Source organism: Taudactylus pleione, unplaced genomic scaffold, assembly GCF_031769625.1.
Source record: "Taudactylus pleione unplaced genomic scaffold, aTauple2 ptg000114l, whole genome shotgun sequence".
NCBI classification, from domain to species: Eukaryota; Metazoa; Chordata; class Amphibia; order Anura; family Myobatrachidae; genus Taudactylus; species Taudactylus pleione.
Genome location: NW_028284516.1, coordinates 17572832 through 17717010, shown reverse-complemented (window position 1 = coordinate 17717010; position 144179 = coordinate 17572832).

Here is a 144179-nt window from a genome sequence, read left to right as displayed (position 1 = left end):
CATGTACAGGAGCCGTTCAGTCAATGAGTTCAATATTGTTCCCATTTTTAATTTAAGCCTGCACGACTTGTTCTACGCACATTAAAACAGCCACTGAGAGATTGTACATAATGTACAAAGCCCCTATTGTTCGATATTTTTGCTCTCAAACTGAGAGACAGAACAGTGGATACAAAATTGTGTAACTCTTCATGTACAGCACTTTACTAGGCAAACAAGAATAGACCACAAACACTGTTTAATGTAGCACTCCAAAAATAAATATATATGCTGTAAATAAGCTTTCAGCGTTTATTATGAAATATGTCAATAAGAGGTACATGTTATACAATAATCATCTGTTGCTTTATTTTCCATTAGTACTTAAATGTTACTCGATAACTCCGGTGGAGGCCATTTGCAGTTTTTTGAACCAATGTTACATTTGGTTAACTTAAAACTTTCACTTGAATTATTCGTTCACACAAGGTAAAAATGTCAGACTGGTAAAAAGCAGTTGTTTTCTCAGACGATCCATTGCAACGGCGTAAAATAATGCATACCTGATAATGCACAGTGCTAGTAAAAAATAAATGTAACCAAAAATAATGTAATGCTCATACTCTATAACGGAAGTTGAATTAAAAAATCAAGACCTCACTGTAGTTCTACTATGAGATACTATGAGCTCCTAACTGCCATCTCACAGGCTGTGTTTGAAAAATGACAGTTGGGAGCTGATTGGCTGGTACCTTATCACTTTTCACTCTGTCTCCTAACACTGCTTAGTAAATAGACCCCATAGTTGTTTAGACTGATCTCTGAAAGATGTTCACACAGTACTGTATATCCTGTACTCTATGATATATCTTGTTCTAATGATTGTCAATGACTGCATGCAAATATAGATGTCTTATTGCTGTAAGTGCTGCACGGTGGAATAATATATAAAGTACAACATTTTTTTATATAAATATTTTACAGGAGAGTGAACTGCATTATATTACTTTTTATCATAAAAGCTAGTAGTTATACAGAGCATTAATCAGATTGTATACTGCCGAGTGCGGGCATAGTCCTGTGATATCCATTCTCAGGATAGTACAGCTACCGGTAAGATAAAGCTGAGAGCACAAAACAATTTTAATTTTGTTAAAACATGTTTATCACTATTTACAAATATGAAGCATGCTATGTACATAGGGTTAGATTTTGCTGTACTTTATTCCTATCTTAACAGAGAAGTGTGATATAAGGCTATGATGTGCTAACTGTACACAATTCCCCTCGAGTGCTACCACTAGAGAACTAAGAGTCACTGACAGCAATTCTTCGACAGCAGAGTTTTTGCTTAGTCACATGTCCCGGCATGCCTTTAACTCCTCATCGGTGTTTGGTAGTCGCATTGTGACCTAAACTGACATCATGTACAGCAAGCAATATGAACCAATACAAACTGTACAGTCATGGTAGCTTTCCAGACATTACAGAAATCCAGCAAGGCTCAACAATTGCAAGAGCTGCAATTTACTATGGGAATATCCATTTAATATGCCGCTTGAACTGCCAGGTTTATAGCCTTGCAAATCTGAATACAAATGTTGATGCAAATGAGGATTCATTATTCGTACAACGTCTTTGTGCTTCAGCTTAATGCAGCTTGGTTTCTGTGATAGGCTTCAGGAACGGAGCTTTCAAGGCACCAAGAAATCAGGATAGAGAAAATAGAAAGAGCATAGGAAGAGATAAGAAAAGAGACCAAGAAGAACATTAAGGTTTAACGTTAGAACATTTGCACAATATAGCAATGCATCAATATTACCATAGCTGCTGCAATAATAAATCACATTTGCTTACCCAGATTATCAGCAGTGAAAAAGAAGGAGTTAAGCAGTCAGACATTATAATTACAGCCAGAGCAGCCTTTTCCCAATGATTATACCATATTGTGCCCATCATCCAGAAAGTGTCCTATTTCTCTCCACGTTTCAAAATTCTTTCATAATTACAGACCTCATCAGTTAGAAGACACTATTCATTCAGATCTCAACCGAGATTACATATACATGCAAAACAAAGAAACAACCTTCTAATTTTCATTCTTCTGTATCATTCCCTCTATTGAAATACGTATTCACAGGCAACACAAACTGTTATTAATAAGCTGTACGTTACACCAAAACACACAGTAAAATATATATATATGTTTATTACATCATATAAAACAATCATAGGTATTAAAAATAAATGCTGCAGATGTTAAATGCATAAAATGTATAGATATTCTGCAAAAAGCAATCATTAAAACATGCACTTAATTATACAGTCTCAATTTGCAACGCATCTATCCTCAAATTTTCTTAACGTATAAATACCTGTGCAAGACAAAATAATGTACTGTTGTCTCGATAACTAAAGGATTTTTTATGGTAAACATATGCGATAATTCCAAAGTCGATGCTGTAGGCTTGTTTTGTCATCCATAAATAAAGCACATTTGCATCCGTTCAGTCAAATTAACTCCATTAAAATCTGAGGTTATAATTAGCTCCGTTCCCAGTCTCGTATGTTAAGATGCTCGGGTGCTTGCCGTTTTTGATTAAATCCACCATTGTCTTCCAATTGCTGGTACTAATTCTTCCAGGGAAATATTCATTTGAGGTGTTATTTTATTCTGCACTGCTGTTAGTTGTTTAATTTACGCCAAGTCCCTGCAGTGCTTTCCTTTAAGCCATCCTCTTTGTCTTGCCTTTGAAATTTACCAAATCGTACAAGAAATCAATACTTAATTGATTATTCACTTTTCTGCAGCTTCAAACAGCAAGCACACATAAGATTCTAAAGTCGTCACCCTGTTTCCATTGCAGAAGGTTTCTTGGTGGCAAGGATACACCAGTCTCCAACAGCAGACCCTTCATGAGCTGTGCAGTGGCGTATGGTGCCAGCCTCCGGTAAAGAAAACGAAGATACTCTAATGAAACAGGAAATGTTCCCTTGTGAGACAGATCCATCTTAATGCTTTAAAAAAAAAAAAAAAAAAAGCTGAGGCTGAAGTAATAGGATACATACTTTCTCGTGCAGTTTGTCTTTTGTTTTCTTGCTTGCACTGTCCTGACCTGTGGCATGAAGATGGAGTTTCCAGAATGCCACCGAAATCACTGAACCCCACATCGTAAACGGGGCGACTGGTACTGTACCTTTGCTGTGCAGCAAGGATGGCAAGCACGTTTCATTGCGAAATGTAGGACAATTTCAAGCGAGAGAGAGAGAGAAAGCAAGAGACAGATGGCGGCTCTGGCCACAAGCCAAAGTCAGTGAAATGAAATGCATTTGCTGAATAACTGTACATCATTGATTTTACCACTTGTTGCCGTATGGCTTTAAGAAAAAAAAAAGGGGGGGCCTTGACGTTGGTAGCAATCCCCATATGCGCCGTGCCACAGCCAACTTCAAACTCATAAGTCACACTTTTGATACCACCATAGCATACGCCTTGTGACTGTACCTATGCAGATATGAGGATGAAAACAATCACGGCAATCCAGCCATTTTGTGTAATGAAGAATTGAGGACTGGCATTCAGACACGTTGCTATGTGCCGCATATTAATGCATGCTGAGTAGACATCCTCCCCCTTTTTCCGTGAGTGGCACTAAGATGAAGACCTCTCTGGAACAGCCACAGTGTGAGCAGAGATATGCACGGCAGCATATCATTGCTACCATATTTAATGTGGCATGTACAATGCCATAGAACAACTGGTAGCTGTCTGTATAGACAAAAGCAGATCTCTGGGTCACATTGTTTGGGTGCTTTAAAAACATACACACAGAAAAGGGAATACAGCTGAAACAGACTGTTCAATAAATGCTTCATACCAAGGATGAAGGGCGGTATTATGGCATGCCCAGGGGGGCTTCAGAATCAAATACAATGTTTGAGAAGCACAATTTGAGGTACATTATATAAAAAAAAAGCAATTTGAATTTCCAATGAGGTGACACATATCTGCATGCTAATTAGACCTGTGTCAAACTAAGACTGCAGGCTTCCCTTAGAACAGTCATCCAGCTCTGCAGAGATATTTTCTCTCCTTCCTGCATAAATTATCAGCTTTGTTCTGCTGATCATTTGCAGCAAACAAACATGAAATGTAAGATCAAAAGGCGATTCTGAAATTAAAATTATTGATTGCTAGAGCCTAGATTTCAGAATCTAATTAGAAGAGGCACAAACAAAAGCTGATATTATGAGAGATTGTGCCTGAGCAAGCAGCCAGATAGAACAAGGTCTGTCATTTATCTTTGTTTATGCAGCCAAGGATATTAAAAATGTAATTAAAATGGTAAAATGAGATGATCAGAAAAAGCCACCTAGTGGCAAGTATATTATTTTAAATGAGTGAGCTGTGTAAATAAAACAGTGTATTTTCCAATTACAGTTTTAACATCCCATCAAGAACATGAGGGACAATTAGAGCTTTGCTAATACGTTATCTTTTACATCAAGAACTGCGCATAATCTGCAAAGCAAACAGTATAACTTACTGTAATGCTATTTTTACAGGCAGCGCTTAGCGAATGAGATCTCTTCGCCAAATACAAGATGCGGATTATCACATACAGAATTATCACATACAGGAGTTCCAAATATGAATCAACATTTTATTTTATCTGAAGTTATAATAAATATGGAGCAGTGGTGGATAGAATCCGCCACCTCAGTGAGCCAGTTGCAGTCCGTGACTGCACTTGCTACACTACTACTGGCAGTGGCTTCCCATTGGAAGCGCAACCTGCCAGTCACACACAGGACAGGCAGTCTCAGGGGGAGGTGTTTTTTTTTCCCTTGGGACTGCCAGTTTGGACTCAGATTAGCAAAGAGTGTGCTTCCTTTGGGAAGATGCTCCTCTGCCTATTGGGCAGTCTTACCCGGCTGTAGCCGATGCAGTTCCTAGAAGCCGGTGGTACGCGCATGCACATTGCTACCGCCGCTTGCATGCATGCGCCGATCCCGCAGGTGTCAGGACCAGGTCGGGACTGCAGTGCCTATTCTGCTCCTCCAACCTGCACTGTGCAGTGCAGGTTGGAGCACCTGCAGTGGCTGTCCCCCTCATCTAAGAGGGTAGGAGCCACTGCTGGTATGCAGTATTAATAAATATTATACAGTACAATATATACATTATATGGTAAATCTACTTTCTTAAAGTAACTATATAAATCAGGTTTAAATGGTTTAAAACTCCCTGATAGCAAAGATCTCCAACAATATGTGTAATACAGTGGAGACCAATGATACAATATTATACCTGAAAAAACAAAGAGATTCCCCCAAGCACACTGCAAATAGGCCAGCAAAAGTGATAATAGTAATGCAGAGATCTCAGTTGCATACTGTGCATTTGCAAATATATAGAAGCCACCAGCCACAGCAAAGCCGCTCTGTTTTGGTGGCCTCAGTAAGCGGGTGTGACATTTTTAAACCACTTGTCAAAAAGAAGAATTGTCCTATGATGTTATGGTAAGTTGTCTTGTTGATTTCATCACTTTAGTATCATCTCACGTTTGGAACATTAGAGATAATACTCCATCTACAATAATATATTACACAAGTCATCTCAGAGATGCATGTCCTGTAAAAAACAACCACCCAACATGCATCCTTGCACCTTTATATGGTCACAAATGTCCCTGTCTTCCCCATCTGTGTCACGCCTGTTTATCAGCCCCTCCCTAATAGAATGTAAGCTCTCACAAGCAGGGCCCTCTACCCTCTTGTGTTTCTCCTTACTTATACTTTCATCTACTCCTTACTCCCTACTAGGACACCTAACACTAGGCTGCTTACACCCTGCTTCTTAATTGATTGTATTTATTGTTAATGCAGGAGTGTATAAACCGTGTCCTGGTCTTGCATTGTATTGTACTGTAAGTCACTGGTTTCTTGTTCACTTATTTGTTTACTTTGTAAGGTGCTGCAGAACCCTTGTGGCACCATATAAATAAAGGATAATATTAATAATAATAATAATAATAATAATAATAATAATAATAATAATAATAATAATAATAATAATATCCATACCATATACAGTAAGGGTACAGCATTCCATACAAAATTATTCACACTTTAGTCACAAGTGTAACTTTTAAGACATTACTGCAAAAAACAAACAAACCATAGCAAAAAATAAAAACAATATGTATGCAAATATACAATAAACAGGAAATATATTAAATGGGCCATAATTGTTGCTGTCTTTACAGAATAACATGCATGCTTTATTATTTTTACTAAATCATTTTTTTGTTTTTTTGTTTTTCATTATCACTAATGAGCCCATTTTACAAGGGGAAACATTAGTTTGAAATGTTTTATGTAACAGGCGCATTCATTATTAGGGACCCAACAGGGCTGCCTAATATTCAGCAAACTCTGAAAACTGAAAGTTTTCTAAGTTTGCTTCTGATAATCAACACAATCATCAGAAGGCACTGATTCCCATTTCACCACTGCTTCCTATGGGAAGGAGTTCCAGGGATGCAAAGAGGGATACAAATCCCTTCTCCGCCTCCGCACAGTGTGACCTTTGGCTGTACACATTCTATAGCAGTGTTAGGGGATTGCGGGGACAGCTGCTTTTTGGAGCTGTCCACGCACCAGAGCAATACTGAATTGCTCCTGTAATTATGTATCATCACCGAACTCTCGGCAAGTTGGATAGTTAATTAACGGGGGTAGGTTGGTCCTTGATTAATAGACCCCGGCTTGAATGTGTTATTATAAATTCTGCAGACCTAAGCACTGAGGGGGTCTGTTTACTAAGCATTGTTAGGAGATAAAATGAACAGTGATAAGGTACCAGCCAATCAGCTCTTAGCTGCCATCTCACAGGCTGTGTTTGAAAAATGGTAGTTAGGAGCTGATTGGCTGGTACCTTATCACTGTTCACTTTATCTCCTAACACAGCTTAGTAAATAGACCTCTGAGTCTTAAGGCACTCTTTGGTAATTTGTGTAATTGCTTTAGGTATTTTAAAGAAGCAAAAGCTAATCATTGTTGTAAAAATGTAAAACCATTAGTGCATATTAGGAAACACATAAACCAATATATTGACGAATGTCTTAGGCAGAGCCGTAACTAGAATTTTTGGAGACCTATGCCAGAGAGAGTATTGGCGCTCCACCCCCTATTTTTTAAATAAGGACATAAGATAGGGCACCTGAAAAAGGGCATGGCCTCATGGGGATGAGCCGCAGAAGAGATAGGGGAGGCCAGGATATGGTGGGGATAAAAGAGGAGGAAGCTACAAGTTATGGGCCTGCTCTTAGGATATATATGTATATATAAATATATATATATATATATATATATATATATATATTACTTGAAGCACAAATGTAAGCTATAAGTTATTCTAATATCTATTTTAGGATTTTGTCAACACAGCTGCCAGGTCTTGTACAAGTTGCACTTAAAGTGGCTAATTAATTATTAATATGTGGTTAGAGTTCTGCTTTACTACTAACCCTGAAACCATTTTACTAAATCATGATCTGGTGACAGATGCAAGAAATTTCAAGGCGCCAGCAATGCATATTGCCTTCTGCCCATCAATCTGATGGATTACTAATTTCTAGTAAATCAGGCCCAGAGACTAGAAGTTGTAAGAAGATACATGCTTTATAGTGACAGCAGAAACCTCTGCTACCTCAAGCATAAAATCAGTAGCATGCTGGCTTATTTTACCTAGTCACTCAGCTGTTTCTGCAATACATGAAATCTGCCATTCACAATTAAGCATTTTCTGGCCAATTAAAGTATATTTTGCTCATTCAAGTAGAAGATTTTTATAGAACTTTGGGTTCCTGAATACTGATTATGTTTTGTTTAAAAAAAAGAAAATGAAATCTCAAGGGATAGTATTATTATAGAAACAAGTCCATGTACCTGACGTTTTCTTTTACCAATTTTGCTCAAATAGGACCCCCTGGTTTGTCTCTCATTAAATTTGTGTGTGCCTTATGCTTAAGTGTAGCATGCACACAGACGATGGGAATTGTACTTTCTAATGTGTAACCTGGGATGGAGTCATATTGTCAACATTACAATGTTAACGGTTATGAGTTGACATTATTAAAAATGTCAAAGGCAACATGTCAACATTCTCAGAATTTCAACATTAGGGTTAGGCTGCAGCACAGAAGGGTTAGTGCTAGGCACTAGGAGGAGGGTTAGGGGTTAGGGACTAAGGTTAGGAATAGGTGGACTGTACTTACCAGAATGATGGTCACATGACCATCAGGACATGGAAACCTTTGCTGCCCCTGGCAAAAGGTACTGTAAGTGGCTGCTGTGCCACCAGGGATGATATGTTGACCTTCTATTAAGTCAACATTTTATCAGTGTCTACATGAAAAGAGGTTTTAATAAAAATAAAACATAAAACATTGACTTATATAAAAAAGAAAATGATGTGCCACTGTTTTTACGTGTGTATTAAAAATTAATTATACATATTTAGTTGTTTCAAAATATACTGATACATATTATATTAACATATTATTTGATTTATTTGTTATTGTTAAACTCTCAGTACTGATATAGTTGTAAAGAAGAACACTGTCAAAACTGGATTATTAGCTGAGGCAAGATCAGTTTAAAATTGAAGCGTGCGTGACGCCATCTTGCAAATGGCAGCTAGACTCCATTTTTGAAACAAGAATCTGCAAGACGCCATTTTATGACCAACGTCATTTCAAGTTATAACCCAGGAGCTACGACCAAGGGCAACTGGAAAAAACAAGCTTTCTGAGTAAAAGTAAATAGAAATAGACAATGGGTAGTTTTACATACAAATTGGGAATCCCTGGATGCAGATAAAGTAAAGTGGTGACAATTGTAATATAATTCATGCATTGGTATACACAATTGGATCTGTTTGAACTCTAGACAGGATGGTCCCAAAAACTTCACAGCTTGAGGTGATAATACATTTGCATTTCACACAAGAGTCTAGGAGGACAAAAGAGATATCTTTCCTTTGAACACAGGAAAGATGGGGGGGCTTGCTGACAGGACATGTAGAACTACTTAGCTCAGCATGCCACGCTGCTAAAATATTATATCAAACCCCGAATACCCACACATTTCATATTCATACATAAGGTTCAATAAGCTTTAAAGTGTATGATTCAAGAAGGTTCAGTTAGTTTAAATGCTAAGAAATAAAGATATTTGTTAACTAAGGAATTATACAAGATAAACACGTAATTCTTGGAGTTGTTCTGATGCGTACTCTTTCCACAGTTTCCCGGTGCTATCGGTGAGGAAATCGCATCATGCATTCTCGAGTTATGGACCGCAGAACCTACAAGCAACCAAAATGTATATTTTAGATTCAACTGTTAGGATGCTGACGAAGGCGTGAGGAGGAAGACCCCTAGCTGTTAGAGGCAGGGAAAGTCTGTTTGAACCAGCCTGTTAGATGCACTGTAACAGATGCTTCACCTCTGAGAACCAAAGACATCAGCAACAGACATACCTTTTGTCTTGTTTATACTGGGGGGGTATAAGTATGGGTGCACGGACACTATTTGAGGGTCTCCGTGCTGAATGCTGAATGACGAGGGGTCTCTTGCTGAAGCCTATCTCTGAGTCCAGAAGCGCCTGCATACGTATACTGTACTTGTGGTCTGTATGATTTACTTTTGTGCCTAAATTGTGTCTTGATCAATTGCGTGTAACTGTCTGAACTTTTACCTGAATATCACTTGTGCTTTGGATCCACAGGTTCTATGTCTAAGTCTTTATTTATGGTGTGACTGCGTACGCAAATTAGCGTCATCCTTAGAGGTTTATAGGAAGGATTTTAGAAGGTACAGGCAGGGGTATATAGAGGTTCTGATCCTATATTGTTAACACCAAATTAATTAGCTTACAAATGCCTATATAAAATTATTAGTGTGGATAATTAGTTCAGTAATTGTAAGCTGAATGTTCTTAATTCATGTGTGTGGGCCCAAAATTATTTCAAATAAGCATCAAATCGGGATTGTCAAATGTTCATTGGGAGTGACTGAAAATGTAGGATGGCTGCAGACAAGTGGTGTTCAGGCTGAGCAACCAAGTCAGCAATAGTCATATAAATCTGGAACATCTCCACTAAACTAATTTTTTATAACATATTTATTTAAAATTTTGAAAATACAAATACGAAAATGCAAATCCATGTTCAGTAGTAAGGTGATAAAATCAAACCATTGGAGAAGTACAGAAACATACTGTAGACAAGTAGGTATCAAACATAGATTATCAGTAATTTATCTGCAATAGAAGTCAGATCATATCCAAACTAGAGAACACAACCGAACTTTGGTGTTCCAAGTCGAACCAAGTTCTGGATCGGAACATTTGGGGTTCAGAGTAGAACCAAGGCCTGACTTGGGTCGGAACTCAGATCTAAAATCCAGAACTTGCATATTTTGTATTTCGTTTGAGTCCTTCTCTTGTAATTTCAGGTGCTGTGAACTGGTCGAAATTGACTGGAAATTACTGGAAATTAATGTGATTGATGTTACTAATACTATAGGTTCACGTTACATGATTTTAGCTGATTATATTAATTTTAAAGATGACCAAAGCCAAAACCAAAACACAACAATGATTTGGAACCAAAACCAAAACATGGGGGTTTGCGTACATCTCCAAACATTTATTTATCTTTTTTAATGATATTACAGGTATCTTTTATTTACTTACAATGTTCTTTTAGAGTAGTGTCATGTGAGATTTGTGCCTATTCTGTAGATGTTCTTTTGTTGTTCCATATATAACAGGAATTGAATATGGAGAACAAAAGGAAGATACGAGTCATGGATGACACCTACTGTAGTCATGGCTAGAGTTTATTGTTATAATGTCAGGAGAAATAGAGATGGTCAGGTAGGTAGCATTGTTTACTGGTGGAAGGTTTTTTAGTTATTTTTGAGTGATTGTGTTTGAGTTGGCAAGGAGACATGGAAGATGAAATTGCAAAAAGACATTCGGTAATGTAGGCCATCACAGATGGTGAAAGATTCACAGAAGGCAGATAAATTTGGGTATCATTTTTTTTTGCAAATTTAAAAATCACTTTTTTTTACATTTCCACCCTGTTCTTTGTGACCTCACTGAAAGAGGTGGAGCATAAATTCTAATAGGTTTCATTACGGCTTTTAAGCCCATGATTTTTGAATTTCAACACATTTTTTTAGAGCTGTAATATATAATTACAAAATCTTTCCATGGCTGGCTACATAGAGGAGACATCATTTTATATTAAAGTATGTTGAGTTCAGAGCTTCTCAGTTTTGAAGTAGGGAGCAAAATCCTGCATAATGATAATGGTCGGAGAGCATGGTGTCTGGTGGTAAAAAGAGATATTAAAATATTAAACAGCTATTTGGGCTTAGAAGCCAAAATGGAGAGGTTGAAAGCATATTTGTTTGGCAATGTACAGAGCATTTTTATATGACTGGTACATACAGTAACAGCACATTGGAAGAATTCATGACAAATGCAAGATTTCAGCCAATGTCATTCTACGTCACAAGAAAGTTTTAACCAGTTGCTAGAATTGTGTATGTGTGGCTTGGATAAAAGGATTAATCCAACCCTACTTTGTTTACTACTCCCAGGCCTGGAGATCAAGTGGTTACAATCATATGAAAGGGCTACAAGCAAGGCAGTGTCTAATTATGTACAATATGTCATGTTTCCTTTATTACCAAAAGACTGAGGTTATTTGGGTTGTTTAAGTCATGGTTGAAGGTAACTTTGTTACAAGCACGGTATAACCACTTAACTGACTAATATATTTTATAAAAACCACTCAGAAATTGTAAGGGCTTTTTTTTCATAAATGAATTAGTTCTAGAACATTTATTTCTAACTCATCCAACACAATTTTATTGAAAAACGATATCTTTTTTTAAACACATAACATCAGTATTCATTACTAACACATCGGTCATCGATATATTGCGCCATCGAAGATCAAACCATTGCGAAATCATAACTTTGCATATCCCTCGAGGCTGCTCCTCTGAGCAGTCACCAGTTATGCACTGTTGGGCAGAGGGCTGCTTCATTTACATTTGCCCAATGGCTGCTCCTCTCTGCAGCCACCGAGTGGGGAATCCTGCTGTGCTTCCCAAACAGCAGTGATTGGCAGCATGGCAGACACTGGGGGAAGGTACAGTTGATGCAGAGGGGCCAGGAGGTCCCTCTGCCATTGGCAGCTGCTAGAAGAAATTTTTCGGCAGCCAACCAGTGTGTTTTTTTGTCTGGTTGCATTGTTAGTGACCATTTCATGTAAAGCATAGCCAGACAAGTGGTTAGAGAAATAAAAAATAATAGTTATTAGAGCAAGATATATACAGTACAAGAGGAGTGTAATACATTTCCAGATTTACAGTGCATAGGCAGAGTAGACACAATCTGACTGTTTGGTTGTGAACTGTACAGTAATCTCTGATTTAAGTTCTTGAGAAATTTCAGGGCACAGGACCATAAATAAGTAGCACTGCGCACCAAAGAAGTCAGTTTATTCACTTCCTTCACAAACACATTATGGAGCTCAACAAAGGCCACTGGAGAGCCATGATCTTATATGACTCCAATATAAGTCTGCAACAGTAGGAGAGTTCTGACCAACTGTAAACTGCTTTTGGGGAAGAAGCACCATCGTGACCCTGTGTTTGAGTGGTTTGCAAAATTTTGGCATGGGAAATGGCCGCTGGAAGACAAGGAATGCTGTGGCTGACCTGTGTCTGCCATCACTGAGGATAAAGTTGCTGCCATGCGAGCCATAGTTGAGATGGATGCCAAGGTGACTGTGGCCCAGTTAGATAAGGAGATAGGCATCTCATCAGGATCCATCTGCTCGATACTCCATGAAAAGCTGGACGTGAGCAAGATTTCTGCACACTGGAAGTACCATCAGCTGTCTCTTGAACAGAAGGAGGTTCTGGGGATTTGGTGCTGCAACATGCTGACCAGGTTTGATGGCAGTCGCTCAAACTCTCTAGGAGATCATCAGTGGCAATGAATCCTGGATGTACAGTTTTGAACCCGAGAGCAAGCAACAATCAGCTCAGTGGACCCCAGTTGGAGGTGTGCCACCACAGAAGTTCTGACATGAACACAGCATGACCAAGCAGATGGTGGCTATTTTTTTGGCCAAGACAGGTCATATAGCTACCATACTACTCATGTAGCAGTGCACTGTTACTGGGGACTGGTACACCAACCAATGCTTGCCACAAGTGCTGGAAACCATTTCCAAGTGCTATCCAAGAACTTAAGCATGTGGTGCCCTTCTCCATCGTATCAATGCACCTGCCCACAAGTCCAAGACAGTGATGGATTTTCTGGCTGATGAATGCATTCAGGAGCTTGGTCATCCTCCATACGGTCTAGACCTGGCCCTCTGTGACTTCTTTGTGTTCCCACAAATCAAGCGCAGGATGCATGGGATTCATTTTGAGTCACCAGATGTTTCAGTGAAGACCTTCATCCAGCATGTAGAAGACATACCAGCTTCGGACTGGTCCAGCTGCTTCATTAAGTGTGAGTATAGGCGCCAGTCCTGAGTGGTCAAATGGTGGCTGTAGTCACTCCACAAGTAAACTGACAAAATAGTCACTTCCTCTATATATGTCCAATTCAGTCCTGTTTATGAGTGTCTATCTGGTACGCATGTATTAACTTTATTCCAAGGTGACAATTTATACTACACTATTACGTGCTTGCTCTCTTCCCCACTTGTCATATATACAGTACTGTGCAAAAGTGTTAGGCAGGTGTGGAAAAATGCTGCAAAGTAAGAATGCTGTCTAAAATAGAAGTGTTAATAGTTTATTTTTATGAATTAACAAAATACAATGGGTGAATGAAGAAAAGGGAATCTAAATCAAATCAATATTTGGTATGACCACCTTTTGTCTTTAAAACAGCATAATTTCTTCTAGGTACACTTGAGCAAAGTCAGGGATTTTGCAGGATTATATTCAGGTGTATGATTAAACAATCATACCAAACAGGTGATAATGATCATCATTATCATATATAGGTTTAAACACTGTCATTAACTGAAACAGAAACAGCTGTGTAGGAGGATTAATACTGGATGAGGAACAGCCAAAATCTGCTACAAAGGTGAGGTTGTGGAAGACAGTTTCATGTCACAGGTCATACACAATGGCAAGACAGAGCACAGCATCAAGACACAAGGTAGTTTTACTACATCAGCAAGGTCTCTCGCAGGCAAAGATTTCAAAGCAGACTGGGGTTTCAAGAAGTGTTGTTCAAGCTCTTTTAAAGAAGCCCAAATAAGCAAGCAACACTGAGGACCGTAGATGCAGTGGTCAGCCAAGGAACTTTAGTGCATCAGATGAAAGACACATCATGCTTACTTCTGTTCAAAATAGGAAGATGTACAGTAGTGGCATTAGCTCAGAACTGGCAGAAACCATCCATCTACTGTTTGGCTAGAAGTGGTCGTCATGGAAGAATTGCAGCCCAAAAGCCATACCTTTGACGTGGAAGCAAGGCCAAGCAATTCAACTATGCACAAAAACATAGGGACTGGGGTGCAGAAAAATGGCAGCTGGACTGAGGAGTCAAAATTAGAAATTTTGGCTGTAACAGAAGGCAGTTTGTTTGCTGAAGGGCTGGAGAGCGGTACAATAATAATTGTCTGCAGGCAACAGTGAAGCACAGTGGAGGTTCTTTGCAAGTTTGGGGCTGCATTTCAGCAAATTGAGTTGGGGATTTGGTCAGGATTAATTTTATCCTCAATGCTGAGAAATACAGGCAGGTACTTATCCATCATGCAATATCATCAGGGAGGCATCTGATTGGCTCCAAATTTTTTCTGCAGCAAGGACAACAACCCTAAACATACAGCCAATGTCATTAAGTACTATTTTCAGTGTAAAGAAGAACAAGGAGTCCTATAAGTGATGATATGGCCCCCACAGAGCCCTGATCTCAACATCATCGAGTCTGTCTGGGATTACATGAAGCGACAGACGAATTTGAACAAGCCTACATCCACAGAAGATGTGGTTAGTTCTCCAAGGTGTGTGGAACACCCTCCCTGCCGAGTTCCTTCAAAAACTGTGTGCAAGGGTACCTAGAAGAATTGATGCTGTCTTGAAGGCAAAGGGTGGTCACACCATATATTGATTTGATTTAGATTTATCTTCTGTCCATTAACTTTGCATTTTTAGTTATATTATAACAGACTTTCTTTTGCAAGTATAGGTTGGAATTTTTTTTACTGGCATCTATACAAGCTTGTAAAATAGAGGAATCTTAGACAGAGTGCCAGAGTTATCACTGTTCATGCGCAGGTGGGAGGGGTGCCCACATGGCGACTGCACATGGGCCACCTCTTCTCATAAAATACCCCTGGCTTTGAAACCAAGTGTAGGGGTTGGGTTGTGCGGTCATATAGATGTGTACAACTTTGCATACTGGCAAATATCCATATTTATTTTCATGCAATCAATGTGGGTTCAGTTACAGCCAACTTACATTCAACTAGGCAATACTCTTCTGGTAAAGTATCTAAGATATTGCAGCCAAACACAGAATGAAGCAAATACTTTGTGGAAAACTTTTAAAAATTTCACTCATCTGTATTTATGAACTGTAAGCAGCAATGTAATTCATATTCTTATAAATGATTCTTTTTGTCTGGAATCATGCTATAGAAAACAGGCATGCAGACAGTATTCTACAATACAAATTCAGATTTCAGAGCTGTCAGTGAAAGTCTGGTTCTACTGTAGGACCAGGGCTACCTTAACAGGAGAGAGACCTGGGCTCTTGGGTGAACCTGGTAGCTTTTTAAGATGCTTGGGTGCATAAGATAAATTTAGAATGCAATATATAAAGTAACCCCTCCCCTGTGTCCTACTAAAAAAATAAATAAAAAGCCTAAGGATGGGTCAGCATACATTTAAGAGCAGTGGGTTAGAATTATAAGTGATGTGCCTTTATATGGTAATTTTTTGTGTGCCTCTTAGAGTTAGTGGTGGAATTTTGGGCTTAGGTTTTTGATTTATAATATTGCTTTCCTAGACAGATGGTGGCGTACCAATGCCAATGTTGAGACAAGGTACCCACCTACTCCTAAACTTTCCATGGAGTTGGGGCAACCTTTATACTGCAGAAGGTATAGGCAACATGGTTACAGGGATTGCTTCTATGTTTGCAGAGTCCACTTTTCTCATGGGTGTAGACGTCCAGAAAACCACTATCCTGCAAAATTAGGCAGACATCAGCCAATGGGAATTGAATGTAATTTTGTGGCAAAATAAGCACAGTCCCACAAAAACCTCACCCTCGATCTTCCCAAATACTAACTGATATGCCCAGAAGCACTCAAATTTGGGTAAAACTCAACCTTTTACGAGGTCAGTGATTCAGGGCAGTGCCACCAAAATCAGGAGAGTTGGATGGTATGGATGAGGCATGCCACCTGAGGGCACAGCTACATAAATAATGCAGCGTGTGATTTCCTTATATGTATGTCAACAATAATAATTGAAACAATAATTTGGTGGATTAGGGAAGAAAGGGTACGGGACTGATTCAGAGTCACATGTCAATCTGGCCGCATTGCATGCTTAAAAATAGAAGCAGATTTCTCCTTGCATTCAGGGTTTGCTGCATCTATGTGGCTGCCTGCGCCTATACATCCACGTTTGAGAGCAGCTGTTATCATTATTTACTCCCATTTGCTCTAGCCCTATCCTTGGTGCAAAAGATTTGGCTAAAATCAGCTGGATATCTGCATACACTCACTTCTGAATAGCCTGCAACTCCATCTACATGCCCAAACAGAACTCCCACAACTCACTTTTCTACTTGCAAATGCTGCACTGCTGACCAGTGACACCCATTTAGTTGCATGTAGAGATCCAGCTGACTTCCAGGCTTTGAAAAGCCTGCAGATTTGATCTGCAGGGATGCGCATCTATGTGTTGGGGTTCCTTGGATGCATTTGCAGTGCAATAGATTGCAGATGCAACCAGTGATGGCTCCAGAGGTGGGGTTGCAGCGCAGTTCAAAATTCAAATAGGGGCGCCACACCAACTGTCATTTCACACGCTCCCAAACATCGCTGGCCGGGACTCACTGGCAGTTGGTATGGTTCCCCTATTCGAATTTTGGACTGTGCTGCAGCCCCACCTCTGGAGCCATCACTGGATGCGACCGTTTTTTGTGCACCCCTATATCTGGCCTTAAGTGTTCATCAGTAATGCCCCTTTACTGCTGAACATGATTTGCGAAGAGTTCTTGAGCAATGGAGACCTCTTATGTGCAGTCTTCACCTAACTCAGTATGTCCAATATGCTCTCTGTACCTCATCTAGGAGGTATTACAATGTAAGTTGAAATGTCAATGAGAATGATAAAACTAGAAACCATGGTGTCAGACATTAGACAATTTGCACATCTAAATATATATATTTTATAAAACGCCAATGGATAAAATGCTGTTATCGCAATAAAAGCAGAGAGTGACAGTTTTACATATTACAAAATAGAAAAATAAAACATATATTCTCCCAGTCCAATATAAATGGTAGCTATTTGTAGTGATTTATTGTTTTGGGGCTGTGCATACCTCGGAGAAATTCATATTATCATTTAATTATCAGCAATATTAAAGAAAGTGATTACAATTTTCATCCAGCTTTAACTTGTTTTCATATCAAATCTGGAAAGTCACCTTTCACCTACATCAAAGGGATTATTTCTTTAATTATCTGTGCTTGTGTTCTCATTAAACCGTAGCTGCAATTGTTTAATGACATTCTGATTCTGCATGAAAAACATCAGGGGCGAAGAACATTTTTTATTTTTGTAATGGATTTTCATATCCATAGGTCATCAGGGGAAGATATTAATTGTGCTGACTTTGTTGTACACAGAGAAAAACATGCAGGGTCAAATAATGATATGCAATTTAGAGATGGCATTCAGTAATGCACCTCTTAATATGGCGTAGGCAATTAGTGTGTGCATTTTGTGATATTTGACTATTGATATCATTACCGGAATGAAAATCAATGTATAATTCAATGATTAAAAACAGGGAAAGAGAGTTTACAGGATTTCCAAATTACAGCATCACATTCATTTATAAATTCTTAATAGCATGTTACTTGAAATGTAAAGAGCACTATTACATTTTTTTTTTGCTTATATAATTGATAGTCCAGTAAGTAGAGTGGTGGTGTCATTAGAATGCCTTGTTAGTATCTCAGTATTCAATATTACTAATTGTCCAAATCACTTTTTATTACTTAGGTTTTTGAGCAATTGTATTAATGACATGTACGTAAAACATTACATACATTAGAGAGCACCTGCCTAGAGAAGGTGTAAGTGTTTGAGAAGACTACAGAGGACTGGTAGGGATTCTCATTATGGAGCTGATGTACAGTAGTATAGGACAGAAATCGTACACATCTGTGTGATGGAAGTAAATGTGTATTTTTCTCACCCTTACGCAGAGTTGTATCCATCTTTGTGGAGCACCACCCGTTACTGTATCTGTACATTTGTTTTGCTACTCACCATCTTTATTAGTGCATATTTTTACCAGTCAATACTGCAAATGATAGAGGAGTATTTACACTTCTGTACAACTCTGCATAGTGCTAACATGTCCTCTCTGAACTTTAACGATGTAAGAACAACCCATTATAGACCAGTTACACTTCGGCAACTGTGACTGTCAGTGTTCTTTCAATGCATACAACTTTGCATCACCTATAGGCTACAGGCAGTATGTTCAACTCTGTGTCAACCCCTATGCCTGCTTCTGGAATAATATTAATTTAAACAGATATAGGTAGTAGGAGTTTGTAGTCATAGACAACAATAATGTGAAATATAAGAAAATATCTATATAGAAATTGAATCTCAATAAAGCAGGGGAGGAAATCATAAACTGCGGCAGTCTATATACTTATATACAATGTGTTACATGGAGGATGGTGCTTGAGTTGAGGAGAGTATGAGTGCAGTATAGTATATTAGAGATTGACATAAGGGTTGTTGCACGGAACTAGAAATGATCAGTTCGGTTTTACTGTTATGTTCAGATCTCAAAAATGTCATCATATTGGCTATCTGGCTCTCATATGTTTTGGATAGCCAATTAGATAAAACCAAACTTAAGCTAATTCGGCAAAAAGAACCAAGTCAAACTGAACCGCTCATCTCTACACGGAACAGAAGAATCTCGTAGTAATGTAAATAACTTTAAATTAATGTCATGTTACTGCATATGAATAAAGATACCGAGCAGAACATATACCTACAAGAGCCATAGGCGTCTTTATAATGGGTGCACTGCACACAGTCCCCTGGGTCCAGGGGGGCTCACACCGCACACCCTGTACCCATAGTCAATAATATACTTACCTCTCTGCAGATTCCCCGGACCGGCGCTGCAGAGCAGCAAAGATGTCCCCAGGAAAATAGGCACCGACGCCATTCTCCCGGAAACCTGCACATGCGCAGTAGATTCTGATAGAGAACAGGGGGCCCAAACGGAGGCTGCACATGGGCCCCCTCCTCTCTTAAAATACCCCTGACAAGAGGAGGTACAGAATGCCACTTTGTAGACTTTAGAGCCCTTTCCGCTTTCTAGACAGATCTGGAAGTGCACTGCAGTTCTCTTCTTCTAAGGTCTGAGACATAATAGATGGCTGCTCTATAGTATCTGTCCAATGTATGTTTCATGAAACCATTTGGCACCTATAACAGTCTGGCTCTTTCTACTTCTGCAATTTAGATAAGTGAAGTTGGTAACCAAGTCTGCTGCTGGTTCATTGAGGAATTCTTCCCATATTAGCAGGTTTATTTTACTTTATAGCCATTGTACACTATTTGATTAGCACTGAGCAGTGGAGGTGTGTCTGCATAGGTTTATTAAATATGTTTTTTTTTCTCTAAAGCTCCATCAAACACTAGTTCTAGGATCTGGATTCAGTTACAGAACCACGTTATAATAACCACAATATGTGGGTGGGAAGCACAGGACTGGCCACAAGCTGACATCTCACCTTTTGCATTCTATTAGGCTCTGCAGCTATCTTTCATTCTCATGATGACATTATGTTCTCCCTGTACACTTATCCTTTTCTCTCTCCTTTCACTGGAACGGGGGGGGTTGCAAATATACCAACGAAAGGAATTCCGGTGGTAAGAATTCCGGCAGTAAGAATGCCGATGCCGGAATGCCAACACCGGTCAGAATCGCTGGGATCCTGAATGCCGGCATCCCATACCCATACCGGAATAATGTGGTTAATATACCAATAGAAGCGATTCCGGCAGTCAGAATGCTGGCGCCGAAATCCCAACATTTGTCAGAATCTCAGCAGTGGGATCCCGACCGCAGGGATCTCGAAGGTAAGTAGTGGGGTTAGGGAGAGCTTGGATTAGGGTTGGAGGTTAGGGTTAGGCAGTAGGGGGAGGGTTAGGGTTAGGCTCTAAGGAAAGAGGGTTAGGTTTATGGTGCTGGGAGGGGAAGGAAAGTTTTAGGAACATGGGGAGGAGTTTAGGGTCAGGCACCATGGAGGGAGGGTTAGGGTAGGGAGAGGGGGAGGGTTAGGATACTGACCAACAAAGTGTCGGTGTTCTAACCCTGTCTGGATGTCGGCGTCGGGATTCTGAACGTTGACATCCTGTACCAATCCCTATTGGAACATCTAGTCCACATTTAAGAAGTGCCACATCTATTATAGAGTGCCAAGCTGTCAGTCACAAGATGTGGATGCCAATAAAACACAGGGGAATATTTATTAAGATTAGAAAAGTCCTTTTTCCACCAAAAATGGATACAGTATTTCTTCCTACAGTATTTATTAAAGATTATATTGTCAAGTATCACCAATTGAAGCAATTGCTTAGGCTCTCTGGTGAAGGTTATACCCATGTAACTCTTAAGGGAGCCTAAATAGCAAGCACAGCAGGAGTACAAGTTCCATTTTCCAATCACAACCGGCTATCTGAATGGTGACACCACGGGAACATTACTCGAAAAAAAATCTCTATTATTAATATAGAGCACATTTTCCATATAAAAATACATTCTCATACAATATTTTATATGCAAAATTGGGATGTACATATATACTTGTATACAACTGTGTTTCCCTCTACATTGTTATCTTGAACACTTTGTTAATGTACTGTTTATTGTATTTAGTTTGATGCTTGTGTACTTAGTAATCTACAGTATTTTGATTATACTGTAACGTGGCATTGTATGCTCTAGCTGATCCCTGCTTCTTCTATTAATTACTGGTATACTAATGTTATTATATATTGTTGTTTAATAGATGCATTTAACAAACAGCAATGTGCATTCTGACATTATATCACATGTGCATATCTTGTATAGTATTTTCCAACACCTACAGCATAGCACTTGGGAGAGATTTTTTTTGTGTGGAAAATTACTGCAATACCTGAATGTTCCCATTATGTTGCAACTTTTTTTTACAACTTATACATCTGAAATTGTTCTTCATACTCTCTCAATGTATGTGTGCAAGCTAGATCATGGTCCACAGAGAAGCAGCTTGAGATATTTCTCTTTATTGATGTATTTCACAGCTCAGACAGCGAGTAGCTACTTACATAGAGGTGAGCCTAGGGGGATCTCCACTGCATTATCATATTGCCTAAGCTGGAGTCCAAACTACAGATGTTGCCGAACTGCCTCTGCATTTCTTCATGGCTACAGAGAGAGATGAGAACCCTTTGATTCAAATGATTACACTCACATTTGTGTCTCCCTCGCAAATGACCCATGTTTCTAAAGAGACATCTCACAACTAAATCACATGCATTCCTACTGAGAAAAGCAGTAGGACCTGTTCCTGTCTACATAAAACATATAATTTTATTTTTTTTATGGACAAAATTTACAGGGCATCTTGCAGTATTTCAAGAGTATACATAACCATGAATGCACATGTCTCTTTAGATAGTGAATAAGTAATAGGTTGGATTTTCATGAATTTTGCATTAGTTTACAGACTGATTCAAATAGTTTTAGGCTATGGGTACTCTATGGGTTATAGGCACTGACCAAGGAATACGAGCACAGAGCCAGTGAGAAGTAGCCTAGATCTTTGTGACCAAAGTGCTAGCTTATCATTGTTCAGAGTATGGAAAATATGTGCTGCCAAGGAGACACTAGTTTACCTCGTTAGGGAGCTGACCAACATTAGAGAGCATCTATATTATAGGTTGGACATTTTCTGAAAAGCTGAGAAGAAACTCTGCAGAGGTCACTTAAATAAGAGGCTTTTTCTGGTTTGTGGGAGGCCTTTTTCTGCCCACGAAAAAGACTTGTATTGTCCACCCTTTTTATAGTCAGTATTTTGATCCTGTCACTAAAGGTACTGTATAATGGAAAGCACATTTCAGTGGCCTTTTGTGGGAAAGCATATTTGAAAGAAGTTCTACTTATTTATACACATGCAAAGAACGGGTTGGGTACAGGATGCCGAATGGCAGTGGGGAGGAGTAGAAATAGGATGGAATACAGCTGCTGATTGGTGGCTGGTCCCAGGGAAGTGGCCAGCTAGCCTCCAAGAACTTGAAGCACAGCATTCCCGGGGCGGCACAACTCTCCCAGACCTGGGTGCTGGGTCCATCACAACTATAAACTGTGGCCCCCCTCAGAATGTGGGTGGTCCTCAGCAGAATGCTGAAACCTAGTGATCAGGATCATTGGCACTGCCAGGACCCCCTGCCAGCCAGGGTCCCTTATAGGTGTACTGCCTGTACCCCCTTGATGTCAGCCCTGAATGTAACTGCCTCATACTGGGATGTTTGAAGAAAGATACTTGCAATGTCTGGATTGCAATGGGAAACTGAACACTACTGAATAGAAAATATATTGATAAATGAACACAGTTGAACTTGGCAATTAGAGTTTTGTATGGTTTAGGATAAGAACATGTGTTATTTCAATATCAATACTAACACAATAAAGGCTCAACAAATTTGGATGAAAATGAAAATAAATAATTGATGGTCATTCATTGTAGAAAGATATTAGTGTATGAGCTGATAAACTGACAGAAATGCACACTAGCACTAATTATACCAATTATGTAATTAATTCTTTACTATTATGTGGATTAAAAACCATTGTACATGTTAAACAAAAAATGAAAACCTCAGGATGCAGCTTTTATCAGAAGACAGAGACCATGTAATTTAAATATTTAAATTGTGAGCTTGTTTTGTTTCACATTCAATGAAGCTTTGTTTTATGTTAACAACATAGCTATTTTTTGCATTGAAACATACATTTTAGCCACAATTTCTTCTTTGTAAAACTGTTGTTTGTTCTTTTTTTTTTAATTTGCTAGATTATTAAAAAAAATAACATGTACAGTATTGCATATTTTTCTAACTATGTGAAGAAAAAAAGACAATAAATGAAACCATAACATAAAACAAATGCAAAGAATCCCCAGAATTATAGAAAGCAGCTTTCAATTACTGCTTATTGACCAAGCATGCCAGCAACTGTACAATTCTGAGCTGAAATACAAGAGTCTTGAATCTCAGTATTCTGAGTTCTGCATATGGGATTGTGCACGCCAATTTCCATTTATTGGTAAATAAGGGGTCATTTTTAAAAGAACAGTTTTTCTAAATTTATAAGCCTCTAGGTATTTTTTTACTTCAATATATTTGCTCAACATGCATTTATCGAGCCAATGTCTGGTTTCATCCTAAAGTAGATCCTCTGTATTTGAACCATCATCCATTTTTGCCAGACAATCGGTTCTCGAAAAATATTCTTCCCTTCTATTAAACTGTTCTGAGTAACACATAAGACTCATAATATAAAAAACTGAGTGTTAAAGCAGCACCTATGCAGAAAAAAGGTTAGTATAGAAAAGATATAAGTGCACTCCCCAATCAGTATTTATATTAGGATAAAAAACTAGCAGCTTCCACAGCAGGATCTGCTACCTGCTAAAAGGATAGAAGAACATAGGTGGGTGTGCAGCGCTGGTTTTAAAAAAACAAACAAAAGTAAAAACAATATATTTATTCTATGGATGAGCAGGTTCAGATTTCAGAAATCCGAACTCCCCCCCCCCGAGCCCCCCCGATCCGAGTCGCATCCGAGTCAAGCTCCACTTTTCCCGCCTGACTCGGATCTGAAATCGATGCAAAACATCATCATCCCGCCTTCCGGATCTCGCGGGTTTGGATTCTATAAAAGGTCCCCATGTCAGCGCCATATCTCACTCCGGCTGTGGACAGTGAAGAGGGAGGGTGGGAGCTAGGGCTGACTGGGCTGTGTTGTGCTGCTATTATCCATAGGGGCTGTGACCACTCAGTCCATAGGGGCTGACTGGGCTGTGTTGTGCTGCTGTTGTCCATAAGGGTTGGCTGGGCTGTGTTGTGCTGCTGTCATAGGGGCTGGCTGGGCTGTGTTGTGCAGTCAGTTGTCCATAGGGGCTGTGTCCACTCCAAAGTCCCAACTGTGTTGTGCAGTGTCCCATAAAGGCTGTAGTCCTAGAGGGGTGCTGTAGTGTTGTCCAGGGGGTGATCTGTGCATCAGGGGTGCTTCCCCAAAGGGCACTCCTAAAAATTTTTTATTTTTTTTTGTGTGTGTTTGTGAATTGTGTGCGCAGTATCCGCACATGCATCAACAAAGTAGAGCCTAGTGTGCGCCTGTGTCATAAAACAACGGCTGGCTGGCTTGTCCATTAAAGGGTGCTGTAACCCCCAAAGTGCACTCAAAAAAAAAAATATATATTTTTTTCGTGTTTGTGAATTGTGTGCACAGTAGCCGCAAGTGCATCAACAAAGTAACGCCAAGCGTGCGCCTGTTTCATAAGTAAAGGGCCGGCTGGCTTGACTGGTAAAAGGTGCTGTAACCCCCAAAGTGCACGCCAAACAAAATAAAAAATAATTTTCTGTATTTGTGAATTGTGTGCACTGTGGCTGCACTTGCATCAACAAAGGAGCAGCACCAAGCGTGCGCCTGTTTCATAAATAAATGGCTGGCTGGCTTGTCCAATAAAGGGTGTTGTAACCCCCAAAGTGCACTCCAAAAAAAAAATATTTTTTTTGTGTGTGTTTGTGAATTGTGTGCGCAGTAGCCGCACGGGCATCAACAAAGTAGAGCCTAGCGTGCGCCTGTGTCATAAATCAACGGCTGGCTGGCTTGTTCAATAAAAGGTGTTGTAACCCCCAAAGTGCACTCCAAAAATATATATTTTTTTTTTGTGTGTGTTAGTGATTTGTGTGCGCAGTAGCCGCATGTGCATGAACAAAGTAGCGCTAAGCGTGCGCCTGTGTCATAAGTAAAGGGCCAGCTAGCTTGTCTGTTAAAGGGTGGTATAACCCCCAAAGTGCACTCCAGACAAAATAAAAAATTATTTTCTGTGTTTGTGAATTGTGTGCACTCTTGCAGAACGTGCATCAACAAACGAGCAGCGCCAAGCGTGCGCCTGTGTCCCATAAGTAAAGGGCCGGCTGGCTTGTCCGTTAAAGGGTGCTGTAACCCCCAAAGTGCACTCCGAACAAAATAAAAAATATATTTTCAGTGTTTGTGTGCTCCTTAGCCGCACGTATATATCAATATAACATAAATGGAGGACCAAACTTTCTCCAATAAAAATAAAATAGGGAAAGATCAAGAACCACTTCCTCCTAGTGCTGAATCTGCTGCCACTAGTCATGACATAGACGATAACATGCCATCAACGTCGTCTGCCAAGGCCGATGCCCAATGTCATAGTAGAGGGCATATACAATCCCAAATGACAAAGTTCAGGAAAATTACCTTAAAAAAAAACATTTAAATCATCTGAGGAGAAACATATACTTGCCAATATTCCATTTACGACACAGAGTGGCAAGGAACTGCTAAGGTCTTTCTCTATGTTCATGACTAGTGCTTCAGCTTCACATGACGATGGAAGCCCTCATCCTGCTAAAAAAATCAATCAAGTTAAGCAAAAGCACAGCGAAGAACTGTGCGTTCTAAGAAGATATCACAAATCCCCTAGGAGAGTCCAAGTGTGGTGGCGGTTGCGATGCCTGACCTTCCCAGCACTGGACGGGAAGAGGTGGCTCTTTCCACCATTTGCATGCCCTCTGCAAGTGCAGAAAAGAGCACCCACAGTCCACTTGCTGATATGCAAATTGAAGATGTCACTGTTGAAGTACAACAGGATGAGGATACTGGTGTAGCTGGCGCTGAGGTGGAAGTTGGTGAGGAGAATTCTGATGATGATGTGGTTTGTTTAAATCTGGCTCTGGGGGAGACAGTTGTTGTCCGTGGGATGAAAAAGCCAATCACGGTCATGCCTGGGCAGAAGACCAAACATTCCATCTCTTTGGTCTGGCAATATTTCTATCCAAATCCGGACAACAACTACCTTGCCATATGTACCATATGTAAATGTGAAATAAGTAGGGGTAGGGACATTAACCACCTAGGAACATCCTCCCTTATACGTCACCTGCAGCGCATTCATAAAAAGTTACTGTCAAGTTCAGAAACTTTGGCTAAGGCAGTAACCAGTCCAGGGACACCTAAATCCCTTCGCCCTGTTGTATCCAAGCGCCTGCAAACCACACCATCAACTCCCTCCTCATCATTTTCCTTCTTAGTCAGGATCGGAAGTAGTCCTGCAGGCCATGTCACTGGCATGACTGACTCTCTTATCCGGGATTCCTCCGGAGGATCCTGCATTGCTACACCTACTGCTGTCACTGCTGCTGTTGCTGCTGGGAGTCGTTCATCATCCCAGAGAGGAAGTAGGAACACCATTACTTTTAATAAACAATTGACCCTCCAACAGTCCTTAGCGAGGAGGATGAAGTACGACAGCAGTCATGCTGAAGCAAAACATATAACTGAGGCCTTGACTGCTATGTTGGTGTTAGACGTACATCCGGTATCCGCCATTAGTGCAGTGGGATTTAGACAATTGATGGAGGTAGTGTGTCCCCGATTCCAAATCCCATCTAGATTCCACTTCACTAGGCAGGCGATACCGAGACAGTACAGAAAAGTCAGAAAAAGTGTCCTCAGTGTCCTAAAAAATGCGGTTGTACCCAATGTCCACTTAACCACGGACATGTGGACAAGTGGAACAGGCAGACCAAGGACTATATGACTGTGACAGCCAACTGGGTAGATGTATCACCTTACGCAGCAACAACAGCAGCATCACCAGTAGAAGCATCTCAGAAACGCCAGCTCATTCCAAGGCAGGCTACGCTGTGTATCACCGGTTTCAGTAAGAGGCTCACCGCCGACAACCTCTTAGAGAAACTGAGGGAAATCATCGCTCAGTGGCTTACCCCACTTAGACTCTCCTGGGGATTTGTGATATCTGACAACGCCACCAATATTGTGCGGGCATTACATCTGGGCAAATTCCAGCACGTCCCATGTTTTGCTTACACAATAAATTTGGTGGTGCAGAATTTTCTGAAAAGCAACAGGGGCATGCAGGAGACACTTTGGGTGGCCCAAAAAATTTCTGGCCACTTTCGCCATTCAGCGACTGTGTGCCGAAAACTGGAACGCCAGCAAACACTCTTGAACATGCCCCGCCATCACCTGAAGCAAGATGTTGTGTCACGGTGGAACTCAACCCTCAATATGCTTCAGAGGATGGAGGAGCAGCAAAAGGCCATTCAAGCCTATACATCCAACTATGACATAGGCAAAGGAGGGGGTATGCACCTGACTCAAGCACAGTGGAGAATGATTTCCGTGTTATGCAAGGTTCTCCAGCCCTTCGAGCTTGCCACTTGTGAAGTCAGTTCAGACACTGCCAGCTTGAGTCAGGTCATTCCCCTCATCAGGCTTTTGCAGAAGCAGCTGGAGAAAGTGAAGGAGAGCTAAGACGGAGAGATTCCTCTCGGCATGTGGGACTTGTGGATGAAGCCCTTCATTTGCTTTGCCAGGATTCCAGGGTGGTCAATCTGTTGAAATCAGACCACTACATTTTGGCCACCGTGCTCAATCCTAGGTTTAACGCCTATGTGGTATCTCTCTTTCCGGCCGACACAAGCCTGCAGAGGTGCAAAGACCAGCTGGTGAAAACACTGTCAGCTGAAGCAGAACTTGACATGTCAACAGCTCCTTCTTCATTTTCTCCCGCAACTGGGGCTGCCAGGAAAAAAACGTAGGTATCCTAAGCAACCTGCTGGCAGTGATGCAGGGCAGGCAGGACCAAGTTTGGACATCTGGTCTGGACTGAAGGACCTGGCAACAATTTCTGACATGTCTATTGTCACTGCATATGATACTGTCACCATTGACAGAATGGTGGAGGATTACATCGGTGACAGCATCCAAGTAGGCATGTCAGACAGTCCGTACCTGTACTGGCAGGAAAAAGAGGTCATTTGGAGGCTCCTGTACAAGCTGGCTCTATTTTACCTGAGTTGCCCCCCCTCCAGTGTGTACTCCGAAAGAGTGCTTAGTGCAGCTGGGAACCTTGTCAGCGAAAGGCGTAGGAGGTTGTTGATGTTCATAAAATGACTAAACAACTCTTCCAGGGAGACCAGCCTCCAGAATGTACAGAGGGATCTGTGGTGGTGGATTCCAGCGGGGACAAATTATTACTCTGTGAGGATGAGGATGTACACAACACTGGAGAGGGTGAGGAATCGGTGGATGAGGAGGATGAGGATGACATCTTGCCTCCGCAGAACCAGTTTGTGCAGGGACAGATTAATTGCCAGCTTGTTTTGTGGGAGCCCAAATGAACCAATCATTTCAGCCACAGTCATGTGGCAGACCCTGGCGCTGAAATTATTGGTTTGTTAAAGTGTGCATGTCCTGTTTATACAACATAAGGGTGGGTGGGAGGGCCCAAGGACAATTCTATCTTGCACCTCTTTTTTTTCTTTGCATTGTGTACTGTTTGGGGCCTAGTTTTTTGAAACTGCCATCCTGTTTGCCACTGCAGTGTCACTCCTAGATGGGCCACGTGTTTGTGCCGCCCACTCGTGTTGCTTAGCATAGTCATTCAGCTACCTCGGTGCAACCTTTTGGACATAAAAACACTATTATGAGGTGTGAGGTGTTCAGAATAGACTGGAAATGAGTGGAAATTAAGGTTATTGAGGTTAATAATAGCATAGGAGTAGAAAAACCCACAAATTCTGTGATTTTAACTGTTTTTATGCTTTTTTAAAAAAAAATACAGATCCAAAACACAAAACCCAGAACCCAAAACACGGAAAGGTGGTTTTGGCAAAACCAATCCAGATCCAAAACACGAAGAAAGATCCAGATCCAAAACCAAAATACAAAACATGAAAAGTGGCCGGTGCACACCCCTAATTTATTCACAAACTGACAATATAACAGACAATCAAACAGTTAAAATATAAATATAAATAGAGAACAATATATGTGATCCAGTGCTGGGATCTGATCAAGCTCTATGTAGAGCCTCTAAAGTCTTTTCTTGGATAGGAGTCTCAGAAAGTATATGCAATTGCTAGCATGTAAGGATAGTGGATGGATAAATGTTTCTCTGTAGATGCTTTGCCAGCATATAAACCCCAATGTATAGTTTCAATTTTTGGTGTGCAATGTATTGTAGAAAATGTTCCACTTATGTTGTCAAAAGTTCAGGCATATAGATCACTGTGGATTGAGTGCTGGAAATAATACTCACTGATGGGAGTCTAGTAGAAATGTGCTCTCAACCGCTCATCAGCAGGAGTGCAGGCGGACCTCTGGACTCGTTTGAACAGCCTGATATAGTCCGGTGCAGTCACTCGCATAGCGCTGAACACTGCGGCGGTGGTAGGGCTGCCGATGTCTCTGGCACGGAGACACCAGGCACTCAGTGTGGAAAGATCTCTATCTGAGCTGTGCCGGAGCACAATCACAGGCAGTGGCAAAGCTGCTGATGTCTCCCACAGAGCGGCACTGTAAATTCAAGCACAGGTGGATCTGGGACCGGGGTGAGCTGGAGCGTTAGAGCTGGACCAGAATCTCCCTTTCTTTACACATTTCTCTGGGAATAACACCCCTGTTTCTTCAGAAGGCATATGTCTCACTTGGCTCATGGTAGCTTATTTAAACAGCCTTAATTGGCGGTTAATTAGTGTAGATTTTCAACAATAGGTTCAACATGATTCAGTGAGATTAAGTAGCATTGCTCTACAATTGGTATCTACAAAGAGTTTTTGCTATATATGCACAAATTACATTGAGAATAATAAAAATAAAATAGTGAGTCCTTGTGTTACTTCTCCTTGTTCGCTGCAATAACATACAATACTAACAATATTTTTATTGTTTTTAAAGTTTTTTAACATTTTCTTTCACATTTCATAAAAATATTATTTAAAACCACAGAGGTCATTTGTCTCATTTTATTATAAAGGAATAGACAGAAGGGAAGGACATGTTATAAAGAACACTTATTTATAGACGAACTGGAATAATAAAGAAATAAAAAAATAAAAATAAAAAGATGAAAAGATGAAAAAGAAGGAAAAGAAGAGCTTAAGAACAAAAATAACAAACAGTAAACATTTAGTGATGAGGCAATAACATAGTCTAAGACAATAGCTAAAGGTCTGGGCAACAAGCAAATATGTAAAAGGCAAGCCAAAGTCAAAACACAATAGATCAAAACAGGCTTTTCTGATAGCAAGGAAGAATACCAGCAGTTTGTTTTATCACCAGCAGTTAACTCAGTTACTCCCTGGCTTTTAACATAAAGGAACCCAATCAAAAACAGTTCTACACTAACTGCAGTGAAAACCTGCAGAGTAATTTCCTAGCTTGTTGGTAACTAGGCAACAGACAACCTACAGTAGTTCTAACATCTGGATGATACTGTATATTGCAATTAGCTGTCATTTCTGCTTCACCCCTGTTATATTTCAGATAATCTAGAGACAGTTAACATGCATCTCATTATTTAAGTCAGGGTTCTGTTCTTCCTTTTATGTACCCTGCTTTGTTATTTTTTTGGGTGTGGCTTAAATACAGGAGGTGTGGCCACACACCCATTATGAAAAAAATTATAAAAGAATAATTGCACTGGAGAGCGGGGTACTGTGAACCCCTCAGCCAGGGGCAAATCCAGGGAGGGCACGATCAGTGTGATTGCTCCCCCCACTCCGTCAAAGGCAGAACAGACTGCTGCTGCTGCTTAGTGGCAGCAGTCTCCATGGCCTCACTGCAGCCCAGCACACAGCATGCGTGCTTGGCTGGGGATCCAACAAGCCAGGGCCCTGGTAATTAGTACTTGCTGCTCCCCCTCTGTGCCCCTGACTCTATGCCACATTGTCTTAAGAAGATTTCTAATCACTGTCCTGTACTCATCAACATCATTACTTCAACATGTGTATGAATTTGTCTGAAATTTTTGAATGGATTTTGCTGAAATGTATTTTCTATTGTTTCAAAGTACAGTACAGTAATATTAAAAAAAAACCCTGTACTTTAACAAGGTCAGCAGAAATTGTCAGTAGGTAAAATATATTCCATACAAATATTGTATATTTTTTGTATTAGTTTAACAGCATGTGTGTTGGCAATTAGAAAGTTCACAACTGAATTCCCATGTGTCGCTGTCAAATTAATGTGTGGTCAGTGAGTTTCTACAGTGTTGAAGTGAGAAAAGCCATATTTAGCATTTTAATACTTTCTGACTTGCTGCATGTTGTTTATTTTACCACCTTTGAAATGACCACATACGATATAATGCTAGATTTATTGAAAATTGTTAAGATTGTTTTATGTTTTTGTGCTTTCTGCATGCTCTAATGCTAGAAATAAGTTGGGTTTTTCAATGTTATGCAACTATTTTTGCAAGACTGCACCTACAGTATATGTTAGAGCTTAAAATGTCAAGATGGTCATGAATTCATGGGAGCAAGTTGTACCCTGTCTGATAGATAGAAACAGTCAATTAAACGCATGTACACTTGCGTCCAGAAGAGAGGAGAATAGAAAGTAACAACACAGACTGTTAAGGGGTATTAGGTTTTTCTTCCATCTTTTGTTTGTTTGTTTGTTTGCATCTACAGTTTGTTGCCTGTTTTAATCTCATAAGTCTGAAGCAAATATTCTATTTTTATTCTTTTAATAACATATTATAATTAATTTCTTAACTTGCAAAGTATTGCCCAGGAATAATATACCGTACCTTTGAATCATTAAGATAATTTAATTTCAATATGACATTGCACACCAGGTCTACTAAGGTAAAAGTGTATTCATATAATCAAATTGATGCTCATATAGTTCACATAAAGTATCGTATCTCATAAAACAGTATTAATCAAATACAAGATATACAGAGATTAAGAGAGAGAGAGAATGAGAGAGAGAGAGAGAGAGAGAGAGAGAGTAAGGGAGTGTGGGAGGATGGGATGGCACATGTTCTTTTGTCCAAACCTCATGGTACCAAAACTCCCATGAGGGAAACTCACATAATGCTATAGCTCTGTAATACCAATGTAATGCATCCAGTAATTCACATATCTATCAATCCACTTCCTTAAATATGCAAACTGGATATTGTATGCCAATTGTTAACAAAACATGGTATTAGGGGAAATAGACTTTCAATGCTCTTTCTCAGATACAATACCTATTAGTGAGATGTGGAACTCATCTTACCTAGAAACTATATTTGGTAAAAGGGACACCATTCTCCCCCACCACAACTGTGTGATATCTTCAGGCAAACATTGAATTATATAGTACTCCAATATCTAATACAACCAGCTCAATAGAGACCACACAATCCATCCAGAATACAGTCAGCATTAACAAGATTCAATGGGGGGGGGCACATGGTATCCCTTTGTTTACATGCCTAAACTCCCATGAGGCTAGATCTCTTTAAATCATTCTACAACACTGATATCCATCAATGATCATAATTATAGTAACTACAACAAACCTATTTGAACTATACATCACCAATTAAATTCTAGGATTATAACTATGATCACAATATTAGTAATTTACAACCCCATTGAACCAAGCACATGGTTCTAGGCCTTATCACCAAAGGGAACAGCACTTGGCAATCGCCATTCTCCTTCAACAAATCACAATCACCAGCTGACATCGAAATGAAATATATATTCTACAGACTGATATTTCAACCAGTTTCCATCTTAATTCTAACCATACCATATTACAGCTAAACCACAAGAATATAACACATCCCTAGGCATTCCAGGTTATACTATTGTTCCAAGCACATGGTTCCTATTGTCCATCTTTGACTATAAAACACATTTAACCATCAACAATATATATATCTCACAGCCCGCCATATATAAAACTAATATATGAAGAGACAAAAACTCCTCTATGAATCACTTTACCAAGTTACTGCAAATACCCATATAGGCTAACTACTGTACATATCACTACATTATTAAACAAATCATTAACCATGCCATTAGTATGTTTAATAGTGACTGTGCTCAGCTTCCTGTGTCCCTGGGCTCACTTTGGGCATCCAAACCCCTGCCCTCTCCTGATAGGTGTGTTTATTAAACATTGTTTTAATCCTTATTGTGAAGCTCATGCCCACGTCTACTGAAACTCTTGGTCAGTTGAAACTAGTGGGAGTGGTTCTAAACCGTCTTGTATAACAACAAATTCCAGAGTTTTGGCCACACGCATTGGAATGTTAATTAGCTTGCAGTTTGAGATCTATCTATATGTATTCAAATGCTAATGGTCCAGCCAAGCTAGTTTCTGGACTATAGAATAATTCATATTATGTTACTATACTGTACAGAGATGTAATATATATATATATATATATATATATATAGATTAATTATTAGTCTACTAATGGTGATATTAATGTACACACTCTTTAACACAGACACATATTGTTCTTACCAAAGCTATTATTATAAGCATGACTCATTAACTCTTACAGTGCCCAGTAAATAGATAAGAGAACACCACTGCACAAGCTTTGAACTCTAAACAAATCTATGTAACTAACTAAATGATCAGAACCATAAACTCACTGGCCTATTGAAAAAAACTAATGACAACAGGTGTGAACCTAATAAACTGAACTAAGCTGCTCACCCCAGAGTAGAAAAAACAGAGCAAAAACAACACCAACAATGAAACATAGCAAATCAAGAATAGTAACGATAACATAGTGTTTTCAGCGACGACAGCCTGGCTTCACCCTTTATAGTAAACACAGCAGCTTCATTGTGAGACGTGGCTGGCTTCTCAAAAGGGGAAAATTCACATATAAAACAGGAAATGAACGCCACTTATATTTCTGTAAATAAACAAGTTGAGCCAAATTTTATAACGATAAAAATATTTTACTATAAAACATTGATGACATTAAATACAATACAATTGGTATATATCCTTATGACACAGTGTCAAATTCAAGGACTACTTTAACTAATACCCGGAAGTATTGGTTTTCACAAAGTTTGCTGCTTCAGTGTTTTTAGACCTTTTAGTCAGATATTACTATGGTATACTGAAGTAAAATGACAAGCATTTCATAAGTGTCAAAGGCTTTTATTGACAATTATATTAAGTTTAGTCAGAATCAATATTTGCAGTGTTGACCCTTCTGTTTCAAGACCTCTGCAATTTGCTCTGCCATACTGTCAATCAACTTCTGGGCCACATACTGATGGCCACCCATTCTTGCCTAATCAATGCTTGGAGTTTGTCAGAATTTATGAGTTTTTGTTTGTCCACCTGCCTCTTGAGGATTGATCACAAGTTCTCAATGGGATTAAGGTCTGAGGAGACTCCTGCCCATGGACCCAAAACTTCGATGTTTTGTTCCCAGAGCCACTTAGTTATCACCTTTGCCTTATGGCAAGGTGCTCCATCATGCTGGAAATGGCATTGTTTATCACCAAACTGTTCTTGGATGGTTGGGAGAAGTTGCTCTTGGAGGATGTTTTGGTACCATTCTTTATTCATGGCTGTGCAAAATTGTGAGTGATCCCACTCTCTTGGCGAAGCAAACCCACACATGAATGGTCTCAAGATGATTTACTGTTGGCATAACACAAGGATGAAGACTTTTGGAGGATGGCCTGGTGTCAAGAAGGGCAGAAAAGAAGCCACTTCTCTCCAGGAAAAACATCAGGGAATGACATGCCTTTTCCATGCTGCTGGCATCCGGTTCCTGTGCTATTGATTTTGAATGAGTATACTAGCTCATGGCACCCTTCCATAAGGGACATTACCTGAAAGGCACCTTGCCTTTGTTCTATTAACTTGCTTGCTGTTTCAGGCTCTACTGTGAGCTGGCCAACATTTAAGATTACATCCTTGCCTCACAGCTGCCTAAGAAGCTAGTCAGAGGGAATATTGTGGCTGGCCCCTGTCCCTCCTGGCAAATGAGTTCATGCTGTCATAAGCCTCTGTGGGAATCTCATTTACCTGAGTTCTGTTGGTTGGCTACAACACTTCTGTGTAAGATACTCTGCATTTTACGAATCCAGATGTAATCCATTCCTGTTTCTTCTCCCCACACATGCTCTGCATGTATATAATTCACACAGTTTCTCCCTTCTGCTGATGGTCTAGGACAATGGTGTGTACAAGTTTGTGAGTGTGTATTGTTGTGTTTTGTACACTTGTCCCACTATGCCTCCGAAAAGAGCTAAAGTGTTTCTTCCTCCTCCAGTGACCTCCGCTAGCCAAAAAGTGTCTTCTCCTGCTATCAGCTGTAGGTCTGGAGGGGCCTCTAACTTGTTGCTGGATTCCTTGGATTTAACGCTCCACTCGCTGTTAAAACCTTATGCCAAGTCCTTGCTGCCTTTAAATCGGATCTTACCCAAGAACCCACTGAGGCTATCTGAGAGGTCAAATCAGATCTTACAGCTATTTAAATTTGCTCTGACCACCTTGAATACAAGATGGAGGAATTAGTGGTTTCACATAATGATCTTATCTCCACACATACCCATCAACAATCTGAGTTGGAAGCTTTTAAGGATAAATTGGCGGACATAGAATATCACTCCAGGAGAAATAATATTAAAATATGGAGCATTCCAGACTCTGGCCCTCATTCAGAGGTGGTCGGAGGATGCAAGCGGTTGCTCAGAAACTTGGCGGCCGCTTGCATCCTAACCGGCCACCTCTGTTTCAGTCATTAGGCTGTGGGTTTACACCCACAGCTCTAGCGACCGCTAGGGTGATGGTCACGATGGTCATAGACCATCGCGACCATCGGGGCTTACGACGAAACCCTAGGGTAGGGTCTCACTTGTCGTAAGCCCCGGAGAGCTTCTGGCTCTGTCAGAGCCAGAAGCTCTCCACTGACATCACTAGTGATGTCAGTCGGGCCTCCCCCCATGGGAACGCCTCCGTTTGGGCTGCCACCCCCTCGGCCCGCCTTCCAAACGGGGCGAGCTGTCAATCAACATCTGCTGTTGGTCGTAGCAGGTCTCACACATGCGCACGAAGGAGCCGGACAAACTGGACAAACATCGAGGCGGCCATGTGGTCGTAGACCGTACGGCCGCCTCTGAATGAAGCCCTCTGTCTCTAACTCAGAATTGGAGCATTATGTCTTGTACCTTTTCCGTAAGTTGCTCCCTAATGCTGACTATAAGGATCTACTAATTGACCAAATACATAGTCTCCCTAGTCCCAGATTGGTTTCTGTTTCCCTTCCTAGCGATACTCTTCTATGAGTCAATGTCTTCTCAAATAAAGAACATATTGTTCAAGCCACATGGTTAGTGGGATACTCTGACATCCTCGGTGGTCTGCAACTTGTTCTGGATTTCTCTGCTCTGACTATCTCTAAACATAACCTTTTGGCTCCCATCACTTCAACCCTTCGATCTCAAGAAATATAATATTGGTGGGGTTTTCTAGTGAAATTAATAATTAACCATGTCAATGCCATATGTTATCTCCAACCTGGAAGCTGGGGTCAAACTCCTCTTGGATTGGGACATTTCAGTCAAGTTACCTGGTGCCGCTCGGAAACATCCTTCACTTTAGCCCAAATGGCCCATGACCCGTTTGTTTGAATATCTCAACTTTCTTCCTTTAATGTTCTGTATTCTTGGACAATATTTTGTTGACTTTACACTCTTACTTAAGCAGGACTTTGGGTAAGCCTATGGCCTTCCTGCGACACATGTAAGTTGCTGTGTGGTCTTTTATATACTTATAGTTGTGTATGTCTTTCATATAATGTTTATTTGATTACAGTTTTGCTACACATATTGTAATGACTAGTTTTATTTTGGCATTTAAAGTTCCTTGAGAGCACGGGTAGAGGTGTTTGTGTCAATTCCCCAAACTACAGTTATTGCATCCTATTTACCCCTGGAGTTAGTATGCTGACCAAATATACCAGGTCATTTTGTTTTTCTTTTCCTTTGTTTTTTTCCATTTCCCATCATCTTCCCAACCTGTGGGTCAATTTTGATCTTGGTTAAATGGTACGTGTTTTTTCCTTAAAAGTTAAGGGTTTCAATTCCACCAAAAAGCGTATGTATAGCTTTATCAATGTTTTATAAATATAAGGTGGATGTAATCATTTTACAAGTACTGTAACTAATTTTTTCTCTCTAGGCCTCCCAGTTTTAAGGGACTTTAGGTACCCTTTGCGTTATTTTGCTAATTGCCCTTTTAAATGTAATGGGTGGGCATTTTTTTCAGTAATTTGATATCTTTTGTCTCAAATGGCTGATTTTGGAATACCGTGGGTATGCACGTTCCCAATATCTGCGATATCCAATTTAAAAAAGTGGTCACAGGGTTTTCAGCTCTGAAAACCCCACGCTGCATAAAAAAATAAATAAAAATACTCTGCACTTACCTGGCCGGGGGTCTCCACGGCTCCTAGTGCCTTCCCCTCTATCTTCTCACTGAAGAGGGGGCTGCTGGGAGTCCCAGGTGCTGCTGGAAGGGTCCAGGGGCTGGTGAGAGCGGCAACAGCTACTGGCAAATGAAGTTCTCCCAGCAGCCATTCCAGGGGGGAACACAGACACTGGGGGGCCACACACACACAACACTCATGCACACACACACACTTACAAACACTAACAAACACTCACACACACTGACATACTCACCCTGCAGCAGAGGACCTGGCTTCTGACGCTGGATGCAGAAGAAGATGCAGAAGACGGTGTTGCAGAAGGTAAGTAATTAAGGACTAATTAAGCAAACTGGAAATTTCCAATTGCATAATTAGTCCTCAGGGTGGGTGCCCCCCGGGGGCCCAGAGCAAGTCCCAGTGATTTTCCCAAAAAATAAAGATTTTGGAAAAAATCACACTTGCTCTGGAGGTGCGTGAAAAAAAACCTTCCGGGACTCTAAATTGAAAAAAAACATGCGCCTAATTGGATAGAAAAAATCCGGCACCTGCAGGAAAAACCTCGCAGATACTGGATTTTTGCTATTCACGCACCCAATTGAAGATGCCTCATAGAGTGTTCAACCTTCTTGACTACGATAATGCTACTTGCTTTGGCTTTCTTATGCTTTCTCTCAATGCTGAGAACACATTTGATCAGTTGAATTGGTTTTACAGTATATGCGAATGGTTCTCTCCAGGTTTGTGTTTACAAGGGTGTTCAGTAATGGTTTTCTGTCAGATGCATTCCCTATTACTAGCGGGGACTCATCAAGGCTGTCCTCTCTCTTTGAAATTTATTTTGGCCATTGAGCCTTAGGCTGCTAAACTTAATTTGCTGTTAACCTCCTTGGCATTATGGTTAAACATGACTAAAACTGTTGCTATGCCTATTAATCTAGGAGCCCAGGTTAATTCTTCTCCCCTCTCCAAATTCTCTTATAATTGGTGAAGTACCTCCATTCCAATAGCTGGGGATTCAAAACCATCCCAATTGACCCTTTAACCTCCGATCTCTAATTGAACGCCTGTCAAGTCCTAGTTGGCTTATAAAATTTCTTGGTTAGGGCGTATAGTGACATTTAAAATGTCTTTGCTCATTAAACTCATGTACCTTGTTCATACATTTCCGTTGGTTTTCCCTATTAAATATCTGGATACTGTAAGTGTTGCTCTATTTTGTCTCATTTATCTTTGGAAGAACCGTCCCTCGAAAATTGCAAGGTCTTGTATGATTCTTCTGAAGATTTATGGTGTTTGGTCTCACCTGATTTGGATCAATACCAAGAGGCGTGCTTATTGGCTCAACTCTGAGAATGGCTTTGCCCAGCTGTTGCCAATTGTTGGGTGCCCCTGGAACAGGCTTGTAGCCCTGGCTTTCCCTTAAATGATCTACTGTGGGCTCCTAAACAGATTTTGCCCTCTGCCCTCCCATTATTTTCTTACATGAAAGCCTCGTTACATGCCTGGAATAGGTTGATTTTTTGTGTTCCGGCATTTTCTTTCCCAAACCCTGCCCTCTCCCTTAGGGCCATAGGTAAAGTGATCCCTAATCTTAATATTCTCTCTTGGTGTGCTCTGGGTATTAAAACATTGTGGTATCTCATGGATGGAGGCATTTCCCTCTCATTATCAGGTCCCTTGTCTCCTAGTCTCCTGCAATGACATTGTCTCTGTGTGCTTTCCCTTCATAGAGCACAATCTCACTACGTGCTGAACTGCCTTGCATTCCCCCCGACTCACAGTCCCATGCCTGTCTGGATATATTAAGTCTCCTAATCATTGCCTCATCTGTGTCCTACTGTACCTAGTTTGTTGGTTTCTTCCTTTGTGTTGTTCCGTTGTTATGTAAGATTACATTTACTATACATTTTCTATGTCTATTTGCACTGTTACCTGTATATTGTCTGTACTGAGCTGCAAAATTGAGTGGCACTTTAAAAACTAACAATAATAATAATATTAATAATAATAAAATATTAGTTTGTTAAATAAAATGTACACAAAATTTCGAAAAAAAATACTCACATACTCATGAGTGGTGTTTGACTGGTACTCGCTACTACATAGCTTGTGCTGATTTACTGACAGGACATATTGACAGGACTGGTAGAAAAACACAGTGACAGGACTGTAAGACAGACTGACAGAATGGACAGATACACAGACAGACAATGATAGTGCTCACCATCTTTCTACTGCAGGTCAGGCATCTATAGACTCTCTTCCTCCCTGAGCTTTGTGCTGGGAGACTCTTGATGACAATGCAGGGACACTCAGCACATGATTGGTCTGTTCTGCTGCTTACTGACCTGAGCTGTACTATGGTTTTCAGCAACTAGTTGGGGTTTCTGGGCACTCCTGCATTTAAAATAACTATTTGAGTTATTCACAAAAAATCACCGTAAATAAATAAAAAATTACACTGTTAACAGGCAGGCCTGAGCCCCTGATTGTAACTCAGGGCATTAGGCCCATGTCACTCTAAGTGTAACTTAGGTGCCCACCAGAACCTTGCCCCAGTAATAACCTGGGCATGAGGCCCAGCTTATTAATAAAAAGGAACCCAGATAGGCAGGCACAAGGCCCATGCCCACATTATAAATAAACCTATAATTGCATAGCACCACTGGTGAGCCTGGGCTTTTGGCCAAGGCTGGTGTATTCTTCTTTTAGGCAGTAGGCCCATGTCCAATGAAAGCCATGTGCTGTATGGGGAGTGAAGGGCTGTCTGGTCCTCACTTCCAAGCCTATTTTGCCACCAAGAATAAATAAACACCATCTTACAGCTCTATATAGTCAGGCAGGTGTTAGCGGGACAGTACTTTTGTTTATGTTGTGATTACTCTTGTGCTGTGCACATGTTGTGTCCATGCAGGTCCATTATATTAGAGCTACTGTTACAAACATTTATATATTGCACGTTATGTGGTTTATTTATATGTACCTTAGGCCAGTAAGGTTAGGCCCAGTTTGTTATTGTAGATAAGCAGTGTAATTGTGATAAATTGTATGATTAATTTAGGGACATGCACGGTGGTTTTTGATGTCTCCTTAAAGGCTCTGTGAGAGCGCGAGTGAGTCGGAGAGGACAGGATTAAGCTCGGCAAGAACTTCTATGTTGTTCTGTCTCTTTCCGGTCTCTATTTCTCTTCTGGATGGACAATTGGGTCTTAGACTCTGGTGCAAGGTCAAGTTTCCATTTGGTGCGTGAGTACTCATAGGGGAAACTCAGGATCTGAGGCCAAAATACCAGTGATGATTTCCACCTAAACACAAAATCTTTATTTTCTAAATTAGTCAGTAACTCTAGGACATCGAGGTCGACCCAAGGTAGGACAGCACTCAGGTCTTGTCCTTCCTCATAAAGCTCCTTCTTCATGTCCATGTCCAGCCTGCATACCTGAGGCCTTACCAGAATGAGTGATTGTTTGCTATTTTGCATGCACGAACGCTGCACTGCGCAAGCGCAGCAATTCCATTGAGATTACTCTCATACATAGGAATCACTCGCAAAATGAGTACCAAGTGATTGACAGGTAGTCAGCGTTTGGGGGTGGTTAGAAAAAGCAGGCAAGTCTGACCGTTTAAATGCCATTTCATGGACGTGCATAAATTAGTCATTGCGATCACTTTCACAGCAAGATAGCTCTCTGCGTGTCAGGAGAGCTGCGGTGTTCACACCTGGTCAGACTTGACTTACATGCTGTGTGACTGGCTGAAGTGCGCCAATGTTACCAATGTACACACTGTTGCACGTGGTCGGAAGCATATGAGAAGGCAGCAGTGGGCGTCTCTATGCTCAGCTATGCTTTGGAAGTCAGTTGCGAATACATTATCGTCCATCTCTGAATCAGGCCCCAGGACCGCTACCCATACTGAAGGTGAGAGGGAGCAACACGACGTAGGCTACAAGACTAAACCTGCGCGGCAGCAGGCTGACACCCCACCAACGCCACTTCTTACACTGGCACTGTGGCCATTTGTTGACAGCTTCTCGATGGTGCAGCAGCGATTCCACCACTGCCGTGGTAAGAGATGGGGCACTGGCACAACAGAACAACACTGTATGTGTGCGCATGCATTATTGTTAGTACACTATAGAAAATAGTCAAGAAAAATATTCATCACAATCTATATGCTGAGACAATTCCAAACAATAAGATATGAAATTGATAAGTATAAATTATTTACAATAACATATTTACACACTAAAAATCAACAGACGTAAATTTTCCTTTTCTCATTTCCTATAAATTCCCAAATGTCAGAAAACCCACGAAGGCCATCATGTGAGGTTATACTGTGTATTGATTTACCAAGTGTTGAGACCTGATAATCAAGTGCATATTTTTATGATTGGTTAATACTGATGCATGTCAGTCTAGCCGAAGAATACTCTGTTGGCTAAGGTCATCCGTAGCCCATGGATACTAATAGTTACTAATAAAAATGTTAATTTTAACTGCATAGGCTAGGCATGATATATTTTATGAGATGTACTTAATAAGCTGATTTCTGGTAGATGCCTTTACACTATTGTTAAGCAAACCACACAAGCATAGCCTGGCATGTAAAGCATTTTGTTATTTAAGCTATTGGGTATTTGCATTAATAACCATATATGCCATAATTCAGGGCTCCTATTTCACCATTATAATGGTTCGTTGTCTCGCACTTATTAAAAATGTGGGTGCATGTGGATTTAGTATGCATTATCTATTTAGTAATTTAAGCCCTCATATTCTCATTGCAAATGAAAAATTCAAAGATCCTATGGAATATGTTAATGTGCATTGTACCTTAGGGAGATCTCACTTTCCTAGATTAAATGAGAATCAATCTAAGTATAGCCATTAATATTGTATTTTAATTATTAAATATATAAATATATATTATATATAAAAAATATTTACATATACTGTATATGCATACTCATTTGTTTTTATATATTTTCACAATATGTGATAAAATATTAAACAACACATATAGCAATTAGCAATAAATTATTACATGGATATAACTTGAATCTTTATTTCTGTATACTGTACATTTGTATACAGTATATTAATATGTGTGAGAACTACCATTTCTTACAGTGTAATATATATTTAAAAATTGTATAAATTGGTTTGAAATTAGGTACCATAATTATTTTAAGATAAGATTCCTATCTGATCTTTTTCACCAGCATGATTTTGTGTGCCTGCTACAACTGAATTTTTTTTCATGCATTTATAACTCATTACAGTTTTCTATCCTTGTAGCGGGAAACCAGGCAAATCATCCAAATATTTAAGTGTTAATTTTCAATTACAGTACTTGTAACTGTCTAAGCAAAAGAAAAAATATATATGATATATATATATATATATACAGTATGTCTATCGAAGGACTAAATTCCAATTTAAAATAACATTTATAATAATTTATTGCAGAGTTCTTATTTTTTACTACCATGTGGTCGAGGTGGAAATTTCGAAGTGGGGGTTTCCCACTTCAAATATCATGTAAATATCATGGGGACTTTACTTAAGCAGGCCCAAATCCTGTGCCCCCTGATATTTACATACCCTCACTTCACAGCACACCTCTATTCATAGCTCACCTCCCCTCACACATTCCAGCTTACCTCCCAAACACCTCATAGCACACCTCCCAGCTCACCATCCCACCCAGCTCACAGCACACCTCCCAGCTCACCTCTCACCACACCTCCCAGCTCATCTCCCAGCACACCTCCCAGCTCATCTCCCAGCACACCTCCCAGCTCCCAGCTCATCTTCCAGCTCCCAGCTCACCTCCAAGCACACCTCCCAGCTCCCAGCTCATCTTCCAGCTCCCAGCTCACCTCCAAGCACACCTCCCAGCTCCCAGCACACCTCCCAGCTCACCTCCCAGCATACATGCCACCGGTCAACACTGATTGGCCACCGGTCCGTGAGCCATGATTGGCTCACAACCAGAGTCAAGTTTAAACAGGCAGCTGCTTGTTGACTGGTGCTAGGATTGCCGAAGTGAAATGGCAGTATGACATTCCATTTCATACTGGCACACTTCGAGCACTGAAGCTGAGTAATAAATTCTTAGGTCAACAGCTACATCTAGACAAATCAGGAGAAATATGCATAGAGGGGTAGTTTTCAGTGCTTGAAGTATGCCAGTATGAAACGATATGTCATACCAGCAATCTGGCGCCAGTTAACAAGCAGCTCCTTGTTTAAACGTGGTTACTGCCACAAGCCAATCATGGCTTGCGGACTAGTGGACAATCAGCCGTGACCTGCAGCATATTGAATTTGGCTGCCGGTCTACAAGCTGTCATTGGCTTGCAGCCGGCGCTAAATTCAATATGTCACCAAGGAGTGAGGGGAGTGGCTCCAGTCAGTGGACCAGTGTGGTGTGTGCTGGGAGGTGAGTTGGGAGGGGCTGTAAGCTGGGAGGTGTGCTGGGAGGTGAGCTGGGAGCTGGATAAGCTGGGAAGTGTGCTGGAAGCTGGAAGGTGTGCTTGGAGTAGGGAGGTGTGCTGGGAGCTGGATAGTGTGCTGTGAGCTGGGAGGTGTACAGCTAGACGAGCTGGGAGGTGTGAGGTGAGCTGGGAGGTGTGATGGGAGGTGCACTGTGAGCTGGAATGTATGCTGGAAGGTGTGCTATGAGCTGGGAGGGGAGGTGAGGTGAGCTGGGACGTGTGATGGGACGTGAGCTGGGAGGGGAGGTGTGCTGGGAGGTGAGTTGGGAGGGGCTGTAAGCTGGGAGGGGAGGTGTGCTTTGAGGGGAAGAAGTGGTGGTATGGAAATATCAGGAGGGCTCACTTCAAAATTTCCACTTCGACCACTGCTCAGCATAATAACTAATCAGGTTATAGGCATGTTGGCTAACATACTATTGAGTGCTTACAGTTCTTTGATTGTGGATGTTTGTATATAGGGAACTAAATCCTTCCTGCCTGTCCAATGCTTAACTGTTTTGTAAATTCTATTTTATTGTTTTCTTTACTTTTTTCTTTTATGTGTTTTTCCAACAAGTTAATATAGTTCCTCTTAGCTGTACTGTGTATTATTTCTCCAAAAGCAACTAGTACTCTAGGTACAGTACTGTAACATCACTGCTCGGCATGATATACTGTACCAGCACTTGTTTATACAGTACAAGCAATTCAGGAGATGATTCTGAGTCAAGAGTAAGGTGACTGTAGTTGCGGGTAGCCACAGAAACCTGATTTTCTTCCTTATGCTGATGCTAGTATCTGTTCAACTAATGCAGGGGTTCAAGCATTTGCTAGTGGAAACCCGTGCCGCCTACTAATTTTACGTTGGTCTCCACAGCTGTCATCATTAGTATATGCTTTTGATACACACCAACAACAATCCCATGGAAATATCATGACACTCCCACTACTCAGGATGGTTACGTGTAATCGCATTGTCACCACCCCGTTCACACCCTAAAATGCCCTATTTCATGAAAAAACAGATTCGGCCAAGCCTTGCTCCGACATCCCACGGAGCTGACAGTGGGCAGAGGAGGATGAGTGTGTGTGTGTGAGTGAGGGAGGGAGGGCACACCAGCACCGCACAGTCATTGTGGTGCCTGGAGCTTCAGGTTTGCATTCCATAGCGAAACATAAACCTCGGAAGCGCTGCAGCCTGCAATCAGTGCCAGCCCTTCCCAGCCCGACTGGCAGAATTGGCCAGCACAGCAAAGGGGTTTAGGGGCCGGCCTAGCGGGATCTTTCCCGCTGTCCTGTTGGCCCAATCCACCCCTGCACACTACCAATACTCCCCGCCTGCCCCACACTACTACTACTCCCTGGCCCGCACTACTACTACTCCCTGACCGCCCCACATTACTACTACACCCTGACTACCCCACACTAGTACTACTCCCTGCCTACACCTCACTATTACTACTCCCTTTCTGCCCCCACTACTACTACTCCATGCCCCACACTACTAATACTCCCCGCCTGCCCCAAACTACTATTACTTCCTGCCCCACACTAGTGCTACTCCCCACCTGCCCCACACTACTACTACTCGCTGTCGGCCCCCACTACTACTACTCCCTGCCTGCCCCACACTACAACTACTACTCCCTGCCTACCCCACACCACTACTACTCCCCACCTGCTCCACACTACTACTCCATGCCTGCCCCACACTACTACTACTTCCTGCCCCACACTATTACTACTCCCTGTCTGCCCCCACACTACTACAACTACTCCCTACTACTACTCCCTGTCTGCCCCCACACTACTACTACTCCCTGTCTGCCCCCACACTACTACTACTCCCTGCCTGTCCCCACACTACTACTACTCCAAGCTTACACCTGATCTATGTTTTTATTTTTTTCCTGCAGGGGCCAAAGTGTTTTTGTCCTGTGGGGGGCCAATGTTTTTTTTTAATGTGTCAGGGGTCAATGTGTTTTTATTCCTTGTAGGGGCCATTGTGTTTTATTGATGTCTGTAGGGTTGAGCTTGAGCTGAGGGCAGAAGTGCGGTCCCATGCCCATAAAGGCCACCAATCAAAGAAATTTGTCCACTCGTGGGCTCCGTTCGCTTGCCGCTCTTTGGTCACTGTGGCTCGCTTCGCTTGCCACATGATTGTATTCTCCCTCTATGTCAATGTGGATCGTAGGGAATTACTGTACATTGGACAGTAACTGATGACGTCAGGGTCCTCTGCATGAAGGGCATCAAGACCCTACATTTTGGTAGGGTCCAGTGTTTGTTTATCCAGTGGGGACCGTTGTGTCTTATTTTTATCTGTTCGGGCCAATGTGGTTTTTTTTCTTATAGGGGCCAATGTACTTGTTTTGTTCTGCGGGGGCCAGTGTGTATTTTATTTTTTTTTATTGTTGAGGCTAATGTGTTTTTATGTATTTCTTGTGGGGGCAATGTGTTTTGTTTTTTTCCTGTAGAGGCTAATGTGTTTTTTTTTCCTGTGGGGGCCAAAGTGTTTTATTTTTTTTTTGTGTATTGTTTGTCATCTGCGCATGGGTCTGAGTTGCAGTGCGGATTTAAACGCATGCACCAAGAAGTGTTTTAGAAATGTGTTCGGTATTCCTAGGTAGTTACAGGGGGTTGTCTAAAGACTTAGGGGCCTATGTATCAAGCTGTTTGAATCATAATATTATGCAAAAACTGCAGTTTCTGCATAATTTTATGTATTGTACTAAAAGCACAATGCAGGTGATTCATAGAAATCTCCAGCAAAGTGCTAATTAGCGCTGCAGATCGCAGTCCTCATTATTATCGATGGGGACTACGATCTGACACCTATGTACTGAACTCCAAAAAGTGATGCTATTCAGAGTTTAACCCTGGTAGTTTATACCATCTACAGATGGTGTAAACTACTGTAAGCCAATGGGGGCTCCAGGGGCAGAAGAGAGAGATCTTTTGATCTCTCCCCTGCAGCCCCAGCCAGCTCTGGAAGCTTACGCTGTGCCAGCTTCCCCCAGTGAAGTCATTCACAAACGTGAATTGTTCTATAATTTGCTTGTGATACAATTTGCAGGAACAGTGGTTACCACAACCTCTGTCCCTGCAAACTCCCCTTGGTACATAGCGGGGATATTTTCATTAAATATGAAAATATCCCCATACGAGTTGAACCAATAACAATCACGGCAGTACTGCAATTATTAGTACATATACCCCTTAGACACTGACAGTTGGCATCTCAGTACTTGCATATTCAAACGCATGGCTAAACACCAGGGAAGGGCATTGTAGTGTTTATAGCTTAAAGTCACAGATGCAACTGCAGCAAAAGGCACAAGGACAGCTGCTACTGTGTCCATCTCAGAATCAGACTCTATGAGAAGGGATCCTGGCCCCCTAGACAGACCCCACCTCCTCAACAGACCCCGCACCTATTAGGGCTGCTTCCATAAATTTCCCGGGCTGATTTTCCGACCCAATCCATCCCTAACACATACCAATATGTACAAAAATAAAACTACTGGTTCTTATTGGGGCCACCCACTCTGCAATAATAGGAAGGCTGCTTATTATGGGGCTGATTATGAGTCACATGCAGAGTTGCTGTAAATGTCGGCAACCGCTGAGTCCAGTTTTACTGCCTAATGCAAGAATCTATAGGGCTAATGAAAGGACCCGCATGTCTTCAAGTGGGAAGCCGTACCGCACATTGATTTCATAGCAGCCACCACAACCATCATCATTAGTATCTGCATTTCCACCAGCCCCATGAGAGGTACCAGAGATCCATAAGGAACAGGCTTCCCTTCCACATACACAAGGCTCAGAATCTATCAGAGCTTCTGATTATGTATGATCGCATTGTCACCACTCAATTTCTGCCCTAAAACACCTAATTTCATGAAAAGACAGATCCAGCCAAGTTCCGTCCAACTCAGAATAGGATGGACAAAGGCAAAGACTTGTATATTCACATCTGCACATGCAAAAACTAGCCATTTGTGTTTATGCACAAAAATCCGTACAACATAGAATCAGCCCCTGTATCTGAAGCTATGACAGTGTGTATACGCCTAGCTAACAGAAATGCCACCATGCTTAATTTCATCTATTTCATTGTCCACTTTATGCCATTTATTTTAGGATTGTGTTAACAGATAAACTCAGATAATGAACATATAAAAAAGCAGAGACAGCTGAACTGAAGAACAGCTGTCCCCGCAAATCCTTTTACTGCTACTAAAGTAGCAGTGAAAGATTCAGCAGTGCTAATGAGCCTGCCTGAACTGGAGTTAACCAGGTGCACAAAGACCCAGCGTCCAGCAGAAGGTGCCAGACTTGAACAGAAGGATCCCTCTTCGCAACCCAGGACTCATTCCATAGTTAGGGAGCAGTAAGCAGAACAAACACCATCTGAAGATGGAAAATTTTCCCACAGTCAAGCTCTGAAAAAATTGTATTTTTGGAGATTGATGAATTTAGGTCCCCATACTAATGTATGGGAACAGCGAGCCAAATTGGGGCTTAAAGGAAACAGGAGATATCAGTGATATCTCATGCATTACCTTTATAATGAATAGCCCCAATGCTTAATTATAAATTATGTTAAGTTTGATTTTCAAAGCAAAATAGAAAAAAAAACAGAATAAAGTAAAGGGGACATATTAAGAAATAAGAAATACCCATAGAGACAAACATCAATATGTTCAAACTAAACGTAGACAACTGTAGCAATACAAGACAGAAAATAATACATTAAAAATAAGCCATCAGTTGACAATCAGTTTCGATGTTCCGAACACTGGCAATAAAAATATAAAATGTATCCAAATAATTCAACAAAATATGTAGAAAAAAGGGGAGAGGTGGAAGGGAAAAAAGGGGGGAAAGTGAACAAGTCGATGTGCACCACCAAAACCAATATTTCAATAATATAGAAGAGTGTATTTAAGGGAGATTCAGCCTCAAAGTGAGTTGTCCAGGGTGTCCAAATTTTTATGAAATTGTCTGGAGTATCAAGTAGGATAGATATAAATCTTTCCATACGGTATGTGGACCAGATTGTGTTAATTGTTGCTGCTGGAGATGGGGATGAATTAGACTTCCATTGTGAAGCTACAGGTATGTGACATTTATTGGAGTTCAAGATATGTTTTTGTAAATTTTTGCATTGGTTGTGGTATGTAGGGGATGGGTCCAGAAATAAAGAATAAAAGGGAGAGTGTGGAGGCTGAACTCCGATTATAAATCTAGTTAATATATGAACCTCTATCCAGTAGTGTTGGACACAGGAGCAAGACCACCAGATGTGCAGCATACTTTCCTGCAAGCCACACAAGCACCAGCATAGATTAGCAGCAATGGGGTAAATTGAGTTTAGGCGTGTGGGGACCAAAGGCAAATGGAAATATTTTGTAGGAATTCTCATCGACACTTACTTAGATGGAACTTTTAGTCAACTCCAAAGTGATTTTAGCCCATTCCTGAGAGGTCAAAGTCTCATCCACATCTTGTTCCCACATCTTGTTCCCACGCCAGTTCATGTGTTTCTTTTTGGGGTTATTTATACAGTATGGGCGTAATAGTTGGCATATAACAGAGATAAGCTCCTTAGAAGATTGATAGTGCCTGCATGATGTTTCTATGGGAGAGGTAGTGTCGGAGTCGCAGAAATTGGTCAAATAAACTTATGTGGAAGAAAGTAGTGGGTTTGTAAGCTAGCAAAGTCAGGGAAGATGTGTGGCAGAGCAATATCCAAAAGGAAGAAGATGTTATGGCGTGTCCAAGAGTGGAATAAACGAGTAGTTCCTGTGGGAAAAACAGGATTATTCCACAAAGGAGTGGAGATATGAGCAGAGATGGTAGATCATGGTACAATTGGCAGTGTGAAGCAATCTGTCAGTAATAATGAAACTGTAGTTGTGCAGATGTGGGCACCAGAGAAGACTAGATGGCAAATATAACTTATCCTGAAAATCGGATGCTGCTCCCGGCCCCCCAAAAGAGTAGGCAAGACCCCCGGTATGGCCGCCAGCCCCCCATATCCACACTCAAAAGTGGGCGGTCCAGGGGTGCGATGATGTGATTTGCACTGAATTGCATCATCGTAGCCAAGACCCCTACTTTATAATACCTTTAATATCTTCATTATAAAGCTAGGGCAGAGTCGTGATGATGCGATCATGCCCGCACACCCCCACACTGCCCACTTCAGCCATCCCCACACCTTCTTCTGCACCAACCTGGCAGCTCCCTCCTGGAGGGAACTGCCAGAATGTCGGTAACTATGAAATATACAGATAAAATGCTAACTTCTATTGTTGTCCATACTCTATTTTTGGGAGGGTCATGCCATAGTATACATGGAGCGAGATGACCTTGGTTTCCTATATGCCCAGATGAAATTGAATAGTTTGCTTTGGATATGTTTTAATGTTTTGGTGGAAATATGATTAGGAAGCGTCTGCCAAAGATAGAGCAATCGGGTAAGACATTCATCTTAACTGTAGCCATACGGCCAAACCAGGATATGAAAAATTTGTTCCAAATTGATAGGTCTGATCTAATGGAGACAAATAGCCTTGGAAAATTGTCAGCATACATTTTAGAATATATTTTAGTGAGGTAAACCCCTATACATTTGAGTTTATGTGTCTGCTATTTAAACGAGTAACAGACCTAATAGAAAGCAAGATCTGTCGAGGATATGTTTAGATCTAATATATTGCATTTGTCTGTGTTGACTTTGTAATTTAATACATTTGAGAGAGAAAGCCGCTGATAACTAAATCCCATTGTCAGGTTATAATGCAATTGTGTGGTCCGTGTGGCCCACAGTGATACTGGAGATTTGACTATTAAGCCTGATTCTGATGGGGCTGTAGAGGGAGGCTATTTGGAATTAAGTGAGTTTAGGTAGGGTGCAGGAGTTTAAATACTGACAGATAGTGTCTGTATTGGGTGAGGTAGTTGATGTAGTAGATGTGACATTTTGTTTTATCTCCAATGACGGGTTGAAGTAGGAGCTGGAGAGGTGGTAAGTTCCAACTCTATAGCTGTGGGATGGGTCTAAGAGATTGGTAGGGTCTGAGCCCTGAGCATTCAGTTGGTGGTAGTGCGTTCTTCAGGTTCATGGTGGATGAAATACATTGTAGCTAACAAATGGGAAGGGGTAGACACTGACTGGTGAGATGAGTGAAAAATATTGGGTGGGGAGGGAGGTATTGAATGGAGGATGACCGTTTCTTAAAGTAGGGCTGGGTCTTTGTAGGAAAGAATAGGTGTAGAAAGGGCACCTCTTTCTATGGAAAGCTGATGAGGATGATTAACATGTATGAAAAAGAAAAGTGAGGGCATCTAAGTGACAAGGGCAGCAAGTACTATAAATGAAGAATTTACAGATAATAAAACATAATTAGTACATAAAAACAGTAACAGTAAAGCTACAGAACAAAAAAGAGCACGTGACATGATGGCATAAAAACTATAGTCGAACATCATGTGAAATTATGATCAGCATGTGACAGGATATAGGTATATAATAAGCTATCAACCAGGGCAATGAGCCCAAAATATCAAAAGCATAGGTGAGAGAAGACATTAAGTGACACTGAATTAAGCGGATCTAAACTCTGTAGATTGAGTAACCTGCACATGTAACGTAATGAATTTAGGCAGATTATTATAGAACATAAGAAAGAGAAGGAACCAAGTTAAATTGAAATAAATAATGTAAAGTAAATTCAGATTTAGAATCCCGTAACTATACAGAATATAAATGTAACCTGGACAGTAAAAAGATGTCAAAACTATAGTCATATAATACAATAAAGGCAAACCATGCTTAATGAGATAATTACATGTGAGACACCAGGAGACCAGACTGGTAGAACAATTATGCTGTGGACCATTCCAAGGGCTGTGGTGGCTAGTTCCAAATTGTTTTTGCAGAGACTCAGGAAGTTTGTCTATAATTAAAAGAATTGGAGAAGTTCATAGCCTTGAGTATGTATCTTGATCACGTGTGTAGTCCCATCCTTGGTGACTAAGAGTTGGAAAGAGAAACCCCATTTGTATTTAAATTAGTGGTTCCACAAAGCCTTATATAGGTTGGGAGAGTCTCTGCTTGCACTGTCTCAGGGAAAATACAGACACGGATATTGTTTAGTCAGTTGTGAATCTCTAAATCCTTGAGATGGTCCTTATAGGTCTCAAATTTAGATTTAAGGTTGGCAATATATTGTTCCATGACATTTTTATATTGACATACCTCGTCCATTGTTTTGTTTTAGAACATCAGTATGGGACTCAATTCAATGATTTCAGATCTAAATTCTGTTAGGACTCTCTCATCTCAGATTGAATGGTTTTAGTAACTATGGCAATGATGTCTTTAGAAGAAAGAGGCATGTCCAAAAGAGCTGTATCCTCAATGTCCGCAGCATGGTCCGTAGAAGGGGAGTGCTAGGGGAAGGACAGAGCACTTCCCAGGCATGGAGAATAATAGGTTGAGGGGTTTCCGAGGCTTTGCAGTTTCTCTGCGACATTCTGAGTAAATCGCATACTTCAATAATGGATGAAGCAACTATAAAAGTTCAAATAGGGAGCAGAAACAGACTAAGGAGCAAATGGGTGTTCGCTATAGGAATCTCGGGATCAGCAACAAACAGTCATGGATAGTACAGGAAGTTCTCCTTAGCACTTAAAGGTTGCAAACCTGCTTAGCAAGCAAGTGACATTGTGGAAAAATCTGCTGCTTGTCTGTACAATAAACAAGCAGTGCACTCACTACTAAGATTGTTGTTGCCACAACAATAGAATGGTGGTGTTGATGCTGTTCAGAATGAGCTAAACTTATGAAATGGCAACTGATGAAGGAGTGGAGGGTGCAGACAGACTTCTAGGGGTATATTTACTAGAGTGAGAGTTTTTAGAAATGGAGATGTTGTCCATGGCAACCAATCAGATTCTAGCTATTATCTTCTAGAAGGTGCTAGTTAAATGTTAAGTAGAATCTGACTGGTTGCTATGGGCAACATCTCCATTTGTAAAAAAAATAACTTTAGTAAATATACCCCCTTGTGTGTTACACTGAGTCTGAAGACCAGCTCCAGCGAAGGATGTAGGCAGTGGTGTCACAGCAGTGGGCCCTCTAGTACCAGAAAGTGGCAATAGATGATGCCAGCTGCAATTCTGAGAAGGATTCTTATATTATAAGCAGCCTGTCTTGTGGCTGAGGTACCGCATGCTAGATACAATTGTTGCCCATGACGGGAGTCGGCGGGTCTGCAACAGGGGCCAGCATCCAGGTGACTGCTTTTGTGAAAATTAAGTGATGATGGATAGATGCCTTGATAAAGGGACCAAGGAGTCCCAAAACACGATGGAAGACAGGAGGGCCACCGCTGTTCATGCCAGACTAGTGAGGAGAATGGACACACAGTGATGAGGGAATCCAGACTACCTTTCTGTTTTTACACCAACGCCCATGATTTTTTACAATCTAGTAAAGCAGCTACCCAGCAATTTAGACATTGTGCTACTTATATCATTGTGTTTGTTGATGTTTTTATATATTCTTTAATACATTTTATATCATTAAATAGTGTATGCTTTATAAAACATTTGACTATTATGTGTAAGCTACCAGACATGTTAACATGAATTCCACATCAGCATTTCTATAGATATCTATGTATCCATCTTTTTGGAGCATTCTTATTATGATATATAGGATTCAAATTGTGCTTCCTACACTTAAGGGTAGCACTTTAGCACGATTTTATCCACAATATTACTTTGATGGATAGACCCCTTAGTCTATCGTATCAGGTGGTAAATGGATGTAAACATTAAGGATTGCTGTTTTGGGGGAAAATCCCCAAATTTGCTAATTTATAGGGAGTGGGAGTTGCCCCTTAATAGCAAAGAATGGTCAAAGGTCCAACCTCTTTAAGGAATGTAACATGTTCCATTTCCAGAACTGCGCAGCAAGATATTTTACTAACCGCTATTTGTTTATTAATTTTGCACAATATATAATGCAACTTAATTTGACCACAATGGCATACAAAAGAATATGTGTATAGTGTATTACAATGAAATTCAACATTCTGCATTTTTAAAAATGCGCAAATGTAATGGCAAACATCAAGTAGTGTCCTGTTAAAAAGCATAATTCATTATTGTCTGGCTAATATTTATAATGGGCATGTCATTAAACTCAAATGTATTTACTTTCATTTTTTGTGTAGCAAAGGAAAATGTATAAGAAAAACCTACAGCACTGAATGAACAACAAGCAGAAAAGTGTAGTCTATCACAAGATGTAATTGCTACTTTTGATATCTTTGATGAAAGCGCCAAGCTAAGAAAATGTACAAAAACCTTGTATTAGACCTTTATGAGACAAAGAAACATGAAATTCATGTTGCTTGTAATAGTGATTTTCAGCATTCCATCTAAAGCTCTGCTCAGTTTAGAAAATTCATACGTACCAATAAGCTATGTTTACTTTTATGACACAAAAACATATGGTCTTTGACAAGAGACATCTGTTTATATCACAGTTTTCACATCTATGATAATTGTCCATTTTTTTCTAGAACACTTTATTCCAACGACACATTCCTACCATTGACCCTGTCACTTAAGCTGATTGCTTTTACAATGTCATTTTATCATTTAGATAGCTGTATGTCTTATAGAATGTTATATACTGTATAGGAGCTGCCATGAACACATAGAGAATTGGTGCATTTCTATAATTTGATTCAGCTTCCATTCAATTTGTCCTGCTGCAGGATAGTTACAGGACTTGACGGTATTTGGTCACCTCCATGTCCCAAATTCTACAGGTAAATTGCAAATACTGTAAAGTGTAGTTTGTCCATAAAAAATATATCAGCCATGATATGACATGAATATATTCCTAAAAACATCAGCCAAAAAAGTTATACATGAAAAAGAAAATATATATTCCAAAGACACAATTGGGGTAACTGTATAACCTGCAAGTTCCCTGCCAGCCTGCCTGATGTTTTGGGGGCATCAGGCAGGTTGCCTTTTAAATTAAAGCCCCTTTAAAACATAGGCCAGACTTGTCTGGAACTTGCCAAAGCCTGCAAATTGCAGACTATTATGTTGGCATAATAATATCTGTATTACTTTACAAATATATAAGTATTCGATGTAGAAGAGCACTTAACACAGAGTCTCATTAATGGCACTATTTGGGATATTTCTACTTAACATTCTTGTGATCCTAGCACAAACTTTGCAACGATTGTACATGCACATTTTACAAAGCACAAAGGGCTCTATTTTAGGGGTGTGCATCGGCCACTTTTCGTGTTTTGTGTTTTGGTTTTGGATCTGGATCTTTCATCGTGTTTTGGATCTGGATTGGTTTTGCCAAAACCACCCTTCCGTGTTTTGGGTTCTGGGTTTTGTGTTTTGGATCTGTATTTTTTTGAAAAAAAGCATAAAAACAGCTAAAATCACAGAATTTGTAGTTTTTTCTGCTCCTATGCTATTATTAACCTCAATAACCTTAATTTCCACTCATTTCCAGTCTATTCTGAACACCTCACACCTCACAATAGTGTTTTTATGTCCAAAAGGTTGCACCGAGGAAGCTGGATGACTATGCTAAGCGACACGAGTGGGCGGCACAAACACGTGACCCATCTAGGCGTGATACTGCTGTGGCAGACAGGATGGCAGTTTGAAAAACAAGGCCCCAAACTGTACATAATGCAAAGAAAAAAAAGAGGTGCAAGATGGAATTGTCCTTGGGCCCTCCCACCCACCCTTATGTTGTATAAACAGGACATGCACACTTTAACAAACAAAACAAGCTGGCAATTAATGTGTCCCTGCACAAACTGGCTCTACAGAGGCAAGATGTCATCCTCATCCTCCTCATCCACCGATTCCTCACCCTCTTCAGTGTGTACATCCTCATCCTCACAAAGTATTAACTCGTCCCCACTTGAATCCACCACCACAGGTCCCTCTGTACGTTCTGGAGGCTGGTCTCCCTGGAAGAGCTGATAATTCATTTTGATGAACATCATCTTCTCCACATTCTGTGGAAGCAACCTCCTATGCCTTTCGCTGACAAGGTTCCCGGCTGCACTAAACACTCTTTCGGAGTACACTCTGGAGGGGGGGCAACTCAGGTAAAATAGAGCCAGTTTGTACAGGGGCCTCCAAATTGCCTCTTTTTCCTGCCAGTACAGGTATGGACTGTCTGACATGCCTACTTGGATGCTGTCACCGATGTAATCCTCCACCATTCTGTCAATGGTGACAGTATCATATGCAGTGACAGTAGACATGTCAGAAATTGTTGCCAGGTCCTTCAGTCCGGACCAGATGTCCAAACTTGGTCCTGCCTGCCCTGCATCACCGCCATCGGGTTGCTTAGGATACCTAAGTTTTTTCCTGGCAGCCCCAGTTGCGGGAGAAAATGAAGAAGGAGCTGTTGACATGTCTTGTTCCCGTTTCAGCTGACAGTATGTTCACCAGCAGGTCTTTGCACCTCTGCTGGCTTGTGTCGGCCGGAAAGAGAGACACCACATAGGCTTTAAACCTAGGATCGAGCACGGTGGCCAAAATGTAGTGGTCTGATTTCAACAGATTGACCACCCTGGAATCCTGGCAAAGTGAATGAAGGGCTTCAACCACAAGTCCCACATGCCGAGCGGAATTGCTCCGTCTTAGCTCCTCCTTCACTTTCTCCAGCTGCTTCTGCAAAAGCCTGATGAGGGGAATGACCTGACTCAAGCTGGCAGTGTCTGAACTGACTTCACGTGTGGCAAGTTCGAAGGGCTGGAGAACCTTGCATAACACAGAAATCATTCTCCACTGTGCTTGAGTCAGGTGCATACCCCCTCCTTTGCCTATGTCATAGGTGGATGTATAGGCTTGAATGGCCTTTTGCTGCTCCTCCATCCTCTGAAGCATATAGAGGGTTGAGTTCCACCGCGTCACAACCTCTTGCTTCAGGTGATGGCGGGGCAGGTTCAAGAGTGTTTGCTGGCGCTCCAGTCTTCGGCACGCAGTCGCTGAATGGTGAAAGTTGCCTGAAATTTTTCGGGCCACCCAAAGCGTCTCCTGCACGCCCCTGTCGGTTTTCAGAAAATTCTGCACCACCGAGTTTATTGTGTGAGCAAAACATGGGACGTGCTGGAATTTGCCCAGATGTAATGCCCGCACAATATTGGTGGCGTTGTCAGATATCACAAATCCCCAGGAGAGTCTAAGTGGGGTAAGCCACTGGGCGATGATTTCCCTCAGATTCTCTAAGAGGTTGTCGGCAGTGTGCCTCTTACTGAAACCGGTGATACACAGCGTAGCCTGCCTTGGAACGAGCTGGCATTTCTGAGATGCTGCGACTGGTGACACTGCTGCTGTTGCTGTGTAAGGTGACACATCTACCCAGTGGGCTGTCACAGTCATATAGTCCTTAGTCTGCCCTGTTCCACTTGTCCACATGTCTGTGGTTAAGTGGACATTGGGTACAACGGCATTTTTCAGGACACTGAGGACACTTTTTCTGACGTTTCTGTACAGTCTCGGTATCGCCTGCCTAGTGAAGTGGAATCTAGACGGGATTTGGAACCGGGGACACACTACCTCCAGCAATTGTCTAAATCCCACTGCACTAATGGCGGATACCGGACGCACGTCTAACACCAAAATAGCAGTCAAGGCCTCAGTTATACGTTTTGCTTCAGGATGACTGCTGTCGTACTTCATCCTCTTCGCTAAGGACTGTTGGAGGGTCAATTGTTTAGTAAAAGTAGTGGTGTTCCTACTTCCTCTCTGGGATGATGAACGACTCCCAGCAGCAGCAACAGCAGCAGCGGCAGCAGGAGGCGTAGCAATGCAGGATCCTCCGGAGGAATCCGGGATAGGAGAGTCAGTCATGCCAGTGTCATGGCCTGCAGGACTACTTCCAATCCTGACTAAGGAGGAAATTGACGAGGAGGGAGTTGACGGTGTGGTTTGCAGGCGCTTGGATACAACAGGACAACGGGATTTAGGTCTCCCTGGACTGCTTACGGTCTTAGCCAAAGTTTCTGAACTTGACAGTAACTTATTATAAACGCGCTGCAGGTGCCGTATAAGGGAGGATGTTCCTAGGTGGTTAACATCCTTACCCCTACTTTTTCCACCTTTACATAAGGTACATATGGGAAGACAGTTGTTGTCCGGATTTGGATAGAAATGTTGCCATACCAAAGAGGTGGAATGTTTGGTCTTCTGCCCAGGCATGACCGTGATGGGCTTTTTCATCCCATGGACAACAACTGTCTCCCCCTGAGCCTGATTTAAACAAACCACATCCCCATCAGAATCCTCCTCGCCAACTTCCTCCTCAACGCCAGCTACACCAGTATCCTCATCCTGTTGTACTTCAACAGTGACATCTTCAATTTGCATATCAGCAAGTGGACTGTGGGTGCTCCTTTCAGCACTTGCAGGGGGCGTGCAAATGGTGGAAAGAGCCACCTCTTCTCGTCCAGTGCTGGGAAAGTCAGGCATCGCAACCACCACCACACTTGGACTCTCCTTGGGGATTTGTGATATCTTCTTAGAAAGCACAGTTCTTCGCTGTGCTTTAGCCAGCTTAACTCTTTTGATATTTTTAGTGGGAGGAGGGCTTCCATCGTCATGTGAAGCTGAACCACTAGTCATGAACATACTAGGGATCGACCTTAGCCGCTCCTTGCCACTCCGTGTCGTAAATGGCATATTGGCAAGTTTACGTTTCTCTTCAGATGATTTAAATGTTTTTTTCAAGGTCATTTTCCTGAACTTTGTCATTTGGGATTGTATGTGCCCTCTATTATGACATTGGGCAACGGCCTTGGCAGACGACGTTGATGGCATGTTATCGTCTATGTCATGACTAGTGGCAGCAGCTTCAGCACTAGGAGGAAGTGGTTCTTGATCTTTCTCTATTTTATTTTTATCGGAGAAAGTTTGGTCCTCCATTTATGTTATATCGATTTGATATATACGTGCGGCTAAACACAGAAAATATTTATTTATTTTTGCTGGAGAGTAGTGCACTTTGTGGGTTACACCAGCCTTTAAGAAATGAGCCAGCCGGCTCTTTACTTATGGGACACAGGCGCAAGCTTGGCGCTGCTCCTTTCTTGATGCACGTGCGGCTACTGCGCACACAATTCACAAACACACTAAAAATATTATTTTTTTGGTTTGAACTGGAGTGTACTTTGGGGGTTACAGCACCCTTTAACGGTCAAGCCAGCCGGCCCTTTACTTATGACACAGGCGCACGCTTGGCACTACTTTGTTGATGCACGTGCGGCTACTGCGCACACAATTCACAAACACAGAAAATAATTTTTTTTTTGGTTTGGACTGGAGTGTACTTTGGGGGTTACAGCACCCTTTAACAGTCAAGCCAGCCGGCCCTTTACTTATGACACAGGCGCACGCTTGGCACTACTTTGTTGATGCACGTGCGGCTACTGCGCACACAATTCACAAACACAGAAAATATTTTTTTTTTTGGTTTGGACTGGAGTGTACTTTGGGGGTTACAGCACCCTTTAATGGTCAAGCCAGCCGGCCCTTTACTTATGACACAGGCGCACGCTTGGCACTACTTTGTTGATGCACGTGCGGCTACTGCGCACACAATTCACAATCACAGAAAATATAATTTTTTTTGGTTTGGACTGGAATGTACTTTGGGCGTTACAGCACCCTTTAACGGTCAAGCCAGCCGGCCCTTTACTTATGACACAGGCGCACGCTTGGCACTACTTTGTTGATGCACGTGCGGCTACTGCGCACACAACTCACAATCACAGAAAATATTATTTTTTTTGGTTTGGACTGGAATGTACTTTGGGCGTTACAGCACCCTTTAACAGTCAAGCCAGCCGGCCCTTTACTTATGACACAGGCGCACGCTTGGCACTACATTTTTGATGCACGTGCGGCTACTGCGCACACAATTCACAAACACAGAAAATATATATTTTTTTGGTTTGGACTGGAGTGTACTTTGGGGGTTACAGCACCCTTTAATGGTCAAGCCTGCCGGCTCTTTACTTATGACACAGGCGCTCGCTTGGCACTACATTGTTGATGCACGTGCGGCTACTGCGCACACAATTCACAAACACAGAAAATATTTTTTTTTTTGGTTTGGAGTGTACTTTGGGGTGTACTTTGGGGGTTACAGCACCCTTTAATGGTCAAGCCAGCCGGCCCTTTACTTATGACACAGGCGCACGCTTGGCACTACTTTGTTGATGTACGTGCGGCTACTGCGCACACAATTCACAAACACAGAAAATAATTTTTTTTTTGGTTTGGACTGGAGTGTACTTTGGGGGTTACAGCACCCTTTAACGGTCAAACCAGCCGGCCCTTTACATATGACACAGGCGCACGCTTGGCACTACTTTGTTGATGCACGTGCGGCTAATGCGCACACAATTTACAATCACAGAAAATATTTTTTTTTTTGGTTTGGAATGGAATGTACTTTGGGGGTTACAGCACCCTTTAACAGTCAAGCCAGCCGGCCCTTTACTTATGACACAGGTGCACGCTTGGCACCACATTGTTGATGCACGTGCGGCTACTGCGCACACAATTCACAAACACAGAAAATATTTTTTTTTCCGGTTTGGACTGGAGTGTACTTTGGGGGTTACAGCACCCTTTAACGGTCAAGCCAGCCGGCCCTTTTCTTATAACACAGGCGCACGCTTGGCACTACTTTGTTGATGCACGTGCGGCTACTGCGCACACAATTCACAATCACAGAAAATATAATTTTTTTTGGTTTGGACTGGAATGTACTTTGGGCGTTACAGCACCCTTTAACAGTCAAGCCAGCCGGCCCTTTACTTATGACACAGGCGCACGCTTGGCACTACATTTTTGATGCACGTGCGGCTACTGCGCACACAATTCACAAACACAGAAAATATATATTTTTTTGGTTTGGACTGGAGTGTACTTTGGGGGTTACAGCACCCTTTAATGGTCAAGCCTGCCGGCTCTTTACTTATGACACAGGCGCTCGCTTGGCACTACTTTGTTGATGCACGTGCGGCTACTGCGCACACAATTCACAATCACAGAAAATATTTTTTTTTTTGGTTTGGACTGGAATGTACTTTGGGGGTTACAGCACCCTTTAACAGTCAAGCCAGCTGGCCCTTTACTTATGACATAGGCGCACCCTTGGCACTACTTTGTTGATGCACGTGCGGCTACTGCGCACACAATTCACAAACACAGAAAATATTTTTTTTTTTGGTTTGGACTGGAGTGTACTTTGGGGGTTACAGCACCCTTTAATGGTCAAGCCAGCCGGCCCTTTACTTATGACACAGGCGCACGCTTGGCACTACTTTGTTGATGTACGTGCGGCTACTGCGCACACAATTCACAAACACAGAAAATAATTTTTTTTTTGGTTTGGACTGGAGTGTACTTTGGGGGTTACAGCACCCTTTAACGGTCAAGCCAGCCGGCCCTTTACTTATGACACAGGCGCACGCTTGGCACTACTTTGTTGATGCACGTGCGACTACTGTGCACACAATTCACAAACACAGAAAATAATTTTTTTTTTGGTTTGGACTGGAGTGTACTTTGGGGGTTACAGCACCCTTTAACGGTCAAACCAGCTGGCCCTTTACTTATGACACAGGCGCACGCTTGGCACTACTTTGTTGATGCACGTGCGGCTACTGCGCACACAATTTACAATCACAGAAAATTTTTTTTTTTTTGGTTTGGAATGGAATGTACTTTGGGGGTTACAGCACCCTTTAACAGTCAAGCCAGCCGGCCCTTTACTTATGACACAGGTGCACGCTTGGCACCACATTGTTGATGCACGTGCGGCTACTGCGCACACAATTCACAAACACAGAAAATATTTTTTTTTTCGGTTTGGACTGGAGTGTACTTTGGGGGTTACAGCACCCTTTAACGGTCAAGCCAGCCGGCCCTTTTCTTATAACACAGGCGCATGCTTGGCACTACTTTGTTGATGCACGTGCGGCTACTGCGCACACAATTCACAAACACAGAAAATATATATTTTTTTGGTTTGGACTGGAGTGTACTTTGGGGTTACAGCACCCTTTAACGGTCCAGCCAGCCGGCCCTTTACTTATGACACAGGCGCACTCTTGGCACTACTTTGTTGATGCACGTGCGGCTACTGCGCACACAATTCACAAACACAGAAAATATATTTTTTTTTGGTTTGGACTGGAGTGTACTTTGGGGGTTACAGCACCCTTTAATGGTCAACCCAGCCGGCCCTTTACTTATGACACAGGCGCACGCTTGGCACTACTTTGTTGATGCACGTGCGGCTACTGCGCACACAATTCACAAACACAGAAAATAATTTTTTTTTGGTTTGGACTGGAGTGTACTTTGGGGATTACAGCACCCTTTAACGGTCAAGCCAGCCGGCCCTTTACTTATGACACAGGCGCACGCTTGGCACTACTTTTTTGATGCACGTGCGGCTACTGCGCACACAATTCACAAACACAGAAAATATTTTTTTTTTTGGTTTGGACTGGAGTGTACTTTGGGGGTTACAGCACCCTTTAACGGTCAAGCCTGCCGGCTCTTTACTTATGACACAGGCGCACGCTTGGCACTACTTTGTTGATGCACGTGCGGCTTCTGCGCACACAATTCACAATCACAGAATATATATATTTTTTTGGTTTGGACTGGAATGTACTTTGGGGGTTACAGCACCCTTTAACAGTCAAGCCTGCCGGCCCTTTACTTATGACACAGGCACACGCTTGGCACTGCTTTGTTGATGCACGTGCGGCTACTGCGCACACAATTCACAAACACAGAAAATATATTTTTTTTGGTTTGGACTGGAGAGTACTTTGGGGGTTACAGCACCCTTTAACGGTCAAGCCAGCTGGCCCTTTACTTATAACACAGGTGCACGCTTGGCACTACTTTGTTGATGCACGTGCGGCTACTGCGCACACAATTCACAAACACACAAAAAATATTATTTTTTTAGCACTTGAGGGGAGCACCCCTGATGGACAGAGCACCCCCTGGACAACACTACAGCACCCCTTTAGGACTGGGACACTGCACAGGACTTTGGAGTGGACACAGCCCCTATGGAGAACTGACTGCACAACACAGTCCAGCCAGCCCCTATGGACTTTGAAGTAGTGGACACAGCCCCTATTAACAACAGCAGCACAGAACAACACAGCCAGCCCCTATGGACTTTGAAGTAGTGGACAACAGCAGCACAGCGCAGCACAGCACAGCACAGCACAACACTACTCTGCACTACACTACACTACACTACACAGCCCAGCCAGCCCTAACTCCCACCCTCCCTCTTCACTGTCCACAGCCGAGTGAGAAAATGGCGCCGACGCGGGTACCTTATATAGGTTCCAAAACCCGCGAGACTCGGAAGGCGGGATGATGACGTTTTGCCTCGATTTCAGATCCGAGTCAGGCGGGAAAAGTCGAGCCTGACTCGGATCTGCCTCGGATCGGGGGGGCTCGGGGGGGTTCGGATTTCAGAAATCCGAACCCGCTCACCCCTACTCTATTTATTATCATTATTTGTACTAAAATAAAGTGAAAAAGGGTGTTTTCACACCCTTTTCACATTATTTTAGTATCACCTAAAGTTACTAAAGGGCAATTGGAGTTGAATTTGTAAAATTCTACTCCAAGCCCTAATTATCACTTATGTTTAGTAAGCAGATCGCATTTCCCATAATTATAATGGGAAATGCGATCTGCCTGGTAGTTACTAAAAATAAATTGTTATCCTGTGTCTTACCCGGTTACCGGACTTCTGCTCTGCTCTAACAGGCAGAACAGAGCCCAGAGCCGGCCCCAGTGATCAGCTGTGTGGTCTAAACAGACCACAAGCTGATCACTGCCAAAAAAAAGAAAACAAAAATAGAAAAAAAAAAACTTACCTGAGTCCAGGGACCGATGATTGGGGCTCCGGTGATTTTCTGCCTCCGGTCAGCTGATCTCCCATCTTACACTGGGGCCCGGTCATCACCTGAACGGGTGCCAGTGCAGGATGGGATGTCAGCTGACTGGAGCCACGGAGGACATCACTGGAGCACTGATCACTGCAGGTAAGTGTAATTAAGGGAGGGAGGGTCATGGGGGGGAGGGAAGGGGTACAGGGGGGTCCCCGCGATTGTGGGGGTGGGGCTTAGCAACAGGGAGTGGGGCTCAGAGACAGCCAGCACATGCGCAGGCACTTGTCACTGTATTTTTTGTGAAAATACCGTGATAAGTGTGCGGAGGGGATTTGCAGGGACAGAGCTTTATCGCAAGCTCTGTCCCTGAAAGGGATTTTTAGTAAATCCCTGAGATATTGGCTGAATTTGCAATGCAAATTCAGTTGGTAATATCATACTACAATCTGCATTCCCTGTGTAGATTGAAGTAAATAGAGCCCATAGTGTGTAAATATTAGAGATGTGCGCCAACCCCCTTGTTTTGGCTTTAGTTTTGGATCTGGATCTCCCCTGGTTTTGGATCCAGATTGGTTTTGCCAAAACCTCACCTCCGTGTTTAGTTTTCGTGTTTTGGTTTTGGATCTGGATTTTTTCTTTAAAAATAAAAAAAACAGCTAAAATCACAGAAAATGGGCGTTTTTTTGTTCCTACAGTATTAATAACCTCAATAGCATTTATTTCCACTCGTTTCCAGTTAATTTTGACCACCTCACAGCTCACAATATTGATTTTTTTCAACTAGTTAAAGGGCCAAAAGGTTGCATCCAGCTTGCGGCTCAAAACTGATTGATATAATTATTAATAGAGTTGAGGACTGTGCAAAGATGTTGGTTGAGATACCCTTGAGGATTGAAGAATTGATAGTTGACAGTTTGTGCAGCCCCTGGCTGTAAAATTGATAATAAATTAATTAAAAACAATTCATTGGGTGCAGCCCCTGGCTGTCAAAGTTATAATAAATTAATTAAAAAACAATTCATTGGGTGCAGCCCCTGGCTGAATAATTAATAAAAAGCAAATCATTGGTAAAGTCCCTGGCTGTTAAATTGATAGTACATTAATTAAAAATGACATGATTACAAGTTGTCCTCGTCCTCGTTATCCCCATCAGTGTGTACATCCTCTCCTTCACACAATATTAATTTGTCTCCACTGGAATCCACCATAGGCGCTTCTGTAATTTTTTTATGTAATTGTTGGTAGAGGTCTTCCTCATGGAAATTGTAATTCATTTTAATGAACATCATCTTATCCACAGTTTGAGGAAGTAACCTCCTACGCCGATCACTGAAAAGGTTGCCAGCTGCACTGAAAACTCTTTCGGAGTACACACTGGAGGGTGGGCAACTTAAGTAATGCACAGCCAATTTGTGTATAGGACTCCAAATTGCCTCTTTTTCCTGCCAGGGACTGTCTGACATGCCTATTAGGATGTTATCTCTGAAATAGTCCTCCACCATTCTGTTATTGGAGACCATATCACATTTAGTCATGGTAGAAGCCATGTCACTAGAAGGTAGTTTTCTCAGGCCCAACCAGATGTAATTTTTTGGTGAACAATCTGCATGACCAGCAGGCATTATTGAGTTTTTTCCTGGCAGCTGCAGAAACTGAAGGAGGAGATGATGGCGTTTCACATGCGGCTGCAGCTCACAATTTTTTTTCCAACAGCTCTTTGCAGTTTTAGATTTGGGTCTGTTGTAAAAAAATCTCACAAGGTAGGACTTAAACCTAGGATCCAGAATTGTCGCCAAAATATGTTTTTCAGATTTCAATAGATTGACAACTCTTGGATCCTTGGGCTTGATCCACCAGTCTGACATACTTTGCGCAATCACTCTGTTTCTCCTCCTCCTCCTTCAGTTTCTCCAGCTGTTTTTGCAAAAGTCTGATGAGGGGAATGAATGACATGAGCTGGCAGTGTCTGAACTAACTTCACATGTGGCAAGTTCAAAGGGTTTGAGAACCTTGCACAACACGGATAGTATTCTCCAATGCACTTGAGTAAGGTGCATTCCCCTCCAAGGCCTATGTCATAGTTCATTGTATAGCCCTGGATGGCCTTTTGCTGTTCCTCCATCCGCTGAAGCATATAGAGGGTAGAATTCCACTGAGTTACTACCTCTTGCTTCAGCTGATGGAAGGGCAAATTTAACAGTACCTGCTGGTCATGAAATCTTTGACAAGTGGTCGCTGAATGTCTAAATTGTCCGGATATTTAGCGGGCCACCAAGAGCATCTCCTGCATGACCGTGTCAGTTTTTAAAAAACATTGCACGACCAAATTAATTGTGTGAGCAAAACATGGGATATGTTGGAATTCGCCCACATGTAATACTCTCACAATATTGGTGGCATTGTCTGAAATCACAAATCCCGAGGAGAGTCCAATTGGGGTAAGCAATTTTGCAATGATTTCCCTGAGTTTTTCCAAGAGGTTCTCAGTGGTATGTCTCTTAGTGAAACCAGTTATACAAAGAGTAGCCTGCCTCTGTATCAGCTGTGTTTTGGCAGATCTTGCTGCTGCTGTTGTTGTTGTAGGCAATACACCTACCCAGTGGGCTGTCACAGTCATGTAATCCTTAATTTGCCCTGTCCCACTTGTCCACATATCAGTGGTCAAGTGGACAGTAGGTACAACGGCATTTATGAGGACATTAAAAATGTTTTTTTTTAATGTCCTTGTACAGACTTGGAATTGCTGTTCTAGCAAAGTGGAATCTAGAAGGGATCTGGTAGCGAGGACACAGGACCTTAATTAACTGTTGAAAACCCACTGCAGTAATGGCGGATAGTGGACGCACATCTAATACCAGCATAGCTATTATGGCGTCAGTAATCTTCTGTGCAAATGGGTGATTGCTGTTATACTTGTTTGCCCTTGCAAACAATTGTTTAACAGTTAATTGTTTTTTGGAGGATATGCTACAAGTAGTCTTCCTCCTGGTCCCCTTCTGGGATGAATATCCACTCACAGCAACAGCAGCAGCAGCATGCGTAGTCATCAAGGATCCTTCTAAGAAATCAAGGATAGGAGATAGGAGTGGAGTCAATCATGCGTCGAATACCAACATTGGATGCAGCAGGACTACTCCCGATGATGAATGAGGATGTTGATGATGCAGGTTTTGGTGTTGGAGATCAAAGGCACTTGGATCTCACAGAGAGGGAGCAGATAGGTGACACTGGACTTGTTAAGTTTTGAGTTTTGGAACTTGGCGACATACACTTTGATATTTGATGAATGCGCTCCAAGTGACGTAACAAGGAGGAGGTTCCTAGGTGGTTTAGGTCCCTCCCTCTACTCACTCTTGCTTGGCAATGGTCACATATGGCTTGACAACTGTTGTCCGGATTGGGGTGGAAATAATTCCACACGTGAGAAGTAGATTTTTTTGTCTTTTGTCCTGGCATGACAACAATGGGCTTTGGCTTTTTCAAACCATGGGCAACAGCTGTTGCCTTACTTACACAAAGGACATCCTCGGCATCAACATCCTCATCACCAACATCTTCATCATCAACACCCTCATCATCCTTCGCACCTTCAACTACCAAAATATCCTCCTCCTCCTCCATGTGCAATTCCACAGAAGCATCCTCGATGACTATGTTTGCAAGATGGTGACTGCCCTTCCCCACATTTACAGAGGGCACACAAATGTTGGAACTTGGAGGATCCTTCAGCACACTAGTGTTTAGGTCTGGCTCACATATGGCAACCGCGGACACACTTGCACTCTCCTCAGGGATTTGTGATTTTGATTTCCCAGGGCACACAGTTGGTTGTTTCAAAGGGCTATCAGAATCAGAACCAGCAGTCTTCCTAAAGAAAGGCCAAGGCCTTATCCTTTCCTTGCCACTTAATGTAGTGAATGGCATATTGCAATTTTTTTTGTTTATCTAAAGGCAAATTTCCTTTCAATTTTTTTTTCTTTACTTCGGTAAAAGTAGCTTTACCATATCAATGGTGTGACTTAAGCCCTGGGGCATGGGCCTTCATAGAGGACAAGAAAGTTGACGGGCCTTGCACTGCTGGTGGCAGCTACAACATATGTTTCTTGGCCTTGCTCTCCTGTCATGTGACAGCCCTCCATATTTTCTACAGTCTTGAAGCAGTTGCATTGCGTTGCCGACTTGCTAGACCTTGTGCGGCTAAGCCTAACATGCACAGACACACAGAAAATTATTTGAAAATAAAGACAAGTTGTTTTTTTTTTCAGCTCCAGAACTTTGGGCCCAGAGCACAGATTGATGATGACTGGAGTCGGCAGCACTAGCTTGCATTGCTGACTGACTTGCTAGATCTTGTGCGGCTAAGCCTAACACGCACAGGCACACAGACAATTATTAGAAAAAAAAGACAAGATTTTTAATTTTGTTTTTAGCTCCAGAACTTGGGCCCAGAGCACAGATTGATGATGACTCGAGTCGGGCAGCACTAGCTTGCATTGCTGACTTGCTGTATTTTGTGCGGTTAAGCCTAACATGCACATAGACAAATATATATTACACAAAAAAAATACACTTTACTGTAACTTGGGCCCAGATGGACGCAGCAGACAGCACAGTAGACAGCACCAGCCCAGATGGATCAGAAACAGCCCAGATGGACACAGTAGACAACACAGCACCAGCCCTGATGGATCAGCAGCAACAGCCCAGATGGACACAGCAGACAGCACAACACCAGATTGCCAATTTGTTTGTTTATCTAAAGGCAAATTTCCTTTCAATTTTTTTTTCTTTACTTCGGTAAAAGTAGCTTTACCACATCAATGGCGTGACTTAAGCCCTGGGGCATGGGCCTTCATAGAGGATGAGAAAGTTGACGGGCCTTGCACTGCTGGTGGCAGCTACAACATGTGTTTCTTGGCCTTGCTCTCCTGTCATGTGACAGCCCTCCATATTTTCTGCAGTCTTGAGGCAGTTGCGTTGCATTGCCGACTTGCTAGACCTTGTGCGGCACAGCAGACAGCACCAGCCCAGATGGATCAGCAACAGCCCAGATGGACACAGCAGACAACACAGCACCAGCCCTGATGGATCAGCAGCAACAGCCCAGATGGACACAGCAGACAGCACAACACCAGCCCAACATGGATCAGCAACAGCCCAGGACACAGCAGACAGAACAGAACACAGCAGACAGAACAGCATAGCACCTCTCCCCAGCCCTACACTACCCACCCTCCCTGTTCAGTCTGCACAGCTGGAGTGAAATGGTGCCCGCCGCGTCCCTTATATATAGAGACGAAAGCTCGCGAGCCGCGAGATTTCATCTCTATGGTTTTGCCTCGATGTCAGAGATCCGAGTAAAGCAGGAACATCCGGATCCGACTTGGATTCCCTTAGTTAGGGTGGGTTCAGATCTCTTAGATCTGAACCCGCTCATGGCCCGTTTTCAATTTGAAGCATTGAGTCCGGATCCGCGTTAAGTTACCGCTGATGACGTTATTATCGCCTGTTTTGGTTTGTCCCTATATTCAATTTGGAAGACTTTCCGCCTAGGAGGAAAGTCAATGCAATGTAATAGGTGGTAAAGTATCGCTTATGAATAGCAGGCGGAAAAAAGTGCAGAATTGGGGTTTTGGGGTGCAACGTTGCGGGAACCTCCGTGCAGCCTTCAGACAGTCCTCCAAAGGTAATCTGTGTCAAAAAATAAAAAACAAAACCTTAAAGACACCCCAAAAATTGACTTTGAAAAAGGGGGCAAAAAAAAATGTTGGGGTACAAAGTTAAAAACTAGCGAACTTGACTCTGGGGGGGGTCCCCAAGTATGCCACAGGTGTTTTTTTATTGCAGGTGTTTGCGACAGGTGGATTTTTTATTATTTTTTCAACTTCACTTTTTCAACTTTAAATATGCTGACCCCCATTTTCAAGTACCCCAAATTTGCTGGGATAAGTTATTTTCTGGAAAAAATACTCCTAAATACTATTCTGCATCAGGTATAGAAAACCGCTATTTAGCAGCTATTGAGCTCATTTAAAAACACCAAATACCTTCAGCAAGCCAAATCGGGGGGTACCATAGTAAACCCCCATGTCAGAGCATCATTTGGGGGGTGACAGGCTGATATCCCAAAAATGACAGTACTTTCCACTTGTTACAGTATCGCTGGGTGCTGTTTACGCGTACTTTGAAATTGAATACAGGGTAAAGCGTGCACGCACGCAATAGTTTAATACCTACAAAACAGGCGAAGATGGCGTTAAGTCCGGGCCACGTTAACTTAACGTGGCTCGGGTCAAATTGAATACGGCTCCATGTCTAATAAATATATATTGAGTTTACCACAAAAAGTGTGTGCATTGTCATAAGTGAAATTTAGTAATAAAAATGGGAGAAATAAGATTAAGATTGGCTGTGAACTCCAAAGTATCAATGTGCCCACACTGTACACCCTGCACCCATAAAGTATAATATCTCTGCCATCTTCACAGAAATCAACAGGAAAATGGCACCAGTACTCATATATGCGGTAGACTGTAGCACAATGCCATATTTATATTATGATATATTAGATTCCATCATTATATTATTTGCAATCATGAGGTAACAGAGAAATAATTCAACCATTTTTTTATTATTATTTTATCAAGTGAGGTTATAAATGTAATCACTGGATCCTGTATAAAGTTTGGAGCCTGACTATGCATCTGAACATCATATTGCACACTCAACCAAGTAGTATTTTATTCAAGACCCCTTCCTCTGTTTTAAGCTGTTTCTTAACTCCAGGGGAGAAGTGAGTTAGAAAAAGGGAAAAAAAAGAAGAAGTTAGGATTCTTTCTGAGCTCAAACCTGCTGATAAGATGCTATTTCGTATTGATTTTTCCTGAAGCCAGTAATCTTGAAAGCTTGTAACAGAGGATGAGGTAAATATCATTTTATTTGCTCAAATAGGTTTAGATTAGATTGAGATGAAAAACCACGGACATACCAAATTAGGACTGAAAGCAACAATTACAGATTATTGTTTCCAGTGGTAACTAGAATGGCTTATTTTGCTGATAATGCACTTTGATTCTGGAGAATGCTTACTATTTGCATTCTTTTTAAATATCATTTTGCATGATGAATAATTAAAATTAGTGTTGTGAATTTTCAATGACCTACCTGTCTGTGACTATCCAGTAGTTGTGTAAATCGTTACTTCACGTGAATTAATGTGGGAATATATGCTGATATAGATTGTAGCTAATGGAACTTGATGTTAGAGCTATGTTTTGATACAAATGATAACATTAAGAAACCACCCTATGGCATATTAGTTTGAGTTTATTTTCTAGGTTTTATTATGCTAGCCATACATTCTACATTGGTATTATTATTATTATTATTATTATTATTATTATTATTATTATTATTATTATTATTATTACAATTATTATTAATTATAATGTGCCACAAGGTGTCCGCAGAGATGTACAGAGATTTGGATGTTTGCATTCAGATCTTTTTTCCATGTTGCACCATTAGCTACAGTATCTCAGTTCACCCAAACTGGTATGTACTTTTTACAATGCATTAACTGATGCAAAAATCTGTATTATTATTTGCACTTGTCATTGCTGCCATTTTCTATATCAGTGTACAAATACCCAGGCAATACTTTGGCATTTAAAGAAGTGTTTTTTTTCTTGCTCCACTCTGTTCAACACCCTTCCAGGTCCATCCTGCAAACCCCAAGCCCCCCTCATATATTGAAGCAGTAAAACTGTGCTGGTGATGCATTTTCAGCTATTTATCCATATGTCTGAATGATATGGGGCACCATTAGCAATACCCTGTCTCTTAATTTATGTTTATATACATATACATATGCACAGCCAGAATTTTGGACCTACTGTAGCTCCACCAAATTTGGCATTGTGGTGTAGTTTGAACAGGATTAGGTTTTTGACTAGTTTTCAACTTCGTCAGGGCCACATACTGTCACACAATCCCTAGAAATGGGTGCAATCTTACATTACACAGGTTCTGGGGCTGGCTTCAGTGGAAATTGGCAGTCTGACAAAAACCAGTGTCAAAGCTACAAATGTATAAATTTACTCTCACAGGCTGAGTAAAGTTTATGACTCATGCAAGTTCATATTAAATCCAGAGTTAATTATTTTTAAAGTGACAACTCCCAGAGCTGGTAGCCACCAAAGCGCCGATGTGCCGACAGTTCCGCAAGTGTGCAGCTTAAAATGCACAGTCAGTTTGTAATACAGAGACCTTTCTTTCAAACAGAGCCCACTACTAGTTTCTAAGTCATGAAATTACTATAGTATCTAAGTCTGGGATGCACTGTGTGTTACTCCCGACCTGCTCCACTGGCCATACGCAGTACTATGAGACTCCATATGCCACAGCATAGTGCAACTAGCAGGGCGCTACATGGCATTTGCAGTGCCACACACCACTTTTTTGAGCACACAGTGCATCTGCAGTACAGTGGCATAAAGTAGCATAGAAATGCCAGGTGGTTGGAAGCTGTGGACAATGTATTGAGTTTAGTAGAGTTGGATAAGAATACTGAACTTCAATTGCTCTGTCTTTATGCAATGCTGGGAGTGCGTCATTTTGGTCAACACAGATACCTGTATAAATAACAGAACTCACACACCACCAAGTGATTACTTTTTAATCCTGTAGTAAACATTAAAAAAGAAAAAAAATTATTTTCCAGGTCTGGAACCGGGGACAAGCACTGTGCAAAGCACTCACCCAAACCTCTAGCCCTGTCTTGTATGTGATGTGACATCTGTGAATTACAGCAGGCAATATGTACAATGTCAATAGCAGGCTCATCTGTGTGCACTCCACCCACCCACTGCTATTTTTAATAATAAAAAATGGGTCTTCCTTTCAAAATATTATACTAGTACATAATATTTAGTATTCAGTAGTATAAATTTCATCAGTGGAGCACTCACCATCCAGCAGTTAAGCAGTGTAATACATGCCGTGGCTCATCTTTCGCTGTAGAATACCATGGTACACCAAAGTACAGCCATCCTGTAACATTCCATGGCACAACACGGAGGCCTGAATGATGCGATATGGGCAACAAACTAACTGGCCCCATCCGTATATATTAGTCAGCCCTCTGTATTTGCATGCAAGGTTGTAACTAGAAATTTGGGAGCCACATAAAAAAGCCCCCAGAGATAAAAAGAAAACACATTTGACCCCACACAGAGCCCATTCATGTTATGCCACACTGAGCCCTTTCAGGTTGTGCCACACAGTAGAACCCCTTATACACATCATGCCACACAGTAGAACCCCTTATACACATTATGCCACACAGTAATGCCCCTTACCCTACACATGAATGCCCCAAACACATTTTACAACATAGATATGCCCTTTACAAATTATACCACATAGTAGTAGTGCATTATTCCACACCATAGTAGTACCTCTTAAACATTATGCTACACAGTAATGCCCCTTATAACATTTTGCCACACAGTAATGCCCCTTACACATTATGCCCCTCAGCAACTCACCTCCCTGTGTCCCTTCAGCAGCCTCTAGTCTCCCCCTGTGTACCATCCGCAGCCAGTAGGTGTGAATTAGGTGCCATGACACCTGCTAATTACAGCTTGCACACCGTCTGGCAGGGGCAGACATAGATAGACAGCACCAGTGCAATTTGAATCTGGTGCCGGTCATGAGGCAATTATAGCTTGCAGATCAGCAGCCAATCAGGAGCTGTCACTGCTGATTAGCTGCTGGTCCACAAGTTCTGATTGCCTTTCGTTTGGCAGCACTGTCTCTCCATGTCTGCTTGTGTGCCAGCTGTACTCAACGGTGGCCCGGCACCAATTAAACACTGCTGACACCAGGCCCCCTTCAGCCTGACTGGGTGCAGGGGGAGCCTCAGGCCACAGAAGCAACTCAGGCACCATAGCAGTGCACCCTTTTCACCCATTGTAATTACACCACTGCTTGCATGCATGTTAGAAAACAGTGGCGTCCTTTTCTGGATCAATGGAATGGGGTCATAGGTGAGGATGATGTAAACACATAAAGACTGCAGGTGTACTTCAGGGTCCAGTATCCCAGCCAATATATATATATATATATATATTGTGATAGGATCACTGGTAAAGTGGTCTGTGGCAGGGACATTTATCCCAGATTCCAGTCCTATGTGTTTAAAATCCCCAGGAGAAAGTCTGCAGTGTAGCAGGCTTGAGTTTCGGCTTTTTGAAAGGCTGGTTTGGGACCTGGGGGTTGTGGGTGAGAGGAGAGGGAGGGCTCCACCCACGGCCACTCCAGGTTTTGGATCTTGCAGCCTGGTAACAGGCTTGTTAAGGTTTCCACCTGAGAGTGGCCAATATAAGCCTAGTGTGTTGAGGGCTGATTGTCTCACCTGGGAGAGCAGACAGGGAGTTTGCTCAGAGACACTTGGAAAACCTATCTGTAAGTACTGTGCTGTGCTTTGTTGCTGGCGAGGGCATTAGGCCCTGCCAGGTTCTGGTAGTGAGGGAACTACCTGTGAAGTTAGTGCCCCGACAGGGCTAGGATTTATGTTTATGTTTTCTTTATATTTCTGACATTGTACAATAAAGACTGGCGCCGACCAGCTTGTACTTGCATCCAGACTGGTGTGCTGCTTCCCTGCTGCTGTGTGTGTGTGTGTAGGGAAGGAGTCCTCTACCCAGGACAGGGACCCCCTAACCTAACTGTGTCACTATATATATATATATATATATATATGTGTATATATATATATATATATATATATATATATATATATACATGTAGGCTCTATTAAGGGTGTAGTATGAGAACTGAAGACTTGGCTATTCTTGTCCAAAGCTCCTTTTGTGCAGTTAAAAATTTCTTGGGTCACTCGGCACAGAAAGGAATGCACCTAAAATATACAGTATCCTCTACACTCCTTTATCTCATGATAATAATCTACCAAAACATTCTTGTTTCTGCATTGTTCCACAAAAGGCTTTGGCCCTGATTCAGACCCACTCCCAAGCGGCTGTCCGCTCGCAAGTGGGTCGATGGTCTGCACTGAGCATGCGCACGACGGAGGGAGCTCCGTCGTGCGCATGCGCCAGACGCGACGAGCGAAGGAAAGTCCTTCTCTCGTTGTGTCTGATCAAAGGGGGCGTGCTGTCGATGTTGATTGACAGCACGCCCCCTTTGGTGGGCGTGCCTCCCTGACGGGGGCGTTCCCAAGGGAATGCCTCCCATCAGAAGCCGGCCCACTGACAGGGCTTGCGGCAGACGAGACCCTACCAGCTATAACTGTGGGTGGTCACCCACACCTATGCGAGCGGCCTCAACCTCAACCTCAACCGCAGGCTCCGGCTCGCAGTTTCGATGGTCGCGATGGTCAAGACCATCGCAGCCATCAAACTGCACGCTTGTATAGGCTGTGGGTGGTGACCCACAGCTATATGAGCGTCCAGGAGGACGCTCCATTTTTATGGAGGGTGGCCCTCATTCAGAGCGTTTGCTCTGCTCAGAGCGTATGGCTCTGAATGAGGGCCTTTGTCTACTGCACTAAGCTTCCACTACACCTATCTCCTCCCCAGTCATCGTACAAACCTGTTTCCTCACAAATGGTGCAATCTTACTACATAAACCTATGATCATTGCAGAAAAAGTAGTCACATTTTTGTACTTTGTAAACAACTTCCATTGAGTACTGATTTCATAATTTATACTGTAATTGGTGAGTCATGATATCATAATAATGTATGCAAGTAAACAGGGGTCTGCATAACAAGAGGGGAGAGGACAGTTGATGTGGTCAGGATGCTGGCATTCGGGATGCCGGACATCAATATACCGACGTCAGAATCCTGACACCTGTCAGAATGCAGACGGCGCCATCCCAAAGAAATGAAGATACAGATGTTGGCATCCAAATGGTAAGTATGTGGGTTAGGGTTAGGGGATGGGGGGGTTAGGTTTAGGGACCTCCCGGGAAGGGTTAGGGTTGGACACCAACCGGGGAGGGTTATGGTTAGGCTGCAGGGAGGGGGGGTGGTTAGGCACCATAGGGGTATGGTTAGTGTTAGGCACCATCCGGGGAGGGTTAGGTTTAGGGTGCAGTAAGGGGGGGTTAGGTTTAGGCACCACCAGAGGGAGGTTAGGGTTAGGCATGATGGTTAGGGATAGGGGGAGAGGGGGAAGGTTAGGCTACTTACAGGCCAATGTTGGGATCCTGAACATCGAGATGCAGCTGTCGGCCTTCTTGCTGCCGACATCCTGACTGGCGGTCAATCATATGTATACTGAGGATGGACATACATGTGGATACATATATACTATTTATTTATTTATTACCAATTATTTATATAGCGCACACATATTCAGCAGCACTTTACAGAGAGTATTTGGCTATTCACATCTGTCCCTGCCCCAGTGGAGCTTACAATCTATATTCCCTATCACATGCTCACACACATACACACTAGAGTTAAGTTTTGTTGGGTGCCAATTAAACTACCTGTTTATTTTTGGAGTTAAAGTTATCATTACAAAATTGTGATTATAGAGATTCATGTCACATTTAATTTCTTGTATAGTTTAAACTAGGGATGAGCGGGTTCGGTTCCCTGAGAACCGAACCCACCCGAACTTTGGGGATCCGGGGCGATCCGAGCCCAAGCTCGGATCTCCCTGTCTGCCCCGGATCCCTCTCCCGAGGCAAAACCTCGAGATCTGCTGTCAGATCTCGAGGTTTTGCCTCGAGCGGCCATTTAAAAAAAAATGCCTTTGCCTTTAATGGGCAAAGTGCTGATTGGCTGACAGAGCCGTCTGTCATGGCTCTCAGCCAATCAGCATTATGGTGCTCATTTGCATGTAGCACAGACTTGTGAGATCCGTGCTACATGCATCTGTGTGATTGACAGTGACACTGAGCACAGATGGGTCAGTGAGACCCGTCTGTGCTGCTGTGTATTTCAATGACACAGATGCACGCACGGACCAGGAGATCCGTGCTACTTGCATCTGTGTAATTGACACAGAGCACTGACGGGTCCGTGAGACCCGTCTGTGCTGCTGTGGTAAAAAAAAAAAAAAAAAACCTGTGTAAAAAAAGAAAAAAATGGCGTGCCCCCCCCCAAAAAAGAGCAACCAGCCCCGGGCATTAGTGACCCAGTGCTGGGTGTGCTTAAATACAGAGGACAAACGATGTAGGGGTCCCTTGTACTTAAGCACAACCAGCACCGGGCTAGTCAGAACCAGCGCTGGTTGCCAAAATACGGGGGACAAACGACGTAGGGGTCCCCCGTATTCTGCGCAACCAGCTCTGGGCTCTGATCCGGTCCTGGTTCTGGAAATACAGGGGAAAAAAATTAGTAGGGTTCCCCTGTATGTTCCAGAACCAGCACTGGACTTTTTCTAGCGGGGGGCTGATGCCACAGCCAGGGGAGCCCTTTCACCGGGCCCCCCAGCCGCAGCATCGGCCCTGACCGCTAGTCAGCCCAGGCCAGGGATCCCTGGAGAGCTGGGGACCCCCCCAATAAAGGGGTCACCCTCTCCAGGGCACCCCAGGCCCAGGCTGATAGCCCGGGGCTATCCCCGCCACCCCTGGTGGCGGTTGGTGGCGGGTTGATTGTGTGGTGTGGTGTAAATAAAGAATATCAAACATTGTCTTTACAAGTAGAACTGCAAGTCCCAGCAGGCCTGCCCCGCATGCTGGTACTTGGAGAACCACAAGTACCAGCATGCAGGGCATTAAGGACCCACTAGTACCTGTAGTTCACCTGTAAAAAAATGTTTAAAAAAAACACAGGACACACACACCGTGACAGTATAAGTTTATTAAACATACATACACACACACTATCAGCCTGGGCCCGGGGTGCCCTGGAGAGGGTGACCCCTTTATTGGGGGGGTCCCCAGCTCTCCAGGGAACCCCGGTCTGGGCTGACTAGCGGTCAGGGCTGATGCTGCGGCTGGGGGGCCCGGTGAAAGGGCTCCCCAAGCTGTGGCATCATCCCCCCGCTAGAAAAAGTCCAGTGCTGGTTCTGGAACATACAGGGGAACCCTACTAATTTTTTTCACCCGTCTTTCCAGAACCAGGACTGGATCAGAGCCCAGAGCTGGTTGCGCAGAATACGGGGGACCCCTACGTCGTTTGTCCCCCGTATTTTGGCAAACAGCGCTGGTTCTGACTAGCCCGGTGCTGGTTGTGCTTAAGCACAGGGGACCCCTACGTCGTTTGTCCCCTGTATTTAAGCACACCCAGCACTGGGTTACTAATGCCCGGGGCTGGTTGCTCTTTTTTGGGGGGGTGCACGCCATTTTTTTCTTTTTTTACACAGGTTTTTTTTTTTTTTTTACCACAGCAGCACAGACGGGTCTCACGGACCTGTCATTGCTCTCTGCCAATCACACAGATGCATGTAGCACGGATCTCCCGGGTTCATGCTACATGCAAATGGGCACCAAAATGCTGATTGGCTTCCTGTCTGCCACTGCAGTGCCACTCCTAGATGGGCCACGTGTTTGTGCCACCCACTTGTGTCTCTTAGCATAGTCATCCAGCTACCTCGGTGCAACCATTTGGCCTAAAAACAATATTGTGAGGTGTGAGGTGTTCAGAATAGAGTGGAAATGAGTGGAAATTAATGTTATTGGGGTTATTAATAGCGTAGGAACAAAAAAAGGCCCATTTTATGTGATTTTAGCGGGGTTTTTATTTTTTAAGAAAAAATCCAGATCCAAAACACAAAACCCAGAACCCAAAACACGGAAGGGTGGTTTTGGCAAAACCAATCCAGATCCAAAACACGAAGAAAGATCCAGATCCAAAACCAAAACACGAAAAGTGGCTGGTGCACACCCCTAGTTTAAATACACTTCGCTTGTGCTCTTATGTTTAATATGGTCATGGAACTCTTCTCTGACTTGTAATATGGTAATAGCCATATCATTTACAATAAAGAGAGCAATATTTCATATACAGTATAAAGTCATATAAAGAAACATTTGGAATCTTGGTTATATAAATTGACATAATGCAACGAAAGTGGCAAATGCCCAGAGAACCTGTTGAAACAATAGCTTGAATGTAAAAAATATAAATAGAGGCTTATCTGCAGGCTTCTTTATATCTGTGTCTTCTCAATGCTTCAAACATTTCAGATGCACTTCCATCTTTAGATCAGCAACTTTGAATTGTTCTAGCTGTCATTCTGCGGTGAGTAGCACAGCTAGATGTCATACAATGATTGTTTGCACTTTCATTCTCTCACATTAAATGGCAATCATCCAGTTCTTTTGATTTGTTTCTTTTATTTAGCCCTGAAGTTTTTACACTAGAATCTCATTAAGGCTGAACTAGTGTACTCCTGTCAAAAAAGTAATGGAAAAAAAAAGTTTGAAAGTGAAATGTTTCACCTATACTGTCACTTAATGGCAGAGTCAAATTTATCAAAACTTGCCATGGTTTTATACCATCTGTTTGGGTTTTCTTGTCTTCTTGAATGGTTTTATATATATATATATATATATATATATATTTATATAGAAATATATATATATATGCTATGTAGACAAAATTGATTGGACATCCCACTCAAGCGAAATGCATATCAGGCATACCGTTGCACCCGAGTTCCAAATGCCCACTAATGTGACAGTTTCGACAAGATCACTTGGTAGGGAGGCCCATGCACTTCCAGTTCTACAGAAACAACAAATGTTTTTATCAGGACGACAATGCCACCTGTCATGTTTCCAGGGCGATGCTGGAGTGGTATAGAGAAAATTTGGTAACTCGGATGGACTAGCCAGCCCAGTCTAGATCTTAACCGCATTGAGAACCTCTGGGACGAATTGGAGCAATTCTAGGCTGACTCGACCTTCTCCAGTGTCAGAGTTGTTCACTGTACAAAATGGCGAAATGGCAAAACATACCGCCTGCTGCTGTCCAGGAACTTGTGTACAGTTTGCCAAGGAGGGTGTCTGCAATAATCACTGTACATTGTAGACTCACAAAGTGCTGACGCCAATAAAAGCTAGTTGATCTTTTTGCTGTCAATGTCCAATCACTTATGCCTACATAGTATATATATATATATATATATATATAAATATGGTATCTGTGGTCCAGCACTCACACCTTATATCTTGTAATTTGCTGGGGTGCTTCTTTAGCGTTTCCACTGAACTGTGGGTAACCCAACGATAAATGATATCACATCTACAATAAAAAAGAGATAAAGGCACTCGCCAGACTTTTGAAGTCAAAAACATACTTTAAGCTTTATTTGTGCATGCTAATAAAGCTTATAGTATGTTTTTGACTTCAAAGGTCTGGCGAGTACCTTATCTCTATGTATAGTAGATGTTAAATCCTATATATATATATATATATATATATATATATATATATATATATATATATATATATATATATATATACATACAAACATGAAAATCGAGAAATGTATTCCTACCATGATGTAGGTGCCCACTGAAGAGGGGTTTTCGAAATGTGACTCCTAAGGGGGTGAAAAGAGCTAAAATCTAAAATGTTTCCTCCTGTCCTGCCTGACTATCTCATGTGGCTGTAGCACAGTTTATATTCAAACACCAACTGTCATCCCAAGTGCTGCCAAACATCACATCACAGTTGGTGTGGCTCTCCTATTTGTATAGTGAGGTAAGGGTTGGGGATAAAGATACAATATTGGGTGCAGGGTTATGGGGTAAGGGTACAGTATTGGTAGCAGGATTAGGAGATAAGGGTACATTATTGGGTAAAGTGTTGAGGGATAAGGACACAGTATTGGGTTTAGGGCTAGGGGGATAAGGATACAGTATTGGATGCAGTGTTCGAGGGATAAGGATACAGTATTGGATGCAGTGTTCAGGGGTAAGCATATAGTAGTGGGTTCAGGGTTAGGAGGTAAGTGTACAGTAGGGAGTATAGTGTTAGGGACACTCTGTGTTACCACAGGGTGAAGGAAGGGAATGTGTTACAACATGGGCGAGGGAGGGGGATATGTTACTCCAGAGGTAAGGAAGGGGAATAAGTTACTACAGGTATTTTGCCTTTCTTTTTTAGTTTCCTCTTCTCTGAAGCCTGTATAGTGAATGCCACTCCGCTGCTTGTGGATGGCCATTGGCTCCTGCTTCGGCTGCATGGCCTGTGTCATTGCCTTCATCATCCATCATGACTAGCATTGTCGGTGGCTTCTATGGAGCATGGTAGGCAAACTGTACAATGGAGGGCCTTTATGGAAATACTGGCCACTGTGGGTACCTCCATGGGGCTTGAGATTCCTCCTGGTGCAGACATTCCAGGTCCAATGGTGTTGTTGCCCATGGTCCACAAAACCTGGCATGACTGATGGATGGAAGCCAATGACACAGGCCACATGTACACTGCTGGAGCAACACCTATTGGCCTTCCCATCTCGTAAGTCAGGTAGCTTTGAGGCAGATATGGCAGCTTCTTCTCTGGCCTCCAATGCAGAGGAGCAGGGGCACGTGCATTACATCTGAAGGTTGTAGCAGCTAGCACTTTCTCATTGTTGGTATCATTGTTGGTATCAACACTCCCAATGGTGGCATTGGGAGCTGTGAATCCAGGGGCCTCCCATCCACCATTCTCAGGGTCACAAATATACTGCCAGGGCAACCGCTGCAAATTATCCCATGCTAGTATGATCGGCTTCAGGGCTGCATGTCCCAGCTATATCCTCTGACATAGCTATTTCTAGGGCTCCCGCTGTGGCTCTGGCTGTGGATGTGAGTTCCATGGCTGGCCTGCTGGTACAGTACAGGCTCTGGTAGTCCTGGTTCTGTAGGTACTGAATCTGCTTCACTGTAGCAGATTCCAAGAAGGATGGTTGACAGGATGAGGCTGGGTCGGTTGTTCTGGAGTCTTCTTCTCAAGGGAGCACAAATGCAGGGATTATGGCCATAGGTGGCACTCTTGGCCATTAGTATTTTAGGCTAATGACAACTTACTGTCTTCTACTTTTAACAGGGACTCTAGACCCTCTAGGCACATGTGGTCAAAAGTGGATAGGCATCACCATTTTTCCCAGCACTCGCGACATATATACAGGAAGGAGTAGCAGTAGAAGCAAAGAAGCAGTGGGTACTGCGGCCAACATTGTTCACTGTGCAAACATGGAGGTGCTTAGGGACCCTTGCACCAGGTTTTGGGATTGCATTAAGCGTGGGCAGTATTTGGGTGTTTACACTTTGTCGACTAAAATGCGCAAAGCTTTGACTGCTGCTACTAAGAAAAATAAGATTGTCGGGAAGGCTGATCATAAGTTGTACGTGAATTGGTTAGATTTTTTTTGGGACATATTTAATTGGTGGTGAGGTTTTGCCCGCAATAAAAATATGCTGACCTTGCAACCAATTATCCAATTAAAAAAAAATAATTGCAGGTTTTTTTTGTGGCCAAAACCTGTGGTTGGAGAACAAAGACTACACCAGTTCTGCAAGCTTCTCTCTCTGCTCTCAGGCATTGCATGCATCCACACTGATGCACTCTCAGCGAAGAAGCTGAGGCTGCACAGACTGAGGTAATTGACTGCACACAGATGGGGGGGTCACACACACTGACATGGGGTCACATATACTGACAGGGGGTCACACACACTAATGGTTTGACAGGGGTCTCACAAACACTGGTCCCACACACAGGAATCATAATGAGCACTGCGGAAGACCTCAGAGGAAGACTGAGCCACTTGAACATGTTGGGGACACTCCTGCATATCACAGCACTGCTGGAAGTATTTATTGGACTAATTAAGCTAATTGGAAACCTCAAATTGCCTAATTAGTCAGGAGGGGGTGTCCAAGAACTTCAGGAGCAAGTTCAAATAATTTTTCATAAAAATAAAAAATTTTGGAAAATGTTCTGAAGCTGTGAGGAATTAAAAAAAAATGAGCAACCCCCAAAAAAAATTATCTCTCACCCAATTGAATACCAAAAATGTTGCACCTGCGGGAATAATCCAGCAGGTGTGAGATTTTTTGTAAATCACACCTAATGGAATTTGCCCCTGTGTTTTCTGTGTGCTACCTGGATACTCATCCTGCAGAGGCTATAGGGTCAATTTACTAAAAGTCAATTAGGCATTTTGAGTGATTTGAGGTGCACTTTTCATTCCATTTGTATTCAATTTTGCTTTTGGGTATTTACTGAAGGCCAAATTGAATGTAAATTCGGACTTCAAATCGAATTTTGAGTCAAATCAGCCTCAAATCAACCATCAGAAAAACATTGGTACCTTTACTTAGCCCAACACACAAAACCCTTATTTACTATCATTCGATTTGAAATCGAACTTCAAATCCCCAATAAAATAGACCTGCTTCATGCTTTCGATTTGAGCATGAGCAGGTTGAATTGGCACAGATACATGCAGACATCAGTGAGATGCCTGCATGTATCTGGCTGGAAAAAGTAATTAAAAAGTTAAAGTTAGAAAACAATTGACGTGAGGTCCCCCTTTCAAATCAGAACCAACCCCGGACTGCTGAAACCCAGTTTGGGTTGACTAGGTACAGGGAAAAAATGATGTAGGGTCTCCCTGTACTCAGTGGTTCTCCAAGTACCAGCATGCAGGGGAGGCTTGCTGGGATCTGAAGTTGTACTGGAAAGACAATGTTTTATTACTTCTATTTTTACACAACACTCACACAATCAAGCCGCCACCCACCGCCCAGGGGTGGTGGGGATAGCCCCGGGCTATCAGCCTAGGCTAGAGATGCCCTGGAGAGGGAGACACCTTTTTTGAAAGGGTCTCCAACTCCCCAGGGATCCCTGGCCTGGGCTGACTAGCGGTCAGGGCTGATGCTGCGGCTAGGGGGCCTGGTGATAGGGCTCCCCTGGCTGTGGCATCAGTCTTCCGTTAGAAATGGTCCAGAGCTGGTTCTGTGATTTACAGGGAGACCCTACCCAAATTTTTCCCTGTAAATCCAGAACCAGCCCTGCTTCCCATAGCCCAGTAAGAGTTTTCTTATCCAAAGGACTGTTAAAATTTGGACCAAGAAGGCTTCTGCTCCCGATGATCGTAGGCTCCCAGTTTGTATTGAATTATTAATTTATTTGTTTTATGAAGATGGTGATATCTGTTCTTATCACCATGAGATCCTTTCACCAGGCTTTTCACATTGGTGAGTTTGTTGCTCATTCAAGATTGGGTGTCTCTCCTCTTTTATTCTTCCATGCGTTGATGGCAAAATCTGAAAAGACTGACCAGATGGGTGGTTATTGGTTGTCTTTGTTTTCCTGTCCAGATATCTGGATTGGTCTGGTGGTATTGTCCAGGGAATATTGATTTTGATGACCTTCGCCTAGGGGCGACTGCCTTATTCACAATGATGACTCCCCAGTGACCAGGTTCGAGTTCAGTGGGTCTTTCAGCATTGTATCCTGGCCCTTGCTTTGAACCATCAGGACTACAGCACTCATGTTTTAGAAATAGAGCTTCAACTACTTCAGCATCTGTCGGATTTTCAATTCCAGAGATTAAAGCAATAGGTCACTGGATATCTGATGCATATACATATGTTAGCTCAGCCTTTGTCATTTTTAACCTATCTTTCTGCAGGTTTTGTTATTTTATTTCTACCTTTTTAACTTGGGAACTGCATCATCGCCATTTCTTCCCTTGAACAACAGAGCTTGATTGACTTCATACTCTGCTCTTGTCATTTGGTGTTTTTTTTCTATTTTACATAGTGGCCACTCCTCTGTGTACATGACATTTCAGTCCCCTATGGCCTCTGATATTTATTTGCAGTAATTAGTTTCATTCGGTGGCTAGGTTATAGGGGGTATACATAGGGAGGCCTTGGTGCCTTGCCTTATGAAGTTGGCTGCATCCTTTGGTCCTTCTGGGGTCCTGGTGATCAATCTGGGGGTGAATGAACTCTGTACTAGGTCATCTCTTGACCTTAGACACACCAGTGTTTTGGTTTTTGTATTTGGTACAATTGTGGCCATAGTTTTCTTTTCTCTTGTATAATTCCTTGTAGCTTTTGTATAATGGAGTGTTAGATTGTTTGCAGTTGGGAGGGTTGGTAGTTTCAAACCTGTTGATCCAGTTTCAGTATGTTCATCTTTACAGATCATTTAGGGTGCATTTCACTGAGAAGGCTATTTTTCTTTCTTGCAATATTTTTAGAGTTTAAAGGAGTTTAGTTTAGGTTGTGTGGTGGCAGCTTGCCCCCTACTGAGAGCCTTGTATGGTGGGGAAAGAACGTGAGTCCACTGACCATCTTCCTGCACTATTTAGGTGCACTACCATTCAATACAATGTGTAGGCAAATTTTACCCGGCTGGGGTCAAGGGCACTGTCTTACTGGCAGGTTTTGTGAGTGCATTGGTACAGGAGTTGGAAATCTATTGCTTTCATTATTAAAGGGAAATTAGCCCTTACAAGTTGTTGTCATCTAAACTGTATAAGAAGATTAGCTGGCCATCCTTTCCTTATCCACCATACTTACTATTATAGTTATAAAGCTAAACTTTTTGAAAGCAACAATTGTTTGTGCAATTATTTTATATAAGTTTATAGTAAGGTTATTACTATTATGCACTGCATCACAAGGTTTTCAATCTGTCATCTGCAGCTAGGGCAATTATGACTACTGAGGGTGTTTCATATGCAGGACATATATTGAAGACCTAGGCAGGGACAGATTAAGAGCATTAATTGCAGGTCATTTAGGGGTTAACTTTAGTAGCTAATGTTGCCTTTAGCCAGTTGGTGCTATTGATGGGTTGTTATGGGAGGGGTTTAGAGTCTCTTTGGTTTAGTGCAGACAGGGCTCTGCCTTTATTGCTGTGAGTTTATCTCGATCTGAGCCCCCTCTTCCCTTTATTCTTGGCTTTTCATGGGTTGGGAAAGAACGGCAGTCCAGTGGCCATCTTGCTGCACTATTTAGCTACGCTCACCTTCAGTAAGCCGGTCAGGCTAATTTAACCCTAATGGGATCAGCGGTATTGTCTTACCTCACAATTGTGCTTCCGTAGAGGAAAATTTTATACAGTATGCCTCTTGAGATCCGTCTCCCCATAATAGTAAAATAAGGGGTATATTTACTAGAGATGTGCCCCGACTCTCGTGTTTTGGTGTTGGATCTGGATCTCCCCTGGTTTTGGATCTGAATCTGGTTTTGGATTTTTTTCCTTGGTGTTTTGTTTTCATGTTTTGGTTTTGGATATGGATTTTTTTCTTAAAAAATCATAAAAACAGCTAAAATCACATAAAATGGGCCTGTTTTTGTTCCTACAGTATAATTAACCTCAATAACATTTATTTCCAGTAATTTCTAATCAATTTTGACCACCTCACAATATTATTTGCTTAATCTAGTTAAGGCCAAAAGGTTGCATCCAGCTAGCTGGCTGACTAAGCTAAGTGACACAGTGGGCGGCACTAACATGTGGCAGTTCAGTTTCTAATTTCCATCACAGATACAGTGTGTTATACAGTGTGGGTTGGATATACCAATAGTACACTTACTGTTACAGCAGTGTCGGCAGAGCGGGGTTGCTGACGGTGTCCTCAGTACATGGAATGGCAGTGCTGATGCTGGCAGTGTCCTCAGTGAAGGGTACCGGTGATGTCGGTAGTGCGGGGGTGCCAGCGGTGTCTTTAGTGCAGGTTTTCTGGCTGTGTTGGCAGTGTGGGGGTGCCAGCGATGTCTTCAGTGCATGTTTGCTGACTGTGTCGGCAGAGCGGGGGTGCCAGTGGTGTCCTCATTGCAGGTTTGCTGACTGTGTCAGCAGTGCAGGGGTGTTCTCAGTGCAGGGTGCGAACAGTGTCGGCAGAGCAGGGGTGCCAGTGGTGTCCAAAGTGCAGGTTTGCTGACTGTGTCGGCAGTGCAGGGGTGCCAGTGGTGTCTTTAGTGCAGGTTTGCTAGCTGTGTCGGCGGTGTCCTCATTGCAGGTTTGCTGACTGTGTCGGCAGTGCAGGGGTGCTGGTGGTGTTCTTACTGTGGGAGTGTTGGCGGTGTCAGCAGCATGGGGTGCTCTCTGTGTCAGGCGGCGGGGGATGGCGGCCGCCATCTTTTTTTCCTCCTTTGTAGTGTTTTCAATGGGCTTAATGCTGATTGGCTGAGAGCCGTGACAAGCCCGCTGAAAACAAAACCTCGCGACTCGACAGAGGGCCAGGGATCCGAGGCAGCCAGGGATCCCCTTGGGCCAGGGATCCGAGGCAGGCAGGGCTGCACTCAGATCGCCCTGGATCCCTGAAATTCGGGTGGCTCCGGTTCTCAGGGAACCGGACCCGCTCATCTCTAATATTTACTAAAGTGAGAGTTTTTAGAATTGGAGATGTTGCCCATAGCAATCAATCAGATTCTACTTAACATTTATATTGCACCTTCTAGAAGCTAACAGCTAGAATCTGATTGGTTGCTATGAGCAGCATCTCCACTTCTAAGACCTTTCACTTTAGTAAATATATCCCTAAGTATGGTTCTAGGTTATGGCATCATGGCAATCATAGTTGTACTCTGGAGTGATATTTTCACAGTTTACTGATTTCTTCTGATCCGCAGAAGCCGCACTGTGCATGTGATTGATGCTACTAGCATTTGGGGGGCAGTGATGGGCAGTATTCCAGAAAACAGGGGCATGTTGGGTGTACAATGCCAGTGGCAGCTTCACTGGGCCCGGCAGTGTAATTTCACTGGACATACTGAGTAACTTGAGGGTTATGTTCACACAGTTGATCAGATGCTGCATCCTCGGATGCAGCAATGGATCAGAGAAGCTGGCTGGAGGAGCCTATTTACACCAGGCACCTCCTGCGCCATTTGCAAATTTTTGCACTGTCACTATATGCAAAGATGCAGCAGCTCTGATATTTACATTTACAGTAACTGTGAATCAGGCCCTATGTCCTGAGATCAGAGTATAGGTGTGAGCCTTGAAGTATACTGGGCAAATTGGTGCAAAAACCAAAATATTTAGCAGTACGCAAGTCAGTGCCAATTGTAAATGTACTATATTTACTCATTTTTTTCTATGACATATTTCTTTTCTGGAACGATTTGATATAAAGTATGTAGTTCTACTTATAATCATAATGTATACACCAGAATGTCAACAGTTATGATGATAACATGGTTAAAATGTCCACATCAAACATGCCAACAAAGTGAAAATGTCGACATTAGTGTTAGGGATAAGTTTAGGGGTTAGCATTAGAGGTTAGTGTTAGCATTAGGATAAGGGGTTAGGGTTACGGTTAGGCATACATCAAAACTGGATGGCAGATATTGTGACCATGCTGAATGTCGACCTAGTGAAGGTCAACCATGATAAACATGTCAACGTGTTCTCTGTCTGCTACATGACCATGTTGGCATGGCCACAGTTGACCTAATATGTTGAACCTAAGTGATCATATCTTTGCAACTTTGTAAGCATTTTACATAAGAGTCACATTATATATAAATATTGCATCCCAACTAATCTCACAGTCCTTCCTCAAACATGTACTCACTGATATCCAGCTGTTCGGGTCGGATCTTCACAGCTGTATGTGTAATCTCTTGTGAAATGGAATGATTTTTATAATTTTAATTAAAGAACAAGTGTTTCTACAGCCTGTTATATGATCAGTTCATATATATATATATATACAGGCCCAAATCATGGGGAGGTGAAAGTGCGGAATTTCAACAGCTTCAACCAAAAGTGAGCAGTTCTGGGCAGATTGGGGAGTGGCTTGGGTAGATCAAGTCAGCATTTGGGAGGCTTGGCATGGGGTGTATTTATTCTGGATTTGGCATTTGTAAACTATTGGAAGGTATGATATAGGGCAGAATGTACCAAGCATCGCATTTCAAATGCGATTCATCCTGCCACTTACCACATGCATAGCGGCATTTATTAACACCATACGCATGAAGATTTGCAATTATCTATGCAAAGGACAGCTCTTCCTATAAGAGATGTCCATTGAGATACAAGGACTTCCAGATTTATGATAGCGGAGTCCTACTTCGTATGCACAGCCATCTGCCAGCGCATGTGCAATTTGCTGGGGACACTTGGAGGCATCCTATCAGATCCATCTCAGGGATTTATGTGGAAAGCTGCCTTTAGGCTTCTATAGATGACGTTGCCTATTGGGTGCAAGCTCCTGAAAGTTTGGTTCTTGGTGGGAATGTGATCAAACCGCCATCAGAGTTTTAACCACATTTTGCCATAAGCACATCCTGCCTATAATATGGTGCAAAGTAGCCACATTTATTTTGTTTGACAATAATGTAATATAACAATAACAACAATATAAATGGTATAATGCCTGACTACTCATACACTAACATAAAAATGACACTAATCACACATACTGTATAGAAGGCAAGTATGGAATTAGCGGTACTGACACAGAGTTGCATGTGAGCCTGTTTCTAAAGTCTATCTTGCGAGAGTTCACACTGTGGATGCTCAGATAATGAGCTCACACAAGTATCAGAATCCAACACTTATCGGAGGCAGGACGGGGGTGTGATGAGGCATTGCTTATCTTTTGAACCTAGCGCAAGTGAAAGTACATGCTGATGAAGATGACGACAAGGCATATGTATCCCGATATGCGTACAACTCTGCAAATGTCAGGAAATACACTATTTATCTGTTCATGATTCTTTTCATTAATGTATGCTCATTTTACTTCCATTTCTGCCTCAGTCCCTGTTTGTTGTAGTGAGGTTAGCAATCCATTAGCTATAGAAAAACACCAGTGACCCCCCTGCATATCAAATACAATTTTGTTTGACATGCAGGGGATGGGATGTAGTTAAGTGACCAGCAGACGCAAGGCTGCCAGTGATACCAACGCCTATCATAATCACGATGCCAGAATACAGAATGACATGGCCCCGAATGAGGTAAGTCTGGGGCGTGTGTCTTCTTAGCCATGGGGGGGAGGGTTAGTTTAGGGGGCTCCCGTGGGGACTTAGGGTTAGGCACCCCCCCTGGAGGATTAGGCTAGGGGGTTAGGGTTAGGCACCCCCGGGGGAGGATAGGGTAAGGCACCCCCCCGGGAGGGTTAGGTTTTGGGAGCAGGGAGGGGGGGTTAGGTTTAGGCACCCCTTTGGGGAGGTTAGGGTTAGGCACTAGGGGGGGAGGTTAGGGTTAGGCACCCCTAAGGGAGAGTTAAGGGGGGGAAGGGTTAGCTTTACTTACCTCCGCTGTCGGCATTTCATCCATTCGAGCTCATGTTGTCCGGTCTTGAACAGGCGGCTAAACAGCCTTCGGCATTACAATCCCATTCCGCAGGGGATAACACGTTTGCATTTTTTCAAGAAATTCTGAATAAACCAATTGGATTCAACCACATCTACAATACTGTCCAAAACAATATCGTGGATTTTACAGTGATAATACAGTATTACATTGAAACTGTTATTAAAGGTTACAAAGGTTTGCTATTCTGTATTTAGTGTTTGGGTCTAACTAGAATTTAATCATTTATTTTTGAAATGTCACAAGTATGTATTAGCGATAGCATATTTGCAGAGTAAGAATGAAGCGTAAATATCATCAGGACCTGTAAAACAGATAAAGAACACTTGGTTTAACTTGCCCTTTTAATACTAGTAGATAAACATCAAACCTAACCTGAAATAACTTTTGTTTATCTAAATATTTTGCTTAATGACTCAAGTACCTTATTTTCTACAATATTCTGAATGTCACTTTTCGTATTTGTGTATGAGGATGTCAAACCTAAACATCATGAATGCAATTTGCAGTGCTTGTTTTTCCATTTGATATTTATCTTTAATATGGTGATATTCTCATTTGAGTTTGTTTTATCTTATACTGGCTCAAATTTACTGTAGACAGGACCGCTTTGAATCTGCTTCTCAGGAAGAACGTGCTGTAACCATCATCAACTTTCAGTATGTTAGAGCAGTTTCATAATTTTTCTTGTGCAGCATTTTTAGTAAATACTATTCCATTATGTTTGATAATATTTTCATCATTAATTCACAATTTCAAAAGTTCTCTTTTTCACAAGACAGTCACGGTGTTCAGTGAACAAAAGAAGAGGCAATAGGTTGGGTAGACATACAGTAGACAAGGCTTGATGGGCCAGTGGTGCTGCTGAGTACAGTAGTTCAGACACATAAACAGTTTTTGTCCAGCTTCTATTCAATATTTTAGATTTATTTTTCCTCCATTTTATTGTTGTCAGGCCAATGATTACAAAACACATAAACAATTAACTTTCTTTTACATTTTATGCATGCTTGATGAATAAGAGAAGATCCTTCTCAATAATAAAACACAATGAATAAATGAATGCCCAAGCACACAATATTTACACTACATTTGTGTGTTGAATTTTTAACAGCAATATCAAGATGATATGTGAGGTCACAGAAAAGAAATCAAGAGCTTTGAGTTTTGTTCCTGAGAAATGTTATATTGTAGGCAAAATTTAACATAACATCAGCACAGAATACATGATAACTATGAGAAATGTCTGAATAAAAAGTAAAAATATCCTTAAAAACACTGGGTTTTATTGTGTAGCTGACTATCAGTAGCGCTATCCAGGCTGCTCAGGATGTAGTGGTGAGTTTGACATAAAAAATGTTGAGAATAAGAATGGGGATACTGTGAAGTTGAACTCGGTATACTGACATGTTAATAAATTGATTTAAAGCATTTTAACAGTGTTGGCTTTACAACTTCAAACTAGAGATGTGTGGTTCGATTCTCCAGAAATCTGAATCCACCCGAATTTCGTGAATCCGGGTAAATCCGAGTAGGTGTTCTAATCTCCTGAGGAGATCTGGGTAAATCCAGGCCGTGGTTCTGATCTCTCTGCGGTTTGGAATTCGGATCAGGATTTGGATTGCATAAATTACATGATTTTAGCGTTTTTTAAAACTTTTATCTATTTTTTATTTAAAAAATCCAGATCCAAAACCAAAACACTTGAGGGTGGTTTGCAAAACCAAATCCAGATCCAAAACCAAAACCAAAAACACGGGGGTTGGCGCACATCCCTACTTCAAACATGATGGAGCATCATTTTTGAATTTTTGTAAAGCCAACAATGTTAAAATGCTTTAATTTGCATTAGTAACATATCAGTTTGCCGTGGTTGACCTCACAGTGTCCCTGTTTACTTTGTCAACATACTAAATCAGGGATGCCCATATGTCCATATGCTCAGAGGTGTAGCTTGTAGCCATGGCACCTGGAGCACATGCATTCTGTGGCACCCACCCCCTTCCTGAAGTTTGCCAGGGAGTGGGCACATCCAGCATGTTGTGGATAGTTAAAAGGAAATAAAATTAATAATAAGTATTTTCACTACTTGGAATACAAGGAGTGCTCTCAAATAAATAAACACTCCTCTGAGTCCTGTTTCCATTTGAGATTTTGTATTTTTTTTTGGTAAGTTTGTTTTGCATAATGTACTGTGGAAACTAGACATATGGAAATTGAGCTCTAAAGGCATAGCACCACTAGTTTTGATAGTTACATTGAAGCAGATGTAAACACAATAAAGATGTCCAATTTGCAAATACTGATAGAAATAACAGTTGGTAATGTTGACATGTTTGGAAGAAGTATAGAGGGTCCCTATGAAATTAATATGTATGTTGGAACTTGTATTGGGTCCAGTCTGTGAAATCTATCAGATCAAAATCAGCAATGAGGAGATACAATTAGATGACATTTGCAATTGCTTTATACAGTAGTAGTGAACAAGTGATTCTAGACAGAAAGGAAGCAAGCAACTGGATGTAAGGATTGCAATGCAATTAAATTACATGCAAGAGAGGTTGTTTTTATATATGTCTATATTCTACATTATAGTCCAGAGGGAGAGTGTCCAAGCATGCACTGTCTGATACGTGCAAATAAATAGAAGTTTTTTAATATCTGAGACACAGAACTCATTTTCTTTTTGATATTTATGCAGCATTAAGTAATCAAACTCTTGGTCTCCTGCCTGCATATATATTTGTGATGAGTTGCTGTAGACTATTCAGGGCCTTTGATTGTACATGTAGTAAAAGAATCTGAAAGACTCAGTAGGAGATTCGATTACCACGATCCAGTGAATCTATAATATAAATAAGTTATACCACTTGTAAACGGTTGTAGTATTGAGTCAAATAGACACACAGATATTTTATTCTATGATGCTGCCAGGAATTTAACATCATTTTTGACAGTTTTCTGAGTGTTGAGCAGAATAAACTTTAATCCCAAAACTTTATATACATTAGTGTTGATTCCGAAGTTCAAGAGTCCATCATAGAGATTAAACTTTCTGAGTAGGTGTTGTTAATAGCACTTCATCTGCGATAAACTTTAAAGCAAGTTTGTGCAACTTTATGTCCTCAAGGGCAAGCTGTAATGTCTGAGAATTTAGGGTTCTTGTGTATTATTGTGGTCAGGGTCTTCATAACTGAAACAAATATTTTAGGGGAACAGTAGGCAGGTCTGCATGGTGCCATAATGGAAATGACAGGGCACAGAAGGGAGAACTAAGCCTTGGTCTAATACTATAGCAGAAGTTTTCTTATATAAAGGTGCTAAGGGGAAAATATCACTTACAATATATATGCTGGGTAGAGATTAGAGCTGTGCAATTCTGTTCTCCAGAAATCCAAATCCACTCAAATTTTGTGAATCCGGACAATTCCGAGTCGCATCTCTTATCACCTTAGGAGATCCGGACAGATCCAAGTTCCAGTTATGATCTTCCTGTGGTTTGAGTTGGGATTATAAATCCAAATTTTGGGTTTTGGATTGCAAATTTTACATGATTTTAGCTGTTTCTAAAAGCTTTTTTTTAAAAACTCGGATCCAAAACCACAACCAAAACACTTGAGGGTGGTTTTACAAAACTAAGACACGAAGATGAATCCAAAACCAAAACACGGGGGTCAGCGCACATCTCTAGTAGAGATAGTTTTGAAGAGTGCATAGTCACAATATTGAAAGCTTCTGGAGTCACCACCATAGGGATAGCATTTTGACTTTTGACAGCAAAAAATAAAGTGAATGGTTCTTCTGGATAAAATTCCCACTTGCTCAGGATGGTTATTCATCATAATTGAACCCTGCCTATGGTTAGGATGCCTACAGTTTTGTGTTCACTTTGTAGAGAGATAGGCCTGTAATTTCATTACACATTATTATCATGGACTGGTTTTGGAATCATAACTATCTCCTCCAGGGGACAGAAAATACAAGTGCACACTCTAAGTACTAAGAACAATAATAGTGAAAACAATCCTGATAAACTCTACAGTTAACATGGAGCATAAGTAAGGTTCTTAGTACATTAGGATTATTTTGTCTATCATTGTTCTTAATACTTAGAGTGTTCACCTGCATTTTCTGTCCCCTGCATTGTCTCAGCATGGTAGCGCCTCTTATTAATTTAGAAATGTAGGTGTGCAGTCCAAGTCCCCTCCCCCTTATCTCCACCTGGGGGACAGACTGGCCATATTTAGAGCCCTGCAAATATAGTTAAAAATGCATTATGCTAAGAATGCTGGAATATTAGTTGTAATACAGAGCTGTAAAGCTGTCAGAACCTTTGTTCATATTCCTTTCAAATTTTGGGAAATTTCTACTCGATTTCTTTATTAAGATGTTTGATTTGGAAACTTGATAGCTGTGGCAGATGTCAGTAGCGCAAGTAATCCTATATTTTGGACATGAACAAAATAGATAAAATAAATTGCCCTTCGGAACAGATTATACAGAAAGACGTAAAAGTATTTTTAAGGTCAAAGTGGTCATTGGAATCTTTTAAACAGTCCTGTTGTGGGTACATTTTACCTTCTATTTTTGGTCCATAAAACAATCTGCTTTGTCCCTTTTGATAGTATTTCTGGTGTAGACATTGAAACTCACTGCCTGCTTTATTGAAAACAATGTGGTTGAGATTAGCCCTTACAACAAGAAATCTAGTTGCTAGTTTTGGGTATTATTGGTATTTAGCCATTAAAGCAGCAATTTGAGACTTCAGCTCTGCTATGCATGCTCTTTCAGTTGTTTTCTGTGCTGTGGCTCAGATAATTATTTTGCTTTGTAGGGTAACCTTATGGGCCTCCCAAACAGTCACTTGTATGAGTGCTATTGCATTTTTGGAAGTGAAGCATCACTTGCTGTTTTTGCAAACAAGTGTGAATAATCAAAAACAGATCAAGTTATGAATAGAGTGCATGTGGGGCAAATAAATATATGAATTGTAGAAGGGAGAACTTGTCATTTTTCATAAAGGTTCTTGGTTTATCATAAATGATGCAAGCTTGCAGAATTATCTAGAAGAGTCTAGTGTTGATTTTCAGATTGATAAACATTTTTTATAATAGTTTCAGATCTCCCACTATAATAGTGCAGCCTTGAGAAGTTTGGGAGAGCTGTTGAAAAATTTCTAAATACAAAGCTCTTTAATCAGAGCCTATGGTTACACTATTGTATTTGCAGACTGGGATACAGCATTCATTTGCCTTGTTGATCAGAAAATAAGGAATCAAGGGCCTGATTCAGAGCCGCTCGTAAGCGGCCGCTCGTTCGTTCTGAGTGATGTTTGCACAACTGCGCATGCGTACGGATCGTAATACGCATGCGTGAACCAGTGTGTCCGAAAATCGTTTGTTCGCTAAATAGCGAATGCCTGCTATTTTGAGTGACATGAGGAGGCGTATGTGGGTGGTAACAGGGGAAGGTGCTTGAAAACGGTGAGTGGAGATCAGAACGCAGGCGTGCTTAAAGGTCAAAACGGGCGTCTTATGGGTGTGCATAATTAATACAGCAGCATCATTGACCACGTCACTGGGTTATTTTATAGTCGAAACTGCTCGCAAGATTGTGGTAGGAAAAACCAACCACAAGAATAGCGAGCAGTTCATATGCTGGTCAATGTACTCGATTAATCTAATAAATAGCGGACATGACGTAGGATGCGAGCGGCCAGGGGGCGTAGTTTTCCAAAAAACGACCGCAAGTTTTGTTCGCTCGTTCAGACCTAGAGGCGTGAACAGACTGCAAAGAGCGAACGGTTCATTTGAATAGCCACCCCTTTTTTCTGAACGAGCGAGCGCAAATAGCGTCCGGCTCTGAATCAGGCCCCAAGAGTAAATGGGACCCTCTATTGTGATAGAATTGCCTGCTCTTGCATTCATCATACACATTAGAGTGGTAACTAAGGAGTTATGGTTGGATAAGGTTTTCTAAAGTTTGCTTCTTAGAACATAGACTTGTCATCAAGTCTGTTGAAATATTGCATAATCAAATTATATTTCACAGGAGAATGAGAAGGAAAAAAGCATTATTCCAAGGGCATTAATGAGCTCTAACCAAAATTAAAAGAAATGCCTTATTAGAATTAGAATGTGCGGTGCGGTTTTCCTGAAATACAAACCACCTGAACTTAGGGGTTCCGAGACGAATTGAGTCTCAGTTCAGAATCACTTTGGGACTGACATGAGACCTGAGTCCAGACTCGGGTCTGCTGTCAGTACACGGATTTAAAAACAAAACTGTGGTTTTTGAATTGCATGTATACAGGTCCAAATTACATGATTTTTTATCACTTTTTATCGATTTATCGATTAAACCAAAACATTTGAGGGTGCTTTTCCCAAAATCAAAACCCGATGATGAATTAGAAAAAAAACACAGAAGTCTGTGCACATCTCTATTTAAAATACATTTATGTAGTGTGGGTTGAAGTCATGATGTCGGCGGTCGAAATGCCGACCGCCAGAATCCAGACACTAAAAGCCTGGCATGGGACTAAAGATAGGTGTCTAAATGCCGATGCCTATCATTAGCTCCACGGAAAAATCACGACGCCCGGCATAACGAATGTAAGTAAGCTGGGCGTTGTGAGCAGTTAGCCGCGTGGGGGGGCAGAGCATTAGGTTTAGGTACCCACGGGGGGACTTAGGGCTAGGCACCCCCCGGGAGGGTTAGTTTTAGGCTAGAGGAAGGGGGTTAGGGTTAGGCACCATTGGGGGGAGGTTAGGGTTAAGCACTCCCCCAGGAGGGTTAAGTTTAGGGTACAGGGAAGGGGGGTTAGGCTTAGACAAAATGGGGGGACTTATGGTTAGGCACCACCCCTAGAGTCTTATGGTTAGTCATCCCCAAGAGAGGGTTAGGGTTAGGGGGGGAGAGGGAATAGTTAAATATACTTACCATCCAGTGTCGGGATTTTGATCTGTCAGGCCTCCATGGTTGGGATTTGAACCAGCGGCTTTAAAGCCATTGGTATTTCATACCCAACCCATGTAGTGTATATGATGGGAACCATTGTCAGGTGAGTTTTCTTCCCAAATAAATTAAAAAAGTGTAACATTTTTTGCAGGTTTTTAGCCAAAGTAGTAAAAGGAAATACTGATAAAGATAAACAAAGAAATATGTCGGCCTGAGGGTAACTAAACATTGGAATGCATTGGTCTAGGGTCCTGGTGATGTTATATTTGACATATTCATGTTAGACATAATGATGGCCTACATTTCATTCTGGATTGCTAGTTTGATCAATAGATAAAATGCAGACATTTGTGAAATGGGCTGTTGAAATTTCATCATGAATTGCAAATTGGAAATTCACCCTGTTGTTTTTTTATTTTTTTATTTATTTCAATAATATATATATATATATATGTATTGCATAATCAAATTATATTTCACAGGAGAATGAGAAGGAAAAAAGCATTATTCCAAGGGCATTAATGAGCTCTAACCAAAATTAAAAGAAATGCCTTATTAGAATTAGAATGTGCGGTGCGGTTTTCCTGAAATACAAACCACCTGAACTTAGGGGTTCCGAGACGAATTGAGTCCCAGTTCAGAATCACTTTGGGACTGACAGGAGACCTGAGTCCAGACTCGGGTCTGCTGTCAGTACACGGATTTAAAAACCAAACTGTGGTTTTTGAATTGCATTTATACAGGTCCAAATTACATGATTTTTTATCACTTTTTATCGATTTATCGATTAAACCAAAACATTTGAGGGTGCTTTTCCCAAAATCAAAACCCGATGATGAATTAGAACCAAAACACAGAAGTCTGTGCACATCTCTATTTAAAATACATTTATGTAGTGTGGGTTGAAGTCATGATGTCGGCGGTCGAAATGCCGACCGCCAGAATCCAGACACTAAAAGCCTGGCATGGGACTAAAGATAGGTGTCTAAATGCCGATGCCTATCATTAGCTCCACGGAAAAATCACGACGCCCGGCATAACGAATGTAAGTAAGCTGGGCGTTGTGAGCAGTTAGCCGCGTGGGGGGGCAGAGCATTAGGTTTAGGTACCCACAGGGGGACTTAGGGCTAGGCACCCCCCGGGAGGGTTAGTTTTAGGCTAGAGGAAGGGGGTTAGGGTTAGGCACCATTGGGGGGAGGTTAGGGTTAAGCACTCCCCCAGGAGGGTTAAGTTTAGGGTGCAGGGAAGGGGGGTTAGGCTTAGACAAAATGGGGGGACTTATGGTTAGGCACCACCCCTAGAGTCTTATGGTTAGTCATCCCCAAGAGAGGGTTAGGGTTAGGGGGGGAGAGGGAATAGTTAAATATACTTACCATCCAGTGTCGGGATTTTGATCTGTCAGGCCTCCATGGTTGGGATTTGAACCAGCGGCTTTAAAGCCATTGGTATTTCATACCCAACCCATGTAGTGTATATGATGGGAACCATTGTCAGGTGAGTTTTCTTCCCAAATAAATTAAAAAAGTGTAACATTTTTTGCAGGTTTTTAGCCAAAGTAGTAAAAGGAAATACTGATAAAGATGAACAAAGAAATATGTCGGACTGAGGGTAACTAAACATTGGAATGCATTGGTCTAGGGTCCTGGTGATGTTATATTTGACATATTCATGTTAGACATAATGATGGCCTACATTTCATTCTGGATTGCTAGTTTGATCAATAGATAAAATGCAGACATTTGTGAAATGGGCTGTGGAAATTTCATCATGAATTGCAAATTGGAAATTCACCCTGTTGTTTTTTTATTTTTTTATTTATTTCAAAGAAAGATGAGGCATCATCTGGTTTTGACTTTAGGATATAGCATTGGTGGTCAATTAACTGTCAGAGATGAAGTATATGGTGGCCATTCATTTGTAGATAGCTTTGGGCTTTGCAATATCACAGTACATGTGCCTATTTTAGTCTCTGATTGTAATGCTTACAGAATGTACATACAGTCAGGTCCATAAATATTGGGACATTGACAGAATTTTCATATTTTGGCGTCTATTCACCACCACAATGGTTTTGAAATGAAACAAACAAGATGTGCTTTAACTGCAGACTTTCAGATTTAATTTGAGGGTAATTACATCCAAATCGGGTGAACGGTGTAGGAATTACAACAGTTTCAATATGTGCCTCCCACTTTTTAAGGGGCCAAAAGTAATGGGACAAACTAAACAATCCTAAATCTAACTTTCACTTTTTAGTACTTTTAGTAGGGAGGGTTGGTGCCCAATTCCTGGCACCTTGAGCTGCAGTCTGATATACCTAATGGTTGATCAGTTACTGATCATCCTCCTCCCTCATATCCTGGCAACATCCTCTCCTCCATCATCCTCCTTCCCTCACACCCAAGCCACATCCTCTCCATCATCATCCTCCTTCCCTCACACCCCATCCACATCCTCTTCATCATTATCCTCCTTCCCTCACACTCTAGCTCCATCTTTCCCTCCATCATCCTCCTACTTCCCTCACACTGTTGCCGCACCTCTCCACCATTATCCTTCATCACTCACACCCTAGTTACATCCTCTCCTCCATAATCCTCCTTCCCTCACACTCCAGTCACATTCTCTCCCCTTCTTTCTCCTTCCATCACACTCCAGCCACATCCTCTCCTCCAGCATCCTCCTTCCCTCACACTTCAGCCACATCCTCTCCTCCATCACCCTTCTTCCCTCACACTCCAGCCACATTCTCTCTCCCATCATCCATCTTCTTCCCTCACTCCATGGCAATATCCTATCCTCCATCATCCTTCTTCCCTCACACTCTTGCACCTCCTCTTCTCCATCATCCTTCTTCCATCACCTCCCAGCCATATCCTCTTCTCCATCCCTCTGCTCCTTCCCTCACACTCTAGCCCCTCCTTTGCTCCAACAGCATGCTCCTTTCCACACACTCTGGCCCCATCTCTCCTCCATCATCCTTTTTCCCTTCTACCATGGCCACATCCTCTCCTCCATCCTCTTAACCATCACTCTTCTCCTTCCCTCACACTATGGCTCCTCCTATTCTCCATCACCCGCCTTACTTAACAGTTGGGATACTAAGTAAATGTCAGAGAGTGTGGGTCTGCAGTTTGGCAGCCGCTCCTCCTCACATGCTCAGAAGAACAATGTGTGAACGATGGTATGTCTGTGTACACAAGCAACAGATTAAAGACACAGCCAGTGGGCATCTCTGCACACATTCTAGTGGCTGTGGCATTTGCATAAATACTCAGTACTTCTCCATACAAAGAGGCAGCCGAGACAGGATTAGCATCCACCTTTGTATCAGGCCCTGTGTTATGTAAAGCCACAGCTGGCACAGGAAAAACATGCTCATTTCATGTTATCCAAAGTTCTTTAACAGTTGTGTCAAAGCCTCCATAGAGATCTCCTCAAGAATTATGGATGGATTGAGTTTCCTAGTACCTAAAGATGCAGCATGAGATCCTGATGTCAGATGGGATTGTCCAAATGGAGGCAACCTCTTCCTTACTGGTTTCTACATGCACTCTGGCACTAAAAGTCTTGTTTTATATTTCTGCCTTGCTTTTATTCTTGCTACCATGGGCTTTGATTATAAATTTGTGTTGCTTTTGGATATAGAATAGACTTACTGTGTACATGGGGCCTGATTCAGACCCGCTTGCAAGCGCATAATGCTCGCAAGTGGGTCAATGGCCGGGCAGTGCACACGTGTGGTGTGCGCACTGCATGTGCGTGAGACCTGGAGCGAGTGAGAAATTCACTCGCTCCGGGGCTCGCTACAAATGGGGAGGCTGTCGATGTTGATCAACAGCTCACCCCATTTTGTAGGCTGGTCGGTGGGTGGCTTGCCAAACGGAGGTGTTCCCAAAGGAATGCCTGCTGTTTGGGGGTGGCCTTAGTAACATCACGAGTCTATTAGACTCTATTAGAGCCGGAAGCTCACTGGGGCTTGCGGCAGACGAGACCCTACCACAAGAGTCTTGTCGCAAGCCCGATGGTTGGGATGGTCGGGACCATCGCGACCATCACCTGGCCGCTCGCTAAAGCTGTGGGTGGTCACCCACAGCTTAGCGAGTGGCCAGAAGGCCAATCATAAAAAAAAAACACCCTTCAGACCTGCGAGCTACCTCCGGCAGCAAGCGGGTCTGAATCAGGGCGTATTTCTTGAATATAATTGTATCCTAAAAGCAGCTGTGATGTAACAGGATAACTATTTGGCTGCTAATGCTTACTGTAAAACTAAAGTATATAGTGAAGGTTGCAGGAAGGTATACACAAGTAAATAAAGCTGAAGATAGACCATCTCTCTAAGTCCAGAAGAACTGAGGACACCCTTGCTTTCATAATGTCAAAAATTAAAGTCTTGTGTAAATATTTTGGAAATGTTGGATCTATTTTTACAGTCCTACAAATTTCACGGCAACGTTATTTCAATTAAATTAGCCAGTGGAAAAGGTGTGAAATTGATCTATCAAACTGATGAGCCTAGGTGAACAGTGTGAGCCAATGGTGCCATTAAGTTAAGGCAGATAAATTTGATTTATTCCATTGCCCTCAATTAATATGCTATCGTAGCTCCATTACAGATGCTTATTAGAATTTAAAACACATTTTTTGTTTGCTATTTACTCATTAAATGTCACATTTTTTACCTTAATGCTGAGTGCTGGTTTATGTTTAACATGTATGAATTTCTTCTTTAGCAAAATGCATTTCCTTGGTGCCATATGGAATCTGCTCTATTAATTGTTTAGCAGTGTTAAAGAGATAAAGCGAGAAAGCAAATCAAGGTCACAATGCATTAAAAGAGAGGTCAAATTATTTATACTTTCTATAAATGTTATATTGCTATGCTTCTTCTAGACATTTGTTTAAAATTTATTAAACAGGTTGAATGAATGGGAAAAGGTATCTCCTTGACCAATATATAGCTTTCATTAGATTTTCTTGTTGCAAATTGGCTTTTTACTATTCTAAAAATGTATTATGTATTCTATTTGGATCAGATTGTACAATAAGCACAGTTCAATAGATTCAGAAGTGTCAGAAATGCGTGCTTTGTTCTGTGTCCTTGTACATAATAAACACAGGACAAATAAAATGGGCACCGTGATGTATATAGATGGGAAACCATGCTTAATGCACACACAATTATTGTCATCATTGCTATTTTATAGCGCACTAAACAAGCTCGGTATGGCTGCAAAAAAATAGGTGTCCACAAAAATCATTATATACTGTTGCTAAACAGCATATTTTACTAAACAAAATTCTAGCTGGGGAATTATTGAAGGATTGTTCATTATGAAATAAAAGAGAACATATAATCAATTTCAATTATGTGTATGATGTACAATTTATTTAAATTTAAAAAATAATATATATACTATATATATATATATATATATATTTTTTTTTTTTTTTCATGCTCTATTTATTTTAAATTTGAGTAAAAACAAATTATTATTACTGAAACAAATTAAATTAATGAATGGATTGGGTAAAATGTGTAAAAGGAGAGTTTTACCACAGAACTCAATGAAAAGTCATCAGCTGCAAAGAAATTAACGCTGGCCAATATGGGCCTGATTCAGAGATGGAGCCATTACAGTAGCATTGCTGCTGAATCTTTGGATGCAGCAGCAATGCAAACATGTTAATACAGCAGGAGGCATCTGTAGGAAAAACACACCTCCTGCCAGCATCTGCGATCCGTACTATCGGATCACTATCGTGACCATCTGTCATAATGGCCGTAGAAATCGTCCATTTCAGTAAGCTTAAGTTTACTTAGAATGGGCAACGGAAAAACTCAGTAGGGGTCAGGAAGACCCAGCCCCTATTTATGGGTACACTGGCTGGATTCATCCACTCCTTGCCCCCAAACGGTTGCAGCCCATCAATTAAGCTGCAGCTTTGGAGATCTGCAAGAGATCTCGCAGTTGAGGATGAGTACAATCCTGCACATGCGCCGATCTTCTAAAATATCCCTAAATTTCATGTGGCCATGGATCATATTGATGGTTCTTGATGTTCGGCCCCACCTGCAGGACCAGCCTGCTATTATTTTGTTGTAGTAAATGTGTTTGGAGTGTTTCCAAACACTGTGATTGATACCCACTCAGGTGGTACAAAAGTGGCCCATTGTAATGTAAGTTTTGTCCTGCGTACTAACAAGCCCCATCTACAACATGAGGATACTTTAACAATATTTTCCAAGGCCCCAGTCATTCCCAATCTGCCTCCATGTGTGTACAACACAGCAAGTAAATGAAGTGCTTGAAAAAATAAATACACCAGGCAAACGGCACTTTAGGATTTACAGCAGTACACTAAAAAAAAAAAACATTGTTAGGCTTACAAGTATAGATGAATGAGATAATAAAATCTATTTAACAGAAATGTCTCATTTCAGTGGGAAAATTCTGCACTTAACTCCAGCAGAAATTAAGTTTAAGTATTCAGCTTCAAATTGACTGCCCCTACTCCAATTACACCACTGAGTAGAATGAACAGAACAGACAGTATTGTAGTCTCTGCTCAGTTTATACAACATAAATTCCTCAAACTGTGTAATAAATAAACATACTGCAGAATGTTGAGGCAAAAGTGGGTCTTTAACATTGTATTGCAGGACTATTCTAAAGTAAAATGCAACTACAGATGTGTCCTCATACTCTACATCTAGCCTTTTTGCACCATAAGGCGCAAGACACATCACACGACTTAGAGTAGATCACCACCATGGGTAGTGATTCTAGGGCTTTCAGATCTATTCCTGAAACCTTGTCACATTGTAACTGTATCCAAAGATGCCTATCGTATCATGGGCACATAGTATTAGTATTTTTGTCATAACTGAGTTGGTATAAAGTTGCATATTAAACACAGCACTATGTGGGCTGACGTATTGCATGGATCATTCATACAGTATCATTCATCTTTTTTATTTAGCTTTTTTTCAGAAATTAGTTTCTGAGATGCATGCAAACGGCACACAGCTACTGCACACAGCTACGGCACGCAATGTCAGGATAGGTGTCCAGGGTACCCGTGCATTGTACTTTAGTTACATTAGTGATTTGAATAAGATGCAAACTTGGTACAAATATGTCTAGCAGGATGCATGGCTTGGTTTAGTCGCAAAACCATTGGCGCACTAAATGGTGTTATTTGGAGCAATTTGAGGATAGGTGTATTTGGACACATCTGTATTTTAATACTTTTCTAATGTATACAGCATTCATTTTCTTTTACTGAAACCCTCCCAGAGGTGAGGTTTTTATTCAATGTAAATTGCAATGGTTTAAAACAGGTATCATTACAGTTAAAGGAGGACACTCGAAGACTTCCAGCTGCTTGTTCATCTGGATGGCAAGAAGAACCACCCCATTTATCTCAATTTATTGAGACTCCACAAAAGCAAATCTTGTTTCTGTATCATCCTACAAAATGATCTGTGCCAAAGCACCATCTACAGAATGTACTGTGATAAAAGCACTATGGAAGATATGAAAGGGATATGTATATGCCCCAGGTTTCTAGCTTCTGCAGACAGTTAATTAGCAACCCTGATTGCCAAACCACTTGCGAAAGACTAATAATAGGTGGGTCAGTTTCATTAGTCAGTCTCTCGCTGCCTGTGGAGCAGGCTGAATCCCGTGTAGAGACACTATTACTGCTTGATGTAAGTGCTGTGCTACATTACTGTTTTTTTGTGATTTGGGCACTAGGTCCTGCGACCCTGAGAGAGGGAATTCTATGTTAGTTAGATCCTGACATACTAGGATTTATGTTTATGTTTTGTTTATTTTGTGTGACCAAATAAAACTAGATGTGGATATATGAACTAAGGCCTTGGACTGGTGTACTACTAATTGGCGGCTGCATGCAAAGTGCTACCATTTACCACAGGAGATGGCTGATTTTGCAACAGTACTTATAAGAATCAACTCCTCCCATCTGTCTATGCAAATGGCTGATAATCTCCAAACTGCAACATCTTCATCCATAAAACCATGTGCCTCAGCAAATCTAGGACCATGTGAGCAAACAGATTCACTCACAGAGGCCACAGTTACATAATGTTTTCTGATGATTATATACTGTATAGTATATTAAAGTATTTGGATCATGTTTAGTCACTGACTAAAGTTCATCATATGATTGGTATGTGGTTGTATCTTTTTTTCTTTTTAAAGTACCATAGGTGGGTTTTGTCTCTCATTGCATTCAGGTCCATGGGAAAATGAGACTGTTGTCAGTTTCCATGTTATCACCTTGCATGTTCTCTAAGAAAAACAAAATGCTTATTGGTAATTATAAACAGTATTGCTATAATTCCATAAAAAAAAATGCTAGGCGGGACTTCTGGTTCCAGACGTGATGTAGGAGGACACAGCAATGACAGCTCGGCTGCTGACACAATTATTTGGCACCCATCGCTAAAAAGCTCCACAGCACCTAAACTCGCTACTTTTCGAGACAAAACAATTTAAGAATAAAAGAAGTGCCAGAATCAATTAAAGGGCCAGTACTATACCACTTTTTTAAAAATACACTTCCAGATCTATTGAAGATTCATGGAAATTGTGCAGATCTAGTAATAGAGAGGGCCCATAGAGTGGGACCCCTGCGAAGACAAGAAGAAAGAAATCCAAGAATAGTTCTGTTTAAATGTCTTAATTATCTCCACAAATACATTATTTGGATTGCATCCAGGAAAGGGCTATTATGTGGAATGAAGTAAAGTTGATAATATTTCAAGACTATTCACCGGAACTAGGGAGAACCAGAAAAGCAATTTCTCCATTGTGTACAAAATTATTTAACGCTAGCCGTAAATATTCTTTGCTGTATCCAGCTCAACTCAGAATAAATGAAGGGGATACCTTTAAAGATTTTCTAACGGTCATAGAGGCAGAAGCATATATTGAGCATCTAAAGTAATTAAACTATAATAGAATTATTATGCTTTCTTAATCTGTTTATATTTCTTCCCCCCCTTCTCCCCTTTTCTTGTGAGATGCACTAGATATATTTTAGCACAAAATATGTTGATACATTGATTAAAAATGGTGATGGAAATAGAAGTAATTTAAGAAGGGAAATAATAAGTGAATGTTGAAATAAATTGGTGGAAAAATGCACAGTTTGCATATATTTTTTGTGGTGATTAGATAAAATTTCTGTGTGATGCGCTAGATATATTTATGCATGAAATATGTTGATGTACTCATTGAAATTCTGTTAGAAATAGAAACAATTAAAGAAGGGAAAATAATTTGGTGGAAAGGTGCACAGTTTAAAGGTTATTGCATGTATATAAATAGAGTTTTAAAATAATTCAAAGGGAATTTGTACAGTAAACTAATATGTTAACTAAGAAATAATATAGTATAATAGTGCTTAAAGGTAATTTTATTATATGGTCAAAGTATGAGAAATAGGGAAAGAGGGGGAAGAAGAAAGGAAGGAAACAAAGTAAGGTGTAATATCTAAAAAGAGAAATATTGCCAAGTGGATCGTGACAAGCTTAGAACTACTAAGTAGAAATAATTAAAAGGCTAAAAGTAGCTAGGAAGTTAGTTGATTTAAGTATATCCTAGAGCTAAGAGAGAGCTCTAAAGAGTATGTTGTGTGGATGTGGGAGGGGGGAGATGGGAGAGTGTGGAAGGGGATGGCTATGTTATGAGAAATTATAAGATTCTAGGATATGAAGATGACAATAAGGTAGAGAATCGATGAATTTGATTAAGATAGGAACATGGAATGACGGAGGAATCAATTTGTTGATTAAAAGGAAAAAATATTAATATACCTCAAAAAGATACATTTAAATATAGTGTTAATGCATAAGTGCACTTATTGTCCACAGAAATAGAAAAGTTATATATAATGGGATGGAAAGTGGTAGTGTCTGCACAACTTAACACAAAATCTAGAGTGTTTATTCTAGCAAAAAAAAAGGAATACAGATAGAAATGTTGTAATCTATAATTGACCCAGGGGGAGATATCTAATTGTTGAAAGTAATATAGAACAAAGAAGAATGGTGATGTCTAATATATATGCTCTTAATGGCTATTCAAAAAAGTTTTTTCGACAAGTAGTAACAAAGTTATACCCATATATGTCGTTACCCCTAATAGTGGGAGGAGATTTTAACCTAATTACTGATAATTATTTGGATACGAACTCTACAACTAGATCTAGGAAATCATTACCTAGATTGGGGATACAATACTTTTTGAAGCAATCAAAGTTAACTGATCTTTGGACGGCCCATCATCCACTAGATAGAGAATATACATGCATATCAGCAACGCATGGTACTTTATCCCAAATTGACTATATTTTTATGACAGATACCTTGATCTCAAATGTATTAAAACAGAAATTGAACCTATTTGTATATCAAATCATTTGTTGATGAGGGCGCAGATCATAGCGACAAGAGTACACTGAGACAATGGAGATTCCCGACATATATGTTGCAATCACTACATTTTAGAAAAGCAATAGAAGAGTTTTGGGATGAATATGAAACTAATAATATACAAAATAAGAATGAGGACCTTTTAAATTATAGGAAAGCATCTAAAGAGGTCATTAGAGGGAGGATTATAGAATATGTAGTGAGAAGACAAAAAGAGTTAACATCTCTGTATAAACAGACACAAAAAAATGCTAAGAATCATATAAGAGATATGAAATGGTTTGTCTCAAAATGCTAGGAGGAAGTATAAGTAATCAAAGATCCATTTTGAGGAAATGTTGATAAAAATGGGAGACCGATACTCATTTAATAAACAATGTAAATTTCATTCACATGGAAATAAAACAGGAAAACTAATTTCTATACTTCTGACAGGATCCCAATCTGCATCTTTAGGAACTAAGAAATAGTTTTGGGATAAAGTAAGATTGCCACAATTAGATGAAGAAATAGTGAGGGGGCTGTGTGCCCCAGTAACTGAAATAGAAGTGCAAAAAGTTATATTAGAATTAAAATTAGAGAAAATACCAGGACCAGACGGACTGTCAGGAGAATGTTATAAGCTACTAAACTCAAAAATCAGTGATATAATGGTAGAAGTCGGAAAGGCTTTCAATTTAGTAGCATGGGATCATTTATATATGACTTTAAGGAAAATCTGGATTTGTAAACATATTGTCTATGTTATATAAGGAACCATCTTCTAGGACAGGCCTGGCCAACCTGTGGCTCTCCAGCTGTTGTGAAACTACAAGTCCCAGCATGCCCTGCCACAATTTTAACATTTCCTAATAGTAAAACCGTGGCAGGGCATGCTGGGACTTATAGTTTCACAACAGCTGGAGAGCCTCAGGTTGGCCAGGCTTGCTCTAGAATTATGTGTAATTGATATATGTTGGGAGAGATCCAGATAGGTAGAGGCACACATCAAGGATGTCCAATATCACCGCTATTATTCGCAATGGCGATTGAGCCATTGGCAGTAGCTCTTTGAAATACTAAAGAATTTAAAGGGATATGAATTAAACAAACAGAGCTAAAAATAGCAATGTTTGCAGAAGTTATGATTGTATTTATAGAGAATCCAAGCAGATTTATCCCGGTAGTACTAGAAGAGATCAATAAATTTGGTAACTTTACAGGATTTTAAATCAGAGCTCCTCCCATTAAATCCAATCCCAGTTATGTCTAAAATAGTGAAGGATACAGAAACTTTCCAGCAATATCAAATAAAATAAATACTTGGGAATATATATTACATATCCAATAAATAGGATATATAAGCCAATTATGGGTCCACAATTAATAAGATAAAACTAAACTGGAGAACTGGGAAGCACTGCTGCTATCATTTTTAGATAGAGCAGCTGTGATAAAAACTGTCCATTTTAGGTATATAGTGGACTGGCTATTAGATAAGTAGATATATAAGAATCTTAAGGTAGAACAAGAAATGGTAGGACCATATGCAATTAGTGCTTTAATACATACTCCAAGAAAGCTACTTCCTGTGCATCTAGTGACAAATATGATATTTCAAGATACGTTTCAATTGTGGAGGGATATAACCAAGCAAGTACAAGGGAACCTAAGATTCTTTAAGTATATTGAAATCTGGGAAAATCCATGTTTTGAACCAGTATTGGAGAATGATATGTTTAAAGAATGGAGATCTAAATGAATTAGTAAAATCAGAGATGTTTTTGATCCAGTTGGAGAGATTATGTAATTCCAAGAATTAGTGAGCAAAAAGGGAATAGAGAATAAACAATTCTACATGTATCTGCAAGTGCAAAATTATATTCAATCAAAGGTAATATTAAGTGATGTGATGAAAGATCTAATCCAGTGATGATGATACTTTCAATAGTAAAATTGGAGAGATATAACTTAAGATATTTGTATTGGGAATTAATAAATCTGGATGATGTTAAGATTTGGAAAACTTTGATAGATAAGTAGGCGAGTGATATACCGAATATAATTAAAGTGTCTGATATTACTGGGAATATGGGGAAAGTATTAAAAAGTCTTTACTCCGCACAACTCCAAGAAATTCATATACGGACAATACACAGAGCATACTGTACATAGCATAGGAGCAACATAAATATATGGTAAATGAAGAAAAAGGGATATGCCCAAAATGTCGAGCATAAAATGGAGTATTTATTCATAATTTTTGGTATTGCCCTAAAATTCAACGGTTTAGGAATAAATTATTGGGATTTCTGAATAGAAACTTTAAAATAAAGTTGAAATTAGACCCAGTAGTTAAACTGTTTGCAAATTTTAAATCTTGGAATCTAGATTTAAGATATAAACATCAAGAACCAATATTGACAGTCATTGTGACCATGGCAAAAAAAGTTATATTATTGAAATGGATTGAGAGGGCACCGCCAATAATAATGCTATGCTTCTACAAATACTGTGTTTAGAAATACTGTTAACGGGGGCTGATTTAGAAATAGGAGGAAAAAGGTTTTATAGGAAATGGGAGCCATATACAGTATAAGTACTCTAGAAGTAACTACTTAAGAAATGATACTGAGATTTTTTAGTCTACATATTTGTATATGTATTGTAGATTAGAGAACTAGAAGATAGGATTATCTTGCTGTAAATTTTATATATGAAGTTTGTTGGTGAATATCTTTCACAGCTCTCAAGGTAAAGCTGCCATGTAGTTATTTAGTATCAAAGAAGTAAGCTATTAGACCACATAGAGACAAAGCGAGAAAGCGACAGAGCAACAAATCTTATATATAAAATTCATTGGTCTATTTGTATGTTTGTCTGTCCAGTTATGCAATCAGACACCCCTGCACTGATTGGGATGAAACCAATGTGAGGTGGTCCAGTTAGAGCCTGCCCAGGTTTTAGAGGGGTTAGGGTCCCAGTCGGACCTCCCGTTGGTGTACACTGGGAAGAACTTTGACCAAGGGAGCCTGTTCTGAGCATTCCACTGGATGGATTTTGATGAAAACTTCACAGAGTGCTAACATTGGATGCTAGAAGACATACTAGGGGGTTGAGGTCCTGGTCAGATATCCAGTGTACACTGGGCAGAAATTTTACCCAGGGATGCTGGGCAGAACTTTGACCCAGGGAGCCTTTTCTGGGCACTTCAACTGGATGGATTTGGATGAAAACTTCACAGAGGGGTAGCAATTGGTCTGGTATGCCTAATTGAGGGGTTGGGAATCCTGGTTGGCCCTCACGCTGAGTATGCCGGGCAAAACTTTTAACCAAAGAGCCTGTTCTAGGCCTTCAACTGGATGGATTTGGATGACATCTCATAATAAAACTTAATAACTTGAAGATTTAAACCCAGGCAACACTGGGTACTTCTCAAGCTTAACAAATTGCTGCATTTTATGATATATTTTCTTTCTTTCTTTCTTTCTTTCTTTATTTCTTTCTTTCTTTCTTTATTTCTTTCTTTCTTTCTCAGTGAATATTACTGTGTTCAAGTTAAAAATTAGAATTTGATTATTGCATAGAAAGTCATAAAAGAAAAACTATTAATCATAGCTATTTAAGGTCAAACAAGATTGAAGATGGTCAAACTAATTTGCCTTGCTAAAATTGAGCTACCTTTTTAAATTTTAGTTTGACAATTTATTGCACATGGTCAATCCTTAAAGCTGATCCAATGCATTTGTTTAAGAACCATTTTGAAACAAATTTAGCAAATGTAACAAAGACCATTGAGCTTTAGATATGCTTGAAATACTTTAGTGTGGGTGTACCCAAACACTTTGATACATTTTCAAAGAGTATGATAATTATATAATAATATCTATATTTTTAAAATAAACATATTAGAAATTTCTATAATTTTCAGTTGTATTAAATGTAATTTTAGCTTGACTTGTATTTGTTTGTATAGTCTTCCTTTAAATTCACTAAATAAGGTCATGTATGTGTGAACTGGGTGCCATTATTTTTATAAAGTAGGCAGAGGAAATGAAAAATACACTTATGAAAACACATTATATTGCTAAAATGTTCAGTAAAGCATGACTTCAAGAGTCTGCACTCTATTTGAGACAAGCAATAACACGTAACCTCTATTACGATGCTATTAAAATAACAAATCTCTAATGTATCTTTAGTCCTATAGCTTACTGTCTCTCATCTATCTCATGGCTATTTTACAATTTCCTATACAGGAACAGGGAGTTGTCAGAAACAAGGGTCAAGAATATAAGGCCAACAGTCAAATCCTTTCAGTACTAAAGAGGTCAGTAGTGATATTTTGCTGTTAAGCCTTGTCTGACCTCTCAGCACTGAAGAGGTTACATATAATCTATAGTTGAGTACTGCAAATTGTTGCTTAAAATGTACAGTCACACTTACCACCACATATTAGAATCCCAATAAGTAAAGATGAGCAATGCTGTGCATTTGCCCTTTTACCCGCAGTTTGAAAAGTTAGGGTCGAATACACACAAATGTACATATGTGTATATGTATATATATATATATATATATATATATATATATATATATATATATAATATATATATATATATAATATATATATATATAGTTCCACAAAACCGGCACTCAATTCCTTACAGATACAACTGGCCTTGGTGCCATCCCTCCCGGGCGGTGTCACGAGTTCACAACACGGTAGTACAGGAAGGTATCGTGGGCAGCACTCAAAGGACTTCAATATGTAAGTAGTAAAAGAGGAGACACTACTCCATGCGTGGAGTAGTGTCTCCTCTTTTACTACTTACATATTGAAGTCCTTTGAGTGCCGCCCACGATACCTTCCTATAAATATATATATATATATATATATATATATATATATATATATATTAATATACTGTATATATATATATATATATATATATAAAACATATATAACAAACTGTATAGGTGGCACTCCCATGTGCTATGTACAAAGTTCCAGGTGCCCTCCGGAGAAGCTCCACAGCGGGGGCTCCAATATATATACACACCGGCGGCACTCTGTATAAATGAGGACTCAAACCAACAGGCAAGATAACTTCAACTTTTCAATGTTATTCCATCGTCATCAGGATAAAAAATTACAGTAACATACACTTACTTGTACCATCACCACTCCCATGTGCTCTGCTGCGGTTTCCGGGTTCGTCCTGGCGGCGCCCACAGATGACGTCACCCACGCGACCCGTTACCACCGCTACCAAGTGAATAAATGTAAACATGAGGACAATGAAATATGGAACCATCATATATGATAACAATCAAATGGCAAAGACTGATAATACATCGGCTAACTACATTAGAAATCTGTTATAAGACCCATGTTGCTATTAGTAACAATAATCATCTTCATCCCTTACAAAGCTGAGGTCTAAGTGGCAAGATATCCCTAATAAAAACCACAGCACTCCTTCATCTATATAATATTAGGAGTCCTCCTGGGTTGAAACCCGTGTCAGAACAATTAAACATAACTATAATCTCCACTGAAATAGATCATATTTAGTGATTTAGAATTATTCAAAAATATTTTTCAAAATAATTCATCAACAAGTAAATTCACATTCTGTAGTCTAAAATAGAAACTTCCTGATATCCAGAGGATTAAGTAACAAGAAATGCTTTATAAAAAACCTCAAAAGCTATTGGAGGTACCGAGCTGAAATTTGGCATGGGTGGGTAGAACTAACACTTGGTGTTGCATGCCAAATTTCAGGGAATAAACATCAATAATGAGGATTTGGGAGTAATCTACATTTCCAACTGTCACATTTTTCTGACAATCTCAAGTAGGACCACTTTTCTGCTGTAGTCTATAATTTTATTTTTTGGGAAGGCATAACTCAGGGTATGGGGAGAATTTAGACTTGGGGTTTGTTTTATTATGTAGCTATTGTGCCAGGGTACGTGATTTTGGGGTTCAGGTAAATTAGAAAGTTAAAATTTTTAAACTATTACCTCAAGAACGCGCCATTGAATAGATAGGACTTTTCAACTTGTTGCGCAGCTGCAGTAGGAGCCTCCGGGAGGTGTAATCACCATGGCTTCACTTCGGTGCGCAAAGAGGGCCGTCGTTTGCAGGCTTTAGAGGTGGTGGACTTGGGGGAAGGAAGCTGGCATTAGCTGCAGCGGGACTCAGGGGAAAAGCACGGGGGGTAGTGGGCATTAGCTGTGGCCACGACACCGGGACGGTAGCGGGCCTTTGCGGCGGCGGTGTGGGCGGCAGTGTGGTCATGGTGGGGCAGGTGTTAGGACTCCCTATATTTACCAGAACCAGCACCAGACCCTTTCTAGTGGGGGGGTGATGCCACAGCCAGGGGAGCCCTCACACCAGGCCCCCCAGTTGAATCATCACCCCTGACCGCTAGTCAGCCCAGGCCTGGGATCCCTGGGGAGCTGGAGAACCCCAAATACATATATATCATACATAAATGCAGCCTAGACTGTAAAGTGCTTTTCCCTGCCTCTTTTGCTCATGACACCATGTAGATTGGAGTAAAATGTGGGGTGGGGCTCAAGGGTGGGTTCGGGGCTCACTTCTGTTGGGGGGCCCAGAGCTTTCATTGTACTAGGCCCCAAGTTTTCTGTTGCCAGTCCTGTTTAAAATATATATAAATATAGTCTACCCAGTTTCACCTGGGTAGACCTTAGATATTTCCATTTACATCTCACCTCTCCAGTAGCACATTAATCCTTCACCTTTATAGTAATGCATTACTGCTATAGTAAGACATTACCCTCTCTACCTGTGTACTAACACATTCTACTCCCTCACCTGTGTAGTAACACATTTTCCTTGCTCACCTCTGTAGTAACACATTTCCCTCCGTCATCTATGTTGTAACACATTCGAAGTTAACCTCTCTCATCTGTGTAGAAATACAGTCCCTCCCTCACACCTGTAGTAACATATTACCCCTGCTCACCCATATTATCCCATTCCCCTCCATTGGCCATGTTGTAACACATTACCTTCCTTCACCCCGTAGTAACACATTTGACATTCCCCTCCCTCACCTGTGCAGTAACACATTTTACTCTCTTACCACTGTAGTAACACATTCCCTTCCCTCACTTTTCAGATAGGGGAGCCACACCAACTTCCAGTTTTGTTTGGTATCACTTGTGATGACAGTTGGTGTTTTAACTCTGAATTGTGCTATGCTAATAATGAGATAGTCAGGCAGGACATTGCACTTGGGGAAGAAACATTTTAGTCCCTTAGAAGTTTAATTTAAAAAAAATTCTGTTTTAGTGGACACCTACATCATGGAAGGAATATACTCCCCGATTTTCATGTTTCTGTGTCCAGGGGTTTGGGCTGCATGTTGATGAGTGAGTCAATGAGTCAGTCAGTTAGTCAGTCAGTCAATCAATGTCAGCCCCCGCCTTTATCAGCTGGGAGCATCATAATATCGTCATAGCTCCTCAGCTGTTTCAAGGCTCTTTTTTCTCATCAACTGTAAGATTTGAATGAATTCTAGATACATCTTTATTTTGATGACTCATCCAGAGTTTTTACAAAGCTCATAATAGAATAAATTTCTGGAATTTGTGGTTATCTCCCCTAGTGTCAGTGGCAATGGTAAATTCCTGAGCCTTAAAAAAATCAACCAATTTCAGTTGTCTTTGTAATCTTGACAAATCTATTTTCTATTGTATATGACAGAATTTATTTGTGGGAGCAAACGAAAATCCTTTGTTCAAGACAGAAATCTCATCTAATTAAGGATCCAGTGTTGGGGATATGTTATTTAGGTGAGTGTTGACATTGTTTGTATTTTGTATACTTCCTGAAGACAGATTAAATTCCGAAACATTGAAGGCAACTTTATTTCAGTGTATCCTTGTGAAGTCCGATTGGGTGCTGGCCTGTCTGTTGTTTATAGACAGATCCGGGCACTCATGTAAAGGATATTGCAGCAACCCTGGTGCCTACCATGTAGTGTGAAATAACAAAAGTCAGCTTATGGCACTCAGGGATTTCATCAGGATGATCAAAGTTACTGTAATCCAGTGTCCAACATTTTAATTTATTCAAATTGTCATCCCTGATGACAGTTTGAATGTTTCGATATTTCCTCTATTGTATAGTCAAGAAAGCATTGACATTTTGGCATAACTTGCCTGTATCTGCAATCCATTTTACTTACCCGAGTGCTGCCGCAATTGGTATATTATTATTGGGCTCCTAAACTGGAACTCCTATGGAGGGCATCCGGGACGTTGTGATTACACGTGAGTGTCTTCTGACGTGGATTACGTGGATTATATATATATATATATATATATATATATACAGTATACCACTCAGTGGGCAGCTAGGAATGGATCTACTGCGGGAGGGTAAATTTGAAATATTTAATTGGGCAAAGTAGAAACTCAGTTATCTAGCTGTCTTTTTTGACGTCAGTAGCAGTAACTTAACAATTAACAGGATACAGCAAATTTTGCAGCTTCTGCCGTAAAGAAGACAGTGGGATTACAGTCCTGCATATGTGTTACTATGTAACTATAATGAAATCTTTTTAAATAATCTCTTATGGCAGTAAAGCAAATACCTATTTTTTGTCAATAATGTCTTTTTTTTTCATTTTTATGTTTCTGTACCCCTTGAAAATATTACATAGCTTTTTGAAGTGTGCAAACTGTCTACTTATTTTGCAATCTCCGGTTCTGAATGAATGATTTGTTAAATAACATATCAGGTTGTCTATTACATAGAATTATTTGTACTGGACTTTCTCTTGTTCATTTCGAAACTTAATAGAAAATGTTTCAATAAATAATTGACATTGAATTTTCTATTTAAAACACTGAAAGATGACATAGTTGTGTAAAGATTTTCTCAAAGGCAGAAACTAAGTGCCTTGCTAACAGAAACTCCCTCGGTTGATTCAAAATCCAGTTTATATTCCCACTGATGTCTAACAAGCTGCGTATATGGTCTTAGATTATAGACAGGGAAAAATCAATGGCGTGCTGTCTCAAAGGCACCAATATAGATTATGAATCACAGCTAGGAAGTCGTGAATGATCTTAGCTGCCAATGGCGCCTAAGTAAAGATATTTGCTACCTAATATTGCCTTTTATACCTGAATCTGAAAACATTGAAATACATTTAAATGAGCCATGGAAATGCGTAACATAAATAAACACAGAAATCGTAGCAGGTTACTATTGAAAGAATAAATAATTGAATGCGTACATTGACTATTAATGGGTAGCAGACCTGACTTTAGATTGTCCAACATAAACATTATGAGGGAAAGGCTAATTCTCAAATGAATTAAAAGATTTTTGGCTTTCACTGATTCTTCCTATTGATTTATTTAAGGATGCTGCAGGCGGTGATTTTGGCTCTCGCCGGCTTTTTAACATATTCTGATAGTATCTTTCTTTTTAATATAGATGCAATTAGGTAGTGACAAGCTGCAATTGATACATTCATACATGCTTATATTCAAAAGCAAATGTGGACATTTATACAAAAGGAGAAAGTATATTTCAACTCTTTTTCTAGCATGAAAATTTCTAGCATGGGGTAAGTCATCTAGTGCTAAGATTTTTCAAATATATGCTACCCAGTACAATAAGGTCAGTGCAGAAGTGTTAAAGTAACCCCAACATAATTATTGCCTGATTAAGAACATATTACATTTCTTTAGATAAAAGATGTGTCCTCCGAACAGTGTGATTGACATATTGTGAACTGCAGCTCTATTGAACCGTTCAACTAATCAATTCTCTCTAATTTAAGTAATCAGATAGATAGTGCACCTTCCAGATTCACTACAGGAAACTATTTCAAAGTATTTATCAAATTAGTTCCCCAAATAACAGAAAAGTTTGGAAAAACCCAGTAAATTCTTAATTTCTTGAACACTGTTCCAGCCTGTTTAAGCTTTTTTTTTAACAAAAAACTGTTCAAGCCTTTTTGACTTTTGTTGAACTTGTTTCATATTCATTATAAGCATATGCCCTAATTTGTCATACATTTAAGTTTCTTGAATGGTTTCAGCTTCACCTTGCCATTTTAAATTTAGTTCCAAAATTTAGGTTGAACAAACTAGCCTCAAGTCATGGACGAACCACGAAAAACTTAGAAGCTATTGAAGCACTTTTGTTGAATATGGAGTAGTATTAAAGCCTAAATAACAATTTCATTTAATGAACATGGTAATGGTAAAGTTCTAAGAAGTTGTACTTTCATGTTAAAAATGGGATTTTGGTACCTACAGGTAAATCCTTTTCTCTGATTCCACAGGGGACACTGGAGGTACTTACGCTGGGGTATAGAGGCGTGGATAACTGGAGCCGGCACTTTAAATAATTTAGAAGTGTGAAGCTCCTCCCCCTCTATGCCCCATCAGCCCTCAGTTTAGAAAATGAAGACCGAGAGGAGATGGAGAACAAGCGGAGTAAGAAAAGAAGAGAAGAACACATAATAACTGTATCATACAACATACGGAACAAGCCGAACAGGCAGGCAAAGAGCGCAGAGGTGGGCGTCTAGTGTCCCCTGTGGAATAAGAGAAAAGGATTTACCAGTAGGTACCAAAATCACATTTTCTCTTTCATCCACTAGGGGACACTGGAGGTGCTTACGCTGGGGACGTCCCAAAGTTTTTTCCCCATGGGCGGGAGCGCTCTGAGGTGCCTGCAGAACTAGGCGGCCAAACCAGGATGCCGAAGAAGGAAACATATTCACTTTGTAAAACTTGACAAACGTGTGAACTGAAGACCAAGAGGCCACACGGCACAATTGTGATGAGGAGGCTCCTCTACCGGCCGCCCATGACGCACCCACAGAACGTGTGGAATGAGCTGAAATGGACGAAGGAGGCAGACGGTCAGCACTAACATAAGCCAGATGAATAGTCAGCCGAAGCCAACGTGCTAAAGTCTGCTTAGACGATGGTCAACCCCTCCGAACAGCATCATAGAGGACAAAAAAATGACTCAAACTTAAGGAGAGATGCTGTCCTGGCAACATAGGTGCGGAAGGCCGTAACCACATCCAAGGCAGAAGAACCACCAGAGTCCTCCACCAACGACGGTACCACAATAGGCTGATAGATATGAAAAGCCGACACAATATTGGGAAGGAAAGCGGCTACTGTCCGGAGTTACGCCCTATCAGCATGAAATACAAGGTAAGGTGCTTATCAGACCTAGCCCCCCATTCTGAAACTCTACGAGTCGAAGCAAGAGCCAGGAGGAGGACCGTCTTCCAAGACAGGTACTTAAGATCAACATCCTCCAAAGGTTCAAACATGGGCGACTGAAGAAACAGAAGCACTAAGATTAGATCCCAGGGAGCTATTGGAGGTATGAAAGGGTGCTGCGTGCGCAAGACCCCTTACAGAATGTCAGCATCTCAGGAAAGAAGGCCAATTTCCTTTGAAAGGAAAATGGAAAGGTCAGAGACTTGCACCTTTAAGGTTCCTAGACGAAGGTCAGAATCCAGACCTGTCTAAAGGAAAAGCAGAAACCGTGGATAAATGAAAAGTCCCAGACAGAAGACCCCGACCAGAACACCATGAGATATAAGCACGCCAGAAGCGATGATCATGCGCAGCCGAAACTGGCTTCCTGGCAAGTATCATGGTAGGGATAACCGCGTTTGGGATGCTACTGCATCTTAGGATATTGGTTTAAAGAGCCACCCCATTAAACACAGTTGCGCTAAGTTGGGGTGTATGAAAACAAAACCTGCTGTAGAGGATCCGGGCGCATAGGAAAGGACCACGGATCTTCTGTCAATAGGGACCTAAGGTCCGAGAACCAACTGCTCCGAGGCCAGTTGTGAGCCACGAGAATTACAGAGGCTGTCTCTTGTTGACTTAGGTAATCTGCTTCCCAGTTGTCCACACCCAGGATGAATACCACCGACAGGATTACTTACTGGTTCTCGGCCAACCGGAAGATCTCAGTTACTTCTCACAGAGCAATGCGACTCAGGCCGTTGATGAAAATGACTGCCGTCACGCTGTCGGACTGAACTCTTACCGGATGAGCCCTTTAGAAACTCTGTTGCCTCTATCAGAGCATTGTTCGCTCTGAGTTCCAACGCCTTTATGGCCCACTTCCATTCTAGAGGGGACCATTTGAACCTGAAAGTGGTAATCGAGGACTATTGCTCTCCATCCTCGGAGGCTGGCATCCGTAGTTACGATGATCCAGTTCCACACTCCAAATCTACGGCCCGCTAAAAGATTGGTGGATTGCGTCCACCAGAGAGGGCCACTCTGGTAACTGGGCTCAGACGGAACTGTCATTGTAGAAGCAGATGAGACCCTGACCCCTGTAGTGAAACCAGCTGAACTGTAGTGCCTCGAAAGCAGCTACCATCTTTCCTAAGAGACGCAGACAAAGAAGCATTGACACCTTTGGTCTGAGGACCAGCTGGACTAACCGCTGTGCTTGATCTGATAGAAGAGATACTGAAGCAACAGATCGTCCAAATAATGGATTATGTTCACTCCTGATGACCGAAGGAGAGTGATCATGACTGCTATGAGTTTGTTGAATATGCGGGGAGCCAAGGATATGATCTTTCAAAATGGCAAAATGCAGAAAAGCTTGGTGTGGTTCCCATGGGAAAATGGAGATAAGTATCCCTGATATCCAGGGATAATAGGAACTCCCCTGGTTCCAAGCTCGCAACAACGGACTGCAGAGATTCCATTTTGAAACGATACATATTTAGATACAGGTTTAAGGACTTGAGGTTCAAAATGGCCATGACCGCACCCTCCGGTCTGGGCACTACAAACAGGCCTGAGTAAAACCCCATACCTCGCTGATGCTCCGGAACCGGAACTAACACAGATGACACTACTAGAGACCTGATAGCCTCCTGTAGAACTTTAAATTCTTGCTAGTGGGCTCCCACCGCAGGATACCCCAGGTGGGATGGAAAACCATCATGCCACCTGTTTCTCAGATGGTTTAGACTCTGGTCTACGTGCAACCATGTGTGGACAACCTCTACCTCCTCTCGGTTGCGTAGGAGCACCTCTGGCTCTACCATGAAAGGAATTAGGGGCTCAAAAGGAATGAAACGAAGGTCCAGTATAAGGTCTTCTGGGAACTGGAGCAGTTGATGGGAGGAAAGAGAACTTACCGCCCCGTGGCTTCGGATATCCACTTGTCCAATTCTGGGCCAAAAAGCATGTCACCTGTGAATGGTAAACCCTCAACCGCACGCTTGGACTCTGTGTCCGCCTGCCAAGCGCACAACCACAGAGCTCTGCGTGCGAGCACTAATCTGACTAATATCCTTTGAAGCTTCTCCCAAGTAAACTGCAGACTCACAGATGTGTTCTGCTAATAGACGTAATTCAGCTCTGGAAGTACCTGAGTCCAAACCTGAAATCATCTGGTCAGCCCAGCAAACCACAGCCTTGTTAACCCCGGCGGTAACAAGGTTAGGACTAAGTTGAGCTCCCATTGCGGTATATATAGATCTTAGTGTTGTCTCCAACTTACGATCCAAAGTGTCCTTTAAAACAGTAGCTCCCGGCACTGGAAGTGCTGTTTTCTTAGTGACACGGGAAACAGACATCTACAGGAGGAGGAGTTTCCCACTTCTCCATCATGGATGATGGAAAAAGGAAGCTAGATGGAAAACTACGACCAGATGCAGAACAGGTGCTTTACCCTCTGCACCATCTCTGGATACACATTAAATAGTCAGTGGATATGGGATCTGAACCCAGGTCTTGAAATTTGGAATTGTTTCCAGGCCCTGTTAATTTCTTTTAAAACTTCCTTCAATTCACCCTCTACGGTATCCTCTGTGGCGAGGAAATTTTTGTCCAACTCTTCTGACTGGAGAACAGTCATTAGAGTACGCTTTTGAGACGGGCTTTGGTAGGAAGTGGAGCACCGCTGTACCCATCATCTGAACCAGGGTGTCTAGAGACTTGGTTAAGTCAGCTACCCAGGGAGGTTGAGACCTGCGCGCCTCAGCCAACTCTGATGTTAAATTTGACATAACTCCTACCATGTCAGTGACCCATGGCAGAGCAGGAGAGGTAGTAATCGCCATCTGTGAATCCGTTGTTATACAAGCATCACATAACGTGGACCCAGTGGCATGTTGCCTGGTCTGTTTGTTGTTACACTTGGAAAAGACAAACAGCCTTTGAGAAGCCTTGGTTCTGTTGGACATGGTACACACAGTCACTCAGAGAAACACAGCATAAAACAGAAAAGACACAAACATATCAAAACAAGAAGGCTGTGGGACACAGAGGAGGAGAAACCCCCCTCCCACAGATCAGATTTCCCTGCACTTACACCCCAGTTACTTACAGCCTCTTTACCAGGGATGTAATCAGGGGATGTTGTCCTGCATCACAGGAATGGCAGCAGAGGAATCCAGCCTTCTGTGTCTTACACTTCAATCTCCTATAAAGAGATGCAGTATGAGCAGCTGTGTAATGAAGAGTGGCAGCCCTGCTGTATACAGCCTCTTGCTGCATAGAGAGAGACCCGCGCTGCCTTTAAGCTCCGCCCCCCTTCTTTATGCCCTAAAGGGCTTTACAAGATGGCTTCTGTGGCCATTAATCTCCCCCAGGCGTGCCACACCATGTGTACAGCGGACCGCTTTACTGCCTCTCTGCCCCGTGTGTAACAGCGGGGAGAGGGAGAGCCGGGCGGAAGGAGGGAGAGCAGGTGCCTGTCAGCTGCCCCGCGTGTAACAGCGGGGAGAGGGAGAGCCCGGCAGGTAGGAGGGAGAGCAGGCGCCTGGTTGTGCTTGTAGCGCACTTATCCCCTGCCCCGCGCTACTGAAACAGCGGGGAGAGGGATAGCCGGGCTGGAGGAGGGAGAGCAGGTAGCGCACTTTATCAGCTGCCCCACACCAGGCTGAGCCAGGTGCCACGCTTACCAGCGGGAGGGGGAGAGCATAGTGCTCTGCATTAGCTGCCCAGCATTCTAATTATGTAAAACCACTGGGCAGCAGCGGGGCTGGGAGCCGGGGGATGCGCAGGTGTTACTCACTGCGTGGTCCCCGATGGAGTCTCTCTGCAGCTTCAGCACTTCTCTTTTTCTTCCATGTTGAGAATGTGCTGTGGTGGTAAGGAGCTGTCAGTGCTTTTCATATAAGCACTGTGCACTCCTTCCTGCCTTCTATAAGGACATGGCGCCAGGTACCCGGACCCCACCTTTAGAGAGGTGGCGAAGGGTACCTAATATAGTGTAAAAAGTGTACAAAATAAATAAACCTAAATAAAAGAAAATAATAAACATATATGTGCTGCTGGATCACAGCAGATTGTGACCAGCTCCATGAGGCACATTTTCTAAACTGAGGGCTGATGCGGCATAGAGGGGGAGGAGCTTCATACTTCTAAATTATTTAAAGTGCCGGCTCCAGTTATCCATGCCTCTATACCCCAGTGTAAGCACCTCCAGTGTCCCCTAGTGGATGAAAGAGAAACCATGAATTTATCAAATATTTACTTATAGTTGTTTTCCAGAAGTTCCTGCATTGTTTACAAAGCCTTTCTTGTAGCTGAAAGATTATTGAGATTGTCTCACATTTTGTGTCAGTTTCTAAGTTTGATTGCTTCTAAACCTGGGTGCACACTAGACAATATCGGCACGATATGTAATTTCCGGCCAAAGTGGAACAACATATCGGCCGCATCGTTCAGTGTGCACGGCCAATATGTGCGCTCCCGCAGTGGCATGCGATGTTGTCCGGTCGTCCTTGCTGCATGTCCAATGAGGGATCAATCTAGCTCTGTTAGATTATTCTAATGTGTACCTGCGTTACGATATGTCTGCACGTCAGGCCAACATATCGTACCAGCACACATTACTCAGTGTATACCTAGCATAATTCTATGGGGCAGATTCAATTAGCCAAAAGGTTTACCACACATGGGACCTTATTCAGAGGCGGCCGTACGGTCTACAACAGCACAGCCGCCTCGATGTTTTGCCAGTGCGCATGTGCACGAGGGAGCCGGCTCCCTCGTGCGCATGTGTGAGACCTGCTACGACTGACAGTGCTGGTTGTAGCGGGTTTCTTTCCAAAGGGGGTGAGCTGTCGATGTTGATTGACAGATCGCCCCGTTTGGAAGGCGGGCCGGGGGGGTTGACAGCCCAAATGGAGGCGTTCCCATGGGAACGCCTGCTGTTTGGGGGAGGCCCCACTGACATCACTAGTGATGTCAGTGGAGAGCTTCCAGCTCTGACAGAGCCAGAAGTTCTCCGGGGCTTACAACAAGTGAGACCCTACCCTAGGGTCTCGTCGTAAGCCCTGATGGTCTCGATCGTCTCTGACCAACGCGACCATCACTCAAGCGGTCGTTAGAGCTGTGGGTGTTAACCCACAGCCTAACGACCGCAACAGAGGTGGGCGGTCAGGATGCAAGTGGCCGCCCAGTTTCTGAGCGACTGCTTGCATCCTCCGACCGCCTCTGAATGAGGCTCATTATCCACAGGTTTGCCATATCTGGAAAATTCATAAAAATTTAATAACTCTGGGCATTAAACCCGGAGCTTTACCCATGCAGTAAACACTTCTGGTAATTGAATCTGCCCATATGTTTCCTTAGTCAGTTGGATCTAACTGAGGAATTATAAACTGGAGAGACTGTTGTTTCATAGATAAAAGTGAACATGCTCTTTTAGTGGTAGACCAAGTCAGTAGAAGGCACCAGTGAAGGAACTGGGTAGGATCCCCTCCCTCTCTCAAGCAAAGAAGAAAGTGCAGCCCCTGCCCTACCATTATGTAGCTGAAACAGAGTGATAGTGTCTAGGGGAACCACTATATGCCTCCGATTTCTATTGTGGTCAGCACAAACATTACACCAACTGGATGTTGCAGGAATTGTTAATGAAGTCTGAAAGCCAAATGGTTATACTTTAGTTTAATGAAACATTTACATGTAGGCATGGCTTTAAAATACATATGTTAGGTAGGGCATATGTGAGAGAAAAGCTGATGGGCAGTATATAGAATGTGATAAAAAAATCTTGTGAGCAGTAAAATATGTGAGAGTACAGCTGGTGGGCAACATATCATGTGAGAAAATATTTGGTCAGCATGAGGGATGTCAGATAATAGCTGGCAGTAGAGGGGCATGTTTGTGTGAAGCTGCTGGGCATGTGAGGGGAAGGCTTATGGGCAGAGGGGCATGTGAGGTAATAGCTGTTAGGCAGGGAGCATTTCAGTGAAAAGCTCATGGGCACACATAGCATATTCAGCAAATTAAGTTGTACAAACAATGTAGGGTCCCCCTCAAAATGATGCTTCCACCTCTAGGCTATAACAAGCTGAACTTTTGACAATATAATAGGGAAACCTATGGTATGGTATGTCATAATGTCTGCATTGCTTAGTATTTCCTTTTAGTTTCTTTGTTACAATAGATATTTTGATGTTCCTAGAAACTTCTAGTGTACTACCTGCATGGTGGTACCCAAAATCATGAGATCGGTAAAAAAAATAATTGCGTCAATAAACACCATAGGCTGTGGATAGCTAACCCCTGACTCCAATGAAGATACACTGTAACATAATTCATATTGCCTCCAACAAGCAGTCATTCACTCTGTCTTGGCCCATTACAGTTGTATGTATTAATAAAATAAATAGTTCTGGACCACAAATGTATCAACAGGTTCCTGTCATGGTTCAGCCTAGGATCGACCATCTCTTACCTCCGTGCTGGCTTACCCTGACTTCTCATGTGGTCAGACATCTGGTGTGGTGATGGGGGACGCGCTGAGAATTCTACCTTAAGTGCTATTGGATTCCATGGGAGGCCCTGTGGTTCGGAGATGGGAGTTTCCGTCATGGGTGCCACCATGACAGTCCTTTCTCATGTGACAGTACCTCTACCAATGGTAGCTTGGTAGAGGCTCTTGGTCAGCTGACACTGACCTCCTATTAGCTGCTACCTGTAGGTATATATTTGGCTCCAGAACTCCAGGAAGTTGCCTGAACAATGTTTGTCATTCCTAGTGTATGCTTGTTGAGTCCTCATTCCAGGTTCCCCTGAGATTACCACCACGTCTTCTCTAGTTCATTTTGACCTTCTCTGCCGGAGTACTACCCTGTGCTATCTTCAGTACAACAATGCATTACAACATCTAAGCCTGTGTGAAAACTCTGCGCTACCATAGCGCAACAGTGCATCATAACAACTCAGCCTGTGTACAAATCCAGTGCTACCTTTAGCGCAACAGCGCATCATAACATCTCCGCCTGTGTACAACTTAACGTCTCCTTCTGGAGCAACCAGGCATCTTACCACCTCAGCCTGTGTACAACTTAGTGTCTCCTTCCGGAGTTACAGTGCGTCATACCACTTCTGCCTGTGTTCAATACCAAGGAGTTCTTCTTCAGCGCAATAGTGTGTCTACACACCTCTACCTGTGGGTACCTCAAGTACCAATTCCTAGTGCAGCTTTGCCTCCTGGGAGGCATATTCCTCAGGCCACTGTCTGCATGTTTGTCTATTCCCAAGGGGTTTGAATACCAGATCAAAGGACCGCAACCTGCCTGTTGGGTGCAGCTAAAACCCATATCCCGATTGGTAGGGGTCATTGGTGAACACCTCCTAGTAGGTTAAACTTCACACCATTGATAGGGTCTCATTAACGTCCAAACCCTGTGGATGAGGAGATCATACATTCAGGCCCCTTGCCTGCGATTTCTTCCCCAACCTGGGACCACTTCTTTGAACCCCTCAGTGGCAACCGTGACAGTTCCACTCTATTTGTAGAATCTGAATAGGCAGTAATTATTCATGCATAGGTTAATATCCCAAATTATTTTTTTAATAGATTTTTTATAGTGATTTTGTGTTTTCAGGGTTTGCTGTAAACTTAATATTTACTGTATGTTTGTCAACGTATAAGCCATTTTGTCCTAATTCATGATAGTTCTTTAGGGACTCAGAACAAATGATGGAAATACCCCAATAAAACACAACCCTCAAGAAATTAATTTTTGGAATGGATTTTCTTGACTTGACTATTGCACCTCATTTTGTAGTTTGAAGACACAATCAAATATTTAAAACATATTTTAGATTCCCATTATGCTCAGAACCCTTCTGTGCTTACAGGTTCATACCCGACCATTCAGCTGTGCATGCGTCAGTAAGGAGCCTTTCCGATAACAAATGTGAGATACAGTAGTTGCCCATAGGCATGTCATTAGCTACCGGTGCCAAGTTCCACAATGCTTCACATTACAGAGCTTAGTAAATTTGATAGTTTAGCTATAGGGGCTGCTTTTGCTATTGGAAATTGAGGGACTATGGCAGATATCCCTAATGTCTATTGAGGAACCCCTCATACATCCTTGGAATGCTTACATTTTGTGACTATTCCCTGAAAATGGCTGTTTGTGGTGGATTTCCTGGCAAAATTACTTTAATAAATATACCCATTTACATCAACCGACAGTATCACCCATATCAGGAGCACCCAGAACATTGGTGCCAGAACTACATTTGGTTCCAGAGCAACATTGGTGCCTAAAGCTAGATACTAAGGGTACAGGCTTGGAACTGATAGGTGGATTTATTTAGTAGGATTTGCATAAGGGGTTAGGGACAGGTCAATAGTGCATAGGTTTAGCCAACCATAAACAGGTACAGTAGGGAGGGTATTAAAAAGTTATATAGGGTCATGTCTTCCTCTTTGCTTCTGGATATGCCACCCACCCTTCCCTTGTTGTTTTTGCTAAATTTTTCAGTTGTACATCCAGAGTGATTTGTGTCTCTTGTCTAAAATTTTATTTCAATTATAGCAAGGCTCATCGAGGTGGGAAAACATTGCTTCTCAGCGGCCAAAAGTTGGTGCAAGTGGTAGCTGCAGAAGCACCTTGCCTTTCGCAGGGCAAGCTGTCTGTGTCCAAAGGTGGGACCTGGGCTTCTCAATTATGGTTGGGTCCCAGTAGTGCTAGGCTAATAGAGGGGGGAGTTAGGCCTCCAAGGCTCAGTTTGTATCAGGGTGTGGGCAGCCTCTCCCCCATGGATAGGAGGAATATCTGTGCTTGAGTTGAGATTAGCAATATTTTCCTTAGCCACCTCTGTTCTATTAATTAAAATTATTAAATAAAAGCTGTGACCTTATTTAAATTCCAAATACAGTGTGTGGTCTCATTATTTCTTAGTTTTGGTGTTAGTATTACTAAGTTAGTTTAACTTATCCTGAGGTTCTCAGGCTATAGAAACATAAATATTTATATGTTCTTAGATTTTTACCTGTTTTGTCTGTTTTATGTAGGTTGCTCATGATTAGCTGGCTGCATACAAGTTCTTGTGTCTCCATAGTAGCATTTTAAAACAATATTCCAAATAAACGCGTTATATGACTATCAGAAAATGTTATAGTTAAAGCTTGTTGCTGTACTTTAAAACTGTAAATAAACCAAATTAATTATAAGGGAGAAAGAATATAAAGTATTAAACCTAGAGTGTTATTGAAGCTGGCAACCCATCCTCACGCCATACAGTACAGAAGGTTATAATGAATACTATACATTTCTTTATTTTATCAGAAGAATTATTGAGGTCTTCACATCAGTCAGAAAACAGCTTCAAAATATCAAAATCAATTTTGTAAAAATAATATGATGAAGAATGTGCTGAGCTATTAAAGGGAAATAATAATATTCCTACAGTGTCTGCTGGTTCTTAAACACAGGATAATAATCTTAGCCCTTTTCAAGCCTCACATTTTTTTTTTTTTACAAAGTAGTTTTTCTATCAATGAACCTACCAAAAAACTTTCATTTATTTTATTTTCATGGTGCGGTATCCTTTTTTTGCATGCATTTTCAATGCAGCTTTTTACTTTATCATCTTTCATTTATCACACTATGCTTTTCCATATAAATTGAATTGCTGGAATTGAATTGTTTTAGCAAAATTTACACCACCTGCGCACTGGAATCCAGACTGTGTCAACTTAATTTGCATCACTTTCCTATTTCTTGCTCTCCTTGGGGACAGATGTGAAACCCTGAGATGTTTGATAGAAAAAGTAAATATGTAATCCTTATCGACTATAAATATTACTTGTTAATGATTTGAAGAAACAAAAATTTTAATTGCTTTTTACCAAACTAAATGTCAAAATGTTTTGTTTATATCCGAATACATTGTAATAGAAATAGAAATATCAGAGGTGAACGCAAGAGAGGTCGGTGCTGTGTCTGCAATTGTAGCGGATCTGAGAAGTTATGGTAATGCTGCAGGTGCTTCTCTGGCAATGAGACACCCAATGCCGGCTTCTCAGATCCGCTGCATGCGTCAGAAGACGCAGCATCGGATCAACATCTGGAACATTGCATGGTCAATCAGATATCTGAGCAACCCCAAGGCTGCTCAGAATGTCCATCGCAACTAAGCTGCTGAAGCCAGTGAATCTGAGCCGAAAGATACAGTCACTGGCTTCAATATTCCCCAAATTTGGCCAATTGTGACCGAACCTGAACTGCACCCACCCCTGAATCAGGCCCATTGTGCTAAAAATACTACTCTTTACTTGTTTACTTTGATTTATGATAGTTTCATTCGTTTTTCTAATTTTAGCACCTCCATAATCAAATTTATAAGTAAATGATAGCGCCAATAAGCCTATTATATTATATGTCTCATCTTCAGGTTTAGGGTGTTGGCGGACCCCTAGGAGAGCTCCCGGCCACTATTCAGCTACAAAGAGGTGGGCGCCCTATCACTTTCTTATTCCATAATCAAGTTTCCTGAATTCAATTAATACAAGTAATTATCAGTAAAAATTTGCAGCTACTTATGTTTGTTTGTTTTTATGAAAAAGTACAGAAACATTTTAATTGTCATTATTAATAAAGTCTACATCTGCTCGAAAATTCTATTAGTTGCCCGCTTGTGTACAAGCTAGGGACACTGTGGGAAATATGATCTGGGTCTAGTAATCACAGTAGCACAATGGTTACCGTCATTGCACTGAATTCTAAGTTGGGTTCAATTTCCAGCAAGGCCCAATCTGTGTTGAGTTTGTATATTCTCCCTATGTTTCCGTGGGTGTCTTCTGGGTTCTCCAGATTCCTCCTACAGTCATAAAACATACAGGTACAGTAGGTAAATTGGCTTCTAACAAAAAAAATAGCCCTAATGTAGTGTGTATGCAGGGGTGCCAAGAGGGGGGGAGCGGGTACTAATTACCCCGGCCCGGGCTTGCTGGAGAGGCCCTGCGAGGTCACGGGTCCAATGTCTCCACCCCTCCCGCATAACTGTCAGCAGCCTAGCACACGCTGCTATGTGCTGGGCTACAGTGGGACTGCTCACTGCTGCAGAGCAGCAGCAGTCTGCTCCGCCTGTGGGTGGGAATGATCACACTGATCGCGCCACCCCTGGTTTTGTGCTGGGCTGAGCTCAGAGTGCACCCTCCTCAGCGCACAGTGCTGCAACTAGTTGGGGATGTGGCCAAGGGGATGTGGCCATGCCTCCAATGATTAGGCAATGCCCCCTTCTTCCGGCCCCGTCTGTATGTGTGTCCATGTGATAAGGAATATAGATTGTAAGCTCTGCTGGGCCAGGTACTAATGTGAATGACTAAATGTATACTGTAAAGCGTTGCAGAATATGTGTGCACTATATAAATAACTTAATAAATAAATATTAGTAAGACACTTCAGAAAACACCAATAATCAAGTTGATAGTGCTTACAAGTGATTTGGCTGTTTTGTACTCACTAAGGGGGAGATGTAGCAAGCCTTCGGGAGAAATACAGTATAGTAAAGTTTAGAAGTTGCCTATAGCAACCAATCAGGTTTTAACTGTAATTTTATAGTCTCTGTTGTATAAATGATAACTAGAAGCTGTATGGTTGCTTTGGCCATCTTCTCTTCATTTCTCTCTGGAAGGCTTGATACATCTCCCTTAAAGATCTAAGCAGGATAATTGGTACAGGGATACTGGTCAATTAGTCGATAATAAAAAGGTTGACATTAAGAAGGTCAACACTAGAATATCGTTACTTTCTGAATGTCTAAAGTAAAAGGTCCACATGGTCATTAGGTCGACCATCATTGTGTAGACATGTATTTAGGTCAACAGGGTAAATGGTCAACACAGTCAAAATGTCAACATTTAATATGTCAACATTTTCATGATTTTTAGGGCTACAGTTAGGTTAAGGGTTAGGTTTAGGGTTATGCTGGGTACACACTAGAGCATTTTTGGCCCGACACAGTATGTAGTTTCTGGCCAAAATGGAACAAAATAACAGTCGGATAGTTTAGTGTGTACAGCCAATATGTGTGCTCCAGTGTTTGTTAGCAATATCTTCCGGATGGCCGGCTGCGGCCAACCAGATGACATCACATGTGGCACCACAATGGAGGGCAGAACAAAGGTTTGTTGCATTCTTTATTACATCATTCTGATGTGTACCGCGAATACAATATGTTGGCCTGTAGGCCGCTATATCGTCCTGGTACACATTGCTCCAGTGTGCCTGGAACATATCGCTTCAGTGTGTACCTGGTGTTAAGTTTAGGGTTAGGTTTAGTGGTTAAGGTCAGGTTTAGGGGTTAAGTTAAGGATAAAAACACATGTATCAAGATTTTAGTGTTGATATGTTAACTGACGACCTTTTGACTGTGTCGACAATTTAAGCCTGTTACCCTAAATACATGTCTACACAATGATTGTCATCCTAATGACCATATAGACCTTTTACTGTCAACATTCAGAACCACACGCAGTTACAGCTTAGAACTTTGGCTTAATGGTAGGTGAAGGGTTTTCCTTGCACATTTCTTAGATGTCTTCTATTCCTGTAATTGTAAAGGTTGGGAGAGAGGTTTTACATTGTCCTTGTATATAGTTTGAAAAAGTAAATGAATCACGTCTTAGGCACCTGTTCAGTAAACATCCCTTACTTTGGCAGTCAAATCGAGGGTTTCCAGTACAGTCATTTATTTGGTTGTTCATTTTAACAATATAATGTTGCAACTACTGTAGATCTAGTGCATTTGGGCCTTAATTTGATGTTTTATGTTGGCATTTGAGTCTCAAATGGAATATTTAAAAAAAAATAGTACAGTATCTGATCACATTAGTAGGGTAAGTAATTTGGTAAATGAAATCTAATGCACTTAAAATACGTACATGTAACAATGCACTTGAACTACACCTGTTCAGATTAATTCATTTTGCACAAATATTGTATTGTGAATATTATATTTAAATGTTTGGTTTTCATTGGACTATACCACATCAAAAAAGAATATCTTAGTAGGGAAAGTACTTTCATTGCATGGATTCAGAATAAAAAAAAATACTTCAAAAATGTAAATAAAGTTCCTAAATGAGAGAGTGAGAGGAATGTCTAAAGGGGCCTATCCATTAGCAGATGTTTTTGTGAGCGATGAAAGACAAAAGATATCCCTTGAAAATTCTGGTGGCTGTGCTGAACGATATCTGTCATGTACATGACAGATTATGGCAAAAGACGAACGATGAACGATATCGCATGACATCATTCAGGGAGTGGATTTTTTTCTCTTCAGCGCTCTGTAGCTGCTGCTAATATCTTTCGTCGTTCATCGTTTACCACATATAAACTGCCAGATATTTGTAATATCTGGCAGCGATATGTGATAATTGACCAACATGTTGGAGAGATGAAAGATTCAATTTATTGGCCACGGGAGTGCGCATCTGTCATCGTTCAGGGCCTATCAATAGCAGATAAATTGAATGATTGAACGATATATTGATCTATCATTCAATTTATCTGCTAATGGATAGGCCCCTTTAGGGGGGAGATTTATAAAAGCTTGGAAAGCATGGAAAGAGAAAAAAAACTAACCAATTTTACATGCATTTTATAGGCTGTGTCTGAAAAATGACAGTTAGAGCTTAGATGGTACTCTGGGGTCTATGTATTAAGCCTTGGAGAAAGTGGATGGAGAAAGATAAAGTGGATGGAGATAAAGTGCCAACAAATCAGCTCCTAACTGTCACTTTACAGGGGTTGTTTGAAAAATAACAGTTAGGAACTGATTGGTTGGTACTTTGGGGTCTATGTTCTAACCACTGGAGAGAGATAGAGTGAATGGAGATAAAGTACCAACCAATCAGATCCTAACTGTCACCAGTGGCAAACTCAGGAATTCTATAGGGGGGTTTCCAAATGCTTGATTTTAGAGTGAGTGTGGCCAGTCCATGAAGAGGCTATAATTAGCACTTAACATTTTTTAATATGCATCATACAAAGTATATTGTGTTGCATAATTCCAGCATATACAGGACCAGCGATCACAGTAAGCCATTAGATGCAGCAGTTGGGCCATCCTGTCTGAGCAGAATGTTTTTTTTCAGATGTGGGCATGATTCCAGAGCATTGGAGCAAGTCCGGGAGTCTGGGGGAGCGGAAGAAGAACCTAGCACTGCCCTGGACATATATGTACATATTGGTCTCCTTATGTACTGGATAGTGTATTATTATACAGTATTAATAATTAACCCTATTGATGGTCTATAGCAGTGCACCCCTAACAGTGCATGTTTACCACATCTCCTAGTTGGTGCACAGGAATATTTATTACTGGCTGACACATTTTAAAAGATCCACAGGTGGTGCTAATCATTTCATTTGGGATACTGAGAAGAACATGCAGCACTAGTAACATTGTATTATATTACTATTTCTATTATGTTTTGGTCATGGTGTGTGCTGGGGAGGGGAGTTTCCAGGCAGACGGAACCCCCCTCTGCGTTTGCCTATGGTCACTTTACAGGCTGTGTTTGAAAAATGACAGATAGGAGCTGATTAAATGTCTCCCTAAACTCTTTGCTGATCGATTGGCTACTGTGGTGAGTGAAAAAGCAGTGATAAGCCATAAGTTATCAAAGCATTATAAGTATGAGGACACTTTGGGGCAAAGTTTGTTGGTGAAATGACGTATGCAGATCCATTCATATGTCCCTATATGTACAATTCTTCATCCACAACATATATGTTTAGTTTTCCACAAGTCATACTCTGAGTCTATTCATGGTGCGGCTCTCGTCGGCCCTGATAGCAGCTGCAAAAACATGCTACAGATAGGTATGTATTTGTGCTTGTGCTGGTCTGCATGAACCACATTTTACTTGTTAGGCTGCACCTTCCCTATTCCATCCCATTATAGATGTGTTCATGGGGTATGCATTCTGCGCATGTGCATAACGCAATTATGTAAGATATGTGACACATAAACCGGCATAGTACTCACTCTGCTTCAATCCCGAAAATATGAACATTTCCTTAACTTTCTAAAACAACAAAGTTTAGTTTGATGATAGTTCCACTTCTCAGTAAAATGCAGTAAATCTCACTGCTGTTAGTTACCCTCCTTTTACTAATGACAGTATGCTCTGGCAGTAACTCAGTCTATTATAGTAATCTGCACTGTCTTCCACTGCGAAGCAACTCACAGTCACTCGTGTGATGCAAATAGTCCATCCAGAAGTTATGCAAATAGTCCATTAAGCCATAGGCGGTATGATGGGAAAGTTGCAGTCCACTGGGCAAATGTTGAATAATCTAAATTATGCACTGTTTTATATTTAGATGAGATATATATATATATATATATATATATATATATAGCACATGTTTGTTTATATATCAGGAATTCTTGATAATAAAATGGAATGTTGCTCCAATGTTTTGTGTCCAACAGGATCTATTGTTTCCCTCTTGGATCAGAAACACTAGAATAAAATTATCTTTTACTACCAAGAAGTCATCCTAGGGGTGCTGTTTTGATTCTCTTGTGCAAATACGTATAGCAATGAGATGTAAGCACAAAATGCTATCACAAAAATAAAATGAAAGAAAGAGTTAAACAAACAAACATTAATTTACCGTATGATTACAGTATACAGTATTTCAAAAACTTTGACTTTAAAAGTTTCAACTGGCAAAAAATGAAGATTACAATCCACATACAAATGTTGCATACTGATATTACAGATGTAAAATTGAAATTAAATATATAAGCAGATTGAATTGTTTTTTTTGTTTGCACCCCAAAGCCAAGTCTACCTTTGTTCTCTACCTGCTGTGTTAAAGGGAAAACTGGACTTACCTGTACATTAAAGATGTCATTTCAATTGAAATTAAATATACTCACAGAAGGGCCACATTACTGAGTTGTAATTCTGCCTTATGCTGTATTGTCAGGATCTGCCACAAGAAGCTAAAGAGTTGTGTTGTTTTATTTTTTTTTTCTCGGATGGACAGACTTATAATTGTATCTGCACCATCTTTTGTTAGTTGCAGAATTAGTTATGGCGTAAACGAAGGGAAAACTCCATTATTCTAAGGTACATTTAAGATCATATTACCAAGGTAATCTTCTTGTCTTTCTTCTGCTAAACTGCTGGATGTGCGCCAGGAAATGTTAGAAGTGCTGATGTACTATTTTTTGTTATTGTACCGATGTGTAACTCAACCCTTCCCTTCCTTCATTATCTCCTCAAGTCTATGAGGCTAATTGACAGCCTACCTTTATATCTTGATTTGCTCCCATTAGATGTCCTTATGCCCTTGTATAAACAGGTAAGTTAATAACTTTAATTACCAATATAATTAGCTGTATCTAGAGAACCTAGGCTTAAAAAATGAATAAAGATGCCTATAACTAGCCTTTTCATTCCGAATCAATGCTATGTGTGCTGAATGACAGCAGTCATTAGTTGTGTAGGGAATTGAAAGCAGATAATACCATCCTAATGTTTTAATTAACGATAAACAATTATGCAGCGGCATAGAAATAAATGAACAGGGGACAGTCGCACAAGTGTGAAAAGATCTGTCACATTTTTTTTTTAGCCAATGTTAATGTACTGTATATATATTTGCTTCTACCAAGATAAAGTATATAACCTCATCATGCATTTATTTTCTGCCAACATTGAGTAAATTTATTAACTGAATACTAAAATTAATTGTACAGGCATAAGATATAATATATAGAAAGTGAAACCAATCATTCATAAAGCTCCATAATACGGAAAGAGATGAAAATGACAGTGGCAGTTCTGTGTTTTTGTTGTAAACACAGATGCAGAACTCAAATGTTTCTTTCTATAGTTAAGGCCCCCATACATCAGCAATTGATTGCAGCAATCGTGCAATTTGCAATCGATTGTGTATAAAAATCTTTCCCTTTTTCAATCGATTGCAGATTGCAGAATGGCCACAATTGATTGAAAAAGGGAAAGATTTTTATACACAATCGATTGCAAATTGCACGATTGCTGCAATCAATCTCTTATGTATGGGGGCCTTAACTATAGAAAGAAACATTTGAGTTCTGCATCTGTGTTTATCGTTAATTAAAACATTAGGGGTCGGCCCCACTGACATCACAAGTGATGTTAGTGGAGAGCTTCCGGCTCTGTTAGAGCCAAAAGCTCTCTGGGGCTTGCGATGAACGAGACCCTACCACAAGGGTCTCATTGCAAGCCCGATGGTCGTGATATTCTTGACCATCGCAACCATCATCATGGCCGCTCGCTATAGTTATGGGTGGTCACACACAGCTATGCGAGCGGCCAGGAGGCCGCTCCAAAAAAATAGAAGCCCGGCCCTGATTCAGAGCGAGCGCTCTGTCAGAGTGAGCAGCTCTGAATCAGGTCCTATGTCGCCAGCCTCATATTCATCTGACCTTGTTCTGTGGTGCAGGGTATGTGGTTTTGGCCCCCCTCGACCCAAGGGCCCATGTGCACTTATTATAGATACACCCCTGACTCACAGGAATGTCAGGAGCAGTGTTGGAAAAGATGGGACATGTGCTTTAGGAAATATTAGGCATGGTGCTCCAAATTATGCAAAAACATTTTATCTGAACAAAGTGTAAAAGGATATAGCAAAGATGAACACAAGTCAGTTTTGCCAACAGATCTAAAAATGTTTTACACTGCACATGCTCCGTAGTTGCATGTCTGTATCTGTGGGTGGTGGTGTTGGGGGTTTCAATGACAAATTTTGATCATTTGATATTTCAGCTATTCAGAATCAGATCAGTTGAAAGTATAATAGGAAATTACGGACTGTTATTCCATATTCAGTATTCCCGAATTGGATGGCTCTTAACTCATTTTTTTTAAAAAGGCATAATTCTCATAAAACTAGATTTTCGGTTAGCTTGTACATTTTTGCTTTTGCTGGAAGGAAGATTTGGAGACAGTTTCCTTCATTTCACTATATACATTATCACAGAGGAATTATTTCTGTGATACTGTAAATTTCTAGCTATATTAATGACCAAAAAGTTTGTATAACCATTTATTGGTTAAGAATAAGCAATTTTCAGATGCATCAAGTTTCCAATTTTCCACTTGTAGCAATTTAACAAAATTGATAACTAATCAATAGAGATGAGTTGCTCGGATTTGACTCGGTTCTTTTCACCAAATTAGCGAAAGTTCGTGTTAGTTCGGATTAGTTTATTGGCTATCCCAAACACGTGAGAGCAGGATAGTCAATATGATGCTGTTTTTGATATCTGAACACAACTGGGGTAAAGCTGGGTAAAACTGAGTAAAACCGAACCATTCAACTCTACTAATAAATAAAGTAGTCCCTATATAGTGTTTATGATAGATTGATGGCTGGCAGCTTGTTCCTCAGTATACTGTTAGATGGGTCAGTGAAAGTGATCTAAAAGGGTGAAGATGGATCAAGCACCAAATAGTGTAGTATCATTAGTACAAAATTAAATAATGAATGACTTAAATGATATGTGCGTACCAGAAAAATGCTTATATAAGCATATCTGTAGAGGATGGGATCTGTTTCTTTCCACAGGTAATTCAAGAGGTATAGAGGTCCATCTAATGTCTGGTGGATGTTGTAATCTCATCTGGACCAAGGAGCATAATTCCCAATAAACAACAAAAATTCCCAATAGTTTGATGTTGCATAATAGATGCTTTGATCTTAATCCTTAGTCACCAACACAACTGGTTTGCCTGAGGAAGTCCTACTAAGTATGAAATACGTAGGGACATGGACTCTTTACACTCCTACTCATCCCATTTCCAGCATTGTCTGTACATTGGGACTATTCAGTCACCCTTTAATGACTCTTTGCCTGAGGTTTCCTTCCACTTTGAGTAACACTATCCATAGATGAACTAGTGGAAACAATAAGCACTCTTTATGTTTCTTTTGTGTTCTCCTTTGTTTTTAGTCTGTATTGTTTAATAAATATAATTTTTATAAATATACTACTCTATGTGGATACATACAGTATCATTATACCCATATGATCTGCTATGAAACCAATCCAACTGGTTGTGTTGGTGGCTAAAGATAAGATCAGCAGATAAGCTATAAAGACCATTAATGAAGAGTAATAAAAAATGATATTATCACTTTGGAATTTAGTGACAGTTTGTCTAAACTTTGACTCCTCCCACTAGTGTCAGTGATCATACTTTCACAGAGTTCTAGCACAACACCAATCCACAGTCTCCAAACACTACTGTTATTGCCATATTTACTTAGCATATACCACCATACTGGAAAGTTGTCAATAAGGTTGACATTTACTGACATTTACAATGTCAACATTCATAATGTTTACAGCAAAATGTAGACAGTTATGGTGTCAACATTGTTGAAATTTTGAAATTTAACATGTCATCAAGTGAGGATTGTCGTCTTTTTCACATTCTGCATCGACTGGAGGGAGAGGATTAAGGTTAGGCTAGCTACGGGAGGGGAGGGTTATGGTTAGGCACTAGAGGGAGATTTAGGAATTAGGATTAGTGATACTCACCACAGGAAGCAACATAATATCTACCGGAAATCTTCATGGTCACCACTAAACCACAGGGACAATTTGTCAACATTCTAATTGTGTCAACATGTCATGAGTGTCAATGTGAGGAATGTCACTGTCATTAATGTTGACATGCCACATGTCAACATGACTAATGTTGCTAAAATATGCCACACTCCACCATACCACCTCATGATGAAAACACAGACACTCTTGAAAAACAAAATATAATAACATCACAACATGAACAAACAAAAATGCACAACAGTATAGAAGATAGGAAAAACTCACACAGGGATACACAAGTCACATACAGAAAGAAAACATTCTCTAGAGGAAAGATGGTGAGGACTAGAGATTCAAACAAAAAAACCTGGCACCAGTTGGTTATTAATGAAACCTGACTACTTGTTGCTTTCAGGTGAGTGATTACTCAACCCATATAAAAAAAACACAGCCAATATACATTTAAGTACTAATAGTCAGAATTTAATCTTATAATTAATAAAAAAGCAATTAAAAAATATTAAAGAACTTTAAGTTTTCAGAGTTTGCTGAATATCAGGTGGTCCTGCTAGACCCCTGATGATAAATGGCATGTTACCTAAAATATGCAGAAACTAGTGCATGTGTAATGGGCCATTTAGTGATGATGAATGGAACCCAAGGTGAGATAAAGGGTCAGACACTATAGCTAGCAATATACACAGTCTCATCCTGCTTGTGTTTGAGTCTGAACTGCACTCACTGTATACACATTTGAAGGGTATATATCTTGTCCATTAGGGGCATAGACAATACTGTGATTCAGGGGCAGATTGGGTAAGCAGGATGGTTCCCGCTGGGCCAGTCTATACAGAGGCCAGTGGCTGCCCTCCACTCACCCACGCTCGCTGCTGAAATTGTAATCAGAGCTCAGCTTCAATCAGGCAGCTTTACTGCTTTTGTGCAAATTACTGGTAAGAAAAAAATGGCTCATGGGGGAGCTGCTATACATGCGCAGCTGCAACAGCTCTTTCCACAAGCCTTTGAAGAGCCTGCCAGCCACCACTGATGGCTTTGCCTCCAGGAAAATCACTGTGCAAACTGCAACAAGTACCCTGCAGTGACACCTGCCTCATACAGACAAGCAGTTAGCAGTCAAACACAGGAGGTGGCTTGCAAATTCTGACTGCCATACCCAGAGCAAGCTGCAAAGGAATGGTAGAGGAGCAACAGGTAAGTGTTGGCAGTGGCAGAGGGAAGTTGAAGCTGGGGTGACACAGGGGCTGGGGAATAAAGCTGGGAGATACAAGGGATGGGGAATGAGGCTGAGAGACACTGAGGCTAACACACAGGCTGGAGGAATAAGGCTGAGAGACACAATAGGGCTGGGGGAATGAGAAAGAGCAACACACTAGGGCTGAGAGACACACTGGGGCTAACGAATGGGGCTGGGAGACACAGGGGCTGGGGAATGAGGTGGAGACATGCTTGGGCTGGGCAAATAATGCTGAGATATACACTGGGGATGGTGAAATGAGGCTGAGAGACACAATGGGGGGATTGAGGCTGAGAGACACTGTGGCTGAGGGAATGAGGGTGAGAGACACACTGGGGCTGGAGGAATTAGGCTGAAACACACTGGGGCTGGGGGAATGAGGCTGAGACACACAGGGGCTGGGAGAATGAGGCTGTGAGACACAGGCTGGGGCTAGAGATGGATAGATACAGGGTGGTCTTGAGAGAATCAGGGGAGCTGTAAAGATACAGGGGGGCCTGTAAAGATGCGTGGAAGGTTGGAAAGACACAGGGAGGCCTGAAGAAACACAGGAGGCCTGGAGAGACACATAGGACAGACACAGTGGACCTGGGAATGAAGAGACACAAGGGGTCCTGGAGAAACATAGGGTGACCTGGAGAAATACAGAGGACCTGGAGAGAAAAAACAAAGCCTGGAGAGACACAGGGGGGCCTGGAGATGGAGAGACACATGGAAACCTGGAGATGAAGAGACACTGGGCGCCTGGAGAGATGCAGGGGTCCTGGAATGGAGAGACATAGGGTGGTCTGGAGTAACAAAGGGGGCCCTGGAGAGACACAGAAATTGTTTGATCAGGGAAATTCACATTTTGCCCTTCACAAAAGCTTCTTTTACTATATATTATCTGGTTAATCCTCAGTTATGAAAATTACATTGGTTATATTTCTATATAAACAGGCATCTTCCAAACAATGTGATCTCCTACATGTGAATACCAGCTGAGGATGCTGCCCAGTGAGGCTGAAATTCTTCAGAGGTTCCCTGTTGCAAAGAGACCACCATATAGGTAAGAAAAGACTTTCAAACTGACTGGACTGTATCTAGTGCAGAGGCATGGGGGCTACAAAAAGACTGTATCATCCACCAAGATTTCTGTTGCCAACCCTGCTCCCATCAGAGGCTTGCAACAGCCCCTCCAGGCCATAAAATGAGATAGTATCCAGCCCTCCATAGACCCCGTCCCATTAGGGCTGTTTACAGAAATTTCCCAGGCTGATTTCCATCCCATTCCACCCCTGCTGTGAGTGCAAGCTTAGGTGACCAAAAAACACTGCTGGGCCTAAATGAGCTGCACCCCAAAGAAAACATCTTTCTGGTTTAAACAAAAAATCTCAAGTCTTTTAATTCAAATTTAGATAATTCAAGGACAGATGCAAAGTATATCTTCCAGGCAGGGGTGAAATACTGTTACTGAGTGTTGTGGCTCCATCAGGCGCACCCCAAAATAATAATAAGAGCTGCAAAAAGGTTTTTTTTTTTTGTTTAAAAAATGTCAAGTCTTTTAAATCAAGTTAGATATTTCAAGGGAAGATTATGTGTGTTTGAGAGGCAGTGTATATTACTGTACTTACTGTGTATTTTGACCACATTAGCTGTACCCCAAAATAATGAAAACTAAAAGGAGACATTTTTTTCTGATTTAAAAAAAAATCTCTTAATTAAATAATTAAACTTTATAATATATATTTCCAGGGAAGATTGTGTGTGTTTGAGGGGCAGTGGATATCTAGAGTACCAGCAAGAGGGCAAATACTGTACTAACTGGGTGTTGTGGCTCTGTCAGCTGCACCCCAAAAATAATAACAGCTGAATTTTTTTTGGTTAAAAAAAAAATCAAAATTCTTTTAATAAAACTGCATGGTAAAGGAAACAGTCCCTCATTTTTCTATCTCATTGTATGTTCACTTGGTGTTGAGACAATTACAATACAGTAATTTTTATCCTGTCCTGTGTAAATCAATCATGAATCAGTCTATAAAATAAAAAGGAACATCCCAGTACTAATGCTGGCAGTCATAGTGCTTCTTTAACATCTTATTCTTAAGGTGAAGGGGTAAGAAGAAAGTATAAGAAAGGGCACTCAAAACATCACCTTTAACTATAAAGGGAAAAGTTACTGTCAAAAAATTAAAAATTGCTAAAAAACCATACACTAAATGCAGTGGCAAAAAAGCTCAGACCATGGCCTTCATCTGATTGTTGTGGTTCTGCTACTGCTCTTTTATGCACTAGAATGCCTATTGAGAAACCCAGGGCTAAACTAAGTCATGCATCCTATGTAACCTCACATACACCTCCTTCTCGCTTTGAGTCTAGATGTGTCACCTCTAAAGTGGACAAATCCATGCACAATAAGAACATTTAAGCTGGCCACACATCTAAAGATTATCTGTCCAACCAGCCAATTAGTTGATTGGTTGGAATGAAAATCTGGTAAGGTATGAAAGCAAATGACAATCAGCAATTTGCTCCCAAACGCTGGAAAATGGACAAAAACTGTTGTTTGAACAAATTGTTTAGATCAAACATTTAACAAACTGACGACCATTTTCATCTGTTTTCTGGCATTTAGGAGTAAATTGCTGATCATCAGTTACTTCCATATGTTACCAGATTTTCATTCCAACCAATCACTAGTTGGCTGGTTGGACAGATAATCTTTAGATGTGTGGCCAGCTTAAGGCTAAAAAACAAATTGTGCATTCGATGTCTGCCTTGGTCTGTCTGGGGGAAGAGGAGGAGCCCCAGCTTCAATGGTGTAGGCAGCAAAGTGTTAGTATCTGCAGGTAAGCAGATCATATTGCTTGGAGTTCCAGCCTTAGTTGCTTCTGATGCACTGCACTAATTACTGCCTGTCTGTGTGCAGTGTCAGGTGCATTAATTGATTCTCCTGTCTGGACACAGCCCAGCTGCACAGCAATCTGTCATTAAGGGAGACTTGCTCTGATTGGACTCTGGGGGTCATTCAGACCCGGTCGTTAGCGCCAATGCGCTCGGACCGGGGCGACGGCGCCGTCGTGCGCATGCGTGAGACCCGCTACGACGACAGTGCCAGTCGTAGCGGGTCTCGATCCAAAGGGGGCGAGCTGTCGATGTTGATTGACAGCTTGCCCCATTTGGAAGGCGGGCCGGGGGGGTGGCAGCCCAAACGGAGGCGTTCCCATGGGAGGCCCCATTGACATCACTAGCGAAAGCTCTCCGGGGCTTACGACAAGGGAAACCCTACCCTAGGGTCTCGTCGTAAGCCATGATGGTCACGATGGTCTTGACCATTGCGACCATCACCTTAGGTGGCCTTACCACCGCAAAGGAGGACGTCTTGAAAATTCAAGACATCCTCCCCTCATTCAGACCGACCGCACGCTCTGTGCGACCGGCTCTTAATGAGGTCCTCTGTCCCTGTTAAAATCCAGCTTTGTTAAAATGTAGCCACTGCACTCCATACCAGTGATAGAAGTTTCTTTGTACTTCCAGTCCATGTATCCTGCCTGTCAGTTGAGTTCAGAGTCAGTCTTGCTGTGCTCCGTGTGTGCTGTTTGTTCCATCCAGGCGGCTCCACCTGTAATCCATCCACTCGTGTTGCTTGTAAAATCTGGGTAGCACAGAATGCTTCCTACCTCCAAAGCACCTGTCACCATCCAGCGGTTTGTGTCAACCCGGTGGTGCTAGTCGCAGTTCTGCATTCCAGGTGCGCAATCTAGCACACCGTTGCCAGTGTCATCCCGGCGACACTGGTAGCAGCTCTGCGTTCCAGGTGCACCATCTAGCACACCGTCGCCAGTGTCATCCAGGGCAATACTGGTAGCAGCTCTGTGTTCCAGGTGCGCCATCTAGCACACTGTCGCCAGTTTCATCCCGGTGGCACTGATAGCAGCTCTG